The 144,179-nt window shown below is 37.1% G+C and overlaps 1 protein-coding gene and 1 non-coding gene across 2 annotated transcripts; one reads left to right on the top strand and one right to left on the bottom strand.

The window, feature by feature from the left end:
* Positions 1 to 15,000: 15,000 nt before the first annotated feature.
* LOC139707147 (zinc finger protein 781-like) lies at positions 15,001 to 82,029 on the top strand. The gene is made up of 4 exons (XM_071617200.1): positions 15,001 to 15,153; positions 50,925 to 51,021; positions 75,916 to 76,042; positions 80,777 to 82,029. Exons 2-4 carry the CDS (start codon positions 51,019 to 51,021, stop codon positions 81,538 to 81,540), a joined length of 894 nt encoding a protein of 297 aa, XP_071473301.1. The 5' UTR covers positions 15,001 to 15,153; positions 50,925 to 51,018; the 3' UTR covers positions 81,541 to 82,029.
* A 1,021-nt stretch (positions 82,030 to 83,050) lies between these two features.
* LOC114080301 (small nucleolar RNA SNORA48) lies at positions 83,051 to 83,193 on the bottom strand. Its single transcript, XR_003580591.1, has one exon. It is a non-coding gene; the product is annotated as a small nucleolar RNA SNORA48 (small nucleolar RNA).
* Positions 83,194 to 144,179: the final 60,986 nt, after the last annotated feature.

Here is a 144,179-nt window from a genome sequence, read left to right on the forward strand (position 1 = left end):
ATACTATTTTTCCTTTAAATCTTGTGGTTATTCTGTATGTATCATCTATAATCCATCATTAATGATAAATACTTGAGTTCTATTCTTGCTTTATTGAAGCTGACCATAGTTTTTCTTTTAAGGATATTCTATTTGGTTTAAGCATAGCTACTTGAGAAATTCTGTAGATATATTTAGCATGTTTAAATATTATTTTCTTGAATATAGCATTCAATCAAAATGGAATATTTCCAGACCAGATTTTCTTTCCAGTATATACATGTAAGAAACTGGATAAAATATGGAAAATAATATGTATGTTTTTCAGACACCAAAAACAGGCATAGCAGGTGAGTGAAACCATAAGCAATAAGTGTAGACTGGTGAGGTGAACTATAACTTTATTTTTAAAATTGTTCTTAATAAGTGTAGTTTGATAAACTGCTGTTAAAATTATTGGTAAAGGGGAAGTAAGAATAATTAAAGTATACCACTGTAAGAAAAACTTGAGGTCTGGCAGCTGAGAGTAGACTGTGGGGGAAAATTCATGTTATAATAGGGAAGAACTCTCCACTTTCTCTTCACCCTCTCACCTACTTAATCTCACCAGAAACCACCAAGACAGCTAGAATAAAAGGTTTCAAGTTCAGTAGTCACTCTCTCTCCAAATACAAAAAGCAGTTACAATTCAACTGAACACAGAAGCTTGTGTGCAAGTTACGAGGATCTGAGACATTTTATAAAACGTTAGGTTAAAGATGATTCTGGTTTTTTTTTTTTTTTTTTTTATGTGTGTGTTTTATTTTGTTCTGAGGGTGTGGCTATTCCTTGGTTACCTGAACTCAACAAAGAAACTGTTATATTTTGATGAAGTATCAGTGGCTGACCCACATTAAAAACAGAAAAAATATTTTAAAAATTTTTAAAAAGCCTAATTACAAAAAAAAAAAATGTGCTGCTTTCTCCCTCCACATTTTGCATTTTAAAGTTTTTTTTTTAAGTTTTTATTTTATTTTTTATTTTTACTTCTGAAAAGTAGACAGTAAAACAACTTCTGGGAGAATTTACAACCAATTGCATGAGGGTCTGGGAAGCTGAGAGGCTGGAGCAGGGCTGGGAGGAGCAGACAGGAAGGAGTCTTCCTCTTAGTCACTGGAGGCCAACTATTACTAAAAAGAGACAAAAATCAATAATTGTTTGTAAACCAGGAAATGACACAGATTATCAAGTTAGTATGAGTTATGAAAAATTCATATAATCAAGAAAATGGAAAAATCATGAACAGGATTAGGAAAAATAGGTGTAAATTTTATTTTTAGAAGTTTATTTGTGAAACATAAAAAATAAAGATGAATTTTATCTTTTGACTTTAAATGGAAGGTAGAGAGATATGCAAGTCATAAAGTACTTCACAAACCTTTCTTCAGTTACAAAAGCATAATAAATGTATAGCTTCTACTTAGTTTACTCTTTATCATCCTTGGCATTTCACCTAGGGTCACACTTGTAGAGTGTGACCAATAACTAAGCAAATAACTAATCAAGAAGATAGTCACGAAGTTACACTTTTCTAAGAAAACACCAATAAATTTCAGAGCAAAGAATTGATACAACACCTATTCATTTCCTTCTTTGGGAAGAGGTCCCTGTATGAATCAGATAGAAGGAGAAATTGGCCATCTTTTAACAAAATGTTACTAGAAATAAATATGAGTTAGCTTCATTTAGAAGTAAATGGAAATAAAATAACATCATTGTACAGTATCTTTCAGGGTTAGCCTTGAAAAATAAAAAGTGAAAAAAATCTCTTTCTAAAGAGAAGAATACTTGGCAGCACACTTCATCCTTAATTACACTGTAAAAAAAGTTACCTCAGCTAAGAAGGTACATAAACTTATAGGAAGAAATTAAGACTTGTCAAGAGTCTAGAAGGAAATTTTGAAGACTATAAAATTCTGGGGGTACAGTAATCGGGATGGATCTCTGAAAGAGATAATGCAGTGTAAATATCATGAGATTTCATGCTATCAAATACCAAAGCAAATATATCATGGACATTGTACAAGACAACCAAGTTGACAACTTGACTTGGCTAGTTGTTTTTATCCAGCCTTTGATGATGCACAGGATGAATGAGGACTGAGTACCATAGTGGTTTCCAGTCACTGCATTTTATCTATCAAATACTTCTTACAAATATCCAGCCAGTTAGGAAGAGAGGTCTATTTCTAGGTTCTTGTGACAGCATCATTCTTTTCATCATTCTCTCATCATAAATTAACAAGTGGACCTCTTTTAATGAAGAAATAATTTTAACCAGAAAAACCCAAACTTTTTTTTTTTTTTTTTTACATTTTGCTTTTAGGGACAATAAATCCTAAGCAAGCACCACTAATAAAGTGCCAATGGACCATGCATAAAAGTGAATCAGACCACAGTTAACAAAAACAAAGATATTATATGGGTCTATGACCATGTTATTCACTGTATTTTCACCTACAAAAAAAATAAAATAAAAAGGTACTGGCCTGGTAGAATTCTGGAACAGGTGATGATGTTGCTTACACTTCTTAAATTACATAACATTATATCAGGTTGTGCTACCAAGAGACAGACTACATAGATCCAGGAGCTAGACTGTCAAAGTTGAAGAGTCTTCACTCTCTATCACTCCCATTAACCCACTTGGCAATTACATTTTCTTACACCATGCCTCTGCATCCTCCAGTTTTAGAAATCCTAATTATTTAAGAGGACACTTTTCCAACAGGATGTCTAACAAGATTCGAACTAAAATTTAAACTGCACCTGAGGACTGTAAATTCTATGTACTAAAAAAAAAGAAAAAAAAAAAAAAAAAAACAGAAAGCAAGAGGAGAAAGTACAATCCTAGCTAGGTCAATTCACTCTCTCCTTATCAGAAGGACATTGATTCCATGTTGCAATGGAGATAAAAATCAGATGATTCAATTTGAAAACAGATGATCCAATTCTCTTCTTTTTAGTACTCACTTTCCATACAGGAATTGTAAAAAGACCAGTGAAGTAGTTGTGTCTTGAGAAAATTATGGTGAGGAGGCTCAAATGATTTGGGCATACGTATGAGTTTCACTCACTCAGCTGAGTTGTAGAGACCAAAAGAAGTCCATTTAGGGGATCTAAAAAGAAGAGCAGAAAAAAACACAAGATGACATTAATTTGGCATTCAGTCTACACAGCTGTCAAAACTGTAATTAATTGCCCTGTTTTCCTTTTTATAAGTTTTTTTTTTTTTCAGGAACAGACTCTCACCAGTACCATAAACTAAGTACAGAACTTTGACTGAAAAGCGAATTTTTGTGGTGTCACTATAGGGAACTGTGCTTTATGGCACCATAAGGACAGAAGGATTCATTTCCCAGACAATTGCTGAAAGTGGTCTTTTCAAAATATTTTCATCAGTAGAAGAGAGTTTTTCTGGCTATGACCATTCAAGGCTTCCTACAATCAAGAATGTTTGAGACTCATGTAAATCACACTCCATGTCTCAAGTAGGACCCAATATGAGAGTGCAAGACAACTCCAAAATTTCACTTGGAGTAAGCAGAAGCCTCCTTTGAGATAAGACTGCAAACCCAGATTCTGTGCACCCAAACAAGCTTCCTTCCCTTTATTTCCATTGTGCTGATCTGAAGCACCCTACCTTATAGACTTCCAAGATGCCTAGTCATGGTCTTAATCTCCCTCCTGGGGAGCCCTAATTAGAACTCAAATGCATCCTTCATGTGATTCCAGACTTTCTGTTTTCCAGAAGTTCTTTGAAGTCTTTTGTCCTCTTTTCATTGTGGATGTTTATCTCATTTTATGCTTCTCTTTTACTGTTACTTTAATTCATTGTGGGTAAAATAGAATTGTATATTTGAAGATCCAGGTCTCTAAGTAAAATAGTTAGCTTAGTTTATGGGTTTATAATACACAGTCAAAAATGTTCAATACATTTTAATATGAATTTAGATCCATGATTAAAATTGGAGGAAATAAAATAGGCTTTATAAGGATGTAATTCTGCACTGCAAAATTATCATTTTTTTCACAAAGGATAAGAATTATGGAAGCTGACATGGCACCAAGAAAAAGAATCACTATTTTTTATATATAGTTGTTCTTGAAATAGAATAATAATGTCACCATAAATTAATGATATAATATAAAACCAAAAGCTTTATGACCAAGTTCTGTTTATTTTTGACAAAATATATTTGAAGCAAATATTCCAAATCCATGAATCTCCTCAAAATACTATATACAGTGAATAGAATTTCTACACAAATCATGTAATTTTTGTGATATTATGTAAATTTTCTACACATAGATGTAGAAGCTAAATACACTAATATTCTTTCTCAAGGAACATTTATTTTGAAGCATAGTTCCATAAATCTGCAAATATAATTAAATTTTATTTATTATACACAGATCAGTACATCAAAAATGACCAAATACCTGGAAATAATTCCTCTGACATTTCTATTTCCTAGACAATAAAGTCAGCTTTAATATAGTATATCTTCTACCTTTTCAGTGACACATAATTTTTAAATTTTAAGTAAACTTCTCCTTTAGGCTCAAAAATCACCATATAACTATGGTACTAATACTATTAGTGATGGATATTAGAAGAAAAATTCTTAGTACTTTTAAGAGAGTTGTTTGAAATGAAACACTAGATCAACACATGATCCTTCAAACAAATTATAATAATGCATGCACAGCAATAAATTTGAAATAAAGAAGGCATAGACATTTATTAGCTACAGGACTTTGAAACCTCATGCTTTGGACCCAAAAGACAATTATTTTGCTTTGTAATTACAGCACTTTTCATAGCTGTGTGGGGAGTTTTAGGCCCATGTTTTTGTTTTGTGATCTCACATGCTTCATTTATTCAGATGTATTAATGTAATATATGCTTATATGAGTAATTTGAAATTATATGCCTCTTTCTAATTATAGAATTGTCTAGAAATTCTTGTTATTCACAGTTTCTAAATTAGAGAGCAATTACCATGAAAGCTAGAAAATGCACAGTGGCTTAAAGAACTCTTCATCCAAGAGTTTAGCCTTAAATTTTTCACATAGTTGATGGTCAATAAATTTATATGGTTCATAAAGTTAAGATCTGTTTAATCTTAAAGTAAAGAAATAGGAAGCCAGAGAGTGCTTCTTCACAGATGCCAAGCTTTCATTACTGGGAAACCCATGGTTTCCTAAAGGGCAGTCTGTCTCTCTGATTGATGTAGTTATGTAAAATTCAAGTCCTGCTTTTCTTCCCCACAACTTTGGCTTTTCTGTGTCATCTTGTTCTTTGTGTTTCAGTGACCAGAGAAGGAGATAGGTTCACAATTACTTGTTCATGTAAAGAATCAAGCAAACAAGTAAAAAAAAAAAAACAACTAAAAAATAACTTGAGTTTGTGAAAACATCAGAAATTTAAATACAGTGACAGGGTAGGATGAGATTCCTTTAAGAAAAATTAGAGTCAGACAGTTCCATTGTAATAGAAATTGGAAAGGACATATGTGTGTATATAGGCACATATATATACACACATAAAAGTAATACATAAAGAACTAATCAACACCAATATTCCTCCTCTAAACTTGGAAATTATATTCCTGTGTATTTTTAATCCAGGATTAGGAAATTACTAGCATGTTCATTTGATTTTCAAAAATTTTCAGTGTGCTTCCAAACCCTTTTATTATGATCCTCTCATTTGTCATTTCCTAACTGAGAGAGTACAGGGTCAGGAAATTTTTAATTCTTTGAGTTAAATTGGATCCAAAGACTTTATAAGAAATATATGTAGTTTATGGCATTGTGATATTGCCCTCTATGAAATGAAGTTTTGAACATAGAATCTCATTTCCTTCTAAAAGTTTAAAAACTTATAATTACTCAAATTATAGAATTCACATCAATAGTAGTTCTATTTTATTTATTAATATTACAGAAGCAAGTTTATAAATAAAAAATGCTAAATTACAGATGGCGATATGGCTCAGTGGTGGAGCACTTGCCTAGCATGTGTGAGGTCCTGGGTTTGATCCTCAGATCCACATGTAAATAAAATAAATGTTTATAAAATATCAAGTTAAAATTCATGTCTTCTTTTATAATATGTATACAAATAAGTAATGTTTAAAATCTCTAGATGACATTCTATATGTAAGTTGTATCAGTAGAACTCATTAAACTTAGAAAAATGAGAAACTAAAATTAATCATCACTCCCTATTTAAAAAAATGACTCATTTTAGGAGGATATGAATTAAAGAAGCAAACATTGTTAGAAGAAAATATCCTCAATGTATCATACGGAACATAGTTTTCTGGGCTGCGTTGAACTGTTGGAGCTGAAGTCTCTCTTCTGCATCTACAAGAAACCTCAGTTGTATGCTAAAATTCCCTTCTTCCACAGCCTCTCCATGACCCAACTGCACACTACTTCTGAATCTAAGAATGCAGAGGCACTTACCCAGATGGATGAGGCCAGGGAAAATGTGGTGCAGGTAATAGCCTAAAGAGTTGCATGTTTTAAGGAAAGACATCTTTAAGTTCTTTCTCTGCAGGCCTATAATTTTAATGTCTGTAGAAAGATGACAAACATGCCCCTGGAAAACACAGAACTGTGGCTTTCCCAGTGTAACATGTCAGCTGTCTCTTAATTTTACTTTTTTTTCTTTGGTGGATAACACCAATCCTGAGAGAGCTGGTCTCCAAACGTTTTTATGGTCATATTTGGAAAGGCATCTCAATTGGAATCATGTACCAATCACAGTTGCTATTATTCTGATTATATGATAAAATTAGTTCAGTCCCATTAAACCATTTACAATGCCTCAACTTTGGGATGAGGGATTTCAGGCACCTCCCATGGTTCCACTATGGCTCTGAGGGTCCTCCCTCTATCATGTGTGATAGGGTCCTCTTCCCTGGCTTGTTCCCACATGAAACACCTGGTTTCTGGGTAGTGTTTTTGTCTGTATGCCACCATTTTCAAACTGGCATTTTTGTGATTCAGGCTCTGTAAAATATTAAAATTAATCTAAAATTTTAAAAGAAGAAGATGAGCTGAAGGCCACAGGCTGAGGAGATCACAGGAAGATTGAACATTGAGCTGAGTCAGAGCCCATGCTGGAAGGCCAAACTAAGGAAGCTGTGATGAGCCCTCATACTCACTAATGGAGGTAGAGGGGATACCTGCCCTTTCTCTGAGAGAAACCATGTAATATTAGCTTGGGCTTGTCTGTAGTATATATAAAGTTATATATAGTGTAAAAAATAAAATGGAGGCTTATGATGGAGAATTAAAAGAAAGTGCAATCAGTTTAAGCAGGTCAATGATATTCCAGGTGTTGAAATCAGAGGATACTGCTTTATCACAACCATTGTCAGTATGTAAAGGGATAATAAAAGTATCATAAAAACTAAAAGAGTGTATTTCAGAGAGATTTGGAAACTTGAGCTAAATGGAAATAAAATAAAACTGTAACCTGTACAGGTAATATTCCACATGGTTGATTTTGTGGTAGTTTGAAAGATGCATTAAAAAATATAAGAAATGCCAAAGCATAAGACCTCCAAAGCCATGTGCAAGAGAAATATAAAATAGTAGAAGGGCATAAATAGTTGAACAAGCATATATGTGATAAGGCAAGGCTCATTTGGGGAGGAGGAAGCCCTGGGCTTCATGTGCCATGGAAAAGTTTATCCTCTAGACCAGTCCCCATCCTGGCCCAGCCACACCTCTGCCTTTGCTAAAGTTGGTTGTGCCCTATTTCTTTGCATGTCGCCCATTGATCACCAAGATACCATCTGGAATTGTCTCCTATATGTACACTTATTGTCTAGGAGTATTGGAGTATTGTGGGGTGAGTTGTGGCAGAGGGGTTGGCTTGTATTCCGCCCCCAGCTTTGTGGAGTCTTCTTTTGTTTGGAGCCACAGAGAGCTCTTTGGAGAGCTACAGAAGTACATACACACACCCTGGTTTTCCTGTCGACTTGACCCACACTATTGAGCAGGTGAATCTAATCTCTTTGTCTATGCTTCCCTGATTTTTAATAGAAAAGTGATTCCATTCCTAATTGTGAGCATTAGAGTCAATTACCCTGATACCTGGACTTTTGCTCCAATCAGTGAAACAAAAATCTCTGTGGAGTACTCTCAAGCATTGGATTTATTAAGCTTGCAGGGAGGTTCCTAGATGTTATGATTAGTATAAAATAAATGTTAATGGACCAAGGTCTTGAGTACATATCATATATTTGTATTCTGGCTTTTATATATTTTTAAGGCTTGAATAGATTTCTTTTCCTTTGGTACTGGGATTGAACTCAGGGGCTCATAACCACTGAGTCACATCCCCAGTCTTATTTTGTATTTTTATTTACAGACAGTGTCTCCCTGAGTTGCTTAGCACCTCAGTTTTGCTGGGGTTGGCTTTGAACTCACAATCTTTCTGCCTCAGTCTCCTATTCTGCTGGTATTGCAGACATGTGCCACCTCACTCAGCTTGAATAGATCTTTAATTTCTCCCAACTTTTATTTATTTATCTTCAAGATGGGGATGATGCCACTTGCTTCTCAAGACTGTGATGAGAATTAAATGAAGTCATAAATAGTTGGCACTTGTTGCCTAGTGAGTGCTCCATAAACCAGGGGGATGACAGGCCTTTGTATTTTTACAAAGACAAAAAGTGGGCACCCAGCTTTTTGTCTGTTGGCAAAGCCTTGAACAACTTAGCAGAAACCTATTTAATATATATATATATATATATATATATATATATATATATATATATATATATATATATATATACATATATATATATGGACTGGTGAAGGAAATGTTGCTCAATGGTGAAGCATGCTGAATTTCAGTCACAGGTGCCAAAAATGTCATTTATATTAGGACATTATATTAATTTATTAGTATATTCATTTGTGACATATACATGTATGGACATAACATCATTGATCAGTCTCATTTCTCAGTGCCTGAATTATCTCTCTTATCCTCTCTTCCATCAATCTAAACTCAACAATTCTTTCTCCAATTTTTTCGAGATACACTTCTTTTTTCATTCCATTTTTCTTTTTACCTTTCACATATCAGAGAATGCACTTGACAATTGACTTTCTGCATTTGATTTATTTAATTTAATTTGATGTGCTCCAGGTTCCTGCATTTCCCACAAATGATTTCTGGCTTCATTTGTAATTTTTTCTTCTCAGGATTTGTTCAAAACTGTTTAAACCATTATTCTCATGATCTTCTATTGAAAGTTAGCCTTAGGGCTAACTTTTAATACCGCTAAGCCACAACCCCCCCCCCCCTTAGGGGCTGGCATTGTAGTGATAGAATGCCTGACTAACATGTGTGAAGCCCTGGGTTTGATCCTCAGAACCACATAAAAATAAATAAATAAAATAAATGTATTGTGCTCAACTACAGCTAAAAAATATGTATTTTTAAAAAATAGTTAGTCTTAGTTGGGTGCGATGGCACATACCTGTAATCCCAGCGGCTAGGGAGGCTGAGGCAGGAGGATTGCAAGTTCAAATCCAGCCTCAGCAAAAGTGAGGCACTAAGTGACTCAGTGGGACCTTGTCTCTAAATGAAATACGAAACAGGGCTGGGGATGTGGCTCAGTGGTGGAGAGCCCCTTAGTTTAACTCCTGGTATCCATCCCCCCAACAAAATCCTCAAAAAAAAAAAAAGGCTTTTTCATCACCCTAGCAAACAAGCCCCAGCAGGGAAGAGTTGTAATCCTTCTGCATTGTTGTACCCTCAGTCTTGGCACACAGTAGGCACACAATCAATAAATAAATGTTGAATAAACAAGTGAACCAAGGAAGTTATAAATCTTCCTCCCCATAATGACTGATTCTCAGGGGCTGATGCAAGTTCTCCCCACAGAGAGTGAGACTTTCAAGTAATTAACCAGCAAACAAAAGTTGCAAAATTTAGATTGCATATATAGAAGTGACAGGTGTCATTTAGGGTAAGTGTGCATGTGTGTGTGTGCACATACAAGTAGAAATATTTAGGGGAGAAGGTGGTCACTGGATCACTTACTGCAAAGCATCTTTTTTTTTTTAAACTGGTAATTGGGACTTGAATCCAAAGCTGCTCTAGCACTGAGCTCCATTCCTAGCCTTTGTGTTTTATTTTGAGACAGTATCTCCCTAAGTTGCCCAGGCTGGTCTTGAATTTATGCCCCTTTTGTCTCAGCTACCCTGATAACTGGGATTACAGGCATGTGCCACTGTGCCTGGCTTTCAAAGATTCTTGTAAAAGACTCTGGGAACTCTTCAGGATCTAATTTAGAGGCCTCAAAAGGAACTCTAACATAGGATTTTGTTGGGGGTGGGGGGTGGATACCAGGGATTGAACTCAGGGGCACTCAACCACTGTGTCACATCTCCAGCTTTATTTTGTATTTTATTTAGAGTCAGGGTCTCACTGAGTAGCTTAGCACCTTGCTTTTGCTGAGGCTGACTTTGAACTTGCAATCCTCTTGCCTCCGCCTCCTGAGCCACTGGGATTACAGATGTGTGCCCCTGCGCCGGGCTCTAGTTTTACAGGTTTGTTTTTGTTGCTGACTGGACTCTTGCATTCACCAGATCGCTCTGGATGATACACTTGCCTCGTCTTGGAAATTCAGAGCAGCAGCCTCACTTGCTCCATGTTCAGAGACACATTCTCAAGATGCATCATTTGGGAGAATGGCAGCTCTTTGGCTTCCCCTCCTCCATCCACATGACGACTGAGGGAAAATGCCTATTTATGTGAGCAAGTCTTCTTTGTTTTCAAAATCATCAACTTGTAATCTGTCTTGCATTTATGATGTTGGTTTCTTACAGTTTACTCTGGTTTTCCCAACCTCTTCTCTGAGCAGGGCAGAATTTGCCTCCTCTAAATCTTGATCCACCTAAAGCAGATGAAATTGAGGTCAGAAAATGCCTTTTAAGTGTTATAATTGCCATGTGCGGTGGCCCAGACTTGTAATCCTAGCAGACCTGTAATCTTAGCATCTCAGGAGGCTGAGGCAAGAGGATCACAAGTTCAAAGCCAGCTTCAGCAAAAGCAAGGCACTAAGCAACTCAGTGAGACCCTGTCTCTAAAGAAAATATAAAATAGGGCTGGAGATATGGCTCAGTGGTAGAGTGCCCCTGGGTTCAATCTCCAGTACAAAAAAAGTTATTGTTTCTATTATTATTATTATTATTATTATTATTATTATTATTACCATTGTGGATTGAACCCAGGAGCACTCTACCACCAAGCTACATATATAGTCTTTTTCATTTTTTTTTTTTTTAATTTTTGAGATAGGGCCTTGATAGATTGCACAGGCTGGCCTCAAACTTGAGATCTTCTTGCCTCCTCAGTTGCTGGAATAACAGGCATGCATCTTGGGCCAAAGGGAACTTTTTGACAAGGGAGGGGCCCTAAACCCTGGATTCCCTGCTGGAGGTAGGCAGATGCTGTAAAATACAACACCTGAAAATGACTTTCTGGTACAGAGTCACCAGATTGGTGAGAAGTAAGGCCCAGGCTTCAACAAATGTCCCTTGACCCTTCAGGTATGAATCCGAGCTCAACAGGGCTAGGGTAGTAAGAGGGATAGTACTGGTTTTTTGCAGCTCTGAGATTTTCCCTATAACAACATTTTTCTGGAAGGAGTTTAAAATGAAACAAGCTTTAGAGGAAACAGGAGAAACGAGGCAGGAGGAGGTCGAGCTCCCTCAGCACCCTGGTGCACCCTGACTGTAGCTGACAGGGGCACAACAGCCAGGTCTGGGGTGGGGGCGGGGTGAGGGTCTAGTCGTAAACATGCTTCAGAGCAGTGCGGGCAACTCATCCAAAAAAAAAAAAAAAAAAATTGTGTGCTGCTCCAGGACCTTCATCCTTGAGGATTAGTTCCAAAAGGTCTTTGGTCATCCCTGCCATCCCCCCACCCTCCCAATTTCCCCCGCGCCCCGCCCAGTCCATTCTGTTACCTCCACCTCCGGCCTCTGAGCCTCCCGCAGTTCCCTTAGGACAGAGAAAGGGCAGAGGCACTGGCGCCCCTTCCCGCCAGATGACCCCCTCCTTTCATCCAACGCAACCCATCCCCACCTCGCTCCTTTTGTTTGCCACCTCTCTCCTGGATGGGTATGATCTGCATGCAGTTTCCACACCACCACCCCCTGCCCGGAGAGCAAGGGCTGGCCCTCTCTCCATGGGTCTGGATCCCAGGCGCCAGTGGGGGTGGGGGGAGGCTGGTTCGGCCCCTCCTTCCTGGCTCTTTCCCAGTCGCCTAGCAAACTCTGCCCTCGCCTGGGCCCTTGGCACTCTTCAGTCTAACCCTGGCCATCCCTGGCTGCAGGAGGTGGCTTCTTGGAAATGTTGGACATTCTCGGACTCACGACCTGGGGAGGGCAGTGGCTGAGAGTGGCAACCCTATTCCAGAGAAGGGGAGGACCTCGGGGTCTAGGTCTTACTTAGTGGATGACAGGCTAAGGCCTGTCCGGGTATCCTCATGCTCGGTCTCTGCTGTAGGAGTGTTTGCCTGGACATTGCATTTCTCCTGTCACCCCACTGTACCTCGGAGATGGCGTTGGGCACATGCGCAGGGCCCCCTGCCTAAGGCCTTTCTCCGCATCCGCAGGCCTGCTCTCCCTAGCAGCAGGGGTGCGGGGTGGCATCTACCTCAGCAATCAGACCAGCACGGGGTTGGCGAGCAGGGCCCTTCGGGACTGCAGAAGCTAGCTGAGGGGGCCTCGGGCAGGCGGAACCACGGGGTGCGGGCACCCTTCCTGGGGCAGCGCTGCTTCTGGGCTGGCCCAGCGCTGCTCTCAGAGGCAGCGGGTTTTTCCGTGAAAGGTTGCCCTGGGTAACTCGACTCTGAGGGGACACAGCCCTCCCCTCTCCAAGTGGCAACTTATCCATCCCCCCCCCAGATTGATAACCTCCAGCTCTGCTCCGTGCACCCGCTCAGCTCTCCAGGCTCAAGGCACGCAGGCCCAAGGTGGCGCCACTTGCCTGGGAGGGGGAGATGTGGGGGCCTCTCCCCTACTCGGGACCTGGAAGCCTGCAGCTGGCGGGGGTGGTGGACGCTTCAAAGTAAAGGTTTAGGGGAGCCGCCCAGGGAAGACTTTCCTTAAGCATGTGCCCTTCCAGGACCCCAGGACCTGCTAGGAGATCTGAGCCTCAACTAGTTCAAGAACTACAGGGACTTGAGGCGCCCCTTGGCAAAACTTTGTGGAAAGTAGCAACTGGTTTATTTTTGCCAACCTCGGAGGGAAGGGGTGCTACTGCAGTTTTCCTGAGATAAGGTGTTAGAGTCACAGCCTGGAAGTGCGCACCAGGCTCAAGAACCCTACAAATGAGGGTATAGGCTAGTCCAGTGGTGTAAGCGTTTGTTGGATGTGGGGTAAGAGTGGTCTTGGAACACCAACCCATAGTCAAAAGTCAATTGAGAGGGAACAGCTAGGTCTGAGGATAATTCTAGTGCGTAGCGCACAAGAAGCAATGCTAGAATAGCTAACCTGTTTGCTCCCCTATTCTTTCAATATTTGCAGTTTGTAATGCTAATGCATCTGGGTGAGCCTGACAGCCCGCGTGGGCCTTCCGTTCCCTCCTCCCGCCCCCGTGCAGCCAGAGCCCAGGCCCTTCGAGCCAGTGTGGTGCCTGCCTCCGTGGTCTGGGTTTTGCGGGCAGCCAGAGCTGTATTTCCAGCGCTGTTGGCCCTCTCACCGTCTGATCAGAGCTGGAGCAGTGGGGGGCGCCCCACGGGATCAGAGCTCCCCTACCGGGACTCAGCTCCTCACATCCTCCTGCTGGGACCCGGCTACATTTCCAGCCAAGCCTGGCTTTATTATGTGTCTCTGCAGTGCAGCCCCAGCAGCCGGATTGGGAGGAGGAGAGCCAGCGACCACAAAGAAGACAGGAGCGCAGGGAGGCTGGCGGGCAGGACGGCATTGGCTGCGGCTGGAGAGCAGAGGAGCAGGGGCGGAGCCGCTGCTGCCTCCACCGCTGCCGCCTGCTCTTCCTCCTCCTCTGCCACCGCGGCCGCCGCCTCCCCCCTCTCCGAGCCCCTGGCCCACGGAGGCAGCTAGCAGGCCGGCGACTTGGCACCGCCTGGGGTTAGGCTGCACACCTCTCGCGGAGCACCGCAGCCCAAGGGCAGGCAGCCGCGGCCCCCGGCGCCTGGGCTGAGCGATGCCTGGTGCGTGGGTGCGCCTGCCCGCTGCCGCCTGAGCGCCCCCTCTGGGGGGCCAGCGCCAGACTGAGCCAGAGAAGGGGGCTGAGCCAGGGGCTCCAAGCCGGGGCTTCCAGCCACTACAGCAGTTTTGAGCCCCCACCCCCAAGTAAGCTGAGTTGAGGTACCCCCTCGCCATCCATCATAATCTCCAAACCTGGCGTTTGGGCATTTTTTTGAGCCATTAATATTTATTTATTTAGTGTGTGTGCGCGGCAGGGGATATTTGAAGCATTTTTTTTTCCCCTGCGGGTACTGAGCTCCCGAGCTCCCGACCACCTCCCGGTCTCCTCCCCTCCTGAGACCCTCTGGACTCCAGTTCCGTTCCCACTCCTCAGAGGGGTTCATTGTGAGCTCCTGCGTTGCAGGAAGCCTGCAAACTTTGCACAAAAATCCGGCAAGGGGCAGAGGGGGAGGAGAAGGAGGAGGAGGGTGAGGGTGGTGGGGGGTGGGGGAGAGAGGAGGGGCCCTAGGGGCCGGGGGCTGGCTGGGGGTAGGGAGGAGGGGCTAGGAGGGGGGGGGCTTTTTTTTTTTTTTGCATAACTGGGCTCGGCCACTCGCCGCAGGGACCGCCGCTGGGACCGGGAGCCCATGGCTTCTGCATTCCAACAGGCAGGGCCCCGGCGCGCCCCGGCCCCCCCCCCCCCCAGGCAGCGGCCTGGGCTGCCCCCCCACCTCCCCCCAGAGAGGCCGCCCCTGACCGGCGGTCCGCAGCCACCAACCTGGCTGCAAAAAGGGTTTCCGAGAGGCAGGCGGAGAAGGGGGAGGAGGGCTACCCAGAGCGGGGAAGGGCGGCTGGGGGCCCCGGCCGCGGAGGGCGACGGAGCTCCAGGAGTCCGGGACAAGTCCAGGCAGAAGCAGGGGAAGCCGCGCTCAGGGAAAGGTGAGTGTGGGAGGCCCGGAGGAGGCGGGAGGGAAGGAGAGAGGGAGGAAGGACTGGCGAGCGGGTGGGCAGCTGGGGACCCGCGCGAGCGAGGGGAGAGGATGAGGAGGAGGAAGAGGAGGGGGAGGAGGAAGCCAGGAGCGGGAGGCGGTGGCGGTGGAGGGGGCACGCCGTGGACACCCTACCGGCCTGGACCCTCTCCGGGCCTGGAGCCACCTCTAGCCGGGGACCCGGGCCTGGGGTCGCCTACAAGGGGCCCTGGTCGCTCCCTCCTTGTGGGCCCCAGGCCCCCGTGGCCAATCAAGGGGTGCCGGCCGACTTGGCGGGGATTGCGAATCGATGGCAGCGAAAGGAAGAGGCAGCGAGGACGGGCGCCCAGGAGGCTGGCAGCTTCCAGGCCGCCCTTGCTGGCCCCAGGCCTCACTGGCTTTCTCCAGCCCCCTCCTTGTTGCCCAGGGATGTGGAGAGCAGAGGGAGCGTGCTTCAGGCACGGCAGTATGGTCCCAGGCCACCCGGCGCCCCCTCTCCCCCAGCGCCCCTCCCCCCCCCCAGCCCAGACCTTGCTCCCTGCTCAGCTGTGCACTTCCTGCCTGCTCCACGCACTTCCTGCCTGCTGCACGCAGGCCAACCTGGCAGGGAGCCTCTGCCAGGAGTTCATTGTCTAGGCCAAGGGGACGCAGGTCCTCGGGGAGCGCTGCAGCAGTCAGGAGCACCTCTCCATGCAGTGTGCCGGGTACCCCACCCCTGGCACACTCACCTTCCACACCCTGGCCAGCTTCCTGCACCGAATCCCCAGGGTGTGCATGTTTGTGATGAGATATGGATGTATAGGTACGCACATGCACAGCACTCGCAGGCACTCCTTCTCCTTGCTTTGCTTTCTATTTACAGGATGTCCCCAGCTCCAGGGGCCCCTGGAGAGCAGAGGCCCTGGGGAGAGGCAGTGCGAGGGCTGAGCCCCTCCCCTGCCCTTTTCCCCTAACAGGCCGCCCTCTCCTGGCCTGGCCTGCTGCTTTGTCCCAATTCCAGCCCCTCAGATGGGTGCTTAGCCGCCTGGACACACTGAGGGATGACTGAGGAACAGGATGAGAGTGGCTATATGCCTCTGGAGCCTTAAAGTCCTGAGGCCCTTGTCCTCTCCCAACTCCCTTGATGACCTCTGGCCACAGCCCAATTCTGCTCTGAAATGTTCATTTCCTGAAGGCCTGCACTAGAAGGCGGTGGGGCCCCTCTCTCTTCCTGCCAGCCTTGCTCTTGGTTGGAGTGGTTGAGACTGAATCTGGCAACACGGGTGATAGATACACTAGCCACCTCCCCCCTTCTAAAGTCCCAGGAAAGCCAGTGGCAGCTGGCCTGACGAGATGCTCCCTGTCATCTTAGAAGAAAACCAACTCAGTTCAACTTTCAGCAGTGGGACTGCACCTCTATTACGCTTTGGGAAAAGTTGGTCTTACTTCTGCTCCTTGTTCTGTATCACAATTCGGAATAGCCTATTCTGTCCCACAGAGGTGGGGGTACCAAGGGAAGGAAACCAGAAGAGAGACTCCCAGAACAGTAGAGGGAAGAAGGGTCGATGTTTGTCCTTTTGCTGAATAGAAGGGCACCCAGAGCTTTAAGTAATATTTGATTTCTTTTCTCTTTTCCTGGCTCATTGCTCACTCCTTCTAGAGCCACTTAAGAAGCAGATATTGGAATTGGAACTACTGGATACAAATAGCGTTTTCTTTAAATCAGGCAGTTGATTTTGGGTTAAACTTGCAGATTTTTTTTTTTTTTTTTTTTTTTTTTTTTGGTAAAGATGCAAAGCTTGCTTACCTATAACCTGGTAATGTGTCTTCAGATCTCCTTATTTTAGAAGGCAAGCCACAGAAAGGAAAGGTAGAACAGTTTGCAGTGAACAGATGGGTGGGTGTTTCAGAGTTGCTTGAACTGAATTCTAAAACCACTCTGTGGATCTCAGAGAAAGACTCAAGAATTGGTCTTTAGCCTTTCATGAAATGAGCCTTTAAATGATTTTAAATGAATCTACATGTACATGTGTGTATATGTAGCTGACAATTCAAGCAAATTGAGGAAGGAAGATAGCTAGGTGGGAGAAGACTAGTGAAGGCATTTTGATAAGTGTTGTACCAGCCACACAATCTCTCTGCAGAACCTTGGCATCGGAAGCCCCCTGATTCTTCCCATGGAGCTTTACATTTTCTAAAAGCAGCCACAACCTTTGTCTCTCACCATTTTGCCTTTTATTCAGTTTACTGGAGTGCATAGGGTGGAGATGTGGCCACTTATCAAGGGAGGAATTAAGAGAGTATATAATTTGAATAGATAAGAATTACAGCAGGTGAGAGATTTATTGCTTTTCAAGAACTGCGCCCCTTCTTGAAAGCAATATTCAAAAGTGTGTTCTTAAGTGTGGACAGCTCCACACCAAGTGTTTGAAATGGCAAGGTCTTCACCTTTAAAGATGCTTGAAGATGCTTCTTAAGGAACAGTGGTGCCTTTTACATTTTAATTTATTTTATTTTGCCTCCACTGCTGTGTGTCAGGGCTAACGTGGTGGCATTGCAGACTTCCCCAGCTCCGAACATTCTGCAGTGGAAGTCGCTTGACCATAATTCGTAATTGATCTGGGAAATATGAAAGCCCATAGCAGGAAGGAAAGACAGAAATGTAACAATTTTGAATGGATGATCAGAGAGTGTGATTTGAAAGCATAGGCATTGCTGCTTTGAAAATCAATCAGGCCTGGGGGGGGCTCACTTCCCACTTCGGGGACACAGCCTCCCTCTGGAGTGGAGGGTCATTTGTCCCCCCAGGATGTTTGTCCTTCTTTGGAAAACCCAGATTTACCGGAGGGAGGATTCCCAACAAATAGAGAAGGGGGCTGGGGTGGTAGGGCAGGGAGTGAGCAGCCTCATTGGTTTTCCAAAGCCTTGGGATTTTGTTAAAAAAAAAAAAAACAAAGAAAGAAAAAAGAAAAAAACAAAAAATCCATGAATGTTACAAAAGTCGCATTTTCTGACTTATTTTCCTACACCCCTTTCCCCTTTTGTGAGTCCTGGTGGTGCGGCGTGGTAGTTGCAATGATTTGTTCCCTTTGATAATTTTGGCCTCATTCTCCAGGCTGTTCCAATCTCACTCACTGATGTTATTTTGGCTGATAATATCAGATGGTTTGGTAACAATTACCTCGCAGTTCCCTCTGCCCCTCAATTGTTAAGGAGCCCTGTCTCCCTTTACCCTATGGCTGGCTGCTGCTGGATTCCTCAGATCCACGCAACAACTTCTCTCATTTCTATGGAAAAGGAATTCATCTTTTTTCCCATCCTTTTTAAAACTTTTGAATAATTTGTACTGCTGTCAGTTTTTCTCCATCTAGCAACTGCCTGTTAATTACAGTTCTTAATATTAATTAGCACTCAGGTTGTGTCCACATACCCCCACCCCAACATCCAAAACTACCCCCAGTGACTTTTCTCTCCTTCCCTCCCCTCCTTTGTCTTCTTCTGCCAGCCCCGAGCTCCTCCAAAGTCCATTTTATAATTTTGGTTGTCTAGGGACCTGGGAACAGTGTACCTTGCCATTGCTAGTGTTTTCATGGAAATAATTGAGATGTAATAAATAGAGGCATTCTGAGGTTACAGGTTTCTTGATTCATCTGAGACCACATACAAGTGTAAATTGTTGACATTTGTTTGGCTAAATGTACATGATCTTGCAGGAAGGGCAAAACAAATCCTTTGTACATTCCATAGCTTTCTATGTGGATTGGGGTAACTGATATTTAATCCTAATATTAATCCCCCCCAATTAAGTTACCTATTCTTAGCTTTGGAAGGGCCTGTTTCATTCTAGAAAACATTCTTTATTTCTAGTAATTGCTGTTTAGATTCTTACACCTGTTTCCTTGCAAAAACTTAATAAGCAATAAAATAAGATAACTATGTGCCTCTGGCAGGAGAATCCTGCTAACATTTAACCATAAGGTGCCGAGTGTGCATTTATAATGAAAGGTGCAAAATGCTGGTGACTTAACAGTCATAAAGTAATTCCACAGAACCCGCCAGCCCTGGCAAATGTTGTGGCCTGCTACAGTGTGTTCACAGAGGAGGAGGCCTGCTACAGTGTGTTCACAGAGGAGGAGGAACCATGCAAGGAGGAAACTGGAGCTAGGCATCTTGGAGTACAGCTCTCCTGGCTGGAGTCGGAAGTCTGGGGATATGGTTCAATCTAATACAAAGTTGTAATAATTACTATGTCAGTAGCCAACTCTTCAGCTGGTGGCTGTGGTGGAATTCTTCCCCTGAAGTAAGATTTAATAGTCTGGCAATTAGATGCATTGATTTCTCTTAACTGTTCATTTGGATGTGTAAACGAAAGGAACTCACCACTGAGGCCAGCGTGTAGACTTGCTGCCTGGCTCTGGAAAAGACTCATTTAGGTGGCAGTGGTGGGAGAGTGTGTTTTCAAGGCAGCATTAGGACCAGCTCCCTCTTCTTTTAACATTTCTCCCCATTTTAGCAATGAAATGAAGGGAGCCTGTTGTTCAAACACTTTTTAAAAAGACACAACAGTGTCTACTTCTGTCTGAAAAAGTAAAAACAACCATTGCTGCCTCTGGTGCTTCGAGAGTAACATCTTTGTCTCAGAGTGACAACTTGGTTGCATACTTTTGGCATGTGGTCTGTTGGATATCAGAGGAACAAAACACTTCGTCTGGGCTCTTCAGCAGAGTGTCTTTCTCTCTTTCTCTCCTCCTTCACAACATTCTAGGACTTGGAGCTACTTGTACCAGGAGCTCTGTCAAGCCCTGAGTGGGGGTGACCTCCTTTGGGTGTTAAGGCCATCATCTTGGACCTTTTGGAAGGCTGGTGGCTGGATACATCAATGGTTCAGAAAGTGTGTAGATTATAAACTCTCTTGAACATTAGTTCCCCCTTACTTCCTGCTCCGGGACCTGCTATTTTTCTTAAGTGTCACTAACTTATGGTATGCAGGCATCTTAACTGTTTCGAGGTAATCTAGTGGTGGATGGCTAGGTTTCCTGATGGCCCCATCCATTTTGCAAGGTGGGTCGGTGGCTTTAGGTGCTTGCTTTTCCTGAACCCTGGCTTCATGAAGTAAAGTCCAAACTTGTCTATGCATGGTACACTGATGTTTGCAAAGAGTATTATCTTTATTTCTTGAAAATATTTGTATATATATCAGGGTTTCTTCCTATCTGAGTGAGTATCGGTAAAACAGAAGAGTACCTTGGAAACTCTTAGTGCCTGGTTATAATAGGTAACCTCAATAGGTGTGGTTGGGCCAATTTGTCAATTTCTGCAAATTCCCGTTGGCTTGCAAGGGCGTTTTGTGTGTAGTTATATTAGTCTGTAATCAGAGTAGTTTTGCACTCAAAGTGGACTAGTGAAGCCTGTATTGGTTATATATCCCACTTGAATATTTCAGTGCTGGCTGTCAGTTTCCTTAGCCTGCTGTGGGCTCCAGACAGGGTGAAGTGAGTGGGGGAGATAAAGATGGAAACTTTGGATTCATAGTGTACCTGCCAGGATGGGGTAGCAGCCAGCGACTGGGGTTGTACACTCAGTAAATAAAAATATTTTACTGCTTTCAAGGATCACCAATTATCTGATTGCTCTGCATGGCTGTCTTTAAGGAGAGTGCTGTTTTACCTATCTTCTTGTACAAATGTTTGATTTTTAATGTCTTGTGAAAAGGGTTCTCTTTGTCTTGATTGATGTCAGGAATAAAAGCATGATGGTAATATCCCTTTGAAAGCTATTGTATTGTCAGCCCTGCCTGACAGCGTTATAGATTAGTGCTGTGAAAACACTGACATTTTCTTTGTTACATTGCTGTTGTTCTACTTGCAAAGTCAATTACACAATGTTGGAGCTCAGTTACCCAGTTGACTTTGGATGTAGCAGTGTCTTTCACTGTCTTCTTAAAGATATAATTTTGTATTGTTATTGTTGCTTTGTTTTCTCCTTTTCCTTTTGAACCTGCCTCCCTCCCTGGTTACCTCCCCTTCCATGTGCTAACAGCACCCCCCCATTCCCCCCCCAGATTCTGAACATGTGTGCAAGGCAAACACTCTGGTTTTAATTGTGACCATCCAAATTCAAAGACCGCTACATTATTATCTCTGAATTCTTCTGCTCATTCATATCTCAGTGGCTTTTTATTGATATAGTGACTACAGCAGCCAAGATACATAAAAAACCTATCCAACGAGATTATAGTGTTGTTAATCTCTTATCAAGTGGGTTGTTCTCTGGATTGGGGGTCACTAAGGTTGGCAAATTCAGAGCTTGCTTTTTAATTTTTTTTCCTCTTCCCACTTCCTAGAGCCTGCAATTCGAGCTGAACCAGGTTCCCTGGTAGATGGGACCCTGGCAAACAGTTGTTTTTTATTATTATTATTATTATTATTATTATTATTATTATTATTATTACAGATGTAGCATTTATGTAGAGCCATTGAGTTTGTGGTTAGGATCCTGAATGGCCTTTTGTCATGGGTGGAAGTGGTCTCATAGGAGAAGCATGCAGTCCATTCTCCCACTGCAGATGACAAATCGGATTATAAGGTGTTGTTTTGAGGGGATTCCAGTCTGCCTTTTTGGGCACACTTGGGCTTGGGAAGGATTTACATCCCTGTGTGAAATCATGCTACTGAATGGAAGGAAGCCTCGACATGTCTAAAGCTGAAAATGGTTCCAGAGGGTGTTTTTATTCACCTGCCATCTTCACCATCCCTCCCTTCTCCAGAACATCTGAAAGTCCTGAGTTCCCTAACCTTGTCACAGAAGAGGTAGTCACCTGGAGCAGGGGCTCTCAGAACTGTCTCTCTCGCCCCACAGAACAGGGTGTAGGAGATATGCTGGTGCTGCCCGCCACCACCGCAGACTGCAGATGACGGGCTCCATCAGGAAACTCCATCCAAGGACACTAATTGTGGGCCCCCGAAGTTATTATTATGAACCACCAGACAAGAGCCTGTGTTTGCCAACAATTTGTCTGAACTAATTTTGTTTTTCTCCAATAATTGAAAATTAATGTCTTGAAGTGAAAGCAGATGTTCATGTCATCTTCTGAATTGGGATATAAAATGGGGCTCTGTGGATGTGCTCACTAATCTAAAAGCAATTTCCCTCTCCTCTATAATGGGGGTTGCTCGGCCTATGTCACCTAAGGCCAGAGATTGGGAGCTGAGAGAAGGGGGCCTGGGTGGCACCCCTTGTGCTACTTGGGGGTTTGTTTGGGAGGGAGACTGCACCAATAAAAATCTTTTTGTTTGAGCTCTGAAACTTGGAGAGTTCATTGTTGAGGATGTTCAGTTGCTGGAGACATATTTGCTGAGATAATTCAAAGCATTGTGCTGGGATAGGTAAGGGGAGCCCTGGCAGGGGGAGAGTGGCTTCCTACAGATGTGTGGGTCCCCAACTGTCATGTCCTTTCGCTGTTGCATGGTGAAGCTCCTTAAAGTCACGCATTCCTGGGCCTGGATCCCAGAGACCTCTGCTCACCTGGCTGATCCAAGCAGGGGCTCAGAACTCTGTGTCTCTCCTTTTCTAAAAACTCTCTGTCTCTCCTTTTTTAAAAATGGGGGTAAAATATGCATAATATAAAATTTACATCTTAACCATTTTTAAGTAGTATTTAGTGATGGTTGGGGGAAGACCATCAGTTCAAACTTCAGTCTTTCAGGGCAGATGTGAAAAAACTGGCTCAGAAGATGATGTGGGGTCTCAAAAGCTCACAGTTCTTTTTCTTAGTCCAGAGTGAGAGGTGAGTCAGGTCTGCCTGCCACTAAGAGAGAGCAGGAGCCTAGCCCCATCAGGGCCAGTGGGACTGGGGTGCCAGGGATAAAGACAGGAAATTTCTAGTGATCTGGTGACCATTCCCAGGATTAGAACATTTGCCCTCTCTTTGGGGGGGTGCCATTATTCTGGAGACTAAGCCTGGCTGGGTGTGAGATCCCCTAGTGGCCCTCATAGGCCAGATCTCAAGTGGCTCCCGCACTTGCCTGCCAGCACCCAGGCAGCATTGGCTCACCCAGCCCAGTGCACTTGGGGCAGGTTTGTCTGTGATGGGGAGAAGGGAGGAGCAGCTGTTACAGGACAGCCACCTGGCTGCCTTGATTTGTGGTGTCCTTGAAGCCCCATGTTGGGCCTGTGGTTCTGGCTTTGCCTCAGCATGTAGTCTCCTCTCTGCCTCCTCCAAAGTGCTGGGGAACTTTTTCCTTCCCTGATTTCCCTGTAATTGAGATTTGCCCTTTTGCCACCTGGGCATGAATTATTTTGTGCAGTGTTGTCATTCCCTGTCCTGCTGTGAGGTTTATCTATTCTGTTGATCCTAATTAAATAAAACATACTGTTCACCTAACTCCTGTTGCACCAAATTTTACCTGCCTGAAAGCAGAGTGATGGCCATGTGGGCCTGGTCAGGGAGCAGGGCGTTCCTGGAGATAGCGGGGGTGGGGGGGTGGGGGGTGGCAGGTGAGGAGCTGTGCCCCTTGGACTGGGTGCGGTGGGACTATGGAGCACCGGCAGGATACAGTGTGTTTCTGCTTCCTGAACAAGTGGTTTGGTTTTGTCCTTAGCCCCCATGTGGCTGTAGGTTTGAATTTGGGGAGACGGGAGACAATCACCAGCTCCAGGGACTCCCCAGGGAAAGGGCAAGGGAGGAGAGCAGGCTGACAGGCTGGTGGCTGGAAGATGGAAAAAAGGGACAGTTTCCCGTCACCTGAGGTGGAGGCTGCAGAGAGCGCTGGGTTCTCTGGGGATCCATGAGCAGTACACCTGTTCTTGGTGTCCCAAAAGAGTATCTGCAGATGCCCTGTTCCCCCCAGAGGGACAGTGGTCAACCAGGCCCCTGGGCATGTATATTGGGAAGATTCAGGCCTTTACCGTTTTTGCCTTTGAATCTCTCAGAATCCTGAAAACCACAGAAAAGGGACCCTGGAGTTCCTTCATTCAGACGTGTGTGTGCGTGTGTGTGTGTGTGTGTGCACACGCCTGGACCTGCACACTGCTGTTCTCAGGGAGCTCTCTTTCTCTCTCTGTGCCACATCCATGCATCTTTAATTTCACACATCCATCTGCAATCTGGCTCCCACAATTTAGGTGCGTGGGTACTCGTTCCACCTGTTGGGGCCACAGAGAACCACTCAGGTTCCCAGTCCCCAAAGCAACCCTGTGGAGAGCTGGTCTGGCTGGTCCTGCCTTCCTCATGGGAGAGCACCTTACCTGGCACAGGGCAGCCTGGTGGGGCCTCCTGGACCTCATGCTCCATCACAGATGAGGACCCAAGCTGGGATTCTGGACTACTGTGTTTAAAAATAAAAGGACTTCTGAACTGAATGAGTGAAGGTGTAAACTGTTGAGGGAATGAACTGGTGAGCAAGCGAGTAAGTGAATGAATGATCAGGTTGTGGCTAATGAATTCCTAAGAGAAACTGTAAGTGGGTGAGCTCCCAGACAGGACTTGGGCTCCCATGGGTGTTACTCTCTCTCGTCTCTTCTACCCTCCTGGTCTCCCTCCACCTTTTTTCCTGCTCAGGAGGTGAGGCTGCCAGCCCTCATGTCCCAGAGTTAGGGGTGGCTTGTGCCATCCTCTTCCTTCTCAGGTGCTCCATGTGGTGAGACGGTAGTTGCTGCTCATGGGGGGCCTTTGCCCTGTATGGTCCTAGGCTTGAAAAATAGTCTTTTAAAAATGATAAAAGCAATATGAGATTTTTATATTAATTTGAAATAAAACAGAATGTTTGACTCAATAAATTCCCATCCTGCTGCTTATGGTCATCCTGCCACAGAGATTCAGGGGTCAGATGGGACATCCTTAACTGGCTTGGTGCTGGCCAGTGCTGGGCAGTTCAGCTACCATTGAGTGGCCTTCAGGACCCTCCTCATCTTTCAGGGAGGGTTTGCCTCAGGATTAGCATTAAGAGTGAGGGGTAGGGTCTGGAGAAGGAAGCAGGAGGAAGGAAATGGGCAGTGCTCACAGGGAAACCTGCTGCTCAGAGTAAAAAAACAAGGCTCACTCTGAGCTGGCAGAGTGGTGCATGCTTATGATCCCAGCAAGTTATCTCAGGAGTCTGAGGCAGGAGGATTGCAAATTTGAGGCAAGCCTTGGCATTTTAGTGATGCCCTTAACAATTTAGCCAGATCCTATCTAAAAATAAAAAAAATAAAAAGGGCTGGGGATGTAGCTAGGTGGAAAAGCACCTCTGCATTCAATAATCCCCAGTTCTGTAAAAAAAAAACGAACAACCCTATCTCCAAGGTGAGGCTCAAAATGCTTTATTTTTCTTGTGGGGGATGGGTGTGGGTTGCAGGCAATGTGTTCCATGATCTGGGGAAAGACAGTGTCCTCTTTCAGTCTTAGTTTTCCTATCTTGAAATGGGATGGAACCAGTTGGATCAGCTGCATGTCTTATGTGCTATAGGATTTTAATTCCTGGAACACAAGAAGTGGCAAACACACAAAACTTGGGTTTTAAAATAATGCAGGCTAATCTGGGTGTGGTAGTGCAGGCCTGTAATCTCAGCAACTCGGGAGGCTGAGGTGTGAGGATCGCAAGTTCAAAGCCAGCCTCAGCAATGTCGTGGCACTAAACAACTCAGTGAGGCCCTGTCTCTAAATAAAATATAAAATGGGGATGGGGATGTGACTCAGAGGTTGAGTGCCCCTGAGTTTAATCCCCAGTACCCCCCCCAAAAAAAGTTTCTTTTCCAAGTGCTGGGGCCACAGTGGATACATCTGAGTTGACTGCTCTAGGGCATCTGCTGCAGGGCAGCTGGGTTCTTTCTAGCCCTTTATAAGGTTTAGGGTGAGCAACAGATTAGGAGAGGCTTGAGGCTTGATGGTGATGTTTCCAGGTGTCTGAGAGGGAGAGTTGGTGGTGATGGGCATTGTTGGTCCCAGCTGGGGGTGTCCCAGGCTCTTTGGCTCCAGGTGTTCTGCAAAGCATTGCTGGTCATCTGGGTGCTGCTGTAATCCAGTGGTGACCAGGCCAGACACATATCCATCCAGAGTCACCAGCCCTGATCCCTGTGGAGGACACATGGAGGGACAATCAGGACCTGGCTCTTTGGGCACCATGGGGCTCTGTCTTCCTCTTGTCACCCATTCCTCCATGAGATTCTCACAGCAGCTTTCTGATTTACTTATCTCTGTTTCACAGGTGCGCAGAATGAGGCACAGAAGTCCCTTGCCCAAGGTCATACTGCTGGAAGTAGCAGAGCTGGGATTTGAGGGCAGGCCTTATCTAGGTCCAGAGCCTGGGTCAGTCACCACCACCTTTATTTATAACTACTCTGTGGCTGTGAAAGACAGCAGAGGCCCACCTCTGGTTTGGGTGAGACAGCCATGAATAAAGACACCCAGGGGGAGCCCTCCTTCCCACCCATCTGTCCATCCGTGGAGTTCTGCCTTTAGGGCTGTCCATTTTCCAATCTGGGGGGGGGATTGACATCTTAAAGAACAGTCCCGCTCTTTTCCCAGAGCACTAGCATCCTGGGTGCCCCCTTACTCAGAGCCTTTACAGTGGTACCTTTACACTAGACCTGGGTTGTACACCTGTGTTTGTCAGTTTAAACACAGATGGTGCCTCCTACTCCCTGGCTACACTGACTCTCATTTCATATTTTCACGTAGCAGAGATTTCAGCTTTGGTTGCACAATTAAGATCATTGTAGGCACTCAAAAATAAATAAATAAATAAATAAATAAATAACTTGACCTGGGCCCAGCATCTGGAGTCTTTGAGGAGGGGTTCCAGGTCAGTGTTTCTTTGAAAACTTTGAAAAATTCTGGGAAACTTGAATGTGCAGCCAGGGTTAAGGATTGTTGATGAAAGAGTTAGCACCACGTGTGCATCACACATCTCCACGTTACAGCCAGAGGGGCTCTATGGAGAGGATGCACCAGAATTATTGATTGTTTTAATGGAGTTGGGGATCAGACCCAGGACCTTCAGTACCCTAGGCAAGAACTGGACCACTGAGCTACATTCTCAGCCCTCTAGAACTTACAGTCATCTACCGGTGGACATACAGTTGCTTTCTACTGTTTTGCTGTTAGTGAGAGTGCTGCAGTGAGCATCCTCAGGTATCCATTTTTGTGTACTTGTTCGAGTATTTCTTAGGCTGGACTCCTAGAAGTGGAATTATTGGGTCCAAGTGTATCACTCCAAAAATTTGATACTTTTTTTTGTACTATGGATTGAACTCAGGGTGTACCTGGCCACTGAGCCATATCCCCAGCCCTATTTGGTATTGTGTTTGGAGACAGGGTCTTGCTGGGAGCCATTAGCCAAGTAGGTATGACAATTTCCTTGCCAGCATACCCCATATTGCAGTGACATTGAATGTAGGTGGCCTTGCTCAAGGACCAGGGCGGATGAGGGTGTTCCGGGTTTAAGATAATCGTGTTTAGGGCGTTCTCAGTTTAGGTTCCAGGTTTAAGGTTTAAGATTATTCCTCCTGGGAATAGGGTGTATCCTGCTGCCTGAGTTCCCCTTGAGTTCTCACAGGATTCAGACAGTATATTTGGGAGACAGAAGCCCAGTGGAGGTGGATTTGGGCAGAGAACGTGGATTTCCCCAGAACGTGATTGTAGACGGCTGGTGTGAGTTCGGGAATAAAAAGTTGCTGTTTGAATCTACAAGCGGTGTGGTGGCTCGTGATTGTGTGCCCAGCCAGACTGTGGCATTTGTGCCCAGCCAGACTGCGGCATTTGGCGGCTTGTACGGGGAACTTCTGAAGCTTGGAGGTAAGTGAAATTGCTCGCCCCTGAGGAAGAGCGAAAGAATGGGTGACCAATTCAAAAAACAATGTGTTATTGTTTTGATTTATCTTGTTTTTGTTTCAAGCTGCCTATCCCTAGAAATTTCTCAGGCAAACTGGAAAAAATGGTTGATTAAAGGTTTGAAGTTTGTCGGCCCTGAGGAAGAGAAAATTGATAAAACAATTTTTTATTCCGTTTTTGTTTCATTCAGTTTCGGTTTTGTTTTGTGTTATCTTATTGGGTTGCGTTATCTTTATAGTAGATTGGAAATTAGTAAAAAACAAACCGAAAAGATGTTAAGTAAATTGTTAGAGGTTCAGACCATGGAGAAAGACATTTTAGATCAAGGAAAAGAGAAGGTCTCTCGAGCTAGTCAGATGGAGGAAGAAAATTTAAAGGAAATGGGGTTGTTAGGAAAAAGGCCACAACAGGAGGCTGTTACTAACTCCGTTTTATCACAAGAGGGCGTAATTCAACCAACAGCCCCACCGATGGAGACAGCTGAGTGGCCCTCAAACCCCGTAGTTGATAAATGGGATCCTGAGACAGGACCTCAAAGATTAGCATGCCCTGTACTTGAACAGGCAGGAGGGCAGCGAATTCACCATGCTTTAGATTTTAAAACAGTGAAGCAGTTAAAGGAGGCTGTAACAACCTATGGTCCCCAAGCTCCCTTCACGGTAAGCATGGTCGAGTCCATTACTAACTTGGACATGACGCCAGCAGATTGGGCTAGCATGTGTAAATCTGTACTAAATGGAGGACAATATTTGTTATGGAAGGTTGCCAATGAGGAATTTTGCATGGAGACAGCTAGGCAAAATGCAGCAGCCGGTTACCCTCAAAGAAATCTAGATATGTTGTTAGGAAAAGGACCTTATGAGGGTCAACGGCAACAAATTGAATATGATCCTGCTATATATGCACAAATTGCTGCAGACGCAGTTAGGGCATGGAAGACTTTACAAGGACATGGAGATTTACAAGGTCAGCTGTCTAAGGTAATACAGAGAGCTAATGAACCTTACGCTGACTTTGTAGATAGGCTAATTCAAACGGCTGCCAAAATTTTTGGGGATACAGAACAAGCAATGCCATTAATAAAACAACTGGCTTATGACCAAGCAAATCGTTGCTGCAGAGAGGTTATTAGACCATGGAGACATGAAGATTTAAACACATATATTAAATTATGTAGAGATATTAATGAACAAGGGCAAGTCTTGGCAGCTGCAGTACAACAGGCTTTAGATGCCAGGCGAAAAACATGCTATGATTGTGAACAAACAGGACATTTTAAAAGGAATTGCCCCATAGGAGGAGGGTTTAACAAAAGTAGGTATCAAAGGAATAGAATACCGGGTATTTGCCCACGATGCCGTAGAGGGAGACATTGGGCTAATGAATGCCGTTCTCAAACCACCATAGAAGGTACTCCCTTATCAAAAAACAGACAAAGACCAGGTATTTATCCAAGATATCATGGAGAAAGGCATCAGGCTCTATTGCCAAAAAACGGACAGGGGGGCCCAATGCTCCGGGGCCCACAACCACAAATATACGGGGCAGTGGAGGATCCCAGCAACACCATCAGGGTAGTGCCCAGGACACATTGTCCATTAAATCCCTCATCAGACAAACCCGAGGGAGCGCAGGGTTGGACATCTGCGCCTCTGCCAGAGCAGTATTAACTCCAGAGATGGGAGTTCAAATAATTCCCACAGGAGTAAAAGGACCTCTTCCCCAAGGAACAGTAGGCTTATTACTGGGACGTAGTTCATCTACATTAAAAGGACTTATGATAAGTCCTGGGGTAATTGATCCCGATTATGTAGGTGAAATAAAAATTATAGCTAGTTCTCCAAGAGGTATATCAGTAATTTCACCTGGAGATAGAATAGCACAGTTGTTAATAATACCCAGCCTACATAATAAATTTCCTAGTCATAGTGTAGAAAGAGATTCCAGGGGATTAGGCTCCACAGGTATAGATTGGGCTATGTTGTCTTTAAATTTAGATTCTCGCCCAATGCTAGAACTAAATATTCAAGGTCATGAGTTTAATGGGCTACTGGACACAGGAGCTGACCTTAGCATCATATCTCGTCAAGAATGGCCAAAACATTGGCCATTACAACAAGCCACTCAAACGCTTCGAGGCCTAGGAGTGGCGACTAATCCCCATAGAAGTTCTATGATATTAGATTGGAAGGATCGTGAAGGATGTGAAGGAACTATACAGCCATATGTATTGGATCATCTTCCTATAAATTTATGGGGACGAGATGTCCTAGATCAATTAGGTTTGACGTTAACAAATAACATCAATCCTAATGCGCCCACTACTAGGGCTAGACAAGGCTTTAGGAAAGAAAAAAGATTAGGAAAACAAGGGCAAGGTATAGCAGCACCAGTAAAAATAGATCAAGGAACAGACAGACATGGGTTGGATTTTCAGAAAGGGCCACTGAGACAATCAAACTTACTTGGAAATCAGAAAGACCAGTGTGGGTTCCTCGGTGGCCCCTGACTAAAGAAAAGATACAAGTAGCCCATGATCTGGTCAAACAACAATTAGCGGAAGGACATATACAACCTTCCATATCTCCCCATAATACTCCCATTTTTTTCATCAAAAAGAAATCTGGTAAATGGAGATTGTTGCAAGATTTAAGAGCCATTAATAATGAGATGGTTATTATGGGACCTGCTCAATCAGGGATTCCTCAATTGTCTGCTTTGCCAAAAACCTGGCATGTTTTACCTCTAGATATTAAAGATTGTTTTTTTTCAATTCCAATTCATCCCGAGGATAGTCCACGTTTTGCATTTACTATCCCTGCATTAAATCATGAAGGTCCTGATCAGAGATATGAATGGAAAGTACTCCCTCAAGGGATGGCTAACAGTCCAACTATGTGTCAAATATATGTTAACAAAGCAATCCAGCCACTTAGAAATCAAAATCCTGAACTACAAATATTTCACTATATGGATGATGTATTATTGGCACATAAAGATAAAAACATATTGCTGTTATGTTATGCCACACTTACAAACTTATTAAAAAATTATAATCTAGAGATAGCAATAGATAAAGTACAATTAAATTTTCTAATTAATTATTTAGGAGTTCTATTATCCTCAACCATGGTCCATCCACCAAAAATTCAAATACGATTAGATCAACTCAAATCACTTAACGACTTTCAAAAGTTATTAGGAGACATAAATTGGATAAGGCCTTGTCTAGGTATACCAACAGGAGAGTTGGGACCTTTATTTGATATTCTAAAAGGTCCATCAGATCCAAATTCACCCCGCATGTTAACTCCTAAAGCAAGAAAGGCATTAAAAATTATTGAAACATATATGGAAAACATACATTTGGATAGAATTGATATAAGTTTGCCTTTATTATTTATTGTATTACCAACAAAAAATATTCCTACAGGAGTATTTTGGCAAGAAGGTCCATTATTGTGGATACATTTATCTTATTCTAACACTATTCTTACTAGGTATCCTGAGGCTGTAGGACAATTAATACTCAAAGGAATAAAAGCAGCGAAGGGAGTGTTTGGAATTTCTCCCAATAAAATTATTACTCCATATACTATGGATCAAATTGATGAGTTAGCTAATGAGTTAAATACTTGGGCAATAATCATGTGTAAATCTAATGTTTCATTTGATAATCATTTACCATCTAATCCTTTGTTGTCTTTTTGGTCTAAGCATCCTGTAGTTTTTCCTAAAATGACAAGAAAAATACCTATCATGAATGCTCCAAATATATTCACTGATGGGTCAAATAATGGTACAGCAGCAGTAGTTACCCCTGATCGAACTTTTACATTTTTAGTACCCAAACAATCAGCTCACAAGGTAGAGCTTAATGCAGTTTTACAAGCTTTTTTGATGTTTAAAGATTCTGTATTTAATTTATTTTCTGATAGTCAGTATGTAGTTAATGCTATAGTATCTCTTGAAGATGCTGGTAGGATTTCCCCTTCTTCTACTGTTTTCTCTTTGTTTTCCACTATACAAAGTCTAATCTGGGACAGAAAAGATCCATTCTTTATAGGACATATTAGGGCACATACAGGATTGCCTGGAGCCCTTAGTTTAGGCAATGATTTAGCAGATAAAACTACACATGACATACATATTTTCTCTACATTTGAAGAAGCTACAAATTTTCATAAAAGGTTTCATGTTAATGCTAATACTTTACAAAAGCATTTTAAAATAACTAAGGAACAAGCCAGACATATAATAAAACAATGTCAAAATTGTGTGACATTTTTACCACAAGTTAATCTTGGAGTCAATCCTAGAGGACTGATACCTAACCATATTTGGCAGATGGACGTCACACACTTGCCAGAATTTGGAAAATTAAAATATTTACATGTTACAGTTGATACTTCTTCTGGATTTTTGATGGGCTCCCTTCATGCCGGAGAAAAAACTAAAGATGTTATAGCTCATTGCTTACAAAATTTTGCCACTGTGGGCGTTCCTAAACAGTTAAAAACCAATAATGGTCCTGGCTATACCTCTACCTCTTTTAAACAATTTTGTTCATCATTTGGTATTACTCATATAACAGGAATCCCATACAATCCACAGGGACAAGGCATAGTTGAAAGAGCTCATCAAACTATTAAAACATACTTATTAAAGCAAAAAGAGGGAATTGGAAGGGGGTATATATCCCCCAAAGACAAACTTAAAATAACGTTTTTTACTCTAAACTTTTTAAATTTGGATTCATCAGGACTTAGTGCTGCGGAAAGGCATATGTATCCAAAAAATGTACATAAGCCTAAAGTACTTTGGAAAGATATTCTAACAAGACAATGGAAAGGTCCTGACCCAGTGATTGTCTGGAGTCGGGGGTCTGTTTGTGTTTTTCCACAGGGAGAACAGCAGCCGATTTGGATTCCAGAGAGATTAACTAAAACAATTTCTACAGATTGAAAAGAAGATGATTTGACTCAAATCCATAACAGCTGATATCCAGAACTCCAGCTTGGCCATTCTTACATCTGCGACAGTGATTAACCAGGATGCTTTTTTCAATAGCTATTTTATTATTGCATTTTTCCACATCATAAGGTTCTATTTTTATTTTTTGAGCTCATACAAACCTAGGTTAATGTTTTTCTGATCAGTTTTATTTTTTGACTGTGGAGTTTTTAAACATTGCAATGGAGATTTCACCCAGGTAAAGCTACAAGGCCTTTACTATTTTCTTATGTGTTGTACGTTTGTGTACACTCTTGTGTTTTGTGTTGTATGTCTGTATGTGCGTATGTCCATATTTCTTATATGAGGAGCACTCATGAAAAAATGGATCCGAATTATTATTATTTTTTTTTATTCACGTGATTTAAATGGTTTAATTTAAATTAGATAAACAGCTGTTAAGGATTGTTTTTAAAGTAGGTTAACAGATCTGTTTGTTTACTTTCACCTTTCCTTTTCATTATATTTAATAATTCTTTTCAGGATAATGTCTTTTTAGCATCATTGCCAGAATTCCTATCTTCATCCCAGTGCCAGTGAAGACAAAGATAAAACCAAACTACAGCTTCTATGATAGCTATCACAGTAAACTGTATAAACTGATGCATCAATGAATATAACTCAACAAGTAATGTTCAATCAAGGAGTCAACTTACTTTGGGAGGAAACGGATTTTGGGAGGAAATGGACATATTGATAGATTCCTCCGCTTTGAACTGCTTGCAGAACTTGCCTGGACTATGTAACTATCATTTGGTGCAGCGAATTGTGGTAATGCTGGCATATCTTTGCTGATGGTGTCACCAGTGATGCAATTTTTATTTCCTTGCCAGCACACCCCATGTTAATTGTGGTAGTGCTGACATATCTTTGCTGATGGTGTCACCAGTGATGCAATTTTTCCCAAGGAGCCGTCAATTGGCTTGGTGTCGTGGCATTTCTGTATCCTCCTCCCTTCTGCTAGTGATGGTCTAAAATTTGGGGGCCAATGGCTTATGCTGGACCGGTAGTCAGTGACGGGTATGATCCAATTGCAGTGGTATCAACCTAAGACAGGAGGCTGACGCCTAAAGGTCAGTTTTCCGATGACGGGTAAGAACCATATGTTGAATTGGACAACCTACCAGGCACGGTCCTTAAGCTACATTAACCTCACTCCCCCACTGGCACCAAGGCCAAATTTGGCGGCCAACAGAGGTGAGGCAAAGAACCTCACCCCCCCACTGGTGCATAGACCTATCCACAAGTATGGCTGTATGCTGGACCGGTAGTCAGTGATGGGTATGATTCAATTGCAGTGGTATCAACCTAAGACAGGAGGCTGACGCCTAAAGTTCAGTTTTCCAATGACGGGTAAAAACCATATGTTGAATTGGACAACCTACCAGGCACGGTCCTTAAGCCACATTGCTTGTTGTTTAATTAATCAGAAGGGGGGAGATGCTGGGAGTCATTAGCCAAGTAGGTATGACAATTTCCTTGCCAGCATACCCCATATTGCAGTGACATTGAATGTAGGTGACCTTGCTCAAGGACCAGGGCAGATTAGGGTGTTCTGGGTTTAAGATAATCGTGTTTAGGGCGTTCCCAGTTTAGGTTCCAGGTTTAAGGTTTAAGATTATTCCTCCTGGGAATAGGGCGTATCCTGCTGCCTGAGTTCCCCTTGAGTTCTCACGGTATTCAGACAGTATATTTGGGAGACAGAGCCCAGTGGAGGTGGATTTGGGCAGAGAACGTGGATTTCCCCAGAACGTGATTGTAGACGGCTGGTGTGAGTTCGGGAATAAAGAGTTGCTGTTTGAATCTACAAGCTGTGTGGTGGCTCGTGATTGTGTGCCCAGCCAGACTGTGGCATTTGTGCCCAGCCAGACTGCGGCAGGGTCTCATTGAGTTGCTTAATGCCTTGAGTTGCTGAGACTGGCTTTAAACTTGTGATCCTCCTTTCTTAGTCTTCTGAGCTGCCGGGATTACAGGCTTGCGCCACTGTTCCCAGCAATTTGGTAGATCTTTCTGAGTCACCTTGTGCAAAGGCTGTGCTGGGGAACTCAGATTTGGGGAGGAGTTAAAGGAGGCTGGGAGTGCAGCCTGGACCCTCTGAATGTATGGCAATAAAAATAAATGCACTTTCCAGGTCCTAGGGACTGTTCTGCTCACTCACTTCATTCATTCCTTAACATGCGCTTCACAGTATCTATGAGTAAGGCCATGATTATCCCTGTTTTACAGATAAGGAAACTAAGGCACAGCTAGGACCAGATAGGATCTGAATATAGGCCTCTATGACTCCAGAACCGTGTCCTCCCTGTAGGGTGTCCAGGCGTGCATGGATGGCCCGGGCATCTGGGCATGGGGGCCGTTCTGAGTGCATTTGCACATGTCCAAGAAATTAAAGACAGGTTAGCAGGCAGATCGTAGTCATTCTGGGTTCGTCATTTCAGATTCATTCACAGGCTCCTTCCTCTGAGGGATATTCTGAATCTGGGCCAGGCCTTTTGCTTTTGTGGGGTCTCTCTACCTTGGGGGAGCAGACAGTCAGTGGGGTGGGGTATGTGGCAGTGAGACCCCAGTAAAGAGTAAACAGTTCCACCAAGAGGCAATTTCTTGCTGAGAGACTGCTCTGCCTATCTGACTTAGAGAGGGTCCTCGGGGAGGACATTGCAGAGGACATTAGTGCAGGATGAAGAGCGGTGACTGCTGAGGAAGGTGTTTAGTCCCCTCTGGCTCTGAGTGCCTTCCCCAGGGTTGCAAAGGAGAAGGAGAAGAGGAGGCTGTGGCCACTGTCTGTAAGGCCCTTAAAGGATGAAATCTGGGGAATCTTGGGCAAGTATGTCTGGAAGGGCAGGGACGAGTGCTGACTGGCTCTCCCGAGAGGATTGGAGCCCAGGTGAAGAAGAGCCAGGCAGGAGAGTGGTAAAGACTGTCTGGCATGGGTTGCATTGTGGGATGGCCCTTGGTGCATGCACATAGGGTCTGTCTGAAGAGTCTCCAGGGCAGGCCACCTGGACCTCGAGCTTTGACCCTCAAGGTCCCCAGAGATTTTCATTGGTACCTGCGAGTACCAGGGAGTAGGTTGTAGGAATCTTTCTTATTTGTCTAATGAGGACAGGAGGGCCACAGAGGCCAGCAGCCTTGTCCTGCTGCACCTGCAGCAGGGCTTGTGACCATCTGTCAGTTGGGTCGTTCATTTCCTGGGTCTCTAGATCCCATGGAGAGGAGTTTACCAAGGCCTGCCTCCCCCTCACCCCAATATTAGGGTTGGAGGTGGAAAGGAGATGCTGGTGGGTCCCCCATTACATGCACCTGCGTTTCTGAGCCTGGTTCTAGACTGAGCTATCCCTGTCCAACCAGGATCTAGCTAGGTCAGTAAAAAAACAGCTGCCTGCATGTGCCCATTGTATCCCCAAGTCCATTTTAATTGGGTCTCCAAACGGGCTTTATTCTGAATTTCCTGTCTGGCTCCAAATACCCATTGCTCAGGCTCTTCTAGGGGAATGAAGAGGGCTGTGGATTCCCAGGACTGAGTTTTTTTTTTTTTCCCACTTGGACTTGCTGGGCGAGTCTGAGCCTGTCCCAGAACTTCTCTGTGCCTCTTGTCTTGCTTTATTTTTCTTAGGAGAGTCCCAAGTCTGCTTCCAGGGAGGGAGGTTTGACTTGAGACAAAGGGGACAGGACATTTATCTATAGTGCTTACTAAGGTGTACTCTGGGCCAACTGCATGCTGAGTGCTTGATGAGCCATTTCTCATGAGCCCTATCAACAGCTCTGTGAAGTTGGTTCCATTATTCTCACCTGTCTGCAGTTGAGGCGGCTTTGAGGGACAGCCAGGGATCCAAGGTCATATAGGTGGCCTGATGCCACCCACCATGCCTGCCTGAGTCACTCCCAGGACAACTTCTACATACCTGGTGAACCACTGACATCGTGGTCCCCCTCCCCCAGGAGCTTGTCTTGGGGACAGATGGGCAAACAGTTATGAACTCTGAGGCTGGAGACACTGTGTTCCCCCTGAGGAGCCAGCTGTGGCCAGCCGCACCCTACCCCCTACTCTTGGCCTGGCAAGCTGCTGAGGTTCGAGTCGGGGAGAAGCAGCTTGGACTGGTCAGGGGTGGGAGGATGAGGCCAGGTCCTGGGACATTTGAGTGGGTGCTGGGCTGGGCTTTACCTGCTTCTTGGTTTCTTGGCTACTCCAACATAGCAGTGTCCATCACTGGGCCCAGCTGGGCCAGCAACTCTGTCCTGCCATGTAGGAGGTGCTTACCTCTTTTAGGGACTTGGGGTGGACAGTCCTCTCTTTTATTTTGTCCCCTCCTATCCTATCCTCCAGGCCTCAGGAGCTCCACTGGCTCAACTTGGAAACTTGGATGTGCTTGTTGGGAGTGTGTGGCCTTGCTGAGGGACTCAAATCGGGGCCCTGCCCTCTGGACCTCTTTCTGCCTCCATCCAAACTGCCCTCTGGTCCCGGGCCTGGCCTGTAAGTCTGCATCATCTTCACTGTGACATCTCTGCAGAACGGGTGGGTGTGTGCCCCCTCCCAAGCTTGCTTTCTCAGGCTGCCCTTCGTGGGGCACCCGTGCTGGCTGAGGGGCTCTGAGCTCCAGCCCTTCTCCCTCCTGAAGTCTAGCTAATCGGCCACTGGGTCGACCCTCTGCATTCTCTGCCTTTCGCCCGCTCCTTGGCTGGCTTCCTGGAACCCAGGGACCCTGGAGGTTTCTGGACCCTACAGAGTTGCCTGGGTGTTGTTTTTTTTTTGGGGGGGCATGCTGAGTGGAGGAGCTGGGAGCTGGGAGACAGGCCAATGACTGGGTCAGGGCCAGCCAGGGGTGGAGGCAGACACCAGCCCGTGTCTCCCTGGATCAAACTGTGATCCCCAGTCCCTTCCTCTGGGGGCCCAGGGCCTGGCTTCCCCACCCTCTTTGGCATTTCCTGTCTGCCTCCCTTTCATTTTGCACTCAGGCTCCCCAGGGGTTCCTCTGGGGGGCAAAGAGCCTACTCTAACCTTTCTCCCTGGTGACAGGACCTGACTTGGCCTGACATGGCTGTGGTCCCACTGAGCCTGGGGTTTGGCTTGACCTCGTCTCCCTATATTTCTCCACACCCACCTTCTGGCTGGGCAGCGGGGTCCCAGCCGGGCTCCCCTCCATGTCTGAGCCAGAGAGCCATGGTCTGAGATGCTCCTCAGAGACCCCTGGGCTGGGGCCAGTCATGCCTGTGGGCTCTGGAAGAGGCTGAAGGATTAGGGATGAGGAGAGGCAAGACTGGCCTTCTGGGGCAGGAGTCAGGACCCATGCCTCTCTGGACTTAATTCTGAGGCGATTTTGAGGACCTACAAAGCCACAGCACCTCGCTGCTCTCCCCACCCCCCCAGGCCCATCCCACACATGGGTTTGCCTTTCCAGGCATCCTCCCCTGGTCCCCTCCCCCTGGGTGACTTCTTGAGCTCCTTAGGCCCCTCCCCCAGCCTTCCTGGGCCCCCTCCTTCCTCCTTGACCCACTTTAGTCCCCTGTTGCTGGGGGAGGGGAGCGCACATCTGGCGGCTCTGATCCTGGCTGTCTCCCCCAGCATCCCTTGGGGCGGGCTCTGGATGGAGCCAGCAGGCTGAGCAGGCACACTGCATGCTCCTAGTGACAGCCTCCCTGCCCCCTCCACGGACAGACAGTTCTGCACAGCTGCCCCTGCCCAGGCCCTGGGGAGGCCCTGCCAGGACCCAGCTCCGGTTCCCCCCAGCCCTAGGGAGCAGTGGCTTCAGAGGTTCCTCCTACCTTCTTGCCATGCAGCATTCCCAGAGGGGAGGGGGGCAGGGCCAGGTCCTGGCCTCCACCCATTCTTCCCCTAAGTCTCTACTGGACAGCATGAAGCTCCAGTCAAGTCCTGTGTCTGCTGTTAATCTGTGTGACTTGGGGAGCTCCACCAGCCCTCTCTGGACCTCATCTGTGCATTTAGGGAATGGAGCAGATCACTGACGTTTACCAAGACTCACTGTGTTCCAGGGACTCGGCTGTACATTGATGACCTCATGGTCCTGTGGGAATGCCATGAGCACACTTTCCTATTTGGAACGTGAGGCAACCGAGGCACAGGAAGGGGAAGGAACAAGCTTTTGAGGTCACTCATACATGGGGTCCCGGGCAGCCTGATGGGTGACTTGTCTTCACTCTGCCATTCTCTAATTGATCCTGGCACTGGGGCTATTAACTCTTCAGGGACTAGGTCAGGGCCCTCTGAGGATTTGAGATGGGGGCTTCTCCTTGGGGGGGCATTTATTCTGTCCTGCTCAGGTGCCCTGCTGCCCTGCCACATGACAGACTGTGGGAAGGTGAGTCCCCAGATATCCCAGCTGAAGACACCCCCTCCCCCATTCTGAGTCTTAGTCCTGGGGTTCAGGGACCTGACTCCAGCCTGACTGTGCCCTCGAATGAACATCACCCCCAATACGGGGGGGGGGGTCCTTCTCCCAGCATGCCAGCTGCAGGGCCAGGAGCAAACAGGAGTTGTCTGTTAGGACCACAGCAACCCTCCCTCCCATTTCCCAGCCAATGAGAAATGCAAAAAAATGGGTGGGTTGGCCCTAAGGGGCTGTTTGAATTTTGGAATCTGCACTCCCCTCATCTCCACATTTACCTTGACATGTATCCTGTCTCTGGGAACTTTTTCATGACACCTCATTGTCTTGCTGAATAAAAGAGGGGGTGGGAGGTGGGAGGGGGCTCTGGGAGCGAAGTCAGGAAATCTTTACTTATTTGCCTAATTTCCTCACTCAAATGTGTCTTGTGATTAAATATTGCTTCATTCTATCCTGTGTGCTTAGGCCAGAGGCCAGGTTTCTCTTCTGAACAGGGCATTGAGAGTATCTGGTCTTTCCATCTTGAGATTTCTCACTCCATTCCCTCTATTTCTCTTTTTTATCTCCCACTCCTGGAAAAGCCATGGACTTCCCTTCTGGAACCTATCTCCTCTAGAGAGAGCACATGGGTGGTGCCAAGTGTCAGTCAAAGGCAGTGACCCTTACAGTGCTCACTCAGTGGAAAAGACTGCAATAATTTGGTCATGCTGCCCTCCTTGGTCCAAGGTAAAGCACCGAGCAGATTGGGCAGTGGATATATAACAACAAGTCCTGTGTTCTTGGTCCTGGTCCTTCTGGCCTTGCCTGAGCCTGCACTCCATCACTGTGATCTCTCATGGCCCTTTACATGCCTGCCCTTGGGGGTGATTAAAATACTGTCTATCCTGAGCCTCCTAGCCATGGCCTCCACTCCTTGTCTTCCTTTCCCAGGTTCATCTTGCAGTCATGCTTATTCAGGAACCTCCATGGCTCCTGTTACAGCTGGGTTAGGGATGGTCAGGGTGAGTCCACTCTTTTAAAAGTAGAAAGAGAAAATATCAGGATGTTACTGTCTATGGAGGAAGAAAAACTTTAAATTGTCTTCTAAAACACAGATAAAATTTACAGAGCTTACTGTATGCTAGACACGGGGCTCGATGCTTTGTCCACCCGTATCTCTCAGTCTTCCTGAAAATTCCATGAGGTGGGTCCTATTCTTCCCATTTATTAATAAAGAGTCAGCGTAAAGAAGTTAACCTTGCTAAGCACATATGGTCTGGGTGTGTACCACGGCCTTATCATTTTTCTTGCCCCTTTGTCTCTCTATGAGTTTATTGGCACCAAAACAAGCATGCTAAATGCAGAGTAGGTTTCCTGATAAATTCCCCCAGAAGCCAATCGGGTCCCGCATTTCAAACTAATGTCTCTCAGGCCCAAAATGCAGCCCCGTGGCTCCCGGGCATACCTTGGTTAGACAAGGATTCCAGTTATGTGGAGTCTCCCACTCATCCCTGCAGCCTGTTCTTTGAACCCCAATACCACCATAGGATCCAGAACTGCATAAGGCCCACTTTGCATATGTGGAATGAGCAGGGGGATTGCTGGAGCAATTAGCCAAGGCTGTGGGGTGTGTGTGTGGCTGGACTGGAAAACAGACCCAGGTTCTCACAGTTTCTGAAAGCCTGCAAGAGTCACTCACAGGCTACAAAACACTGGAAAGTGACATTATTTTTTAAGCAAAAATAGCCATTGGAGATCTAAATCCTGAGCTTATAATGGAACAGTGAGAACTCCATCTTTTGTTTTTCTACCCACATCTTTCCCAGGAGGTGATTTGAGGACAGAGTCCCCCTTTTAATAAACACAGAATGATGGAAGTTGGAATTGCAATGCCTACGTATATATAATTAGAGGAACCACCCTCATTCTTGTATTTTAGTCAATATTTAGATTCAATATATCTCAGAGCATTTGAGAGCCTTACAGTGACTATTAGAATCAACTGGGACAATGTAACAGAATTAGTTCATTGGGACTTACATGCAAGACAAATTTAAAAATGTCTCAACCCTATCATACCACTTGATTTTGATTATATTATCATTTCAATCCCTGGGTACCTTGCAAACGCTTTGGTCTTAACCAGATGTAATTCAAATACGGTCACTATTGGTGGTTATGGAACAATGCAACAAACCACAATGAGAAGTGACTTTTGGACATAGGTGAAGTCCGGCCTTTGGCCAATGGAATGGATGATTCACAGTGCCAAGCTTAGGCACCCCTTCCCCAGGATGTACAATGTGAATCAAGTGGGAGAATGGTGAGAATGGCCTTAGGCATGAGCCTAAGCAACTCCATTTTAAAAACTCCAGTTTGAAACCTGCAGTCTCACCAGGCACACCCACAGATCCCTCAAGTATGACCTCAGACAATTACTTCCCCTTACTCTGAAAAACACAGTGAAGACTCTGGCAGGCTGTCCTCTCCTGATAAGAAGATAAAGTGAGAAGATAAGGGTGGAGACCACCAGCAGATGGTTCTGACCCCAGGGTAAATGATGTCCTGGAGAAATCTGGTGGTAGCTGATAAGGATTGCAAGGGGGTCATAAAGCCCCAAAATTTAGTGTAAAAATAGAGCTAATGAACAGGGATTCATCCAACTGAAACAAGGATGCACTTGGGCTTGAGAGCCTGGTGAGGAACTGGACTGACATCTCATTACTTATCATCATTCTCCTGAGGAGATCCTCTCAAACTCTATAACCTCATCTGGATGGTGAGAGCCTCAACTTCTTTCTATGACCCTCTCCTCAACAGGTCATCCACTCCATGCCAGGAAAAACCTGCCTTGGTTATGGAACTGATTACTGTGAATCTTCTTCACATGATATCTCAGAATCAAATAAATTAAGATGGACTTGTTCTCATCAAGGAGACAGTATTCTAAAAGCAAAAGCAAAATCATTAAAAAGTATTTCCTGACTAGGTACCTGAAAAGTACTTTTTCATAGCCACACATTTATATAAGCCATAAAAAATAAGAAGAGCCCTGACCCAATGTTTGGAGAATACATTCTGCATTTGGCTACAGTAGGAGTAAAATCACATTACCAAATTTCTGTACACAGATAAGGCTAAAGGACTACTGATATTATGGCACTAATTCTGCCTTTTGTAAAAGATGAGGTTTATACAGCTGTTTGGTATCAAAAAAATATTTTCAAAGTCCCACAAGTACTCTGTGTGTGTGTGTGTGTGTGTGTGTGTGTGTGTGTGTGTGTGTGTTTTATATGAGTGTATTACTGGTGAATAAACTGAGGGAATATTATTCCTGAGCTATATCTTCAATTTTTTTTTTAGTTTTGAGACAGGATCTTACAAATATGATTTCTTGTGTGCCCACAATTTTTAAGTACATATCAAGAACAAATATGCCTGAACCAAAGGCAAATCTTATCTCCTTTAGGAGCCATGATTCATCGTTATTTTAAAATTCTCTTAAAAGTTAAGTAGTCACATTTTTTTTTCAAAAAGGGGGGTTACACACATATGGTGGCTCATGTCAGCAATCTTAATAATTTGGGAGACTTAATCAGGAGAATCACAATTTCTAATTCAGCCTAAATATTATGAGAGGGCCCTAAGCATCTAAGCAACACTTTGTCTGAAAACTGAAAATAAAATAAAATACAATTAAAAAGGGCTTGTGATACAGGGGTTTAGGAGAACTATCCTGGGTTAAGTACTCATTTCTCTCCCCTTAAAAGGAAAAGAAAAGAATAAAAAAAATTACATCTGGTGAACTTTCTATTAAATGGGGATTATATGTTTGAGAAAAACTTCTGAAGCTTATAGCAAGGATTTAAAATAAACTTGGAAAATGGCTGAGAACTGAATTGAAAAATCAAGGACAAGAAACATTTTTAAATTTTCTTATCAGGAGAAACTTAAAAACAGATATATTTCATTACAGTCATGATAAAAATGCAGCATGGTCTGGAAAATGCAACAAAACCACTGTATTTGTATCACAAAAGTTTTATAAATGGAGAATATGAAACGTAAAACACTACATAAAAAAGTGAGGGGGAGACAACATTAAGGCAATATATGTAATCTAAAATAAATAATTCACTAAATATCCACTATATAAATATTATCTGGGAGCATGTCTACAAAACAAAACAATACTCCTTGCATAAAGCAGAGGATTTGTGATAGTCTCAAATTAAAAATAGTTTCACATCTGTGGCTGCTGTGTAGGGGCTCATATCAAAAAAACAACGTTTGGGGCTCAAGCAGTTGAAAGAAGATGTGAGAAACTTTTTTTTTTCTTTTTTACCATGTGATTTTTTAAAATTTTTTTTAGTCATATATGACAGCAGAATGTATTTTGACATATACATACATGGAATGTACATACATCAATCATACTGTCTATTCTATTCTGCTGCCTTTTCTATCCTCCCTACTCCTGCCCTCCTGTTCCATCCTTTCTCTTTATTCAATCTAATGTGACACACTGCCACAGTCTGTCTGGGCACAAATAACTAAGCCACCACAAAAGCCTTGTATGTTCAAACAGCAAGTCTTTATTCCCGAACTCTCACCGGCTCTCTACACACACTTCTCGGAACACTTCTCGGAAACACACAACACACTCCCTCCACTGGGCTCCGTGTGCCAATTCTTCCTGAACACCCACCCCCACCCCCCCCACCCCCTCCAGAACTCAACTGGAACTCCAAAGTAGCAGGTGCCCAAGGCAGCAGGATCTGCCCTAATCCTGGAGCTGCCCTATTCCCAGAGCAGGGTCACCTTTCAACCATTCCCTCTAGCAAAATTCCAGGTGTCATTCCAACTAAACTGTGGCTCTCAACAACACACTTTTTTTTCCTTTTTCTCATCACAACATCATATATGTATTCTGTATAACAATGAGGTCCTCCTTCCATCTTCCATGCAACTCCCCTTCTCCTTCTTTTTCCCTCCCACCTCTCTTCCTATTTAGTGGTAGTCTTCTTCTCATGCTCTTCTTCCCTATCCCATTTTGAGTCACCCCTCTTATATCAGAGAAGACATTCAGCATTTATTTTTTTTAGCATTGGCTAACTTCACTTAGCATAATCTGTTCTAATTCCATCCATTTGCCTGCAAAATCCATGATCTTGTTATTTTTTAGTGCTTTGTAATATTCCATTGTGTACAAATGCCACATTTTTTTTAATCCATTCATCTATTGAAGGGCATCTAGGTTGGTTACACATTCTAGCTATTGTGAATTGTGCTGCTATAAACATTGATGTGGCTGTGTCCCTGTAGTATGCTCTTTTTAGGTCTTTTGGGTATAGTACAAGAAGAGGAATAGCTGGGTCAAATGGTGGGTTCATTTCCAGCCTTCCAAGGAATCTTCATACTGATTTCCAAATTGGCTGCACCAATTTGCAGTCCCACCAGCAACATATGAGTGTACCTCTGCCCCCACCCCCATCCTCGCCAGCAATTATTGTTGTTTGACTTCATAATGGCTGCCAATCTTACTGGAATGAGATGGTATCTTAGGGTGGTTTTAATTTGCATTTCTCTGATTGCTAGAGATGGTGAGCATTTTTTCATGTATTTGTTGATTGATTCTATATCCTCTTCTGAGAAGTTTCTGTTCAAATCCTTGGCCCATTTGTTGATTGGGTTATTTGCTTTTTTGTTGTTTAACTTTTTAAGTTCTTTGTATACTCTAGAAATTAGAGCTTTATCTGATGTTTGAGGGGTAAAAATTGGTCCCAGGGTGTAGGCTCCCTATTAACCAGATGTGAGGAACTTTTCAGATGGTAGGCTTGCTGCTTCTGAAGGCAGCAATAGCCCATAACCAGCCTCTAGCTTCTATCCCTCAGCCCCCAAAGTTATTAAATAGAATTTTTTTTTATGCAGGTCAGACAAAGAAGGCATATCAACAACATTTGACTAATGTAAGAGCATGCTCACAAACAAATGTTTTTGACCTTGAGTACATACATTGAATCTGAGTGTTTATGACCTTGGCTACTTCCTAAAAACATAGCCCTCTGGAAGGGGTACTAACACAGTTGGTCTTTTTTTGGCCCTAAATGCCTCATGGAATTGAGCATTTTACAAGTTCTACTGTAAGGAGCAATGCTAACCTCACCATTTTTAGGGTGCAACACAAAATGCTGTTTATCTCTAATTCTAACATACAAAAAATAATAATCTTGCTCTCTTGACACCTGGGTAAATTTTTTTTTAAGTCCATCAGTTCTGGTTAACAGGTAAAATAGGTTAAACTTGGATACCCGGGCTGGCCATGCCAGTTGTTCACTGGAGCCATTGGCTACTGTTGTTTCTTTTTATGCATCATCCAATGACTGGACTTGAAGGCCTTTATCCTTCTTCTCTAGAGACTCAACATCACAATGGGGAAGGTTGATAGGTATTTTCAAAATACAGAGATCTTACTCTACTGGATGTATTTTGGATTCCTAGACCTCTTGACTATCTTGCAATTCCTCATTCTGGTAGTCTCTCATACACTTGCATCAGTTTTTGCTCTCAGATCTATAGAAACCATTCATCCCATTACTCCTATGGAGAGTTGTGATATAATGGGATTAGTTCCTTGTAAGCAGAAATAAGGATTCTGACTGCACTGTGGGCAAACATGAACCCTGCAAGTTGAAGTGTCAATAAAGTGTTGAAGCCTAGTTCCCAGCCCCTGGCCAAAGAAAAAAAAGTGGCAGCAGTGGCATAGATGATTTGGGTAAGTAGTCAAATGAGTCATGAGCAGCTGCTCTGGCCATAGGATGAATGGTGTATTCATTCATTGTCATAAACATTTTCTTTTGAGCATGTGTTCATTATGTAAAATATTGACCATTCACCTTTGTTTTCTGTCCTATATATGAAAAGGCCTATGGAATGATGCAGGAATCTAAGGGTTGAAGGTTCTGGGCTGTCTGGGAGCTATTGTGGTTTTTTTTTTTTTTTTTTTTTTTTTTTTTTTTTGCTGGCTTTGAGCTCACAATACACCTGTCTCAGCCTCCCAAGGTACTGGGATTACAATTGTGCACCAACAGGTCCAACTCTCTTCTTGTATTTAAAGAAAAACATGCTAAAATTTTGGTAGGAAAATATTATAAATTAAATTGAGTTAAAATAGTTGTCTTTGTAATGATTAGTTTTATTTATGCACATGCTATTTTATGTGCTTTTGTAAATTTTTATTTAGTTTGTGATAAGTTCCACATATTTTCCTTGAAATCCATTATACATGTGATGTATTTAACAGATGTAACTTCAGTATAATACTTATTTGGTATTTTGTACTCTAATTAAACCAAAAATCTTTCTGGGCTCCAGAAACCATTTTTTTCTCAAACTTTATTATTTTTTTTCTTTTCTGAATCATTTCCTCTTTCCTCCTAGGCCTCATATTTCTACTGTATTGACAAGTATACCTCTAGTCTTATGGTATCACATACTTGTACACTGTCATGATACACACATACTATAATTTCTACAGGTTTAGGCTGCTTGGTGAGGAGTATTTCATATATATATATATTACAGTTTTCATATATATATATATTACAGTTTTCATGACGAGATAACAGCAATTTCTACTCCATCATTAGTTCATGAGAATTTGTTTTGTGTCCTCATCAATACTTTGTATTCTTTTTATTGTTGTTGTTTCTTACTAGAAATTTAAATCAGGGGCACGCAGAGACTGGGTCACACATAGTTGCTTGGAGCCTTGCTAAGTTTCTGAGGTTGGCTTTAAACTCAGGATTATCTTGCCTTAGCCTCAAAATCCAATGGGATTAGAGGTGTGTGCCATGGAACCTGGTTCTATTTTATTTTTATATTGAAATATATATTCTGAAAATAATTTATTCTTGATATTAAGAAAGCATAGAATACAATTTTACCCCCACAAATAACTCCCATTTTTTTGGAAAAGATGTCAATTTTTTTTGGAAAAGATGTCAGTAGTGCCAGATGTATAATTTATTAATGTCTAAATGGCAAGTGTATTATTATTATTATTATTATTATTATTATTATTATGCTATGTATTAGTTACAAAACTTTATCTGTTCATATAAGGTATATACTCTTTTCTATAACTTCATAGCATACATCATTGTGTATCAAAATGACCTTTTGGGGGTTGGGAGGTGAGGGGAGGGATCATGGGGTTAGACATGATGGTGGAATATGATGTATCTTGTTATATAAAGTATATTTATAAAGAAGTGAATTCATGTAAATATAATTTGTATAAAACCATAGAAATGAAAAATTGTGCTCTATATGTGAAATAAGAATTGTAATGCATTCTGTTGTCATATAATTAAAAATATTTAAAAATTAAAGATAAATGATGGCATTATGTTCTAACTGAAAATAAATACTACTACTTTTAAAAATTGGAAAAAAAAAGATCTGCTCATCAGTTGCAAACTTTATAAAGTACAAAATGTATCCTGAACTTTTGGTAATACATAAACCTAAATGTAGGTATTTATAGTGTTGTCAGCAAAATTAAAAAAAAAATACTCTAGAGTTCATTTTTTGCAATGTATACTCATAATTATATGAGATGCATTTTGTACATATACATGTATACTATCACTATATATAATTAATAAATGATTACTACATCTCACATTAACTACATTTATTTCAAATTAATTTGTTTTTTGAAAGCACCAATATATGACACTCTTTGATATATATACTTGGTGTTTCTTCAAATTTGTCACTTTTATGTATTATGTTCTTTTTATTCTCCTTTTTATAGAATTTCTTTTTCCAAGTTATTGAGATTAATGAATTTTAAACAATTCAGTTTAACAGTGCAGTCTGTAGATTCTCTTTTTCAACCTAAGACAAAAATACATCCCAATTTTAATAGGCTTATCGTTATGTAAATGACTTTTAAAAACCTGCATATATAACACCCTTACCTGACCTTACTCTGGACTATTGATATCTGGGTGGAGGGGATCTCAAAGTGATCCATGGAAAAGGCAGAACAGGGATGGATCAAGATGTGAGATTGGTGGATACTGAGTATATAGTAGTGAGTATTTATGAAAAAGTATTTGTGGAATAGGTATGGGTAGAGAAAAAAGTGCTGTGAAGGAAAGAATGACGAGCTCAAGAGTTCAGATTTAAAAAGTCTAATGGTGGATCAATGGTAGTATGAGGGTAAAGGGTAATTTCATTCGAGGCAGACATAAGGTAGAAGTGAAAGAAGAAGGTAACTCTGGCACAGTCCCCAAGAGAAGAAAGAGTCAAATGAACACTACCCTCTACCCTCTATATTCACGCTATATATATATTTCAAACTTCTATAACATTAGATTAAAGTCAGCCAGCCTCAGCAACTTAGTGAGACTCTAAGAAAAACAGTGAAACCCTTTTTCTTTAAAGAATAATTTATTAAAGGCTGAGAGTGTTTCTTAGTATAAAAGCCTATCTGTCTCAATTTGAGAGAGAGACAGAGAGAGAGAGATATCTTGAAAAAATAAAAAAAGTAATCAGTGACACTCTTAGTATCAAGGATGTAAATAATTTAAAAGTAATAGTGAGCTACTTGGAAAACTCATTTAGGTTATTAACTACTGCTTGGGAAGTTAGTATACTCTCCAAAATATAAAAGTGAGAGAGGAATTCTTTATTAAAGTGTATATAAGAAAAAAGAGGACTTTTGACAGAGCTTTTAGTTGACCCAGACTGGGTCAACTTTAGTGGGTGATTAGGATTCTGCAAAGATGATAAATACTTGAGTTATTTGGAATAATGTGATTTTATCTAGTCTTCATAAATGAAGATTGAAGATTGAAGATTGATGTCTAATATATATAAGGGTTGGCAAAGGAAAAACATTTCAATGAAAAGTAAATGTATGAATGAACACATAAAACAATATTTAACCAAAAGTCAACATTCAGAATATTTATGCAATTATGTAATCACCAGTAATGTAAAAATAATGACAACTAAAGAAAAAGTGAATTAATAAAAAAACAAATTATTAAGGTAATGAATGAATTAATTAATGAATAGCTAACAAGTGCAAAGATGTAATGTGACTGGAATTGTCAAAGTCAGCTTGTAGCCATGAAAAAGTGTAAAGGTACATAGAAATGGTGTTTTACTATTTACTGAGACATACCCTATGAACTATAAATTCCACTCCTAGGTGGGAAGAGTTTAACACAGAACCCATTCACCTGGCTCTCTCACTTGTGAACTGTGCAAAAAATTACCTTTTTCTTTCCCTCAGATTTTATTGCTGATTCCAAGAACACTACCCTCTATATTCATGATATCATTGTAGACTTGTAGCATGTGAACCCCTCTACTGTTGAAGTTTTCCTTGTTTTTTTTTAATTGCTCTTTTTCTCCCTACCCCCATATCATCCACCAATACTTATTTTGTATAGCAAAATCTACATACTCAGCAATCAGCAGTCTTATATCTTACTATATCCATTTCCTACCTTGTGCATGACCACTTTGAGATCCCCTACATCAAAACATCTATAGTCCAAAGTGATCAGAATGGGGGTAAAACTTGCAGAATATTAAAGGTCAGTTATACAACAAGAAATCTATTCACAAATTGCTTTAACCCTATAAACAGTTATAAGTGTCAATACATTTTTCTCTGGGCTAGGTCCTATTATTGGAAGAAAACTTTGCCTTAAAATAACCCCATACAGAGGCATTTAATGCAATTAAAAGGCTAATAATAATAATAATATTAATAATAATAATAAGTGAGGTGGGGAGGATTTCAGGGTTGTGAAGCCTAACTGTAATATAAGTTACTTGAAAGGACATCACAGGAGAATTTTATACACTGAAGAAATATATTTATATATTATTTATAAAAAGTGTCTATGAGTTCTGTAGTGAGGGTGCACCAGTGCAATACACATTCTTTTTTTTTCTTGATTTTTTTTTTTTTTTTTTGTAAATGCACACAGTATCATTAGTAGTTTGTTTGTTGGCTTTTTAAAAATATTTATTTTTAGTTTTTGGCGGACACAACATCTTTGTTTGTATGTGGTGCTGAGGATCAAACCTGGGCCACCCTCATGCTAGGCGAGTGCACTACTGCTTGAGCCACATCCCCTCTTGGGTGGCTTTTTAATGTGGTGCTGGGTGTTCAACCCAGTATTTCACGCAGGCTAGGGAAGTTCTCTACCACTGATCCATAACCCTAGTCCCCAAAGTCCTTTACTTAATCTTTTTTTTTTTTTTCCTTCGGTGGGGGGGAGAGTTTATGCGTGTAGTGCAGGGGATTGAATCCATGGCCTTATATCAGCAAAACAAGCACTCTACTGACTAAGCTATATTCTCATCCCTGATCTGTCGTCAGTTAACAATGACAATGGAGCAGCCTGCTATTCAGACTTTGATTCTGTGCCCAATTGGCTCAGGTTGGAGGCAGTTCCTGAAGCCTTGACCAATCAGTCACTTAGGTGAGAGCTGTCCAATCCTCACGCAGCCAGTGATGAGGGGGAGGGCTTCCACAATCTTCTGTTCCCTTGGTGTCTAGAACCTGCCATTTTTTCAATCTTTTTGTAGGCTTCTGACCTGGATCCGGAGCTTAGGTGTCTGTGCTGTGCAGAATCTGAAAATAAACCACAGGGAGAACGCTGAGAATCCTGAGAGCCAGGAGATGGTAAGTGTGCCTTGTTATATTGAGACTGCATAGGAAGGTGGCTTAAAGCTGACAGGAGTGGCAATGGTGGAAACTGGCAGTCATGGCTAGGGACTCCTCCTGGTTCTCTCCAGAGTCTTGTGGCCAGAGGGTCTCTCTGGGGTAGCTTAGCCTTCACCTTCCTCTGACTAGTCTAGTGAGGCTTAGACCAGCAGTTGAAAACCTGGGCATTTTGTTCCATAATTGTATGGTGTTTTCAGTGTCTTTCGAAAGCCCTTTGTGGGATTCCATGTGCCATGAGTCCAGCCTGTCTCCAAATTGGATGGTGAAGACGGATATAATTATCAAGAGAGAACTACAAATCCATTTATTGTATTCATGCATGAGAGAGGCTGTTAATTTTAGGGCTTGTTACTCATGAGGGTTTGTTTGTTTATTTATTATTATTTTTTATTATTATTATTATTATTATTATTATTATTATTATTATTATTATTATTATTATTATTATTATTTTGTGTGTGTGTGTTGTTTTCTTTTTGATACCAGAAATTCAACCCAGATTTGTTCATCCACTGATTCACATTCCCACCCCTTTTTTAATATTTTTATTTAGAGACAGGGTCCCTTTGAATTTCTTAGGGCCTCACAAATTTCATGATGCTGGCTTTTAACTCATTCTCTTCATGAGTCCTGAGATTTTTAAATGTAGCAGAAGCAATATCTCAAATCCAGAACAAAAATCTGAAATCCAGAACTTCAGTGTAGTTCTCCATAGGTCTCAGAATAAACCCCTAGTTTTCTAGCTCTCTGTTCACATATCCAAATCTAGGGTTCTCTTTTCACAGAGATTAAGTATAAAATAGAATAGATAGTATAATGACCATGTAATGTGGATAATGGGCCTCACTCAAACACACCTGGTGGCTAACTGAAAGATGTTAATGAGCACCATTAAGGCCTATTTCAAATGTAAAAGGCCTTGAAGCCAACTTGTGGGAACACCTTCAACAAAGTCCTTTGTCCCAGGGGTGATTCCTGGTTGAATTTGAAGAAAAAAGGATGGGTCACAAAAGAATGAATGTGAACCCATATGGTAGTCAGGATGCCTTTTTCAAAGCCTATTCTAAATGCATTATGCTCCATGTTCTGCCCTAAACCATCTGTAAACTTCTAAGATGGTACACAAAAATGAGTTTTTTTTTTTTTTTTTTTTTTTCTTTCTGGTATCATTCCTCATACCTCATGGTGGGTGTTCTATTCTTCTTGCTTAAATAGATTTTTTTTTCTTCAAAATTTATGAGACAAACACCCAGATTCAATTGGCAAACTGAGAAATTTTGGTTCATCTCAAAACTCCACATTCTGCATTATTGATCATTATTTTCCCATGTTTTATTTCAAAGGTATGCATCATTTATAATGTTTTTCTTCAAGAACTGGAGGGCATTTTTAAAAGATTTAAATTTATCATTCTGAGATTTTTCTCATGAGAAGAAAGCAGAATAAAATTAGGTGACATTAAAAAGAATGAATCTCTCCTAAATGAGGTTTATGTGTCCCAATTAAGGATTTTTCAAAACTGTAATGGGTCATCAATTGAGGGTTTATTTATTTATTAATTTGTTTGTTTGTTTATTTATTTATGGTCAGACAATCTGGGGTTGTGGCTCAGTGATAGAACACTCATCTAGCACGTGTAAAGTCCTGGGTTCGATCCTCAGCACCACATAAAATTTTTAATAAATAAATAAATAAATAACCCACAGAAACATTCCAAACATTTCAGGAAACTATTTTTTTCTGGTGTGGCAGAAAAAAATAAAAGTGGGACTAACTTGAATTTAAATTACATGCAATTTCAATCTCTCTCTCTCTCTCTCTCTCTCTCTCTCTCTCTGTACTGGGGATTGACCCAAGGGCCTCATGCTTAGAAGGCAAGCACTCTACAAGCTGAACTATTTACTCAGCCTCATTTTTGGGGGGGGGTGGGAGACCAGGGATTTAAGTCAAGGGCACTCTACCACTGAGCCACATCCCTACCCCTATTTTGTATTTTACTTAGAGACAGGGTTTCACTGAGTTGCTTAGTGCCTCACCATTGATGAGACTGGTTTTGAATTCATGATCCTTATGTCTCAGTCTTGTAAACAGCTGATATTACAGGAATGCATCACCATGCCTGGCCAACTTCAATCTTTTTTTTTAAGAGAGAGTGTGAGAGAGAGGGAGAGAGAGAATTTTTTTTAATATTTATTTTTCATTTTTCGGCAGACACAACATCTTTGTTTGTATGTGGTGCGGAGGATTGAACCTCGGCCGCACACATGCCAGGCGAGCACACCACCACTTGAGCCACATCCCCAGCCCCAACCAACATCAATCTTAAGAGCTAAAGTACACGCAAATTAGATAAAATTCCATGTCAATATCTTGGTACTATTTATATGAAGTTGTTGATTGACCTTATATTTTATTTACTTACATGTGGAGCTGAGAATTGATTCCAGTGCCTCACATGTGCCAGACAAGTGAGCTGCACTAAGCCCCAGCCCCAGCCCCCTGGTACATTTTTATGGGGGATATTGGAGATTCAACTCAGGAACACTTGACTACTAAGACAAATCCCCAGGATTTTTTTTTTTTTTTTACTTTATTTAGAGACAGGATCTCACTGAGTTTCTTAGCCCCTCACTTCTGCTGAGGCTGGCTTTGAACTTTTGATAATTCTTCCTCAGCCTCTTCAGCAACTGGGCTTACAGGCTTGCACAAACACACCCAGCCCTGATACATTTATAATAACTGTTTTATGTAGATTTTAACCAGTAGCCTTAACTTACTTTCTAATATATATTTGATTTGAATCCATAACCCAGAAATCAGTGAAACAGAATCTATTTTTTATCTCCAACACTGCTTTTGGTTATGTCAGTGTCAGAATTAAGATTCTCCATTAAAGAATTTACTATGTCTTGTGTTCTTATTTTGACCTCCCATAGGACCTAGTCCTGAGTTTTAGAATATCTGAAACAAAGTTCCCAGAGATTCCAAATTTTTTTGAGTATAAAACACCACTCTCTGAGTCTTGCCTTTTAGGGACCAGTTTGAATTTTAAGTGTGTAGCTTCTGAAGGAATGGATTAATTGGATGCTTTGCAGCGGGAAGACATTTTCTGATATAATTTCTATCTAAAAGATACTTTATTTCTTTCCTTTTATTAGATACTGTGAATAAAGGTACAATAAAAATAGATGTGTGGCAATATATTTAGCAAAAGGATTCCAAATTTTTTACATATGAACCCAGAGTTATTATTATTGGATTGTATGGCATTTTTTTTTTTTTACCGAGAATTATTATTTATATTTTTTTATTTATTGAAATACTGGAGATTAACCCCATGGCAATTTACTAGTGTGCTACATACCCAGTCTCCAACACTTTAATTTATTTATTTGTTTTTGAGAGAGGGTTTTACTGAGTTTCTTAGGACCTTGCCAAGTTCTTGAGTCTGGACTTTAACTTGAGAATGAATCCCTAGTTTTCTACCTCTTATTCTCCTAAGCCACTGGGAGTACAGGCATGTATGATTTTGCACTGCTACCCCAAATTATTACTAGTGGATTATGTGGCATTTTTATTTTGGGCTTTTAAAGAACCTTAACACTTTTATAAAAATATATTTATTAAATTTATATTGTCACCAACATTTTTACATATTTGTGTACCATGGAATCCCTATTAATTATGAGATATTTGCTTGGTTTTCTATGGTTTGGTGCTGAGTATTGAACCCAGAGATGCATACCACTGAGATACGTCCACATTCTTTTTTATGTTATATTTTGAGATAGGCTCGCATTAAGTTGATTGTAGCTTTGTTATATTACTGAGGCTGTCTTTGTACTAACAATTCTCCTGTGTCATTTTCCATAGATTCTAGAATTTCAGCTTTATGACACTATACATGACAATTTTAGATTTTTATAATAGCCATTCCAACAGCACTGCATAGGCTGATTAAAATCTATTTGATTACTGCATTAAATCCCTGAGGCAAGTTTATGTGAAGTAGCCAGTGTAGGAGTGTTGTGTAAATATTAGCAAGGATTGTGGAATGTGATAGACATTATTATCTAAAGTACATATATGGGACTGGGGATGTGGCTCATGGGGTAGTGTGCTCACCTGGCATGCGTGTGGCCAGGGTTTGATCCTCAGCACCACATACAAACAAAGATGTTGTGTCTACCAAACACTAAAAAATAAAAATATTAAAATTCTCTCTCTCTCTCTCTCTCTCTCTCTCTTTCTCTTTAAAAAGATAAAGTACATATATGAAGACAGGAATTGATATGAACATAGTTTATATACAAACAGAGGTATGAAAAATTGTTCTATATGTGTAATAAGAATTGTGATGCATTCCACTATCATGTATTTAAAAAATAAAACAAAAAAACTCTTTATATATTTTGCTGAGAATCAAACTCAGTGCTTTGCTCATGTTAGCAAAGTAGTCTACCACTGGGACACAACTCCAGCCCATGTACCTAGCTTTTTATACTCTCTTTGTAGTAATCAGAAACAACTTTAAAAATTAAAATTGCATTTATATCACTTTTCCTAGTACAGTAATGTATTACTAACTAAACTTATTCTTAGTATTTTTTAAAAATAATCTAATGGTTGACTGTTATTTTTTTCAGAGATTATTTTATCACTCTTTTAGGGCTTGGTGAAGGGTCTTTTTTTTCAGAATATAGATGTCTTCTATTATCAAATGGGTCCATGCTAAGTGTGTTGAAAATAGTGATTCTAAAAGTTCACACAATCTACACATTTCCAAGACTATAGGGGAAAGGGAAAGACAATATTCACAACCAAGAAACCATTTCCCATGGAAGCATAGTATCAGTGTCCAACCTGGAGTGTAATCCAGATCTTTCAGTGGTAAGAATGTTTAAGAACCACAACCATAGGTTTTTAAGATCCTCTACAGTTCACTGAATGGTTTTAAATCACTTTCTCTTCTTCAAAATAAAATTTCTGTTACCTACTTAAAAAATAAAGCACTATGAATGAGAAAGGTGAATGATACTTAAGTTCTGTGGAGGTACTGAGGTTGACCTTTAATTATAGTTTATAAATAGTAAAATAAGAAGGGCCTTAGAGTTGTCTCATCTTTTGCAACACATATAGGGAATACTTAGATGAACTGACATGAAAAAATAAAAATGCATTTCAGGGAAGTGATATCACAGAAATTTTCATGGTAGAATCTTGGAAATGTGGGAAAAATATATTCATATACATATGCATTTCTATAGAAAAAAATAAGTGATAAGTACATGAGTATGAGGGTAAATTCAGTGTGCCTCATGCATTGTAGGTTGAAGGTAATGATAAAGTAGTAACTGAGGAGATCCAGAACTCTATAATTGTGAGAGACATTAATAGCAATTTAGAAAAAGAAAATATAGTTAAATCCCTTTAGATTTGCCTCAGTCCTCTGTTCTTCTTATGAATTTAATTCTGTCAAATGAGATTATGTGGGTGTGGTTCTCTCTGAATTTATGTTTTCTTTTGTTTTTAGGATTATGTCAGCTATGTCATGTAGAGCCCTGTCTTAAACTCACTTTGAAGGCTCTTTTACCTCCTGTTCTGGACTGCAGAGCAGAGACTCACCTCACTCATTCTGTACAATGAATTGACTTTTGTCAACCTTTGCAAACAATGGTTGGAAGAACAAGCATATTGGAGGGTCTTTCATATCCTATAATATGGTTGTCAGACACTGTGGGTTAAAGGGTAGTTACTTGCTATGTTAGAAACATCTTCCCTATGAGAAGGGCTTACCTATATTTTTTTTTGTTTTGGAAGCCCCTAAAAACAGAAGAGAAGCATTTATGGTTAAAAACAAAGGAATGCCAGAAGCCATTCAATATTAGAATATACAAAAAAAAAAAAAAATCTTCTCATAGAGCTTTTTGAGGTAAAAAGTTTATTTCTGTTTTGTGTAAGAAAACTAAAATTTCTCTTTGGCCTGACAATATTTTGATGTTTTAAACTTGCTTGCAATTTCTACCTGTGTTTTGAATTCACCTATGCCTGGCTATCCCTTACCAGATAACAACACTCTCTAAAACCTTACTGGTGCCTCATAAATTCTGGCTCCCACTGACCAAATAACAATTCTCTCTGAATCTCAGTGGCAGCTCATAAATTCTAATGTTTGGAGATGAATTTATTTTCTACCTTGAAATGTTAGCAATGTAGATCCTTAACATGCTATTTGCCTTTGTACTATGATTGTCAAAATATTGTTAGCTGTAAGTACCTTAGACATCCACCTCCTTTGTAACTTTTTGTGTTGTAAAACCTTTTTCCTGAAGATCAGGGGGATGATCTTTAGCATAGAATCTTGTAAGAGGCAGTCCTTGCCAGCTTTTATGTACACAATACAATCTTGATTTAATTTGATTTAAAATTTGAGTTGGTGGTCTTTTCTTTGTGTTTTGGTTTAACATTAACCTTTTTTTTAACTTCACTGTAAATAAAATCAAAGAACACAACAACACTCCTGTAAATGAGCCAGGTGCATGCAAATAGTCATTCTTTACTGAAAGCACAGTATTCATTATAGAAATGATATAAGCTTAAAAATTAAATGATATCTCAAATATCAAGGGAGTTTTGGAGTTAGAAATTTTTTTCTTTCAGAATATACATAGTAAAATAGGACAAAAGAGAAAATGTGAAGCATAAATATATTAAGTAATATGCAAAAAAATCACCAAAATATTTATTACAAAAAATATTATATCTACAGAAATGGTTCAAAAAAGCAGTCTTTTTGTCAGGAATAAACATTTGGACAGGAATGGAAATTTTGGTTCTCTTCTTAAGTAGTTTTACTCCTAGTGAATAATCTTTATACTATTTCTGCATTTTACTGGTTGGAATTAATTATACTTTATATATCTGTGAAAAAGTTGCTGAATGCAGAAAAATATTATTGCTCATATTTAAATCACCTACATTATCTGATCTTTCCTTTTTTAAACCAAAAATCTGCATAAAACCATCTCTTAATAAATATCTCTCTATATTAGCAGCAACTGAGTTATAAAATTTGCTATGATAACTTGTCTCTTCATATACTTAAAGACTATGAATTTGCTTCTTAGCACTTAGGTATAATTCTCTATAATGTTCTCTAGTTATTTATGTCTTTATGCCAAGTTGTATTTTTAGTATGTGCTTTAATTACTCTGTGTAGCAATGTAGGATTTATGTCTTATTTATGACACTTTGTTCCCAGAACTGTGTCTAAAGGGAAATATATACAAAATGTTTATCCAGGAAAAAAAATCTATCTAATATTATATTTTATTTTATATTTATTTATATATCTATGTATACATATTTTTATTATTTAGAAACACACTTTGTTCTGAAACTACAGTGATACTAATGTATTTTAGCTTGAATTGGTTGTGAGAAACAAACTAAAAAGACTTTTCTCTGTGTTGGTTGGTGATTTCTGCAACCTCAGGAACCTAGTGAATAATAGCAGAAATAAATAAGTAACTCTCTAGTTTGAGCCGGAACCACCAAACTAGATGATGTTTTACTTCTGCTTTCTATCTTGATTATTAGAAACATACCTTTAAATTTACATGGAACACTTTTGGAATTCTGTTCTGTTACTTCTTCCAAAAAATCAGTGAAAGTGAAAAATAATGCAGGAAAGATAAATAATTAATTTCAAACAATTCATTTCTTAAAATAAATAATTTTTTTTTCAAATCACCAAAAATTCTGAAATGTTAGAAAAGATAAAAGCTTTAGAAATATCCTAAGGCAATTTCTCTTTATCTCAGAACAGTAGACTATGTCTCCAACTCATTCTTCTCTACAATTGGACTGTGTGCAAATATGAAAAAAAAGTGCTACAATGACCCACATGGCTTATAAGTTTTAAAATCCCGACAGGAGCTTAAATCTGCCATTTTTCTACTTTACAAAATACAAAATCTTAAATTTGTATACTTAACAAACATTTGCAGAAGTGTAATTCAAAATGACCTAAAAAAAAAGAGAAAAAAAAAACATTGAAGGACTGACACACTGAACATGAGGGACTTATAATATTTAATCCTTATATTAAATGTCTTTTTATCATTGTCAAATTTTTCCATGTTTATATTATTAATATATTAATCAAAATTTTTATGCATTTAATAACAAATATCTAATTTTCTATTTTATTCAGTCTTTTAAAAATTAGTAGTAATTAATATTAATAATTTAATTCTCATACTTGATAAAGTATGAAACATATACTTTAAAAGCTATGGCCATAGCAAGTGAAAAATCCAGCCTAATTTCCTTTTAAGATTGGGAGCCATGTCATCACAAAGGTATGAAAAGTTAATTTCTGCTTCATTATAAATTACTGTGATTTGTAAACTTGCTTGAAATCCCTACCAGTGCCTTGAACTCACCCATGTCTGGTTTTCCCTGATGAGATAACAACTCTCCCTGAAACTTTAGTGATGACTCATAAATTCTGGCTTTCCCTGACCAAATAACAACTCACTCTGAAACTTTAGTGGTGCATCATAAATTCTGATATTGTGATCTAAATTTACTCCATAAGTGCTTAACCATTTAGACCATTAACCTACTATGTGTCTTTGTATTATGCTTGTGAAAATCTTGTTATTCGTTTAAGTTCTGAAGTCACCCCACATTTGTAAATTTTGTGCTATAAAACTACAGTCATAGAGAACTGGGGTGCTGAATTCTTTTCCCATGGGTTTCAGGAGAGATTGTTATGCTCAAATGCGGGACCCCCAAAAGACCACCAGAGACCAAGATTGATGTAAAAACCAAAGAGGTTTTTATTGCAAGCTAGGTCAGTTCTCCACACACACAGCAACTGGTGGCTTAGAGGACCTGAGCCCAGGGTTTGCAGCCATTTTATAACTCTTTGGGGAAGGCAGGTACCCCACATACATCATAGCATCTCTTAGCAAATCATCACACACCTTGGGAAAATCATAAACAACTCTAAAACATGATTTAGCACATTCAGTGGTGGGAACAAGTTGGGTAAGCGTGATTGGTTAGTACAAGATGGGGATTCATTTGAACACATTGACTTAGGCCATTAGGGGAGTATATGCTGAACTATATGGTTTCCTAGAATGTTATCAACCACCATAAACTACTGGAAGTGTCATTTGGATTCCCAGGAATTTTCCCTGTCTCATGCTGATTGGTGGCTTCTAGGGGGTTGCTACAGATCTCCACATAGCCTGACTGAGTCAGGGACAGCAGGCACAGCAGATCTCTCCTGTTATTTGTAGATTAAAAAATCAGTAGGGTGGGTTTGAGCCTAGGAGTGCTTGGTGTGTGTTTCCAAGGACAAGAGTCATGCCCCCTTCTTTGGATAGTCTTTGCTCTGAGGTAGAGGCTGGTTTCTCACCTTGTACCTTATGTTTTTTATGGTTTTTTTTTAGCTGTAGCTGGACACAATACCTTTATTTCACTTATTTATTTTTATGTAGTATTGAGGATCGAACCCAAGATCTTGCACATGGGAAGAGAGCTCTCTACTGCTGAGCCACAATCCCAGCCCCGTATGTGTTGTTTTTATTGGGCATTTTTATATTAGGGGTTTTCTTCCCAGTTCAAAGTTCAATCTGTCACCTAAAAAAAAAACAGAGATAAAAAAATAAATAAATAAAATTTGATAATTATTGTCATCATTTTATATTAATTCCTGAATAATATACAAGCATATATAATCCATAAACTCAAATTACTTTATATGTAAGTTTAAATGAAAATGTTCTGCTGGTTGGGTTAGTTCCCACTTATGGGAAACAACTTTGCCTTAAAATAACAGCAGCCTGAGACTCTGGGGTACATTTCTCAGATAAAAAAACAAACAAACAACAACAACAACAACAAAAAAAAAAAAAAAAAAAAACAGCACTCAAAGACCTGAGATTCTAGCCCTTATTCATGCCTGGATTGGATAATATTCCCTGTCACTCAAAAAAGGGTTCACTTCTCTCAAATTCAATGTTTATGATCTGAAGCCCCTTCCAATCAAGAGCATTTTGTGGGAACTGTCCAATCAGGTTTCATCAGGGAGGGTGGGCTTTTCACTTCTTATCTCCTGAGTCCTCCATTTTTGCCATCTGTAGTCTCACACTTCAGAGTCACATGTTGTTCTGCTTTGCAGAAACTGAGCATCCCAAGTAGCCCTACTTCTGAGAACCAGGAAATGGTGAGTGTGCATTGGCCTAGCAAGGGAGGCTGGTGGAGAAAGAGTATTGGAACCACAAGACTGGCTGTGTTGAAAACAGGAGCTAGCAGATCGGGACTCTGGGCAGTCTCTGGAGTCTGCAGGCTTAACTCCTCCACTGGGACACTATTTCCTCAGTCCTACTGGCCAACCAGATGGGGAACATGTCAGTGGCAGAGACTCTTTGCTGCCTTCCTTATGCTCAAAGGGCATCCTCAGAATCTGCATAAAATACAATGTGGCAGGTGTGTTCCTGCAGCCCAGTGTTTTACCATATGCTGGAGATTGACAGGTGGAATAATTATCAAAATTAAATCTCCAAGTTCCATTTTCCTGCAGGAGAGGAGCTGTCATTTTGGGGTACCTAATTTCCTTTTGAGCTAGCTAATTTTCATTTTGATGTTCTTTTATTTTTAATTTGTTCATTATTATTATTTTGTTAAAGTTAGGTGAACTCAGGGATACTGTACTACTTAGCCATATCCTTGGTAGTGAAGCCAGATTTATAGATAGGTAGTTAGTGTAGTTAGGCAAATTGGGTCTAATATCCATTAAAATCAATAATGAACACCATATTGAGAATGGAGTCCAGGATAACAGGAATTGAAAATGTCCCCAAGGCCCTGAGCCCATCCCTAGGAAATTTTAATGAAGCAGCTCACAGCTAACATGGAGATGCTAATCCAAAAGCCCTTCCAGCACAGATTACTCCTTCAGCCCACCTGTCCTCCACACTTTGGGTCTTTCCAGCTACATTCCAACACTGCAAGATAAGAGAACAAAGGACAGGAATGTGACAGGAATGTGGGATAGTTGAAGGAAGACCTTAGCTATAAAAAAGCTAAAAAGACCTTAGTTTTAAAAAAAATCCCTTTCATGGATTTTACCTCTTTGGTCCCCTTTTTCTTCTGAGGAGAAGTCTTTTCTACTGTCCTTTAATAAAGCTTCTACTTTCCACTCTAAACGTGCCTTGGTGCACTTCTCTGGTGTTATACTTCAGCATTGGGGAAGCAAGGACTCTTCATCAGTAAACAGCCCTAACAGGTTTAAATTTATTTTGAGTAAGGCCCTAGCTAAGTTGCTGAGATCATTTTTGTTATGGTTTGATTTATCTAGAATTTGCTATTGCAATAAAGCATACTGTTTTTACATACATATGTATTCATATGGGGATCTTATTTATATTGTGATTTTTTATTATTGCAATATTATAATTTCACAATATATATGAATAGTAGGCCATGATAAGTTCTTTTTTTGCTCTTATAATTGAAAAGGTTTTTGCTAAAGTTACATATAACTTTGTAGATGAATTTTAAAAATTTATGCTTTGGTTTCTTCATTTAAAGTAAAGCTTGATGATTTTTTTATTATTGCATTATTCTTGTATTTAATAGTCAGGTTTATTTTGACATAACAATAAAACATGAAATATAATTTGCTCCCCTTCAGTATCCAGTAGTTCCCCTTTCCCTATTCTCCTATTTTCTTCTATCATATATTTATATAAAGTTTTTTGAATTATTGCTTTATATAATACACATAAAAGTAGACTTCAGTGTGATATATTCATATTTGTACATAGAAGTTTTGGTGAGATATATTCTCAGTTAATTTGGGGGAAAATTATCACCTTTGTAATGGTGAGTTTTATTATTTACATGGGATGTATAATTCAGTCTTTTATGTGCTTTTTGTGACTTTTATTTTCTCATAAGTTCTACATATTTTGTTTCTAAAAATGTACACATGTGAAATACCATTTGCATAAGGCACCTATGTAAAATTTATACATAGTGTTTTATGCTCTTTTTTAAACTGGATATATTATGAAATGTGACTGGCCCCAGTGACCATTTTTCCTACAGATTATTATTTATCTCTTCCAAGATGTATATTGTATTGAGCCATGCCCTTGGGCTTCAAGTGTTTGGATGAGTACCATTGCATACTTACATGTTATCATGATCACATATGCTGTAATTTCAGTAAGTCTCTGTGATGGGGAGTATCATGTATATCCAATAGCAAAATAGTTTCCACAAATAGATACTAATTTAAACTCCTTTTTAGTTGATGATTATTAATTTATTTTAAATATTCATCAATATTACTTAATTTTTCTCATGATGGGTTTTTATTTTTTGTTTCTTAAATTTCTAAAGATTTTGAATTTTTATAGTTAATAAACATATCTCATGTATAAATTTGAAGTTCAAACTTCTGTCTTTTATATATTTTTGGCTTAAAAAGATGAGAAAAGGATCCAAAAATGCAGCTAGAGATTGATTTCAAATCAATAAAAACGTTTAAATTATTTTTTTAAATTGACTTTTTTTTTTACTCATCATTTATTATAGGTTTCTTGTATAATTGTAAGGGTAGATTATTTATAGTGGATTCTAGGGCTTATCTTTGTTAATTATTACAGGAAAAATAAATAAGAAATTTCTCTACACTATGGCTGCAGGAAAATGAATAAATTTCTTTAAAATCATATGGTAATAAAATTGTTAAATGACATATTTACTAAACATCCACTCCTTAAAAAATTTTTTTCTGTAATATTTTTGGCAGTGAATCATGAATTCTATTATCTGGACTTTGGAATTTAATATAAAATCATATGGAATAAATTTGGCCAATCCTATAAATATTCATACATAATTTGTTGTTTACCTAATGACATGTTGTGGAGATAGCAACTAATGAACATATTTATTTTTAGAAATAGTTACTTTTTTTGCTTTTCAGTTTCTTATAAGCCTTTTAGATTTATTCCCTTACTGAGCTGAGTCACTCAGGGCCACTGATTTTTTTTTTTTTTTTTTTTTTTTGTAATCGAGGCATTTACCCTTCTAAGAAATCTGTCTTGTGAGCTCTGTTTCTAAAGAGTTTCTTAGTATGAAAGAAAAAAATGTATTTATGTTGCTCCTGAAATATATTTTCAATGCACTCTCTTCAAAATGGAGAGAAAATAATATTTCCCCAGACTGATATCCCTGTGTCAGTAGCTGACAATACATTGATGGTCTTTGAAGAAATTTCATACAGTTCTGTCTCTGGGTAGTTTTCTCTGGGCTGCTGAATTGCCATTTAGTATCCAGATACCCATGTTTTATCATCTGTACTATGGGAATAATTTTAGAGGGCACAGATGAATAATGCTCTTCATGAGGCTATGAATACCTGTATGTTCTGTAGTGCACAGCTGACAAAGCCCCTGGAATACACTGTACAGATTCTATTTGGTTAACCATTATATGCCACTCACATAATTTTCTTTCAAAAGCTTGTAATAACCTTTTCACTTTAGGCATCCATGTCATCCACATTCCGAAGTATAAAAGTTTGAATCTTTCTTTTCTGAATTCCAGGTTCCATTTCTCTTGTGGTTCAATGTGGTACAAATAATTATGTTTTTTTTTTTTCTTTCTCTTACACTGTGTTTCTAATAAGAATGTTCTCTGCTCTAAACCTATATTACCCATGTCCAGCTATGTTTGGAAAATGACATAGATAATTGTATTTGATAATTTATAAGAATTGAGAATAATTCTTGCTCGTGTTTCCCCTCCTTAGAAACTGAACCAGAAGTGTTCTTGGTACTGAAAAGGGAGGACCATAACCAATCATATATATATATATATATATATATATATATATATATATATATATATATATATATATATAAATGTTGATTAATTGTATGAAAACTCTCTGTTCACATCCTTGGCCCATTTCTTGATTGGGTTATTATTATTATTATTATTATTATTATTATTATTATTATTATCATCATCATCATCATCATCATCATCATCATCACTATTAGTATTATTTGTTTAGTCTTTTGAGTTCTTTATGTAACCTAGAGATTAGTGCTCTATCTGATATGTGAGTGGTAAAATACTCCTCCTAAAATGTAGGCTTTGTCTTCACCTCACAGATTGTTTCTTTTGCTGAGAATAAACTTTTTAGTTTGATTCTATCCCATTTATTGATTATTTGTTTTAATTCTTGTGCTATCAGTGTCTTATTGAAGAAATTGGGGCCTAATTCCCACATGATGAAGATTAGAGCCTGTATTTTATTCCATTAGACACAGAGTGTCTGGGTTAATTCCTAGGTTCTTGATACACTGGGAGTTGAGTTTTGTGCATGGTGAGAGATGGTGGTTTGTTGAAGAGGCTATCTTTTCTCCAGTGCATGTTTTGACACCTTTGTCTAATATATAATAATTATAATTTTGTGGGTTAGTCTCTGTGACCTCTATTCTGTACCATATGTCTGCAGTATTTTTTTTTTTCAAATGCAATGCTGTTTTTGTTACCATTGCTCTGTAGTATGGTTTAAGGTCTGGTATAGTGATGCCACCTGCTTCACTCTTTCTGCTAAGGGTTACTTTAGCTATTCTTGGTCTCTTATTTTTCCAGATAAATTTCATTGTTGCGTTTTCTATATCTATGAGGAATGCCATTATGATTTTGATCAGAATTGCAGTAAATCTGTATAGTGCTTTGGTAGTACTGTCATTTTGATAATATTAATTGTGCCTATTGATGAGCAAAGTAGATCTTTCCATCTTTTAAGGTCTTTTTTGATTTTTTTTTCTTTAGGTTTCTGTAGTTTTTCGTGTATAGACCCTTCACCTCTTTCATTAAGTTGATTCCCAAGTATCTTTTATTTGAAGTTATTGTAAATGGGGTAGTTTTCTTCATTTCTTTCTCAGAAGATTTTTCACTGATATACAGAAATGCCTTTGATTTATGGATGTTGATTTTATATCCTGCTACTTTGCTAAATTTATTTACTAGATCTAGAAGTTTTCTGGTGGAGCTTTTTGAGTCTTCTAGGTATATAATTATATCTGGCATTTGCAGGTAAATGGATAGCATTGGAGAAGATAATGCTAAGTGATGTTAGCCAATTAAAAAAAATTGCCAAATATAAAGAGGCTGACTCATAATGGGGTAGGGAGGGGGAGCATGAGAGAAATAGATGGTTTCTCAATAAAGAAGAGGGGTGGGATGAAAAGAAAGGGGACACAGGATTTGCAAGAATGGTGGAAGGTGATAGAGACCATAATCAAAAGTACATGTACAAAGACACAAATTTGTATCACCATACATTATATACAACCAGAGATTTGAAAAATTGTGTTCTATACAAGAAATAAGAATTGTAATGCTTCTGTTGTCATTTCTTTAAAAAAATTGATAGAAATATGAAAAAAATTTGTTCATAAATTATATACACTTAATATGTTCATGATATATATATATATATATATATATATATATATATATATATATATATATATATATATATCCTCATATATGTTTATATATAGATCTAGGGAAACGCAAGTCTCTTTCCTGAATTTTTAAAAATCAATTTATTAATTTGTTCTAACTTGCTAATAGAGCAGAATACATTTCACTTCATAGTACACAAATGGAGCACAAACTTTTATTTCTCTTGTCATACATAAAGTATAGTTACAAAACCCATGTAACTCTACTTTGTGTATAACAAGATTTTCCTCTCATTCCGCCATCTATAACATCTCCCATCACCTCCCTCCCCTTTGTCTTATTCAAAGTTTCTTCATTTCTTCCATGCTACCTCCCACTTCCCTCGTTGTGGATCACCATCCACTTAGCAGAGAAAACCTTAGGTCTTTGGTTTAGGAGGATTGGCTTACTTGCCTTAACATGATATTCTCCAACTCCATCCATTTACTTCCCAATTCCATAATTTTATTCTCTTTTAATGCTCAGTATTATTCCACTGTGTAAATAGACCATATATTCTTTATCCATTCATCTATTGAAGAACATATAGATTGGTTCTATAGTTTACCTATTGTGAATTGTTTTGCTATGAACATTAATGTGGATATGCCTCTTTATTATGTGGTTTTTAGCTCTTGTTGGTCTAGACTGAGGAGTTGGGTAGCTGGGTAAATTTTGGTTTCTTTCCAAGTTTTCTAAGGAATCTCCTTATTCTTTCCCAGATTGGTGTCACAAATTTAGGGTCCTATCAACATTGTTACAGTGGGGCTTTTTCCTCACATCCTCACCAACATAGTTAATCTTCATTTCAAGCTCACTTTCTTAAGGGGATTTCATCATAGAAAGAAAAAGAAAATGTTATAGACAGGCCATTGGGTCTAAGGCCATGTCATAAAAATAAAGAATATTCCATTAGTCAATTTAAATAATAGACTCAAATCTTTGGATCTGGGGAAAATATATATATATATATAATACAAACACACACACACACACACACACACACACACACCATACACTTTCTAGTGACATTTCCTTGTCCTGACTCAGGGCAGTTTCTCTCTAGTTTTTTTATATCTCAGGAGAAATATTGGTAAAAAAATAAATGTATCATTCACCTGTAGAATAAAAAGAAGTGATCATGTACTTCATCTTCCTGAATCATAACTCTCACATATGGTTCTGTGAACTGAGATTTTCTGGAGTCTTGACATAGTTTTGAGGGTGCTGTTCCAAAAATACATATACTTTACTAGTAATATTTTAAATACATAATGGTAATTTTCACATAGTGGAAATTATGGGTTATACTATAAAATTCAATTTTACTTTTTATATGAATTCTAAAAAAAAATAATTATCTTTCCACCTCATATAATTTTAATGTTCAATCTGTTTCCATACAAGAGAAGTTAACTAAAATTTTACAGGATTGTCACTGTATTATTTCCATCCATAAATAATATATTTACATATATAATCTACACATTCAAAAGGCCTCATATGCAAGTTTAAATGCAAATGCTTTTCTGGGTTGGCTGGATTTTACTTCTCCAAGGATACCTTGCCATAAATTCGATGCAGCCTGAGGATCTGGATTTCAATTCCCAGATCCTCAAAATAAAATAAATGAATAAATAAATAAGTGTACAGACAAGACCCTACTATTGTGACATCATTTATTTCTGGATTTGAGGTTATCTTCTGACTCTCAAAAAACTCACTAGGTTCAGATTGAGCATATGAAGACATAAGTTGTGTCCAATCAGGACCCCTTATATAAGCATTGTCCAATCTACACATATTCAGTAAAGAGAAGCAAGTTTTGACCATCTGGTGTCAAGTCTGCCAGAGTGGGTATCCACTTCTAGGCTTCATCACTTATGTTCAGTGAACCTGATTTTTTTTCTCCTGTATAGGTACTTTGTGATTTAAAGAGAGGACATGTAGTTCCTAAAAATAGAGTAAATGATGAGTGTGCAGTGAAATCCTGAGACTGGATGGTGAGTCTGGTTGAAACTGGCTGCACTGACTATAGTGGGAACTGGCAATGGTTGGCTAGAATCCCTGGTGTAATCTTTGGTTTCTGCATTCCTGTGTCTTCTTCTGAGAAAGGTCAGCCATGAATTTCCACTGGCCAGTCAACTGGATCATATATTAACAGTAGACACTGGAAGTCCTATAGTATCCTATAGAATGTCTTCAGCCCCTACCTTAAATTCTATGTGAGAACATTTGTGGCAATATTTCCGAATCTTCTCAGATTGTGTTGTGGATTCTGGAGTGAGGAGATCATCATAATCACAAATCCATGTGTTTTTTCCTCCAGGAGTGGGGTGAGATACTCTATAGGTATCTCAGTTTTTCTTTCCTCCTGAATTCATTCTCCTTTTTTTTTGGAGATTGTGGTATTGTGGATTGAGCCACAGGTACTGTACCACTTTGCTACATACCTGGTACTTTTTTAATTTTTTTTTTTTATCTTCAGACAGTTGCTGAGTGTGATTTTAAATTTATGCTCCAGTATTGTGAGTTGCATTTATATATAAAATTTTAGCTTTCTGTTCAATGACAACTTCCCCCTTTTCCAGTATTATCAGTTACATTTTTTGCATTATTATCAGTTATTTTACCCATATTATATTTCAAATGAACATGGTATTTTCAATTGTTATACCAAAAAACTGGATGAGACTTTAAAGTATTTTTTTCTCTCTGGGTGCAATGATACATGCATATTAATTCCAGAGACTCAAGTGGGCTAAGTCAGTAAGATTGCAATTTCCAGGTAAACATCAGGAACTTAGGTAGACTAATTAGACAATTAGAAAAACCTGTCTCAAAATTTTAAAACATGGCTGGGTATGTACCCCAGAATTAACATGCTGCTGTTTCAAATCCCCAGTACTGTAGAAAAAAATCAAAAGCAAAAATTTTTGTTGTTGTTGTTTATAAGCATTTTACATAATTGAAAAGTAAAGAAGAATCACTTGATCTTGGAAAAATCATGTGTTTCTATTCTTCCTTTGTGTCTCCAAAGGCAGACAACCTGTCACAGTGTCTTTATGCTCATTTGTGAAATGTATGTGAGAGCATTCTCATTCCATACTCTGGTATTTTCCTGGAACTGTGTTTCAGAACTATGTAATATGAGGTTGCCACAGCTGGCACATCTAATGCCTCTCATAAGTCCAGACCAGTACTTGGGGCTTTTCTTGTTCAAGAGCAGTATAAATGTAGAGAGCTTAGTTTCTCAAAGAAATAACTTATAGAACACTCAACTTCCATTTTTTAAATGTCTTCACTAAATTTATAGTCTAGCACAGTGTTTCTTTCTTCCATATTCATATAATTGGAGTACAACTTACTTTTCCACTTTTTGAGAGTAGCCATTCTAACAGCTGTGCTCATGCAGAAGATCTTATAATTGGATGGTGAACTAAAATTCTGATGCAAGCTTTTTAGATTCCAGGGTGCCTTATGCTCACTGGAAAAAAAATTGATATGCACCTATTTTAGAAATAAAGAGGGATCTGTGATTGTAACCATTTTTCTTCACTAATATTCGAGATTTTAGCCCATTACAATGTTTGCACACCAATGTGAAAACACTTCTTTTTGTTCTAGGGAGATTTGCACCTGCACAGTTACCAGTGTTTTCAATGCTTTGAGGTTTCAGATGTAGTCCATTGAATGGAAAAAGTTAATATCAGGACAAATTACTTACAGAAAGAATTGGTTAGGTCTCGTGTTATTAGTAAAGTGAGCTGGGTGAGAGAGCTCAAGAAGTGCAAAACTGCCACTTTGGCTTTCAGTGGTGGTCTGTATTTCTCTGTTAATATTTTGGTACTGTCTAGATAAAAGTTCAACTGCCAGCAATAGTTATTTGCATTTTTAGAAAATGTTGGCAAATCCCTCTCAGAGATTAAGGGGTTCCCTTAAGATTTAACACCTCTTCCACTCTGGTCTAATGGAATAAAGCCCATGGATCTTGCATGGCCATAGAAAACCACTTATTTTTTTTCCTTCCTGGAGTAAATACTCATGTACTCATGTATATCTTATTCCTTCCTCTGTGTGTACAGATAAATTAGCATTTAAACTACAGGGAATTTAGAGTTAAATAATATATTTCAAACCCAAATCAATCTTCCTTTATTTATATTAACACTGGATTTGGGCATTTGTTCCAGTAATTTTGCATATTGCTCAAATTAGGAAAATCTTCAAGTGCATTCTACTTATGTCTTTTTTTTAAAGAGAGAGAGAGAGAGAGAGAGAGAGAGAGAGAGAGAGAGAGAGTTTAATATTTATTTTTTAGTTTTCAGCAGAAACAAAATCTTTCTTTGTATGTGGTGCTGAGGATCAAACCCGGGCTACACGCATGCCAGGTGAGCATGCTACCGCTTGAGCCACATCCACAGCCCCTCTACTTATGTCTTGCTCGATATTTTTTTTTCAGTTTTCCAATTTGTGTGCCTCTAATTCCTTTACAGTTTTAGATGGACTCAAAACAGGAGTATATGTTTATTTGGTGTATCCATAAATGGAGGGAGGCTTATATTCTGCTTTTATTTATTTTTATTTTATTTTTTAAAATCATCTCTCTTTATATCTGCTGTTTGGTGGATGCTTGTGTATAATTCCAGTGTCACACACATTCTGCATACAAGTCGCTTTTGTAATCTATGCCTTTTATTCTAACATCTACCTTGAGGTTGGATTGTAGCATTCACTCACATTAAATATTTTATTGATATGTTTTGATTTATACACTTATAATAATTAACAGTAAAAAGATATTTGCATACTTATGAATTGCCCTATGTAGTTTTCTGTATTGTGATTTCTTTGTCTTAAAATTACTACACTGTTGTAATATTATAACATGCATTAGTGTCAGGTAATGATCACTAGTACATTTGCTCTTATATATGAGAGAGTTCTTGTCTAATTTTATATACATTCAACTTTCCAGGAAAACTTTAGAAGTTTTTGCTTTGATTTATTCTTTAACAAAAAGTAAAGAATGGAAAATTATGACCAGTTTTTATTAAAGGGTACATTGAGAAAAGTGATCATTTGTATAGTAGTTTTTCCTTTGTAAATATGTTGAATATTTGAGTCTTTTATGTTCTTTTCTGTATTTTTATTTTCTCAAATACTGCATATTCTTTTGTAAACATACTTGCATATGAAATGCAACATTCATGTGACATCAGCATAAAATATACATGGTATTTTATTGTATTTGTCAAACTGGATATAATACATCAACAAATATTCTAGCTCCTAGAATTTACATTTTACAAAATTTAATAATTATTTCTTCCTCTTTATCCATGCCCCTTGGTTTCAACTCTGGAAGAATGTGGCTGTATTCTCATGTACAGTTGCTGTAATTTTAGTCTATGATTACTGTGTGGGTGTATCATATACATATGATTACAAAACAGTTTCTACAAATGGATAATAAAAGCTTTAATTATTATTTTCCTTTTTTTGTGAATGCATTTATTGAACATATTCATCTATACTATTTAATTCATCTATATGATGTGATTTTATTCAATGTTATCTAATTTCTAAAGATTTTGAGTTTTTATGATTATTGAACACTTAGATATATCCTTTTTAATGTGACTCTTCAAGAATTTTTTTTTTTCTTTTGCAATCTGTTGTATTTGTTCTTCTTATAAGCATTTGATTATATGTGAGGAAATTAGGGTTTTTTTTTCCCTTGTCAATTTTGCAGCTTTTAATGTAATCATTTGATGAATACATTTTTTGTATTAATATTTTGTAATTCATAAGTTTAAGTCTATTATATAATTTTGAAAACAAAAAATACTATTTTTTTTTCTTTTGTGATATTAGGAATTCAACCAAAGTGTCTTAATGCTGAGCATATTCTCAGCTCTGTTTTAAATTTTATATCCAGATGGGGTTTGCTCAATAACTTCAGTTGGCCTTAAATTTTGAACTTCATGCTTTAGACTCCAGAATAGTAGATATTTCAGGTGTGCACCACCATATGAACCCTATCTTTTGTCTATAAACTTTTGAGCTTTTTACTTTCTTATACATTTCAGTATTATTTATTAATAACTTATATTCTGCATTTAATGTGTCAAAATATGTTGTTATGATTTATGAGTGAAGGGATAAAATAGCATTTTATTATCACACTCTTTTCCCAATATCCTAGCATGTTTTAAGAGTTTTGTTGTGGGTGTTTTCTGTAGTTCCACCATTTATATTATTATGAGGTTTACCCTGATTGATTTTACTTCATAACATCAATCATGTGGCATCATGGTATTTTGGTCAGCAGTAGACTTTATGTACAACCATGGATCTAGCAAATATCTTAGCCATGTATTAGTCTATACCATCTAGATTCTGTCATTGCACTCAGAGAATTGGAAAATTGCAGAAGACTCTTAGGATGAATTTTCCAGAGTGTATTTCCATAAAGTGAGAAATCATTATATATGCCTATATTTGCAATTACATACTGTATAATTGATATATTTTTTACTTTTTTAATTTTCAAATTTGCTAGTGCTTTTTTAATTGTATCTGCTTTTTTAAAATTTGTATTGAAGATTGAACGCAGGGGTGCTTAACAATAAAGCCACATCCTCAGTCCTTTTTTTATATTTTATTTAGATACAGAGTATTGCTGAGTTGCTAAGTGCCTCACTAAGTTGCTCAATACAACATCTTAGAATTTATGATCCATTTTTCTTATCCTCCTTAGTCACTGGAACTACAGTTGTCCATCACTAGACTGGGCTCATTTGCTTTTTAAAAGCACCAACATTGATACTGGTAACTCCTGTGTTATGTTTATCTTTGATAGCTCCTAATTTTTCTCTTGCTTAGACTTTCTTTACTTTTAGTTTTTAAATTTTACTTTTTAGGGGCTGGGGGTGTGGCTCAAGAGGTAGCTCACTTGCCCGGCATGCGTGTGGCCTGGGTTCGATCCTTAGCACCACATACAAACAAAGATGTTGTGTCCACCGATAACTAAAAAATAAATATTAAAAAAATAACTTTTTATTGGGATGGATGATTTGATAATAAATCCTAGCCACTTTATGGCTTATAATATTTTTGTGTATGTTTTATTTTCACCTCAGGTAAAAATGAATTCCAATTTTTCCAGCTGTATGGAGGTCTAAGTGAAACATAATAACCTGTATGAATATTGTTAAAGAAATGGAACCACAATTTTACCCAGTTTTTTGACTGCACTGTATATGCCCAAAGGACATAAAATCAGTGTACTACATTGACACAGCCACATTTATGTTTATAGCAGCACAATTCACAATAGCTAAGCTATAAAACCAACCATTCAATGATGAAATGGGTCTATTCAATGATGACAGGGCAAAAAACTGTTGCTTATGTACACAATAAACTATGAATTGGCCATAAAGAAGAATGACTTTATGACATTTGCCAGGAAATGGATGAATCTGGAGATTTTATGTTAAGTAAAAGAAACCATTTCTTTAAGACCAAAAGTTGAAAGTTATTGCTGATATGTGAAATCTAAAGCTCATAAAGTGGGGAAGTGTCGCGACCCCTCGCAGGCAAGGGAAACACAACACTGGATTCTTCTTTCAACAGTTTATTCAGGCCTTGAGTCATGTGTAATCTTCTAGCGCCCGCACCCGACACACCCAAGCACAGCTTAATAAAGCCCCCCGCATCCCAATCCTAAGCCGCCACGTGGATCTCTCTCATAGGATGGTAAGGGATTGTGCACCAACTCTCCATAAAAGGAGTTGTTTATCACAGACCACAGTGGAAGCCGGCGCCATCTTCTAATGGCGGCCACGGTCTATAAGAATGGCTTACCACAGGGAAGGGTAAGAAAAAGAAGATCAGTAGATTGCACAATGGTAAACAAAAAATAAATAAATGAATAAATAAATAAATAAAAGTAACAAGGATAAAAATATAAAAAGATATATCTGTAAGTGAATCCAACCATTGTAACCACCAACAAGAACAGGATTTTAATTAGGATAAGACATATCGCATGCTTTCATAATATCATAAAAATCGATTTTACTGTCAGGTAGAACTAGAAAGAACAAATAAAAAAGAAAACAAATTATTTGTTTTAAGAGCTATACATATATTCTATTATAAATATCGTACAATATAAACATCGATCAAAGTTTGTATGTGTATATATATATATATATATATATATATATATATATATATATATATATTATTTTGTATGTTAATAGATGTTAATATTATAGAAAGGATAATTCAAACAGGATTGTTGTTGCTATTTTTTATATTAATAACACACATAAAAAACATAAAATGTTTGAACTTAAATAAACTGTTAAATATTTCCATTAAGTGGTCTGTCTACCTTGTTGCATTTCAAAATTTCTCTTATACCATTGATGTTGGAGTTACTAGAGATCTCACTACACGTTCAGAATAGCTAGCTCTATTAGAGAAATAACAAATAAGATTCTACACATTAGTAAATCTCTGATTAGTGGTTGTACAATTAAAATTTGAGGGTTCCTGTTCTTAATTAGCATGATTTTCTCATCTGAAAAATATGTATAATTTAGATCAAGACATAAAAATGAAAAAAAATATTTTTGTGATAATGCCTGAGTTTTATATTGTGTTTAATAAATGTGGTGTATGTATACTTTGTTGAACTTCAATCACTTTTTCTGCAGAAGTACACTACCAACATGATAGTCTACTAACTCTCATTTCAACTTTATGTTGAGAGCCACAGCCGAAGGGGCCCCAGCAAACTTCCAGCTGCCAGCAATCCAGCTGCCGGCTGATGATTGGCTCACAGTGGCCCCAGCAACATCTAGCTGATTGGCTCCTCGGCCCCAGCAACATCTAGCTGATTGGCTCCTCTGCGGTGATGCTCATTGGACTGTTTCCCTGCCCTTTCAGACCACGGAGCTGCTCATTGGGGGACTTTTTTGGCTCTGCCCACGTGACCCAGCCAATCGGCCTCAAGAGCAGGAGGATTGTGGGAGGTGGGGAGAAGCTTGTGGGGGAGAGAGAGGCTTGTAAAAAGCCGGTGGTGGCAGTTGAGGCTCTGAGGATTTTTCCTGAGAGGCTGTTTTGTTTGGCGTGTGTGGTTCTAAAAATAAAGTTAGTTTCTTTTGACAAGTGGCTTCTGATTGTGCCCAGCCAGACTGCGGCAACTTTAATTACATTACAGACTGTGCAAATGTTCATGTGGTCAATGTGTTATTTATTTACCTGTTCTTATTTTAGGAACTGTTAACATTTATGGATATAGCCATTGATTTTACTGAAGAGGAGTGGGAATGCCTTCATCCTGCTCAGAAAAATTTATATAGAGATGTAATGCTAGAGAATTATAGAAACTTTGCCTTCCTGGGTAAGTTTAATTTCCCTTTAAAATTATTAACTACTAATTATTATTTAATTTACTTCTGTTGCATAGTATCTTATGGGAACTTCTCTATAAGAATGAGTTTCAGATTTGTGTTTCAAAGAAAAAGGGCGTATGGGTATTTTTAGTATAGATATTCTTCACTTTAGATAAGTAGTACCTTGTATAATTTAGTGATGTAAACTATTGTAGACTACACATAGCAGGGGACACAGTTGAGTCATTCAAATGTCAAGGAGAAAACCAAACTGAAAAATGTTGAAAGAGTAGTTATCCAGCAGAAGAAATTTTCAGAAGCTTAGGTTTATTTATTTTGATTGTAATCATTGAACACATACTGCCCTATATTTATCACATTTTCAAATTCCTTGTTCTCTGTTTTCTTCATTATTGATGTCCCAGTTTATTCAAATTAGCCATCAAAACTTAACTTTTGTTTTGAGGGCCAGCATGATCTGTTTCAAATCTTCTTGTAAGGAAACTTTTAAAGAAGCAAAGAGAAGAGAGACACACACAGTGAAAAGGAAAAAAGAAAAAAATAACTGGCCACCCCTCTTAACAGCTGCACATATAATACTCCAAAATTACATACCTTCTGATACCATGAATACATTCTAACCCAGTTTTTCTTTAAGCCCAAGTGCTAGCTAACCAATATTAGGAACAGTTAATACAAATATAGAGCCCCTTCTCCCTAAGGACATTACCACAGAAACTAGATAGTGCACCTGTAGAGTTGTCTTAATAGCTTCAGGAGAAACTGTTGGGCATTACAATTTTGGGACTCAGGGTGCCAGTTACAATCACTCCAACACTTTCCTATCTATTCCAAGGTCAGAATACATAATACCTCCCCTCTTTTTAAAGGCCTTTTGAATAAATAATATTACTTATCTCCGTAATGCTGGTGGGGGCAAAAAATAGGGCAGACATAGACAACAGCAAGTTCCAACATCAGTAAACATCCACCTATGAATATTTTTGACCCAGATGAAATTGAGTAAACATGAAGTTAACCAATCCAACAAGTCAAAAATCCATCATCTTGTTCAACCTTATTAATGATATCTTTAAGGTAATCTAAGTCTTTTGAAATAAAATTATTATTATAACTTAAATTGAAGGAACACATGTTATTAAACTTTTGATATCCTTTATGATGTAACAATAACAGAAAATCAGTTGCAGCATGATTGTCAAGTATGGCTTGACAATGTTGTTTTTGTTCTTCATTAAGCATATTTACATCCATGGAGGCATGACTAATACTGTTTATGATAGCATAGGCGAGTTTCATAGAAGTTTTATAAGCCCCTAGAGCTAGTCCAGGTAAACCCACCAAGGAGAATGTCAAAGTGTTAAATTATGTCTTAGAGAGAAGCTGCACTGAATCATCACAGTTTTTATCAAGAGGAATAGATCTTTTATGAATAAATTGCACAGGATGGTGACCTATTAAATACTATGTGGACGGTAAGGACACATTATTCTGCTAAGACAACAATGAATACCATGAGACATTTTTGCAGGTATATAACAATTTTATGCAAGTGAGTCAAGATATTGTAATGGGTTCTAGAAGTTCAGGATCTGACAGTACTGATTTTCCCAGAGCTGGTGTACAGAAACAGAGCAAAATTGTTATTAAGACCAAAGCATTTACAGAGTTTTGTATGAGTTTATCAATCAAAGCAGTAACAAAGTTATCTAGAGTACATTCTAACCCCATTTTAGCCTACACCTGTTGTGCTGAGGCTGTTAATGGTTTTATATCCCCCGCCCAGTAACTAGAATTAACTAGAATTCATGTATCTTGGGGTCCTATTTTAATGATTCTCCTCTTTTGAGAAGAATGATTATTCTTTTGTTTGGATGAACTCTTATCTTCCAAGGTTAAATGAAACTTAGAAATCAGCTTGTGAAGTCCCTGATGTACATTTATAATTGCTATTTTTCATGCATGAAGGTAGAGTCCAAACAGGACATGTTGGCATAAGAGTAGCAGTTTATGTTTTTCCCCACATGATCAAAGGCATAGGATCTTGTCATGCTGGTCAGATGGAACCTCATATATTACATAATTTTTTTAGTAATGGCTGTTTGAGAATAAAATGTCTATTCAATGCAGATGAACAATTTTGTGTATTAACTTTATGTTGTATATTGAGCACATTACCTGTAAATAAAACAATATTTAATGCATATAAATATAAGAGAGTTTAGATCTTTGTTTGTTTCTGTTTTAAAAGGAACATATTAGGATACAATTTGCTCACTCAACAAAAGCTCGTCCAAAAGAATTATGAGAAATTTCATGATTTAAAACTATATCTCATTGATTAAAATTGTGCAAAAGGATAAGATGAAAAGGCAGGAGCATTATCCATCTCTAAACAAATAGGGCCTCTAGGAGCAGATCATGTTTGGTTTCTTTCCATGCTCTCTGCTGGAACTAACTTGACATTTTCTTTTAGTATTTTTTTCTTTTGTTTTGTGTTTTCAAATAATGCATTAGTAATCATAAATATTTTGAAGTGAATGAATCATTATAATTTTATTTTGTGATTTTTTAATATTTTTTATATATTTTTTTAATTTTGATTAGTGATTTAATTTCTGGATCATTTTTTTTTATTGTGGTATGCTTGGATTCTTTTCACACTTCCTATATATATAGGAAATGTGAAAATATATATGGAGTCTTTGACTATAATATTAACCCTACACAAAACACAGTATATATACATATATAACACTTCTCTTTATATATCCTATAGATTTTTAATTTTTACAGTATTGTACAAGTTGCTTAGACTTTTCTTAAACTTGGTAGTGCTTGATAAGCCTCTCCCATATTGGTAGAATTTCAGATTTGCACACTAGTAATGCCCCTCTCATTTTTTCTTAAAGAATTATTCACATAAACATTGTGCTCATTGATGTTAATATTTTTCAATTTCACTCCCTAAACTTTTTTTAAATAGTTATTTAGTGTTCTTTGAGTAATTCATAACTGTTAGTCTCCTTATGTTAAATTCTTAATGGTTTTTTTTTTCTTTTTTTGTCACTTGGATTTAGCCATGCGTATCTTTGTTTATATTTGCTGTACTATTTTTTATTTGTTCATTAAAGGAGCCATCAGTAGATTATATAGTCCATTTTTGGGAAAAAAGTATAAAAACTTTTAAATAAATAAAAATAGGCAAGAAGAGTGCTGCATCCTTGTAATATTTGCTAATTGGGAGGCCATGAAAAAGTACTTAATTTGAGAGAAGCCACAGAAATTTAGAAACGATATGGCTCTAACAATTTTAAAAAAGACTTGTGTTGTAGTTTGTGATATAGAATTTTTGGGGTAATCTCAAGCATTACACATGAAACATTAAAAGTTGGATGACCTAAAGATCCAGAATTGCCAGTACTAAATATGTATCCATGAACAATTAAATCAGAAAATTGAAGAGATACCTCTGCTTTTGTGTTTAGTGCAAACATTTTTCTCAGTATTAAAGCTAGGGTCTAAATGTGTGTGCCCATCAATGTCGAATGTGTAAAAATATGTACATATATACTATTATTATTTAGTTATAAAATATTTTGTCTCTTAAAGTGTTATAAGAAATATATGCAGGACTTTGAATTAAGTGAAAGGTGGCAGGCAGATATTAAGTTGTAGGAGCATTTGATTCACATGTGGAACTCAGAAATTAAGTGTGCAAAATTTTTCTCACCAGGTACTGTGTTTTGTGTAGGGTTGATATTATAGTGAAAGTCTCCATATTTTTATTTATTGAGCATAATAGGGTCAAGAGTTTTATTTTACCACATAGTGAGTGTATTATGTTCTTCATAAATACTAGTAGAAGGAATATAATACCTTGTAAGAACAAAATTGATAATTATATGAAATAATCATTGTGTTAATTCATTCTATTTAGTCATTTTACCTTGTATATATAGTATAAAATACCATGATATACTTATAGATAAACAAAGTTGTATTTGTCAGTAAAGGAAATTTGCATATCACATGAATGTAAAAATATAAAAATCAATTTAATATACTTGACTGTCATGTGTTGAATTCATCCAACTATTATGGCCATAGGCTATGCAAGGTTTTTATAGTCTTTTAAAAAATGTTTTTATGATAAATTTTATAGACATATATGTGTATATTTCTTAGTAATTTTTTTGTTCATATTTCTTTTAAAGAGTTCATTGCCTCTTTACATTTGTTGAATATTTATGGTATTATCACTCAAAATCTACTAGTTATTTTCATGTCTCTATGTCATGGTAGACAAAAAACATTTTTTGGACATTCTTTTAAAAAGAAATGTTTGTATATGTTTTACATTTCTCTTGTTCTACTGACAGTGAAGGTAGCTGGTAAATATTTCCTAAATACACAATACTATCTTATGAAGGAAAAAAAGGCTGTTAATGATACTTTTCTACACTTTATTATATTACTCTTCTTTATGATGTACTCCTCTTGGATACTGTAGTCTCTACAAGAATTTTGGTAATATTCTCAATGTAATTTTGTTTGTACATTTTTTATTCAACTAATATATATTTTGGATTTATGGTGACTTTGGACTTACTAATATGCTACACTCCTGATGTACTTATTTTACCTTAATTTCATGTTACGTATGCAAAATATATTTATTCCAGTCTAATAGGTATTGTTTTTATTTTTGTTTATTTCAGCCATGACTCCTAATCATACTCAAGTATATTCACCAGAAAAGGGCCTAAAACATATATTTCATGAAGTGATAATTGCAAAATATAGAAGTTGTGATCTTGAATACTTACCAAAAAAGAAAATAGGGAAAACTCCAAGTGAGAGTGAACACCAGAAATCATATAAAAAATCAGGCCTTGTTCTCCACCAGAGAATTTATACTGGAGAGAAGCCCTACAAATATAAAGAATGTGGCAAAGCTTTTAGTAAAAAAAAGGTCTTATTTACCACAGAGGAAACCACAATGGAGAAAAGCCCTACAAATGTAAAGTATGTGCCAAAGCTTTTGGTCAAAAATCAGACCTTATTTGCCACAGGAGAACTCACACTGGAGAGAAGCCCCATGAATGTACAGAATGTGGCAAAGCTTTCTGTCAGAAATCAGACCTTATTTGCCACAGGAGAACTCACACTGGAGAGAAGCCCTACAAATATAAAGAATGTGGCAAATCTTTTGGTCGAAAATCACACCTTATTTGCCACAGCAGAACCCACACTGGAGAGAAGCCCTACAAATGTAAAGATTGTGGCAAGGCTTTTGTTGAAAAATCAGAACTTATTTACCACAGCAGATATCACACTGGAGAGAAGCCCTACAAATGTAAAGACTGTGGCAAAGCTTTTGGTCGAAAATCAAGCATTATTTGCCACAGGAGAATTCACACTGGAGAGAAGCCCTACAAATGTAAAGACTGTGGCAAAGCTTTTGGTCGAAAATCAGTCCTAATTTACCACAGCAGATCTCACACTGGAGAGAAGCCCTACAAATGTAAAGAGTGTAGCAAAGCTTTTGGTCAAAAATCAGACCTTATTTGCCACAGCAGAACTCACAATGGAGAGAAGCCGTACAAATGTAAAGATTGTGGCAAAACTTTTGGTCAAAAATCACACCTTATTTGCCACAGCAGAACTCACACTGGAGAGAAGCCCTACAAATGTACAGAATGTGGCAAAGCTTTTGGTCAAACATCAACCCTTATTTGCCACAGCAAAACTCACACTGGAGAGAAGCCCTACAAATGTAAAGAATGTGGAAAAGCTTTTGGTAAAAAAAATAGACCTTATTCATCACAACAGAACTCACTGGAGAGAAGTCCTACAAATATAAAGAATGTGGGGCTGGGGTTGTGGTTCTGTTGTAGAGTGCTAGCCTCGCATATGTGAGATCCTGGCTTTGATCCTCAGCACCTCATTAAAATAAATAAGTGAAATAACAGTATTGTGTCCAACTAAAACTAAAAAATAAACATAAAAAAAGAGAGGAAACCTTATTAACAACAGAATTTATACAGAAAAGAACCTCTACAAATTGAAAAAAATGCAGCAAAGCTTTTAATAAAAAATCAATTATTTTCACCATTAGGCTACTTATTCTGGAAAGAAGACATATAAATGTAGAGAATGTAGAAACATTTTAAATTATATATCATATATTACTAGACATCAGAGAAAACATATTGGAGAGAAGCTATAAAAATGAGACCATTGTACCATTACTCTAAGAAAGGGACAACATTTAATCCTCACCACAGTAACCGTAGCATAGAGAATGTTTTGAAATGTGAAAATTGACAATGTGACAACACCTCCAAAATTTATTCACCAATACTCAGAACCTGTGGATACATACTGGTTAGAGAAAATACAAATGGAAAAAAAATATAGCTACATGTTTCTTAAACACTCCTTATTTTTGGAAAATTCATTGTGTTCAGAAACCCTAAAAAGTTAAATAATATATCCAAAATGTATTTAAATTTTAAGTTCATTGAACATCTGAAAACTTATACTAGTAGTGAAAATTGAACAGATTTTGTCCAAAATATATGCCTTATATAACAGTGTAACATTTATAATAAATGTGAGAGTATAGTAAAGTTATTATCTATATATTACACCTTGATGTATATGAGGATCAGTAAAATACAGAACTCATTTAAGTTTAGAAAACAAGTAGTTGTCTTTAGCTTTTGCTTAAATTTATTAAGCATTATCAAGTTATTTTGTAGAAATAACAGTCATAAATATCATACATGCATAGTGAAGAAACTTCATCTTTGAAAGAATATAATTGTTTTTCTAAATCAAAAATTACTATTTTCACTTTTCAATACTGAGAAAAGAATTATATGAAATCTATTTTTGATGTTTAACACTGAAGTGTAATATTTTAAACTTTAATTTTTTGTTGTATTTCAGTTTACGTTTAGGTATTTTTTTTTTTTTTTTTTTTTATCTTATGTGCCCTAGGCATGAAACAGCTCTGGCCACAACACAGGCATCAAGCTAGGATGAACAAAGGACTATCTTCTACTCTGCCCCTGACTGATATAAGAGTAACACCACTAGTGAGGTGTCTCTTTGCCCATTGCCAGGGGGTTCGTTTAGGTATTTTTATACACTGAGCCACATTCTTAAGCCCTCTCTCCAGTTTTTCAAATTTTGAGACTGTATTGCTAAGTTGCTTGAAACCACGCTAAGTTGCTGAGGCTGAATTTAAACTTCTGAAACTACTCAGCTTCCCAATTTGCTTGGATTACAAGCATGGACCATCATGTCAGGTTTACAGTGCATTATTTTGTACTTCTATTTACCTTATGTATAAAATATGTCTTTATAACTGAATATTTGTTTATATGTTAACACTCATGTATTGCATCCTGTTGTTAAATGAAAGACATCATAGTGTTCCACTTGACTAAATGTTCTATGTAACAGTAAAACATACTGTTGCGTAAATAATACTCTAGCATCTGTTAATACTTTTACACATTTTAATCAAATTTAATGTGGAATACAATTTGCATAAGTCAGATCATTATTTTTTTTCTGTTCGTATTTATGGTGAAATTAAGAGTTATAAGAAGAATATAGATATAGGAAAATGAGCCCCAGAATTTCATATGTTGATTTATAAATTTCAAAATTTTAACTTTTTAACATTTTAACATTTACTAGTGATTTTAATAGACTGAATTTCCACAAGCCTACAGGTAGCTCTTACAGGAAAGAAGAGCTTTATCTTTCTTGTGTGCATAATGGCCTTCTAGACTTCATCCTCATTGGAGACATTTCATTTTTCTGTGAATGAGGTCAATGATCAGTGTTTTCATGTACATTAGTAAATTCTGACATCCTTGTTATTCTATAGGTAGTGTTATTTCAGGGCAGGAATTGGAGAAATGGATGTGGAGTCAAGGTTGAGTGAGGCCTTATACTTATGACAAAATAATCAATGAGCTATGTTTTATAGTCTCATTTTCTGAGGACCAAGTAGTAAGAGGTAAACTGATAAGGTTGTATGTAAAGATTAAGTTTCTTATCATAAAATGTTGGCTTTTCAGATACAATTGGGTAAAAGTTTCTTATACACAGAATCCATACAAAAATCATATTGAATATCATTCACAATTTTATTAACATTACATATAATTCATGAAGAATTGAGTTTGGTCTGAGGACATTGTACACTCTCCAATATAGACCTATTTATACTAATTTAATTATAATTGAAACTACACTAAATGAGAAGAAAAATCAATTGCATCAAAACACAACAATATAGAAATAAAAACTTGTAAAGACTTAAGCAAGAGACCAATAGTGGAAGAAGTGTGGTTTCCAAATACTAGGGGAAAAATGGACATATAATCAGTTAAAGGTAATTGAAGAAAGATAAGTTACCCACTTTGAGCTACAACAGCATTTGAAAGAAAAAAGAGTCACAAATTAAGCAAAGATTATTCTTTTCCATTTGTATGCTTTGTAATATTTTCCAAAAGTTTTCTGCATATTTTATTGCAGTCAAATTGGGAAACAATCCAGAAAGTTAAAAAAGACAAGTATTGCTCCTCTGGTATTAAAAGCAAGAAAAGGAATAGAGAGAGATTTATTGAGCTAGAAAAATTTACTAGTTAGAGTTTAAAAAAAAAAAAAAAAAAAAAAAGAACTGAGATTACCAGAGTCTAAGCATAATGTATTTCAGCCATCCCTGGCTACACAGGGCATTTTTGCTTAACAAAGACTTTGTTCACGTATGTATGCTTAAAGAACATTGCTGATTTTAGTCAGTCTTATTCATTAATAACAGTGATGTACCTTTCAACAGTTTCCAACCACAAAAATACACAATTTCAGAAATATAGTTTTTATATTTCAAATATTCAATGTCTAAAGCAATCAATGATACAAAAACAACTGCAGTTTGATGTCTCATCATGACATTTCAATACCTGCTGTAGATTGCCTGTGGCTTCCACTTTTAATTTAAAAAAATAATAATGTTCCCATACAATTTGGATGAAGTAGAGGACAAAAATATCCTGCATTGTTTTCCTGGGCAAGCCATCATACTTGAAACAAATGAACCCCAAATCAAAATATGTTTATTCTACATTCTAATTATATCAGTTCTTAACTCATCTAGCATAAAACCAATCCACTTTCTTCTGGTTGAATATCTTGAGCTCTAAGATATGGAACCTGGGAGCTAAAAGAAGTATGACATAAATAATGAGGTCTTTTTATGCATAAGGCAAATTGCACTTTTTGTATTTGATTTTTCTGCCTGTGAAGATCTACATTTCTCTTCCTATAATGGTATTATGATTGAGGTTGACTTGTGTGATTTCAGGAGGCTTAAAATGCAGGTACATGTGTTTGAGTCCTTTCACTGGTAAAAAAAAAAATACTATAATTTGTACTCTAATAGGAGACTCAAAATGGTGCTTGCAAACCTGTTTTTTAATCTGCCTGTTTATTCATGGTTTTCTAATGGTTTTGATCTAGACAGTTCAGACCATTTCTGATTAATGGGTGTCATCAAGATGTAAATTCCCTCTATAATCATTAGCAATGAGACAATTTTTCCCATTAAAAATAAAAACATTCTCATAGAGTCTTTGCTATATTCTAAGGAACCATTCTTGCTTTTTCTTTACTAAACAAAATAAATTCAACATATTTGAGTCCCAAAGTAAATGGCAATACATTAACCTAAGCACCATGAGGAACATAAGAAATACAAGATATCACCTTTGAAATATAAAAACAAATAAGAATCAGAAATGCTAAGCCATTACCATCTAAACTATACAAGAGCTTTTAAAATGTAATCTTAGATGTTCTACTCAATCTCATAGTAAGATGCCTTAGACTCAAAGATATTTAATCACTCACTAAAGTCACTCAGTGAATTCATAACAGTTCTTATTCTAAAACTTTTACAGAATTTTTTGATAATACATTGAAAAGTCTCACCTGTCTTCTTTAGAAATAAGACACAGAAGTTGTTTTAGTCTGTTTTATAATGTTATAGAAAAATACCAGAAAAAGGCCAATGTATAAAAAGAGATATAAATGCATAAAAATATTTTCTGAGAGGCTGGGGTTGTGGCAGGGTGGTAGAGTGCTCACCTGTCACATGAAAGAAGCTGGGTTCAATGCTCAGCACTACATAAAAATGAATAAATAAATAAAATAAAGGTATTGTGTCCAACTACAACTTGTAAATAAATAAAAATATTTTTGAGTACATAGTTCTGAAGATTTAAGTACACTCTACCAGAATTTTCTCAGCTCCTGTGGCAGCTCCTTCACCTGCATTACACATGAGGTGGCATTATGGTGAGGGCTCATTTGAGAGGTAGGGAGAATATAATGAGACAGGAAGTCAGAGAAATTTAGAAAAAAGACTTGCTCTTTATTAACAACCGGCTTTAATAAGAACTATGTTGTGCTCCATGAAAGTTACATTGACCCTTTCCAAGAGAATCCCCCCCAATGATCTAACCACAATTTACTAGATCTCACTTCTTAAATATTTCACTATTTTCTAACTCTCTCCCTTTGAAACTAAGTTCCAAACACATGAGCATTTGGGGGACATACTCAAATCATAATGAAAGTAATATGAGAGAGACAATGGTAAAAATGAGACATAGAATGCCATTTCTTTGTAGTTATAAAGATTTTAGGACTAGAATAAAATCCTTTAGTGTATAAAAATTATTTTAGGTTGATATTTTAAAGACAATAAGGAATTTAATTAAATTTCTTTTTGAAGAATGAATGAATTTGAATGTGACAAGACTAATGGGCTTGGTATATTAAAATAAGGGAAAAGTCTGTGCAAAAACTCAATGAATGTTTAGTAAACCATGCCTAGGTATAAAAACAGAATGTTGGCCTTTCTGATTATGCTATATCTAGCCAAATTTTACTGGCTAAAATCTGGTGGCCCTCAAAACCAGAGCAAATATTCCTATAAAAGATGCAGTGGACATCAGTCTCAAGAGCTTCCTACTTAAAATATCTGGTTCCAAAAACTACATGATTCATAGTAATTCTCAGGAGTATTATATTTCTTTCAATTTCAATTTTTAGCTTTCTATATAGTTACCACACTGTCATGACCAGATCAATATTTTCTTGAACTTCTTCATATATTAATCTATACACTATCTCAGATATGTTTTTTTCTAGATTGTCAGGGATCCCTCCTAGTGAATTCTGAGATGTGTGAGAGGTGGAACATGCATAGAAATTTGCTTATGAAAACTAAACCATGCTGTAGGTGGGAAGTAAAAGGAGAAAAGATGCAAATGTCCTCATCTAAACTTGTATGTGCTGATATTACACAAGGTTATTCCAATGATGTCTGGTTTGGGTTAGGGAAGCAACTTTTCTTATACATTATGACACAAAGTTCATCAAATATGGTTGTTACAGACTTTTTGAGAACACTTAAATTTTTCTTAGTAATTTCTACATTGAGAAACTACTGTTGCCTTTAAACAAAACTATCCATTCCAATAAATCTGAAATAGTTCTTTAATATTGCAAAACATAAAATTGATGGCATTATTCAATGAATGCCAATATTTTCCAATAACACCTCACACCACAATATATGTACCTTATATAGTTAAACACCTATAGGGATTCTTAACACAATGGATAGATAATTAAAGAGTTAAATGAGACTCAGAAACAACTAATTATAGTAAAAATTATTATTACCTTATTTCAAATACTATTGCACCCTTGTGCATTTTTCCCCAAAGTTAATTTTTTTTAACCTTTGGTATGATATTTCACTTTATTTAAATAACATGATAAATAGTATTGTTTTTTCATATGTACTCTCTGATGCATCTCAAATATATTTGCATACCCCAAGACCTTAGCAGATTTGTATACACATTATTCACTAGAGAAACAGTAGTTACTTCTGAAATCTATATTGCTCTTTTCAAATGAGGTCTTGCAGTTTTTTAAAAAAATATCTGAAATAATTATAATGAACTTATTTCTAATTAGCACATAGTAAGTGCCTAATAAATATTTGTGAAAAAGATGAAGAAATAATAAGAGGATTTATATAATCTGTACAATATGGTATGTGGTATTTCATGATTTTAGCTACAACTTATTGAATATTATAACAATCTTACTATGTGAGTAAGATATGGGTATGGTGAACCAATAACAAATAAAAATTGCATGCTGCATTGTTAGTAATTCACCAAACATTTTTTTCAAAAACAGACACTCTGATGTGTGGATTTTGTCAACTATTGTATTATGAATGAATTAAGCTCAGTAAATGAATAATTGGAACTACATACTTGCTTAGGGTGACTATCATTCATTGTTAAAAAAACCTTTACCTATATAAAATTTTAATATTTTATGTACCATTGTGATATAATGGAATTTTGATAAAATTACATTAATAATGCTAAAGTCTTTCATTGAGTTTTATGTCAGTTTATGAAATCAACTTACTATATGTGATTTCCTCAATTCAAAGTGTCTTATGTTTTAAGAAACTGTATGGACAATGCAAATTAAAGTTAACAACTAATATCAAGAGCAGAAGCACCACAGGAATAATGAAAAGAAAGTATTTGGAGATTCCACCATTATAGATATAATTTTCTCAACATCTTTTCAATGTACCTAACCCACTATTGATACCAAAATTAATGAGCAAACTCTTCTCATGCTGATTGTGCATGATGCTACTATATAAAATGAAAACAAGCAAATGTGTCAGAGATGCATTTTACAACATTACTTGAAAATACAATTGATTGATCAGTATCTCACTGACCCCAGCAGAAACCTTCTCAGTGTGCAAGATAAATGGGTAAAAATTTAAAAAAATCAAGTAAAATTTATGTTAAAGAATAACAACTATTTTTTATGAGGAAAATGTTAATTTCTTTTTGAAACAACATGTCAATAAACTGTGCCCTATCACTTAAAGGAAAGCAACAATTCTGGTAAATTTCTTCATTTTATTCTTTGAATATGCCAAGTATTCTATAGCAAACTTCCACATATATTGTTTAATTTCACAGGTGTAAATTATATCTGGTTTTCTCGAAATTACTACTTATTTAATATAAATTTGTTGAGAAATTATTTCTGCATGTGCTGATAGTGAAATATAGTGAGGAATGGAAGTCATTTAAAGCTCTATAAATTGAAATCCCAGAATGGTGGGAGGAAACTGTATATAATCATGAGAAACATATTGAGTACTATGAATTTGTTTCAGATATTTATTTCCCTTAGTATCAACTTTTCACATAAACAAGTGCTTTTAAATGAAGCTATTAAATATCATAGAAAAGGCCATCAGAGAAATCAGAAGAAGAAATTTAAAAGAGAAACAATCAAATCATAAACATCTGGTTGAAACAAGAACTGGCCAAATGTTGGATCTTAGCTTTTGACTTTCCTAAATTTTCTCCTATCTTTTTTTATTGATTATGACTAAGAGGAAGGTACTTCTATTAAAACAGAACAATTTATAGCAATTTGTTTTTTCTAAAACACGGATAAAATTGACTTGCTAGCTCAGGATAGAATCTAATGAGTAAATCTTGTTATGGTAAGAAAAAAAAAAGTATAACTACTCAACATGAATATTTGCCTTTTCAAAAAAATATGGTCAAAACCAATTTGGTAAGATAGTATTGAATATTTTATATCAAAGAAAAGGCAGAAATATTTAAAATAATTTTGATTATTAGATGCATGTAAAAAAAAGTAGTGTCCAAGCCTGATGTGGTGGTACATACCTGTAATTCCAAATATCATAGAGGCTGAGGCAGAAGGATCACAACTTCAAGACCAGCCTTGGTAACTAAGTGAGACCAGGTCTCAAAATAAAATATCAAAAAAATTTGTAGATATATGAGTGATAAAGCACCCCAAGTTTAATCCCCAGTGCCATATAAAAGAGTAGTTTTCAAAATTTACACCCAAATCAGCAGCCTACACTCTATCTGCAAGTATGTAATGTTTTTTAAAAAAACTAAATTTAGCCATACATACTACTAGTTGTCTGATTATATTTATCATAATCTTGAAATATATACAAAGAAGATCCTTCACAATGTTTTAGGTGTTCCCATTGTCTTTTCTAATTGCAATGAAAAGGGAGGAAAACAAATTTAACTTATGGGGCCACTTCTTTTTCTTCAGGCCTAATGAATCAAATATTAAAAGGATTTAGCATTTAATTGATTATCATTTATGATATGTGTTCTGTGATTTCTTGCTGAATCTACATTGGACCCTTTATTATTTCTGAGTATCAGCATCTGTACAGGCCACCACACCCAACTCTATTTTTTAATAGTTACAAGTCCCTACGTTCATGCTTCCTCAGTTAGTTATTCTCCTTTAAAAATAATTATGTGTTGCATTCTTTGTCTACAAAAAATTTATGAAGGTTAAAAACCTGTAAGCATTTTCACATTTGACTTTAAGATATTTTTCATCACAAAACACACACCAGAAGTAAGAATGTTTTCTTTCTCTAATTTATTAGCCTTTCTGACATCCAATATCAGGACATGAATGCTGCTCATGGAGGGATGTTCTTACCATCAAGAACAATCAACACTACTTTCTTCTATCCCATTAAATTTTACAAAAAGTGCACATTTTACTGTATTTCATATACAGGCTTTCCGTTATTTGTGTTTAGTGAGTTTTTACTTTCTTTTTTCATCACTTTGTTTTTCCTGTATTTTCTAATATACAAATTTTTTGTAGTGAGAAAAATAGATTGCCACAGTCTGGCTGGGCACAAATGCCGCAGTCTGGCTGGGCACACAATCAAGAGCCACCACACAGCTTGTAGATTCAAACAGCAACTCTTTATTCCCGAACTCACACCAGCCATCTACAATCACGTTCTGGGGAAATCCACGTTCTCTGCCCAAATCCACGTTCTCTGCCCAAATTCACCTCCACTGGGCTTGTATCTCCAAAATATACTTTCTGAATCCCGTGAGAACTCAAGGGGAACTCAGGCAGCAGGATACGCCCTATTCTCAGCAGGAATAATCTTAAACCTTAAACCTGGAACCTAAACTGGGAACGCCCTAAACACGATTATCTTAAAACCAGGAACACCCTAATCTGCCTTGGTCCTTGAGCAAGGTCACCTACATTCAATGTCGCTGCAACATGTCAGCAACATGGGGTACGCTGGGAAGGAAATAGTCATACCTACTTGGCTAATGGCACCCAGCATCTCCCCCCTTCTGATTAATTAAACAACAAGCAATGTGGCTTTAGGACCGTGCCTGGTAGGTTGTCCAATTCAACATATGGTTCTTAACCGTCATCGGAAAACTGACCTTTAGGCGTCAGCCTCCTGTCTTAGGTTGATACCACTGCAATTGAATCATACCCGTCACTGACTACCGGTCCAGCATACAGCCATACTTGTGGATAGGTCTATGCACCAGTGGGGGGGTGAGGTTCTTTGCCTCACCTCTGTTGGCCCCCAAATTTGGCCTTGGTGCCAGTGGGGGAGTGAGATTAATGTGGCTTAAGGACCGTACCTGGTAGGTTGTCCAATTCAACATATGGTTCTTACCCGTCATCGGAAAACTGACCTTTAGGCGTCAGCCTCCTGTCTTAGGTTGATACCACTGCAATTGGATCATACCCGTCACTGACTACCGGTCCAGCATAAGCCATTGGCCCCCAAATTTTAGACCATCACTAGCAGAAGGGAGGAGGATACAGAAATGCCACGACACCAAGCCAATTGACGGCTCCTTGGGAAAAAATTGCATCACTGGTGACACCATCAGCAAAGATATGTCAGCACTACCACAATTAACATGGGGTGCGCTGGCAAGGAAATAAAAATTGCATCACTAGTGACACCATCAGCAAAGATATGCCAGCATTACCACAATTCGCTGCACCAAACGATGGTTACATAGTCCAGGCAAGTTCTGCAACCAGTTCAAAGCAGAGGAATCTATCAATATGTCCATTTCATTCCAAAATCCGTTTCCTCCCAAAGTAAGTTGACTCCTTGATTGAGCATTACTTGTTGAGTTATATTCATTGATGCATCAGTTTATACAGCTTACTGTGATAGCTATCATAGAAGCTGTCTTCACCGGCACTGGGATGGAGATGGGAATTCTGGCAATGATGCTAAAAAGACATTATCCTGAAAAGAATTATTAAATATAATGAAAAGGAAAGGTGAAAGTAAACAAACAGATCTGTTATCCTACTTTAAAAACAATCCTTAACAGCTGTTTACCTAATTTAAATTAGTAAACAAACAGATCTGTTAACCACCTTTAAAAACAATCTTTGACAGCTGTTTACCTAATTTAAATTAAACCATTTAAATCACATGAATAAAAATAATAATAATTCGGATCCATTTTTTCATGAGCGCTCCTCATATAAGAAATATGGACATACGCACATACAGACATACAACACAAAACACAAGAGTGTACACAAACATACAACACATAAGAAAATAGTAAAGGCCTTGTAGCTTTACCTAGGTGAAACCTCCATTGCAATGTTTAAAAACTCCACAGTCAAAAAATAAAACTGATCAGAAAAACATTAACCTAGGTTTGTATGAGCTCAAAAAATAAAAATAGAACCTTATGATGTGGAAAAATGCAATAATAAAATAGCTATTGAAAAAAGCATCCTGGTTAATCACTGTCGCAGATGTAAGAATGGCCAAGCTGGAGTTCTGGATATCAGCTGTTATGGATTTGAGTCAAATCATCTTCTTTTCGATCTGTAGAGACTGTTTTAGTTAATCTCTCTGGAATCCAAATGGGCTGCTGTTCTCCCTGTGGAAAAACACAAACAGACCCCCGACTCCAGACAATCACTGGGTCAGGACCTTTCCATTGTCCTGTTAGAATATCTTTCCAAAGTACTTTAGGCTTATGTACATTTTTTGGATACATATGTCTTTCTGCAGCACTAAGCCCTGATGAATCCAAATTTAAAAAGTTTAGAGTAAAAAGCATTATTTTAAGTTTATCTTTGGGGGATATATACCCCTTTCCAATTCCCTCTTTTTGCTTTAATAAGTATGTTTTAATAGTTTGATGAGCTCTTTCAACTATGCCTTGTCCCTGTGGATTGTATGGGATTCCTGTTATATGAGTAATACCAAATGATGAGCAAAATTGTTTAAAAGAGGTAGAGGTATAGCCAGGACCATTATCGGTTTTTAACTGTTTAGGAACGCCCACAGTGGCAAAATTTTGTAAGCAATGAGCTATAACATCTTTAGTTTTTTCTCCGGCATGAAGGGAGCCCATCAAAAATCCAGAAGAAGTATCAACTGTAACGTGTAAATATTTTAATTTTCCAAATTCTGGCAAGTGTGTGACGTCCATCTGCCAAATATGGTTAGGTATCAGTCCTCTAGGATTGACTCCAAGATTAACTTGTGGTAAAAATGTCACACAATTTTGACATTGTTTTATTATATGTCTGGCTTGTTCCTTAGTTATTTTAAAACGCTTTTGTAAAGTATTAGCATTAACATGAAACCTTTTATGAAAATTTGTAGCTTCTTCAAATGTAGAGAAAATATGTATGTCATGTGTAGTTTTATCTGCTAAATCATTGCCTAAACTAAGGGCTCCAGGCAATCCTGTATGTGCCCTAATATGTCCTATGAAGAATGGATCTTTTCTGTCCCAGATTAGACTTTGTATAGTGGAAAACAAAGAGAAAACAGTAGAAGAAGGGGAAATCCTACCAGCATCTTCAAGAGATACTATAGCATTAACTACATACTGACTATCAGAAAATAAATTAAATACAGAATCTTTAAACATCAAAAAAGCTTGTAAAACTGCATTAAGCTCTACCTTTTGAGCTGATTGTTTGGGTACTAAAAATGTAAAAGTTTGATCAGGGGTAACTACTGCTGCTGTACCATTATTTGACCCATCAGTGAAAATATTTGGAGCATTCATGATAGGTGTTTTTCTTGTCATTTTAGGAAAAACTACAGGATGCTTAGACCAAAAAGACAACAAAGGATTAGATGGTAAATGATTATCAAATGAAACATTAGATTTACACATGATTATTGCCCAAGTATTTAACTCATTAGCTAACTCATCAATTTGATCCATAGTATATGGAGTAATAATTTTATTGGGAGAAATTCCAAACACTCACTTCGCTGCTTTTATTCCTTTGAGTATTAATTGTCCTACAGCCTCAGGATACCTAGTAAGAATAGTGTTAGGAGAATAAGATAAATGTATCCATAATAATGGACCTTCTTGCCAAAATACTCCTGTAGGAATATTTTGTTGGTAGTACAATAAATAATAAAGGCAAACTTATATCAATTCTATCCAAATGCATATTTTCCATATATGTTTCAATAATTTTTAATGCCTTTCTTGCTTTAGGAGTTAACATGCGGGGTGAATTTGGATCTGATGGACCTTTTAGAATATCAAATAAAGGTCCCAACTCTCCTGTTGGTATACCTAGATAAGGCCTTATCCAATTTATGTCTCCCAATAACTTTTGAAAGCCATTAAGTGATTTGAGTTGATCTACTCGTATTTGAATTTTTGGTGGACGGACCATGGTTGAGGATAATAGAACTCCTAAATAATTAATTGGAAAATTTAATTGTACTTTATCTATTGCTATCTCTAGATTATAATTTTTTAATAAGTTTGTAAGTGTGGCATAACATTCCAGCAATATGTTTTTATCTTTATGTGCCAATAATACATCATCCATATAGTGAAATATTTGTAGTTCAGGATTTTGATTTCTAAGTGGCTGGATTGCTTTGTTAACATATATTTGACACATAGTTGGACTGTTAGCCATCCCTTGAGGGAGTACTTTCCATTCATATCTCTGATCAGGACCTTCATGATTTAATGCAGGGATAGTAAATGCAAAACGTGGACTATCCTCGGGATGAATTGGAATTGAAAAAAGACAATCTTTAATATCTATAACTAAAACATGCCAGGTTTTTGGCAAAGCAGACAATTGAGGAATCCCTGATTGAGCAGGTCCCATAATAACCATCTCATTATTAATGGCTCTTAAATCTTGCAATAATCTCCATTTACCAGAATTCTTTTTGATGAAAAAAATGGGAGTATTATGGGGAGATATGGAAGGTTGTATATGTCCTTCCGCTAATTGTTGTTTGACCAGATCATGGGCTACTTGTATCTTTTCTTTAGTCAGGGGCCACTGAGGAACCCACACTGGTCTTTCTGATTTCCAAGTAAGTTTGATTGTCTCAGTGGCCCTTTCTGAAAACCCAATCCATGTCTATTTGTTTTTTGATCTATTTGAATTGGTGCTGTCATACCTTGTTCTTGTTCTCTTAATCTTTCTTCTTTCCTAAAGCCTTGTCTAGCCCTAGTAGTGGGCGCATTAGGATTGATGTTATTTGTTAATGTCAAACCTAATTGATCTAGGACATTTCGTCCCCATAAATTTATAGGAAGATGATCCAATACATAGGGCTGTATAGTTCCTTCACATCCTTCAGGATCCTTCCAATCTAATACCATTGCACTTCTATGGGGATTAGTTGCCACTCCTAGGCTTCGAAGCGTTTGAGTGGCTTGTTGTAATGGCCAGTGTTTTGGCCATTCTTGACGAGATATTATGCTAAGGTCTGCACCTGTATCAAGTAGCCCATTAAAGTCATGTCCTTGAATATTTAGTTTTAGCATTGGGCGAGAATCTAGATTTAAAGACAGCATAGCCCAATCTACACCTGTGGAGCCTAATCCCCTGGAACCTCTTTCTACAGTACGACTGGAAAATTTATCATGTAGGCTGGGTATTATTAATAACTGTGCTATTCTATCTCCTGGTGAAATTACTGATATACCTCTTGGAGAACTAGCTATAATTTTTATTTCACCTTCATAATCGGGATCAATTACCCCAGGACTTATCATAAGTCCTTTTAGTGTTGAAGAACTGCGCCCCAATAATAAGCCTACTGTTCCTTGGGGAAGAGGTCCTTTTACTCCTGTGGGAATGATTTGAACTCCCATCTCTGGAGTTAGTACTGCTCTGGCAGAGGCGCAGATGTCCAACCCTGCGCTCCCTCTAGTTTGTCTGATGAGGGATTTAATGGACAATGTGTCCTGGGCACTACCCTGATGGTGTTGCTGGGATCCTCCACTGCCCCGTATATTTGTGGTTGTGGGCCCCGGAGCATTGGGCCCCCCTGTCCGTTTTTTGGCAATGGAGCCTGATGCCTTTCTCCACGATATCTTGGATAAATACCTGGTCTTTGTCTGTTTTTTGATAAGGGAGTACCTTCTATGGTGGTTTGAGAACGGCATTCATTAGCCCAATGTCTCCCTCTACGGCATCGTGGGCAAATACCTGGTATTCTATTCCTTTGATACCTACTTTTGTTAAACCCTCCGCCTATGGGGCAATTCCTTTTAAAATGTCCTGTTTGTTCACAATCATAGCATGTTTTTCGCCTGGCATATAAAGCCTGTTGTACTGCAGCTGCCAAGACTTGCCCTTGTTCATTAATATCTCTACATAATTTAATATATGTGTTTAAATCTTCATGTCTCCATGGTCTAATAACCTCTCTGCAGCAACGATTTGCTTGGTCATAAGCCAGTTGTTTTATTAATGGCATTGCTTGTTCTGTATCCCCAAAAATTTTGGCAGCCGTTTGAATTAGCCTATCTACAAAGTCAGCGTAAGGTTCATTAGCTCTCTGTATTACCTTAGACAGCTGACCTTGTAAATCTCCATGTCCTTGTAAAGTCTTCCATGCCCTAACTGTGTCTGCAGCAATTTGTGCATATATAGCAGGATCATATTCAATTTGTTGCCATTGACCCTCATAAGGTCCTTTTCCTAACAACATATCTAGATTTCTTTGAGGGTAACCGGCTGCTGCATTTCGCCTAGCTGTCTCCGTGCAAAATTCCTCATTGGCAACCTTCCATAACAAATATTGTCCTCCATTTAGTACAGATTTACACATGCTAGCCCAATCTGCTGGCGTCATGTCCAAGTTAGTAATGGACTCAACCATGCTTACCGTGAAGGGAGCTTGGGGACCATAGGTTGTTACAGCCTCCTTTAACTGCTTCACTGTTTTAAAATCTAAAGCACGGTGAATTCGCTGCCCTCCTGCCTGTTCAAATACAGGGCATGCTAATCTTTGAGGTCCTGTCTCAGGATCCCATTTATGAACTACGGGGTTTGAGGGCCACTCAGCTGTCTCCATCGGTGGGGCTGTTGGTTGAATTACACCCTCTTGTGATAAAACGGAGTTACTAACAGCCTCCTGTTGTGGCCTTTTTCCTAACAACCCCTTTTCCTTTAAATTTTCTTCCTCTGTCTGACTAGCTCGAGAGACCTTCTCTTTTGTTTGATCTAAAATGTCTTTCTCCATGGTCTGAACCTCTAACAATTTACTTAACATCTTTTCGGTTTGTTTTTTACTTATTTCTAATCTACTATAAAGATAACGCAACCTAATAAGATAGCACAAAACAAAGCCGAAACTGAATGAAACAAAAACGGAATAAAAAATCATTGTATCAATTTTCTCTTCCTCAGGGCCGACAAACTTCAAACCTTTAGTCAACCATTTTTTCCAGTTTGCCTGAGAAATTTCTAGGGATAGGCAGCTTGAAACAAAAACAAGATAAATCAAAACAATAACACATTGTTTTTTGAATTGGTCACCCATTCTTTCGCTCTTCCTCAGGGGCGAGCAATTTCACTTACCTCCAAGCTTTAGAAGTTCCCCGTACGAGCCGCCAAATGCCGCAGTCTGGCTGGGCACAAATGCCACAGTCTGGCTGGGCACACAATCACGAGCCACCACACAGCTTGTAGATTCAAACAGCAACTCTTTATTCCCAAACTCACACCAGCCGTCTACAATCACGTTCTAGGGAAATCCATGTTCTCTGCCCAAATCCACGTTCTCTGCCCAAATTCACCTCCACTGGGCTTCTATCTCCAAAATATACTGTCTGAATCCCGTGAGAACTCAAGGGGAACTCAGGCAGCAGGATACGCCCTATTCCCAGCAGGAATAATCTTAAACCTTAAACCTGGAACCTAAACTGGGAATGCCCTAAACACGATTATCTTAAAACTGGGAACACCCTAATCTGCCTTGGTCCTTGAGCAAGGTCACCTACATTCAATGTCGCTGCAACATGTCAGCAACATGGGGTATACTGGCAAGGAAATTGTCATACATACTTGGCTAATGGCTCCCAGCAATAGATCACTAAAATCTTCTAACTTTTGCTGCATTCAAACACTTGACTACTCACTAGCTAATATTTCTATTAAACCATCATTTTAAAGGTAGGACTGAGGTATGCTAACAAAACTATTTTCAAGGTCTACTGCAGAATCAGCATAACTTTCTTGAGCTCTGCAGTTAGAGCCACTGTTTCTCTCCACAATCTCTGCTCCCTTTTTTTAAAAAAAAAAATTCTTCTATATTGAGTAACTCTCTTTGAAATGAGGCATGGAAAATAGCTTTTTAGATTTTTATTATTTATGAAAATCTATTTTTATTTATGATTGATGGACAATCTGCTTCATTTTAGAATACCAGGTTGAATACTATTTTTCCTTTAAATGTGAGGTTATTCTATATTTATCATCTATAATCCATCATTATGGATAAATACTTGAGTTTTATTCTTGCTTTCTTGAAGGTGACCATGGTTTTTCATTTCAGGATATTTTCTTTGTTTTAAGCATAGATACTTGAGAAAAATCTGGAGATATATTTAGCATATTTAAATTTTATTTTCTTGATTATAGCATTCAATCAAAATGAAAGATTTCCACACATAATTTTATTTTCAGTGTATACATGTAGGAAAATGGATAAAATATGGAAATAGTATATCTGTTTTTCAGACAACAAAAACTGGCATAGCAGGTGAGTGAAACCGTAAGCAATAAGTGCAGACTGGTTAGGGGAACTATAAATTTCTTTTAAAAATGGTTCTTAATAATTGCAGTTTGAGAAAATGCTGTTAAAACTTATGGGTAAAGGGGAAGTAAAAATAATCAAAGTATATCACTGTAAGAAATACTTGAGGTCTGGCACCTGTGAGCAGACTGTGGGGGAAACTTCATGTTATGATAGGAAAGAACCCCACTTTCCCTTCACCCTCTCACCCACTTAACCTCACCAGAAACCACCAGGATGCCCAGAATAAAAGGTTTCAAGTTCAATAGTCACACTCTTTCCAACTACAAAAAGCAGTTACAATTCAACTGAACAAAGAAGCTAATGTGCAAAGTTAAGAGGATTTGAGACATCATGTAAAAAGTTAGGTTAAAGATAATTCTTTTGTGTGTGTGTGTGTGTGTGTGTGTGTGTGTGTGTGTTTTGTTTTGTTCCAAGGGTGTGGCTATTCCTTGGTCACATGAACTCAGCAAAGAAACAGTTATTTTGATGAAGTGTTAGTGGGTGACCCACATTAAAAACAGACAAATGTTTAAAAAATTTTAAAAAGCCTAATTACAAAAAAAAAAATGTTGCTACTTTCTTCTTCTACATTTTGCTTTTTAAAGTATCTTTTTTAATAAAAAATATTGCTTTTTTCATTTTAGGTAGACACAATATCTTTTTTTTTTTTTTACATGGTGCTGAGAATCTAACCCAGTGCTTCACTCATGCTAGGCAAGCACGCTACTACTTGAGCCATATCCCCAGCCCTAAAGTATTTTTTTTAAGTTTTTATTTTTTATTTTTAGTCCTGAATATTGGAGAGTAAAACAGCTTTTGGGACAATTTACAACCAACTGCATGAGGGTCTGGGAAGCTGAGAGGCTGAAGCAGGGCTGGGAGGAGCAGACTGGAAGTCTGACTAAGGAGCAGACTTCCCTTAGTCACTGGAGGCCAATTATAACTAAAAAAGAGATAAAAATCAATAAGTGTTTGTAAACCAGGAAATGACACAGATTATCAAGTTAGTATCAGTTTTAAAGAATTAATATAATCAAGGAAAGAGAGAAATCATGAACAGGATTAGAAAAATAATAGGTGTAAATTTTGTTTTTAGAAGCTTATTGGTGATACATAAAAATAAAGATGAATTTTATATTTTGATTTTAAATGGAAGGCAGAGAGATACGCAAGTCATATAGTACCTCGCAAACCTTACTTCAGTTACAAAAGTATAATCAATTAATAACTTCTACTTATTTTACTCTCTATCTTTCTTGGCATTTCACCTGAGGTCACACTTGTAGAGTGTGACCAATAACTAAGCAAATAACTAACCAATAAGATAGTCACTTAAGTTACACTCTTTCTCAGAAAACTCCAATCAATTTCAGAGCAAAGGTGTGATACAACACCTATTCACTTCCTTCTTTGGGAAAAGTTCCCTTTTGCGAATCAGATAGAAGAGGTAATTGGCCAACCTCTATCAAAATATTACTAGAAATAAATATGAGTTATCTTCATTTAGAAGTAAAGTGAAATAAAATAACACCATTGTACAGTATCTTACAGGATTACTCCCTCCCTTGATGGCTTCTCCAGTTGCATCTCCCCACCCCTCTCTGAGGTTTCAAGAATTCCTGTATCATCCCTACTTGTACTTACTGTTCTGCTTAATGTGGGTATTTCCCATTGCTAGAAGTGCTAACTCCTAATTAGACACTAGACAATGCCAGAACTCTACTTTTGATTTTTTCTAGCGTCCACCAGAGTACCTGTATACATATGATTATATACTTATAAAGCAATAATTTTGAATACATGTATGTGTCTTTCACACATATATGTTTATAATATTGTCTTTAGGATAAGCAGGTTTGGGGATGGATTGGTGTGAGTGTAATGGTGAAAAGATCAAGGACAATTGCTAAATTTTTGACTTGAGTACTCTAGGGTAGTTGCTGATACCCAATCCTGTATGGAGCAGAAAAACCACATGAGGCAGGGAAAACAGTGCTAGTCTCAAAGAAGGCTTTTGTGTTGATGTTTGTGATTTCTCCTTGATTTCCACATGAACATATCTGAATGTGACAGGAGAGGACTGGGAAGAAAATGAATATTTGGAAAGCAGGGTAATGTGCAAAATACTGCAATGAGATTGAGCATGACCCTGGGTGTGGGTGAAGATATAGAGTACAGGGAGCATTTCTCTGAGCTGGTGACACCCCTATATTTAACAATGGAGAAGAAAATTATATGAAGGAGAAAGAGAGTGAGGGCATCCAGTTAAGGAGATAGAAAACCAGGGAAATGTAATGACATGGATTTCTGGAAGAGATGATTTTAAAAAGAAAATCAGAACCTCTTGTTCTAAAAACCACTAAAAAGTGAACTAAAGGGTGACAAAGGAGGGACATTGAGATTTGGTGCCATAGTGGTTTCTGATGATCTCAGTGGAGCCTCTGTCCTCAGGTGGTAGGAACTGAAGCCAAATAAAACATTTTTTTGGAAAAATTAAGGTCAGCATAGTGAAGGCAATAGCTGGAGATAGTTTTTCTGATTGTGTACAATGAGATAAAGGGAGAGTCAGCCAGGTGTTAACATTAATGGCCTCTGAGATGTGGGAAGAGTTTATTTCTGCAAATGTTTGTTTGTGGCTACAGAAATATTTTTTCTATTACCATGTTTGCCACCTACAACCTAGAGTTGATTTTTTAGAAGTAATATAGAAGCCCAATAGTAATTTCTGGAGAGCAGGAAGGGTGCTGGGTCAGGGCAAGGGATGAAAGTAGAAGATAGATAATTAGATATAATCACTATGTACCTTGCATTTGGAAATATTATGTTCAATTCCATTAACATGTGCAATAAATATTTGTTAATTAAAACAAATTAAAACTAATTATTCTATTTGATCACTGAAAGGTAGGCACTCAACACTGAGGGAGAGAGTGTCCTTTTGGTTTGTTTCCTGCTTGTGAAAATGGTTATTGCTAGTCACCTATAAAGAGAACTTATTAAATAATTTTGGAAGGAATAGTATGCATTTGAAATGCCTTGTTGTCAAAGTATAAAGAGGTTATCTGATGGTCACTGAAATATTTGAAGTGCTATAGTCCATCAATTGTCAAGGTAGTTTGTGCCAGGTTCATCCTTTGGGAATGTAATATTTTCCTTATTCCTTCACTATTTGATGCAATCAAGTCACTGAATCTGCCCACCCATAAAATGACAAGGATACTAAGCTCCACATGCAGGAGGGGATGCTATTCTCCTGCATTGTTTTGAACTCTTCTATATTAAATATTTGTCTGTTCCCATCACTTATTATCAATGAAGTCAATTATGTTTTATCAGTAAATATATATTCATTTGTTGCTTTCACTTATAATTTACTGATAATGGTTTTTATTTTATTGTTCATATTTTCCCAACTTTCACTCTTTCAGGATCTTTTACTTTAGTTCCCACGTCATTTGTCAGGAATCCACATGTGGGACATCTTGGGAGACACTCCTCTTACTCTTCTTTCTTTTTCTCCTACTATATTCAGGTTCAGTTTTTAATTTATCTTACCAGATCCTAGAATCATCATTTTATCCAGGGAAATATACACATTTTTACTGGTATTTTTAGGGAAACTTGTGTAATTTGTCAGGTTCAATGCAAAATGAAAACTTTGACTCCCTGTATAAAAGCAGTTGACCTCTACAATTGACATCATGCCACAGAAATCTATTTATTTCTTCTGTGATCTCTTCACATGTCATGGTAAATTTTGTCTTTCTTTTAATTATCCTTATTACAGAATTTTAAAATTTTATCAAGATTTCTAACATTCATCTTTATGTATGCCATATCAATTCTAAATGCAAACTTATGAGCAAGTCACATTGGAGAGCTTACATATCCATATTGTGTTCATTAATACCAAAGCAGTGAATGTTACACAGAACCAGTGCAATTGTTTTAACTACACCTTGATAACTGTTAACAATTTTTCCAGCTGGTTTGTTAATGAGTTTGAATGAACTGGAAGAAAAATGACTGTGGATCACTCTACTTTTCCTTTCCCTTATATTCTCAGCTGGAGAGGTGGGTTAACACAGTGAAGTACCTTGAGTGACAAAGTTGTCTTCTCTCAGTATTTGAATCTAATTCTGGTTGAACATTAAGGTGTAGCCCCGGGTTTCATCACGCTCCCTTTTTTTACATACTGGTGAATAAGACATGGTCGCATTGTACTCAACTCTCTCTTAGCTACCATATTTCCTTACCCGCTGGAATTTGTGATAGTGGGAATAAAAACTCAGTGTTCATGAGGTGGTCAAATGCACTATACCTGCAGGTTACATTTATATGCTGTGTTTATACTTGTGGTCCATTGCCTTCTTGGAATTTACTTATGAAAAATAAGTAGTAAGGTAAAATCAATACAAATTATGATAACAACTGCAGAATATTCAATCAAGGACAGGTCCATCTTGAGCAGTAATCCTGACTGTGTAGGAAGAGCATCATGGGAGTAGACCACCTTTCCCTGCCTTCTGCCTCCTCCTCTCTCTCCATCATCCTTCCCTCCCTCAGTCCCTTGTATCCTCCCTTCCTCTCTTGCACAATAGTAGGAACACTAAGTAGGATACATGTACTCTGAAAACATATAAGTGAACATTAAACTATTGTAAAGTGTAAGTACAGAATTTTGCTGCAAATATCTAGAAGTTGTTTATTTTATGCAATTAAAATTTTATATCCATTGAAGAGCAGCACCCCATTTTACCCCCTAACCACATTTCTTTGCAAACAACATGCTTCTCTCTCTCTCTCTCTCTCTCTCTCTCTCTCTCTCTCTCTCTCTATATATATATATATATATATATATATATATATATATATATATATATATATATATATATATATATATAATTTAGAGACATGGTCTCATTCAGTTGCTTAGGGCCTGGCTAACTTGATGAGGCTGGTTTTTAACTTGTGTTCCTCCCACCTCAGCTTCTCAAACCACTGGTATTCAAGGTATGTCCCACTGTACCCAACTCACTTAATGGATTTTCATAGAGATTATTTTGTGTTTCAGATATTATACTCTTCTCAGGTAATGTGTAAGTAATTTCTCTCATTCCAACAGTTGAATCTTTTCCCTGTTCTTGCTTTAGTGTGCTGTGCAGAAGCTTTTGGTTTAATGGAATTATACTTGTCTACTTATGGTTCTGTTCCCTGCCCTTTTACTGTCATAACCGAAGGACTATTTCCTAAAGCAATGTTCTAAAGTGTTTCTTCTGTGTTTTCTTTGTATATTTTGCTCACAAACTTATGCTCTTCTTTCTTTTTTTCTATTTTAGATTGAAAAAAAAATGCAACTTCATCTGCTTGTGTTGTATAGCATGATATTTCAATACATGTAACACTGTATAGTGATCATATTTGTCACCTTATTAGGATGGGAAAAGATTAGTAAATGGGACCCCAGTATTTTCTTCCAGGAATTTTACAGATTCACATCTCACTGTTATATTTTTTCCTCTTTGAGTTAATGTTTTCATATGGTGTAAGATAAGTTTTGGTTTTCTTTCTTCCCCGTGTGGATATTGAGTGTCCTCAGCACCATCTGTTAAAGAGACTAACTATCATTTATTCATTCTGTATTCTTGGCCTTCTCCTCAAAGATGAGTGTAAAGTGAATATCTGGGCTTATCCTTGTTCTCTTTTCTATGCATTGGTCTACATGTTGCCTTCTATTTCAGTACAACAGTGTTTTAATTCTTATAGTGTGTAATTTGTTTGATTCTATCTTTTTGACATTTTTAAAATTAGCTATACATAATAGTATAATGCATTGACACAGTGTACATAAATGGAGTACAACTTCACATTTTTCTTTTTGTATATGATTCAGAATTACACCGGTCATGTAATTGTATAAGCATGCAGAGTAATAATATCTGATCCATTTCATGATCCTTCAGAACTGCATACCTCTTTTCCTCACTTTGCTTCTCTCTTTCTAATCCAAAGTGCATTTATTCTTCTCTAGTGCCTTCCATTGTGAATTAGCATCTGCACATCAGATAAAATATTCAGCCTTTGAAATTTTGCTATTGGTTTATTTAGCTTAGCATGGTATTCTCCAGTTTCATTCATTTGCAAGCAAGTGGCATAATTTTATTCTTTCTAGGGTTGAGTAATATTCTATCACACACACACACACATACATAAACACACACACATAGACACACACACATATATATGTGTATATATACTCACACACATATGTGTGTGTGTGTGTATATATATATATATATATATATATATATATATATATATATATATATATATCACATTTTATTTATTCATTTATATGTTGAAGGATACCTAGGTTTTTTCCATAGTTTAGCTATTGTGAATTGACCTACTCTACATTGATGTGGCCACCAGCAATGTATGAGTGTACCTTTTCTCCCACATCCTCATGAACACGATTATTGCTCGTATTCTTGATAATTGCCATTATGACTGCAGTGAAATAAAATATTGTAATAGTTTTGATTTGCATTTCTCTAATTGCTAAAGATGATGGTCTTTTTTATATGTTTGTTGATCAATTGTATGTCTTCTTCTGTGAAGTGTCTGTTCAGTTTCTTCGTCCATTTATTGATGGGTTATGTCTCTTTTTTTGGCAATAAGTTTGTTGAGTTCTTTATATATCTTGGAGATTATTATTCTACGTGATGTGAAGGTTGTAAGGATTTATTCTCCCATTCTGTAGGCTCTCCCTTCATGTTATAGATTGTTTCCTTTGCAGAGAGTAAGCTTCTTAGTTTGAATCCATCCCATTTATTGATTCCTAATTTTACTGTTTGTGTTTTAGGACTCTTGTTTATTAAGTCAGATAACAGGATGAGGATTTGGACCTTCTTTATTTTTTCTGTTATGCACAGGGCCTCCATTCTCATGTGTAAATCTTTGATCTATTTTGACTTGATTTTTGAGCACAGTGAGAGATAGAAGTTTAATTTCATATTTCTACATACGTATTCCCAGTTTTCCCAGCACCAATTGTTGAAGAGGCTATCTTTTCTCCAATTTATGTTATGGTCACCTTTGTCTAGTATGGAATGGTCTATATGTCTTTTGATATGGGGTTTTCTTTTTCTTTCTTTCTTTTTTTTAAAATTATTTTTCTGTAGTATAGTTTAAGATCTAGTATTGTGATGTCTATTGATTCAATCATTTTGTTGAGAATTGCTTGTTGAGAATGACTATTGTGGCTCTCCTATTTTTTCAAATGAATTTCACAATTGCTTTTTCTAGTTTTATGAAGAATGTCATTGGACGTTTAAAAGGAATTGCACTGAATCTGTATAAGTATTTTGTTAGTATCGCCGTTTTGAATATGATCATTCTTCCTATCCAAGAGCATGGGAGATCTTCAATTTCTATCTTTAGTGTTCTGTGGTTTTCATTGTAGAGGTATTTTACCTCTTTTTTAGATTGATTCCCAAGTATTTTATTTTATTATTTCTTCTTTTTTTTGAGGCCATTGTTAATGGGGTGGTTTTCCTAATTTTTTTTACACTGAATCCATTGCTTGAGTATAGAAATTCATTTGGTTTATGGGTGTTATTTTATATTCTGCTATTTTGCTGAATTTATTAGTCAAGAAAATTTTCAAGTGAAATTTTTTGGATTTTCTAAATACAGAATCATGTCATTAGTAAATAGTGATAGTTTGATTTCCTATGTTTCTATTCATTTATTTATTAAAGATAAATGAATAGAAACATAGGTTTGGATAGAGCTTCAAGGATGATGTTGAATCGAAGTGGCACAAAACAAAGGGCATCCTTTTCCTTTTTTTGAATTTTCGAGGGAATGCTTTAATTTTTTCTCCCTTAAGAATAATGTTTCTGAGGAGCCGCCACAGAAGGCCCAGGCGCAGCCATCACTGCCTGGGTGGGCACAGGGCTGAATGGGCAGGGGAGGGGAGCAATACTCCAGGGAGGCCATAGCCACTCCTCCAGCACCAGGCGCAAAGGTGATGTGGAGGCTGGAAACACTCTTCTATGGTGATGAGGCACTGAGCAGCCTGGGCAATGGCGTCAGTGGCAGCAGCAGCAACTTTGAGTGCCTGGCCCGCTTGTCCCTGGGGTTCCCCAAACAGCGTCTGCAGGCAGAGTGGTGATGAATGACAGCTGACGCTGAGCCTGAGCAAACAAGTGGTGGTGGCACCACCTCTGGCCGCCTGTGCAGACTGCACCCCCAGAAGGCGCCCCCGACCTGGGGCTGCTCAAGCTCGCCTCTCCTGAGCTTGAGCGCCTCAACATCCAGACCAACAATGTGGTCAAAACCACGCTGAGGAGCACGCAGTTCCTCTACCCAAGATGGTGGCCAGCGAGGAGCAGGAGTTCACTGAGGACTTTGTCAAGGCCCTGGAGGATTTGAATAAGCAGCACCAGTTTGGCGTGGGTGCAGCCCGGCTGCTGCTGCGGCCTCGCAGGAGGACCCTCTGGCACGGCATCCGGCGCCACCCTCCCAGCTGGAACCGGTCTTCCTAAACCTGAGCCACTACCAGGATGGCGCCAGGGGTGCTAGGGATGCTGCAACTGTCGCCTTCTCCTCCTAGCCCATTCCCTTCCCACACCCGCTGTCTCCCAGTGGTGTACTGGGGCCGATGTGCCTAGCTGTGCTCAAGGACAGCCACAGATGGTGCCCGACTTGCCAAGCTTTGGCGAGAGCCTGCTATTTTGCTGAATTTATTAGTCAAGAAAATTTTCAAGTGAAATTTTTTGGATTTTCTAAATACAGAATCATGTCATTAGTAAATAGTGATAGTTTGATTTCCTATGTTTCTATTCATTTATTTATTAAAGATAAATGAATAGAAACATAGGTTTGGATAGAGCTTCAAGGATGATGTGCCAATCCACACGGACATGCAGGAGCCCATCAAGGCTGAGTCCAAGCAGCTGCTAAACAATATGGCAGCCTCCAAGTGCCCCACTGGCAAGCTGGAGCATCTCTCACCTGGAGGGGAAAGTGAAGAGCTCAAGTGCCAGAACACGGAGCTTGCGTCCACCAGGAGCCTGCTGCCCAAGCAGGTGGCACAGCTCAAGCAGAAAGCCCTCAGCCATGTCAACAGCTGCTACCCCAGCACTAGGTGCCCTGGTACTGAGCCCAAGCACAGGGCGCATCTGCGGCCAGCCTCCTCTTTAGGGGCGCACTTGCAGGGAGCAGGGATTGAGCTGCCAGGAGTTGGTATGGTGCGGCCCTGGTGACCCCCTCCAAGAGGGTGCCCAGGACTTGGAGAGGGCGCCTTGGACTTGACAAGCTGGATCCCCTGATCCTGGGGGGTTGGGGGCGAGCGCATGACACCCCCTGGCACTGCCTCTGTCCCCCGCGCTGCCTCCAGGTGTCACACAAACCCAGGGCCCAGACGCCCCTTCTACACACTGCTGCTGAAGGGGCTCTGTGAGGCGCAGCCTTCAGCCTGCCTTTTCTTTTACTTTTTTTTTTTTTTTTTTTTGCGTTTGGAAGAGAGAAGAATAGAGTTTTTTGATTCTTCCGTATTTATGTTTCTACTCGGGAACAAAGGGTTGTGTGTGCGTGTGTTTCTTTGTGTTGGCTTTTTAAAAAGAAATGGGAAGAAGAAAAAAATATATCACACCTTTTCCTCACTCTTGCTACCCCCTTTTGTCCTCCCGACACCCCTCTCCCTTGCCCTTTTTGTTCTTTGTTTTTGTTTTTGTTTTGCTAGGAGTCCACATTCCTGTTTGTAATCCTTTGTCCGGTTTTCTGTTTTCAGTAAAATCTCCTTACTCAAAAAAAAAAAAAAAAAAAAAAAAAAAAAAGGAGGAGAAGGAGAAGAAGAAGAATATTTGCCTTGTGTTTACCATAGACAGCTTTTATAGTGTTAAGATATTTTTCTATTATATATAATTTTATAGTGTTTTGACCATGTATTTAGTCAAATGCTTTCTCTGCATTTGTTGAGATAATTTTTTTTTGATTCTTGTCTTTACATCTATTTACTTAAAAAATGTTTATTGATTTCCATGTGTTTAACCAACCCTGCATCCCTGGGACAAAGCCCACTGATCATGTTGTACAATCTTTTTAATATGATTTTGTATGCTGTTTGCTATAATTTTAATGAGAATTATTACATCTCTGTTGATCAGGAATACTGGTCTGAAATGTTCTTTCCTTGATGTGACTTTGTCTGGTTTTTGCATCAGGTTGATATTAGTTTCATAGAATGAGGTTAGAAGGTTTTGCTATTTTATATTTCATAAAATAATTTTAGAAGAATTGGTGTTCATTCTATTTTCCATTTCTTGTACAACTGGGCTGAGAATTTTTCTGATAATGGGTTTTTTCTTAGTTGTTAGGCTTGTGATAAACCCTTCCTTGGGAGAATTAATGTAGTACACTCAAGACTTCATGCTTTAGAGGAGAAATGCCTACCTTAACATTAGCCTGCTTTGACAAATGTTAGTCCTCAAATAACAATATTTTTTTAAACATTATTTTTTTTCCCCAGGAGAGGACTGACACCTCCAAGATTCCTTTCTTTGAACACACGTGTGTGTGTGTGTGTGTGTGTGTGTGTGTGTCCAGTGTTTTGTGGTCACTTGTTAAAACTTCATTAATAACACAGCCATGACTTCAATTTGGGTATTTTACTCAAAATTTTTAGCCCACATCTTAAATTTTTGATCCATACAACACTTAAAGTAGCTATAATTTCTATCACAGTCTCTACATGGAAGTATGAAATGACGGGATAAAATATTTTAACACTCTAACTCTCCAATATTATCAAATTTATTGCTAATAATGTCATTTATACTCTTGACATAATTCTCCTGAAATAAATGAAAACTTTTGAAATAAATGAAACATAAGAGGATCAGTCAAGGGAAGTGAGAGAGCCCCAATGAGAGCAGGATGAAGATTATGAAATACTTCTGAATTAAAAGGTAAGTTCCATGAAAGGTGAAATCAACATTATTCATGTGTGTGTGTGTGTGTGTGTGTGTGTGTGTGTGTGTATGTATTGGGATAATTACTACACTAAAATATTTAAGTGTTTGTAGAGTAGGATAATATAAGATACTATTACAGTGTTAAGAAATAGGGAAATAAAAGTAGCTCTATCATAAACATCATGCGGAATTTAGCTGGAAACCCAAATGTGAAGCCTAGATATGTTTTGTAGAAAGAAACAAAGTTAAGCAAATAGATCATCAGTTCTCTTGCTACTGAGGACAGAGTAGAACATAATAGTTTACACACATATTTTTAATAAATTCAATAAAATGCTTCATTTCAAGGGAAACTAATAAACCAGGCTGTGGTAGAAGGAACTGTCAAGTTCAACTTGTTAAACTGTTTTTGATACATCTATGACCAAGAAAAAAATGACTATTTTCCATGAATAAACTCAATAATAACAGAAAGTCTTTTCAAATAAATGGCTACACTTTGAATAATGCTGCAATATTCATTAACTCTTCTGCCTCTTCCAGAATAGTCCCTCAGTGCCAGAAAAACACATGAATACAAAGAAATAGGTACCCAGGGCTTTGAGTCTTCTACAAGAAAAAAATTCATTTTTTCCCAAGCTTTGGCATCCTGACATCAATGTGTGGATTCAGATATTTGGAGCAAAGCTGTACCCTGATGATCCAATTACATTTTTATTTTAAAATTACAAAATTTTCTGTAGAAAATGCTTACTTTACCTGAACACCCAAAGTCTGATGTCATTCATTGAATGAATTTAAATTGTCTTTGAAAAGCATTTTTTCTTTAAAGTTTTCAGCGAACAAAATCATCCTTTGATATTTGGGTGAAAAAATCAGTGAAAATTCCTTTGAAAGTTCGAATACTTCTCAGGAAAAGATAAAATAACTTTCTCTAAATTATTATAAACTACTCTTATTACAGAAAAGTCAGTAATGTAATAGAAAATAATTTGGTTTTTATTACTGTTGTCATTTGTGTTTGTTTGTTTGTTTTTGGTTCTGTTCCTAGTAAAACAATGTAAGACCCTGGACCCTGGACATGTATGACTTGTTGTATAAGAAAATAAATTAAACAAAAAAAAACTAATGTTTTATGTGAGTGTGTATACTCCTAAAATATATTTTTCAAGTCTTTAAACTAAAAAAAAATTCAGAGTAATGATACCTAATATAAATGTATATGGTCCCATAGAGCTTTATTTTCCAAATGACAAGTTTGTGAGAAGTAAATATGAAGAGTAAACTGAGACATCTTCTCTTAGAAAGAAATCAAAGAAGGGATGGAGAGTGAGAGATAAGAAGGAAATAACCAATAAAATGATAAAGGAAGAAAGTAGAGAATAGAGAAAGGAAGGAACACATTGACTAATGGTTTTTTCTCATTTGGGAATGAAGACAGGTTAAAGCACCTTCTTTCTGAGGGAGCCAGTGTTTCTTCCAATTACCCCTTCCCATTGTAGTCCATCTTCTGATTCTCTCGACCTCATCAAATTGAATATTTAGCAGATATACATTGTCATTATGAACCAATCTGTGCTTGAAGATAATTTCTTCAGTTACTGTACAGTTCAGCTTAGCCACGAGCAGGTAGTTTAAGAACTGTGAAAAAAATGAACCGTAGATGCCAATCATGCAGGATTTTCTCTTTCCCATTCTAAGAACCAAAATGAGGACCTCTTTTCTGTTAACCTTGGCTGAGAAATGTAAAAGAAAGTCCTGACTGGCTCTGGTCATGTCCAACTCTACTAAATATTATTGTGAGCATAATGGAACTTAATCTGGACAGAAATGACTCATGAACCCTATTATCTCTTTCTGGTAGGATAGTGTTAGTAACTACCGTAGCTCAGAAATAAAAGATCTACATGGGAAGGATTAAGTTATTAAAAAATATGGAGAAAGAATATGGAATTTTCAGTCTCATCAAATGCCTAGTATTCATCTGATCAATAGAACTGTGTTTCTAAGTAATATCACCCACAATTTATCTGCCCCTTAATGTGTATCAGCACACCTCTTTACTTGGACTATCTTCAGTTATTTCAACCAGAGATTTGTTGGGTAGGAAAAAAAAAAGTAATCTCATTTTATAGGTAGCATATTGGAAGTGAGGTGAACTTAAAAAAAAACTCAGATAATTTTCTCATAATTATTTGTTGTAAAATAAGCTTAGAACATATTTTCCTTAGTATTCAAAGAATTACTACGTATGGAGAAGAGTGATAAATAATCATTTTTATTGATGTATAAGCATCTTTTTAATAAAATATTAGTTTACTCACTAAGGGCTTATGTTCACTATTCTCTAAAAAGATCATGAAAATTGTAGAAGTAGATTTTCTTGACTTTTTTTGTAGGAAAACTCCAGCAACACTTCACAGAAAAATATACAAAAAGAAAGAAAGAGAAAGAAAAAAAAAAACAAAAGAAAAACAAGGTTGTTGGAAATTATTAATTCTCAGTGCAAATTTTATTGTTGAGGGTCAGTCCTAGGCCAGGCATGTTTTAGGCTAGGAAAACCACCAAGCCTTCTTTGATTGTTTTAATTAACAAACTTTATTTTAAGGATACTTGTAGATTTACAGAAAAACAAAGCACATAGTACCATGTTCCCATATGCTTTCCCTTATTCAGAATTTCTACAATTTTTTCTTTGTGTATTACTGAGAAATATTTTATGTAAACAAAAAATCAAAATGTTTTGCCAATAGTGATGGTGTTAAATAATTATTAATAGCAATAAATAGTTTAATTATTTATTAAAACACTGATTTTACAGATTTTTTAACATTGACAAGGAATAATGTCAATTTTCACAGTGATGGCATCTTACAGAGTGGATTCACCATGCCAGAAATCCCTGTTCTTCACCTCTTTAAACATGTTCTACTCCTCCTAATTTCTGGGCAATGTTTAATATTTTTAATGTTTTGACTTTTACAGAATGTCATACATTTGGAATTATACAACTATGATATTTCAGACAATATATTATTTCTGGCAGTATATATTTCTGATGTCTCCATGTTTGATAGTAAATTTTATTTTTTGAAAAAAATTTGAATAACCCTCCAGTGTATAGATTTATCACAGTGTTTACATTAATATCAGGTAAATAGCTACTGAAGTCTCTCTTAGCTGCTTCCTGTTATTGGCAATCATGAATGAAGAAGCTGTGGATATTTGTATGTGGGTTTTGTGTGGGCATAACTTTCAATTCCATTGAATTAACACTGAGAAATACAATTAGTGGGCCATATTAAGTGTACACCGAACTGTCTTCCAGTGTGGCTGTCCAATTTTGTTTTCCCAACAGCAATGTATGAGAGTTCTTATTCCCCATCTTTGCCAGCTCTTGATATTGTCAAGTTTGAAATTTTGTAAACTTTTATAGGTGTGTTTAATTTGTAATTACTTAATAACATATAACATTCAGCATCTTTTTCTATGCTTTCTAAATATATACTTGGTTTTTTGGAGGAATATATTTATTTCTTTCATTCAAATTTAAAACAAATTTATTAGGATAATACTAAAATACAATAAACTATACATTCATAAGTCATAATTTGTCACGTTGCATATACCTTTTTACAGTGTAACAATGACCACAATCAAGTTTTTAATATTGATAGTTTATGCAGATGATTCTTGGTGCCCTGTTGTAATTTCTACCTCTTGCTTATTCCTCCCACCAAGGGAAACAAACAAACAAAAACAAAACAAAACAACAACACTGATTGATTTTGTATTGTGATACATGATACAGTAATTGAAAATCACACAAATTAATTTTCACAGTCTCAATCTGCATAGATGGTGACCTTGGAACAATCAGTCATCTCTCAAACATGGTGTACTCATCTGTTAGATAAGAGATCTTCCAATCAGGACCCAAGATAGTGTAAAGATAAGAACAAAGTAAATAATGAATCAAGAATACTGCCTGAGACAGAGCAGGCTCTTGATTTCTGGTTTCAAGTGTTACCATCCGTGCTTTTGTTTGGTGATGCATAGTACATGTTGGACACTATAACTCGATAGTTTCTTTCTTTTTATTTTATTTTATTTTATTTGTTTTTTAGATATGCATGATGATAGGCAATATTTGGGCATATTATAAATGCATGGAATATAACTCATTGTATTTAGGATTCTATTTTTGTGGTTCTACATAATGCAGTCACTCTGGTCATGTCTTCAAATACAAAGATAAGGAAGTTATGTCCAATCCCATAGTTCATTTCTGTCACTTCTACCTATAATTGCATAGACTTCAGTGTTTTCAAGTTTTTTTTTTCTTATTGGTTTTATTGAGGTTGAATTCTCATAAAAGTGCCTATCAAAAAATAATTTAAGTAGTGACATTTACAATATTGTGGTGTAATTACAAATTACTGTGTTTTAAGCATTTTAATCACTGAAAATAAACCATGTAATCTGTTAATCAACCACTCACTTACATACCTTCCAAGCCCTGGCAACCAACTCTCTCCTTTCTAACTCTATGATTTCCAATTTTTGGATATTTAATATAAATGTAGTAATAGCACAGGTGAAATTTTATGTTTGATTTTGTTTACTTTTTTTAATATTTTTGAGATTTGTCTACATGGTCACCTGTATCAGTATTTCATTTTTATGGCAGAGTAATATTGAAATATATATATATCAGTATATCTATATGTCTATCAATATATACATATACATATATGTATATATTTATATCAATGTATCTATATGTATATGTGCTTACACAGACATGGATACATATAAATACATAGATTCATTTGTTTATCATTCTTTATGGAAATTTGGATTTTCATATATTTCCTAGTGGACATGGTGATGCCATTGATATTCATGTTCAAGTGTTTGAATATCTGTTTTCAGTTCATTTGGAAATATAGCTAGGAATGAAATTGGTAAGTCATTTGGTAATTCTATGTTTAAAATTTTAGCAATCATTAATTTTATTCCTATACCTACTATACCATTTTATATATTTAACAGAAGTGTGGGTAGCTTCCAATTGTTTCACATGGTGCCCAACACTTTTATTTTTAACATAATAAAGGCATTCTCTTGTGCATAAAGTACTCTTTCATGTTATTTGTTGAATTTCTGTTGTTCAGGTTGTTGTTTTAGTAGTTTTGGTATAGGGAAGAGAACCTTAAGGTGGTCCACCAATGAGATACATCTCCTGCCTCTTTTGTTCACAAAGTTTCTCACTATGTTACCCAAGGTTCCCACAGACTTGCAATACTCCTGCAGACTCCTGAGTAGTTTTGATATGAGCATGCACATATTAATAGACAAAAAATAAAGATAAGCATCAATATTTCTCTAATAGAATTTCATTGAAAGAAATATCAGGAACTGTGATGCAGGAAGAGAAAAAACATCCACTTTTTATCAGAGGCTGTACTTTTGTCCAACCATGAAAATCAATAGCCTTAGTTTACTCCATGTTGTTTCCATCTCAGAAATGTCATATTAATTGAAATAAAGAAATAACCTTTGCATCTTATTCTAATGAAATCCCCTTTTACACAGAAAATCTTAATTAAGCTTTTCTACAAATATTCACCATAATTGTTTTATGACTATGAGCAAAAGAAAATACAAAAGAGTTCAATGTAGTTAAGCTTTCTATTTCCTGTTGCTCTATCTTACTTTGCCATGAGCCTGAAAGAGATCAACATATCAGATGCTGAACACCTCTTTACTAGTTTTTCACAAGATTTTTGAGCAACCTATTATTGCAATGATATAATATACTTTGTGAAATTTTTTCAAGTGGGAAGTGTATTTGAAAAAGTGTGTTTTTATTGTAACAAAGTCTTTGTCTTTGGGCCAGAGATATTCACGGGGATATTTACATTTCAAAAACTAACTGGGCTCCATTTTAATGGTTCAAAAGTTTAGGGGGAAAAACAGAGGTAAAAGAAGCTCTTTCTCAGGTACTGATTCTTGAAAAAAAAAACTGTTTTTGAGGTGTTAATTTACCCAGAACAGTGAAAAAAAATTCTGTTATGATGGGAACTTCTGTAGATTTTGAACCTCAGAGTACCTCTCCCTATGCACTGGGTTTGAAGTCCTAAAACATCCTGAAAATGGTCTTTAGGCCAATTGATTTAGTAGAGTAAAAAGTTTTCTCTCTGATCCTGGCTAGAGCCAAATAATTCTCCTTTCTGTTATTCCTCTGATGTCTGACCTTGTCTCATTCTACTACACTGGCTTCTTCTACTTAGGAAAATGCATTTAAATTTTATTTTGGTTGTTGAACTAATTAATAGGCTACTCTTCTCTTGTTGAATGGATTTTTTTTGAAAATACATATACTTCTCCATTAATTTGCTAAAGATATTTTTAGCAAATTTGCTATGTTTCCATTTCATATATTAATATTACATTTAGCATTAATTTGCTATATATCCTCCAATTTAAATTGTTGTTGAATAAATCTGCTGTGAATATTTGCATATGTAAAAGTGGCTTGCCCCATGCTTGGAATATAACCCTTGTCACTCTACCACTGAGGCTTTTAAAAAAAGAAAAGAGAAAAAGAACATTTCTCTCTCTCTCTCTCTCTCTCTCTCTCTCTCTCTCTCTCTCTCTCCCCTGTTTCATAACTAGGAACTAGATTGCCTTTTCCCATTCATGAATCAGAGAGCTTTGAGAACACATCCACCAGAGGAACCAAATAATTCAGACTTCAAAGATAGCCCCAGGAGATCTAAGGAATAGATATCTCCCAAATTAACAAGTGAACAGTTACTCTTCTTTACAGGGAGAACCTGGCAGGCAGTCTTTGAATAGCTTATTTTGAAAATATTCTTTGTTCTGCCAGGAATGGTGACTCATGCCTGTAATTCCAGTGGCTCAGGAAGATGAGGCAGGAGGATTGAGTTCAAAGCCAGCCTCAGCAAAAGCAAGGTGCTAAGCAATTCAGTGAGACTCTGTATCTTAATAAAAATTTAAAATAGAACTGGGAATGTTGTTCAGTGGTTTAATGCCTCTGAGTTCAATCCCCACTTCACACACACACACATACACACACACACACACACACACACACACACACACACACACACACACTACTTTGGCCCTTATTATAGATTTCAGTGTACCTTTGGTAATTTTATAGACTATTATTTGGAGAAGTTCTTTTCGGGCCATGACCATTTGGTATTCTAAAATCTTATACCTGGATGTCCATAACTTTCACAAGATATAAGAAATAGTTTCTTTTATTCACTGAGAAAGCTTTCATTGCCTTTAGCCTGTACCTCTTCTCCATTATGTGTACCAGTGTTTCATAAAAGTAGTCTATGAATTGTGTCTAGTGGTTTTGTTCACAATTATTTTGATTGTTGTTGATATTGTCTGAATGTGATATTTCATCATCAACTTCAAGCTCTTGTATTTTTTTCTTTCACTTGATCTAGTCTATGGGTCTAACTTCAACTGGATATATTTATTTGAGCTATTCAGCTCATTATTTTCAAGATTTATAATTGAATCTTTTTCAGAATCTGTATTGAATTGTTCTTTCATGCCTTTCATTGTTTTCCTTAATCTACTCAGTTTTTCTTTGCTTCATCTTTGAAATGATTCACTATTTAAACATTTTTTTTGAATTTTATTCTGGCATTTTTGTATATTTCATTATCTTTGGAAATAGTTTCTAGGGTAATTAAACAGTCATGCTACTTTGCTTTTTATCTTTCTTATATTTCTATATTGAAATTTGTACATTTTCAGGGATATATATCTTTTCCACATTTATTTGAGTGTCTGCTTAGGAAACTGTTTTCCCTGGATGATGTGTCTTATGCTATTGGTTAAATGTGTGATGTTGAATCATTTTAGAAATGGTGTCTCTATTGTAGTTTCCTATGTCTTATCTGTGACTCCTGAGTGGTGATAGCTTGCACTGATAAGTAACAACTTTCTTTGTCAGTGTTGTGAGAGTGGAGTCATGTTAATGAAATAGTGATATAGGCAGTAGAGTATCTGAAATGCATTTTCTGTGGTGGTTCCTCCATACTTGTCAATAATATGGTGTCTGCAAATATATGGGAGATACCTAGGTTGACAACCTGCATAAATGAAGATCTCAAACTCGCATAATTCTGTAAGAGTTTCTTCATTTATTTCTAGTCTTGCTTTAGTGTGTCCAGACCACTGAATTTTAGTCATCTCTTTCCATTACTAAATGTGTGTGTTAGGTTAAAGCTTTTTATCACTGTTCTTATTTTTATTTTTTTTTCAGCACCAGGTTTTATTTTATTTTTTTAGATATGTATGACAGTAGAGTGTATTTTTTACATACATGGGCTACATCTGATTCTATTTAGGATCAGAGAGAACTTTTGGCCTTTGGTTTTTTTGGTATTGGCTTATTTCACTAAGTATAATAGTCTCAAGTTCCATCCATTTACCAGCAAGTGCCATAAATTTCATTCTTCTTTATGGATAAGAAATACTCCATTGTGTATATGTACCCCATTTTCTTTAACATTTCATCTGTTGAAGTTCACCTAGGTTGATTCCTTAGCTTAACTATTGTGAATTGGGCTGCTGTAGACATTGATGTGGCTGTGTCACTGTCGTATATTGATTTAAAGTCCCTTGGAGATTATATATATATATATATATATATATATATATATATATATATATATGCCCAACTCTCCATCATGTCAACTTAGGAACTGATTTCCTCAACAAGACTTCTAAATTGCAATAAATAAATCAAGATTCAACTGGGGTGATAACTGGTTGAATGGTGTTTCCATTCCAAATTTTCAGAGGAATCTCCATACTGTTTTCCAGAGTACTTGCACCAATTTGCAGTCTCACTAGCAAAGTAAGAGTGTAACTTTTTTCTCACATTCTCTCCAGCATTTATTGTTACTTGTATTCTTGATAATTCCTATTTTTACTGGACCAAGAATGGAATATCAATGTAGTTTTAATTTGCATTTTCTAATTTCTAGAGAAATTTAGCATTTTTGTGTTTTTTCTTCTTTTTGTTGATTTTATATTTTTTTAAGTGCATGACAACAGTGGAATGCCCTACAATCCTTATTACACATATAAAGCACAATTTTGCCTCTGAATATAAAGTATGTTTATGTCAATTTATGCCATTTTACATGTACTTTTTTGCACTACAGTTCGTTTTTTATTTTTATTTGTTTCAGTTATTTACACATGACAGTACAATAACCTTGACATATCATACATTTGAACCACATGAGATACAATATCTCATTTTTCTGAGTATACAGGTTGTAGATTCACATTGATCATGCATTCACATATATACACCAATAATAATAATAATGTCTATTCCATTCTACTATCCTTCCTATCTTTCCAACCTCTCCTCTCCCCTCCTATCACTTCTCTCTTCTTAATCTAAGGTAGCACTATTCCTTTTTTTCTCACATCTTCATACATGTAGTTTGTATAACAATGAGGCTCTCCTTCCACCATCCGTGCAATTCCCTTTCTCCCTCCCTTTCCCTCCCACCCCTCTTCCCTGTGTATAGGTAATCTTCTTCCCATGCGTTTCCTCTCTTCCCCATTTTGAGTCACCCCCCCTTATATCAGAGAAGACATTTGGCATTTGTTTGGGGGGGACTGGCTAAATTCACTTAGCATAATCTGCTCTAATGCCATCCTTTTCCCTGCAAATGCCATGGTCTTATTATTTTTTAGTGCTAAGTAATATTCCATTGTGTATATACGCCACATATTTTTATCCATTCATCCATTGAAGGGCATTTAGGTTGGCTCTACAGTCTAGTTATTGTGAATTGTGCTACTATAAACATTGATGTGGCTGAGTCCCTGTAGTATGCTGTTTTTAGGTCTTTTGTGTATAGTCCTAGAAGAGGAATAGCTGGTTCAAATGGTGGTTACATTCCCAGTTTTCCAAGGAATCTCCATACTGCTTTCCAAATTGGCTGCACCAATTTACAATCTCACCAGCAGTGCAATTCTGATCAAAATCCCAATGATATTCCTCACAGAAATAGAAAAAGCAGTTATGAAATTCATCTGGAAAAATAAGAGACCCAGAATAGCAAAAGAAATTCTAAGCAGGAAGAGTGAAACAGATGCTATCAATATACCAGATCTTAAACTATACTACAGATCAATAGTAACAAAAACAGCATGGTACTGGCACCAAAGCAGACTGGTGGACCAATGGTACAGGATAGAGGACACAGAGACTAACCCACAAAACTACAACTACCTTATATTAGACAAAGGTACTAAAAGCATGCATTGGAGAAAATATAGCATCCTCAACAAATTGTGTTGGGAAAACTGGAAATCCATATGCAAAAAAAAAAAAAAAAATGAAATTGAATCCCTATCTCTCACCATGCACAAAAGTTAACTCAAAATGGATCAAGGGTCTAGGAATTAAACCAGAGACTCTGCATCTAATGGAAGAAAAAGTAGGCCCTAATCTTCCTCATGTGGTTCTAGGCCCCAACTTCCTTAATAAGATGCCTATAGCACAAGAGTTAAAACCAAGAATTGAATTAACAAATGGGATGAATTCAAACTAAAAAGTTTTTTCTCAGAAAGAGAAATAATATGTGAGGTGAATAGGGAGCCTACATCCTGGGAACAAATTTTTACCCCTCACACATCAGATAGAGCTCTAATCTCTAGGGTATACAAAGAACTCAAAAAGCTAAACACACACACATACACACACACACATAATTCAATCAACAAATGGGCCAAGGACCTGAACAGACACTTCTCAGAAGAAGATATACAATCAATCAACAAATATATAAAAAAAATGCTCACCATCTCTAGCAATCAGAGAAAGGCAAATTAAAACTACCCTATGATACTATCTCACTTCAGTAAGAATGGAAGCCATGATGAAGACAAACAACAACAAATGCTGGTGAGTATGTGGGAAAAGGGTACCCTCATACACTGCTGGTTGGATATTGAGCATTTAAAAAATATATTTGCTCACCAATTGTATTTCTTGTTCTGTGAACAACCAGTTTCAGATCCTTTGCACATTTATTGACATCCTATGACCACTAGAAGAGAATATTAACTATATTGGGTTATGTGTGTGTGTGTGTGTGTGTGTGTGTGTGTGTGTGTTTGTGTCTGTGTGTGTGTTAAGTTTTTTGATTTTTTTTCATGGGGGCAAGTAGTGGGGATTCAACTCAGGGGCATTCAACCACTGAGCCACATCCCCAGCCCTATGTTTTATTTTATTTTTATTATTTTTGTTGTAGATGGACACAATTTACTTATTTACTTGTTTATTATTTATTTATTTATTTTTATGTAGTGCTGAAGATCAAACCCAGGGTCTTACATCTGCAAGGCTAGTTCTCTAACACTGAGCCCCATACCCAGCTCTGTTTTGCATTTTATTTAGACATAGAGTTGCTCAGTGCCTCACCATTGCTGAAGCTGGATTTGAACTCTTGAACCTCCTCTTTCAGCCTCCTGTGCTGGTTTGTTTTGAATTATTTATATATCCAGAAGACTAATGTTCTGAGGTGCAGGTGGTAAAGATCTTCTCTCATGTTGTAGGTTCTCTGTTCATGTTCTTGATAATTTTCTTTCCTGTGAGAAATCTTTTTACTTTGTTACCTTCCCATTTATTGATTCTTGATTTTATTTGTTGCAATTTAGAAGTCTTGTTGAGGAAGTCAGTTCCTAAGCCAAGATGATGGAAAGTCGGGCCTATATTTTCTTCTAGTGGGTACAGGATGTCTGGTTTAATGCCTAGTTCCTTGATGTACTTTGAGTTGAGTTTTGTGCAGGGATAGGGGTAGGGGTTCAATTTGATTCTGCCACATGCATATTTCCAGTTTTCTCAGTACCATTTGTTTAAGAAGCCATCTTTTCTTTCAATGTATGTTGTTGGTGCCTTTGTCTAGATTAACAAGAAACTATGTATGTGATTTTTGTCTTTGTGATGTCTTTTCTGTTCCATTGGACATTTTGCCTGTTTTGGTGCCAATCCTATGCCATTTTTGTAGCACTATAGTATAATTTGAGATCAGATCTTGTGATGTCTGCTGTCTCCTTCACTTTTTTTCACTAAGGATTGTTTTGAATATTCTGGGCTTCTTGTTTTTCCAAGTGAATTTTATGACTTCTTTTTCTATTTCTTTGTGAAATATCATTGACATTTTAATAGGAGTTGCATTAAAACTATAGCATTTTGGTAGTATGTCAATTTTGGTAACATTAATTCTGCCAATCCATGAACATTTGAAATATTCCATCTTCTACGGTCTTCTTCAATTTCTTTCTTTAGTGTTTGGTAATTTTCATAATAGAGGTTTTGCACTTCTTAGATTGTTTCCTGATTATTTTATTTTTTAAATTGTTTTGAATCCATTGTGATTCATCATCTGATGCATAATTTGTGTACAGGATCATAATTGATTTATGAGTGTTAATTCTATATCCTGCTACTATGCTGAGTGTGGTTATGAGTTTTAAAAATTTTGATGTGTAATTTTGTGTCTTCTACATATAAAATATTGTTGTCAGCAAATAGGGATATTTTGAGCTCTTCTTTTCATATTCATATCCCTTTAATCTCTTTTTCCAAACTGCTCTGGTTAGAATTTCAATATTCATATGTTGAATAGAAGTGGTGAAAGCGGGCACCCTTGTCTTTTTCTAGTTTTTAGAAAGAATGTTTAATTTTTTTTCCATTTGGAATCATGTTTGTCTTGGGTTTTTTGGTATAGAGCTTTTAAAATGTTCAGTTACGTTCGTATTATCCCTATTTTTTTCTACCATTTTGAACATGAATGGATGCTGTATTCTGTCAAATGCTCTTTCTTCAACTATTGAGATAATTATGTTATGTTGTTTTTTAAGTCTATTAATGAGTCCTGTTTTGATTTCCATAGGTTGAACCAACCTTGTGTCCCTGGGATGAACCCCACTTGATCATGGTGCACTATGTTTTTAATATGTTTTTGTATGTAGTTTTTTTCAGTATTTCATTAAGAGTTGATGCATGTATGTTCATCGGGGATATTTGTCTAAAGTTTTATTTCTTTGATGTATCTCTGTCTGGTTTTGGTATCAGGATTATTCTTCCTTCATAGAATCAGTTTGGAAGTGTTTCATCCTTGTATATTTCATGGAATAATTTGAGGAGTATTGGTGTTAGTTCTTCTTTAAGGTTTTGGTAGGAATTGCCAGAGAATTTATCTAGTTGTGGACTTTTATTTATTGGTAGGTCAAAATATTGATCTATGAAAAATAAGTTGCTTCAATAATGCTAGAAATATCTTGGTTCAGTGGTACAAACCTATAATCCCAGCAGCTTGAGAGGCTGAGACAGGAGAATTGTGAGTTCAAAGCCAGCCTCAGCAATGGCTAGGTGCTAATCAACACAGTGAGACCCTTTCTCTCAATAAAATACAAAGCAGGGATGGGATGTGGCTCAGTTGTTGAATATCCCCAAGTTCAATCCCCAGTACCAAAAAAAAAAAAAAAAAAAAAAAAAAAACTACAAATGAGAAAAAGAATTATGAATATGTATAAATGTCCATGAATCATTCAGGTAACAATTAAATAGGAAAGGGAAAAAATATATTTGAAAAAAATAGATCTCAGTGCTTTTGTGGTGCCAGTGATTGAACCCATAACATCATGAAATTGAGGCACATTCTCTGTGAGTGGGCTACATTTAAAGCTGTTGTCTTCCACTTTTAGTACTTTTTTACATCAGTATAGGACATAAGGGCATATAGATTGCATGCTGAAGAAGTGTGAAGTCTATAAACATCTTCCACTTATGAGGAGGATTGAGAAAATTGACATCATATTGTATAACACAGTACTAAATGGACCATCCTGCTCTCCTGGGACCAGATAAACTCTTCTTTATGGAATTTAAAAGTCTCAATAAATCATAGTTTGGGCTGGGGTTGTGGCTCAGTAGTATAGTGCTCATTTAGCACATGATAAACACTGGATTCGATCCTCAGCACCACATAAAAATAAATAAAATAAAGAAATTGTGTCCAACTACAACTAAAAAATATTTTTTTTTAAAAAAAAGTGATAGTTTATAAAATTGTCATCAAAAGGTCTTTTACATCTACCTTGCCATATGAAATAAGACTAGAATGTGAATAGCATGCATGAATTGAAATACTCCTCTTCTTTTGAGTGGTGAATATAAACTCAGTCTATATAATTTTAACAGTACAAGTCTTTTGTACTCCTCCTCCTCCACATCATCATCATCATCACCATCATTGTCAGCATCATCATCATTATTTATTTCACTGTTGGGATTGAAGCCAGAGCTCCTTCATTCTATGCAATACATTACCAATTAGCTCTTTCCTCTGCCCTACCGGTAGATTCTCTCAGAGTAAATGTCTTATTCGTTTGTTGTTGTTGTATTGTTTTGTTTTGTTTTATAGTTTTAATGAAGTGGGAAAGAATTTCTTCTATATGGAGAGACAATGTTCGGCTCATTCTGAAAGCATGAGTGAGTTCATAGCCTATTTAAATATTTTATCATGTCAGCTATTACTACATAACAACTTGCTTCTACCTCCCTAGTGCTTCTTTCTGTATTTCCCTATGACCATGTGGTATGGATAGGAGTGTATAAACTCTGAAGGTTGTCATATTTCAACACTTTTGTCCCTAAGGGAAGTAAAGTTTTGTTTGTACCACACATAAGATTGAAAAAGTAGCTGGAAGTAAGAGATGAGCATATTTGCTGTCCCCTACACTGGAATGTCTTTGTAAGCTTTCTGTCCCTGATCTGTTTACTGCTTTTCTCTGATTTCTGTAGATTTTTTTTTTCATACATTTGTTGACCATCTGTATTTCTTCTGTGAAGTGCCTGTTGAATTTCTTTGCTCATTTATTAAATGGGTGGAGGTGGGTGATGGTGTTATTATTAGTTTTAAGCTGTTTTTTATTATTATTATTATTATTATTATTATTATTATTATTATTATTATTATTACTTTATCTATCCTGGAAGTTAATGCATTTTCTGAGGTGCAGGTGGCAAAGGTATTTTTTCCTATTGTGTTGGCTCACTTTTCATGTTCTGGGTTTTTGTCTTTGCCATGAAGAAGCTTCTTAGTTTGATGGAGCACCATTTATTGAAAATTGATTTTGCTTTGTGTTGAGGGGCCTGCCCTTTCAGCATCTACTCTTGGGAGCTTGAGGGCATACAGAAACCCCTCCAAAGACAGTTGCAGATAATTGTTTCTGCTATATTATGCAGCAAAACTAGCTTTCATAGTGGCTATGTTCCAATTTACATATAACAGTCATGATAGGCCAGAGTGGATACACAACATATAATATTATGGGAGTCCTGCCACCAAGAGTCTAGCAACTGCCTTGTACCAACTGAGGAGTCATTTCTTGTCAAAGGAGCAGGTAAATGGTGCTTGCCAGTGTTCTGACAACACTCTGTTCCAAAACATTGTGTTGTATGTTAGGACATCCCTGCTGCACAATGAGAAAGATGAGCATTCCTCCATGTAGAGCCAAGGTCAGGCCCACCAACAACTTTTTGTGCTTTAGAGATTTTATTAATAAGTCAGTTCCTGAGCTGATATGTTGGAGTTTGGGGCCTATGTATTCTTCTATCCAATGCAGGGATTCTGGTCTAATACCTAAGTAATTGATCCACTTTGAGTTGAATTTTTGTGCATGGTGGGAGGATTAGGGTTCAATTTAATTCTACTACATATGGATTTCAAATTTTCTCAGCACCATTTGTAGAAGAGGCTATCTTTGCACCAGTGTATGATATTTATGCCTTTGTCTATTATGAGGTAATTGTATTTATGTGGGTTTGTCTCTGTCTTCTGTTTCATTGGTGGTCTTACCTGTTTTGTTGCCAATACCATACTGGTTTTGTCTTTATAGCTCTGTAGTGTAATTTGAAGTCTGATATTGTGATACCTCCTGCTTCATTTTTCTTGCTAGGTATTGTTTTGTGTATTCTGGGTCTCTTGTTTATCTAAGTAAATTTCATTATTGCTTTTTCTGTTTCTGTGAAGAACATCTTTGGGCTCTGGAAGGGAGTTGCATTGAAATTTTATAGCACTTTTGGTAGTATGATAATTTTGACAATATTAATTCTGCCTATCCAAGAATGTGGGAAGTCTTTCCATTCCTAGGACCTTCCTCAATTTATTTCTTGAGTGTTCTGTAATTTTCATTGTAGAGGTCTTTTACCTTTTTTGTTAGATTGTTTCCCAAGTGTTTTTTTATGCTATTTTGAATAGGATAATTTTCCTAATTTCTCGTTTAGCTCATCTTTAATTGGAGTATAGAAACAAAGTTGATTTATGAATGTTACTTTTGTATCCTGAAATTTGATGAATTCATTTGTGTTCTAGAAGCTTTCTAGTGAGTATTTTTTGAGGGGATCTTCTTAATATAGAATCATGTTTTCTTCAAACAGTGCTCATTTTAGCCCTTCCTTTCCTATTCATATCCCTTTAATTACATTCCTTTGCCAAATTGCTCTGTCAAGAGATTAAAGGACCTGATTTGTTCAGCTCTCTATTTATCATTCAATCGTGAATTTGATCTTTTGGTGTTTTATTCGTTTATGATCCAATAGATTGCAGAGTATTATCTCTACATTTTGTATTTGCTAAGAGTTGCATTGTGTACAAATAGAAGTAGTTAAAGTGTGCATCCCTGTCTCATTGCAGTTTTTAAAAGAAATTCTGTAGTTGTTTTCCCTTCATAATTATGTTGTCCTTGGGTGTGTCATGTATAGCTTTTACAATGTTGAGGTATGTTTCCTTCAACCAACTGTGCATAAAAAATATAGAACTAAATTGCATACTTAATTTTTATTTTCACACAAAGTTAGTTGGCACAATAAACAGAAATGTATCAATTTATATCAGTAATGACAGGAAGTAATCATGAGTTATATCTTTCATAAAATAAAAGAATAAGTGTTTTCTATAGCTTCAATTGTATTAATTGTTGCTTTAGCATTAGTGGTGGTGTGTGGAGTTTTATAAACCAAGAGTTCTGGGAGAAATTAAAATTAGAGTTCATTATGAAGAAAAAAACAATGGTGATAGAAAAGGATTAGCAGTTTCAAGATGTGAGTAGGGCAGAAGCAAAGTGATATATGATGTATTGTATTGTAAGAAGGAAAAATAAGTAAAAGAAATAAAGAGTAAAGTGAGAATAATGGAATTTGACTGTTTGTAAGAGAAAAGAAATAGAAACAAAAAGAAATAAAAGGTTTGAAACAGAACACAAACTCAATCCAAAGTAGGCTAATTGAAAACTTTAACCCTTATCAACGGAGTAAGGAAAAATAACTATGTTTCAGAATAGTTCAAATGAGAAAGCATAAACAAATATGTACAAGTGTATGAATGTCCATCATGTATCCATCAGTACACATTCAAAAACTAAAAAAAAAAAAAAAACAGGATTGTTTCTGAGAGTATGTGCTTGCTGTCTCTTCCAAAGTGTCTTTCCATCTCTCAGTTTCCATTGTCCATGGGATGGTATGGAGAGCTGTGAAAGGTGCTGTCAGCTCCACCCCCAGGGTATAGGTCATGCTAGGTTCTACAATATGTTCTCAGGGGAGGCAGTGAGGTCCTTTCTTTGCCCTAGGTGTTTCATTTCATGGGGAGTTACTGGGCATAAATAAATCAGTGCACACCTAGGACTTTACTCTACTCTTCTCCCCAGGGCTACATTCATGGCACAGGGAAGCCAGCCCTTTACCAGTTCTGTTTTTTCAGGGTACTGTTCTTTCTTACCTCCTTAGGTCTGCCCTCAATCACCAAGGTCCATCACTCCAGCTCATTGAGATTTTGAAGCAACTGCCACTGGTCTTGGGCACAGCTGTGTCAAGGGAGGAGAGCAGGACAGGCTCTCTTTGGCCTATCTGACTAGTATTACCCCCAGGAGAAATACTGTCCATGCCAGAAATTCTTCTGATTTGCTAGGCTCAGTTTATGTCTTGTGGATGGTGTCTGCCAGATTTATATATGAGACTGAGCCCCAACACATGGATCTAAATTCCCAGTCTGAGTTGGTGCCATTGCAGTGCAGATGTTTAAATATGTCTGCACTTCAACTCTCTGTACATTCCAGGCAGACTGGTGGTGACTTTCATGCCACAGTTTAATGAGTAGAATAGCTTGACCCTGTGGTCCCACATTCTTCATTCCAAGACTGTCTGCTGCACTTTTCATATATATATATATATATATATATATATATATATATATATATATATATATATATATAATTAGTTTTAGGTAGACACAGTATCTTTATTTTATTTTACATGGATTGAAACCAGTGCCTCATGCATGCTAGGCAAACACTATACCACTGAGCCACAACCCTAGCCCCTTGTCTGCATCACTTTTCAGTCTTTTTTTGTCCTAATGTACTGATTTCCCCCAATCACATCAGATCCTAAGCTCCAGCTCTGTTTCTCATCTTTGTCTGATAGACCCCAAATTCCCCAGTTTTCAAGGTCTCTGTCCAGTATTGAGTATCAGTGGCATGCTTTTATCTCCCACCTCACAGAGAAGCAGTTTTCTCACTCTCTGAGTCCCATATGGTGGAGCTGTGAGAAAATCCACTTCCTGCTAATTCACCATCATGTCTCCACTTGTTTGACACTTATATATTTATGCTACTTTATTTGACAATGATAAGGTTTTCTTTCATTTTTGCAACTTTTAGTAAGGATTATGATTATGGGACCAATGATTTACTTTTAAGTATCAAACTTTTATAATTCCTGTTGTTTCTTCCTTGCATTTGATAAGTACAAAGTGGGAAACATAGAAGTTGTTAATGCATTCATTACTTACCTGTCATAAATACAATTAATATTAATTCTAAAAATTTCTCCGAGTCTGGGTCTGGAGGAACATTTTATAACAAAACATCAGAGTCGTAAAATTTTATATTTTATATTTCTGTTTTTGATTAATTATATATTTTACTGTTTTATTTAATAGTGAAAGAAAGCCCTAAAGATGACTCATTAAGAAGGTATGAATTTATAGATTTTAAATTAAAAAAAAAGTCTATTAACTAAGTGGAGAGTGAAGGTAGAAGGATTTGTTGAGTATTCTAGTGTGGGAGAGACACCACATTCAGTTAACACTTGTTTCCTGAAGTTTTTTAATAAGCACTTTGAAAGTATCTGTGCTATTATAATCTGTAAATTACTAATAAAGAGCTGTCATTCATAGAGGTTGACTATTTGTCCCATATTTGTGTAATTAATAAGTTTCAGGCCTGTGTTTAGACTGTAGTCTTACCTGGCTGACAACTCCATTGTGTTGTTCCATTGTACAGATTGATACCAAGTGGGACTTATACAGGAAAAATCAATTTTATAATTTATTTCAGTGTGTCTGACAAATGTATTCTAAATAACATATATATTCACATTTTAACATTCAAATTGTGTATCATCAATTTAGAAAGTCAAAGGCAGTTGTGTGTTAATTCTGATTTATATTTTACCTGATAATCCAGGTTATAGTCCAAGATTTTGTCCTGATATTGACAGTTCAAACTAGTAATCAGGTTTTTTTAATATATCAAAAGATTTTATGGAAAATCTCACAGAGCTATGGCCTCATGTTTTCTAATAAACAAGAAGATTAGGCAAGTGCTGTAGAGAAATTATTTTACTGGAAGTTAAGAATAACACTTTTGAGACAATGTTGTATTACTTATATTAATCCTTAGAGGACATTCTAATTTCTCTACTTCCTGATTTTCCAGTTATTTTCTCTTCAATTACTACCCCTAACAATTTTATGAAGACTTTTACTTTTATACTTTTTTCCTTTTTTATGACTATAACCTTTTATTTAATTTCTATTTGTATTTTCTGTTTTGTTCTATTTGTGTTTCTGTTTTATGTTGTCAATTGAATATTTTTTTTTCTTTTGACAGAACAAAAGTTTAGAAATTTCAGAATTTTAAGGAATTTTAGAAACCTTCTAGTCTTTCAGCATGTGTTCTACATGCCAGCCAAATTATAGTTTTGAGGATGTACCTTAAACTTAAATATATTAAAGGGAGTTTTCTGGGTACAAACAATGACAACAATGAGATTTAAACTCTAGTTTCTTAATTCTGAGCTCAGTACATTTTCTGTTTATCATTTTTAAGGTGATTTTTTTTTTAAATAATAGATTGAAGATTGACTATAGGAACCCAACTAAAGAGGACAAGACTAGAATTTTTAAGTGAACACAGTGGTAGAGGATCAAAATTTAGCTAGTGAAGGAAAGGGCTAGAAAAGTATTCACCAAGAGTAACAACACTGTGTTGGGTAGGAATAAGCATTTTTAAAAAGAAACCAAAATCTTAGGGTTTATGATTAGTTTGATGAGCACAAAACAGGAATGAAGGACACAGAATATTAAAAGCTCTCAATAAAGGCATATTATTACAAAATTTAGAGGAAGTCTTAATAGCTTGTATTTTGCCTGTTTTCATCTCTGTGATGCAAGAATGGATTAGAGACTAGTGAAACAGACTGTGGAAATTGTTAGAATACATGGATCTGTGGCACAAAACAGGTTTTCATTCACCTTCACTTTCTTTCCAAATTGCTGATGTCCTTAACATGTACATGTAGTGCTGGGCAAAGGAGTGATTGACAGGGAAAGTTATTAAAAAACTTCAGTTGAGTATTTGGAAAGGTATTCAGACAGGCCATTGATTGAGACTCCATTTAGTTTAACCTGTGTCAGGAATCTGAATTTTCAAGGGATGTAGATTTCAAGTTTAGAGACTGCCACTGAGTTTTGCTGATGAGTGACTGGGAAATGGATTCCCAGAGGAAGGAGGATATTTACATAATAGCTAGGGAAACAGAGGTACAAATACCAAGACTCTGCTTTTCTGGAAGTCTTTCCCCCTGAGTGTTTGAGTCCCTGTAAAGGTTTTAAAGAGCTTGCTAGTTTATGAGGACCTGAATAAAGTGAGACTTATAATGAAAAAAATAATTTTATAATTTATTTCAATGTTTCTGACAAAGGTATACTAAATAACATATATATTCACTTTTTAACTTTCAAAAATTTTTAAAGTTCCAAAGAACTCTGTGCATTATTTGTGGGTAGAGGGAATAAATAGTGTATTATTATTGGTGATTTCCATTCTGAAGAAAAACATTGCTTATTATTTGACTCCTGGATATCCATGAGAGAGAACTGTGCCTCTTGTTATCTTGTCTTGTGTTACCAGAGGTTTGTTTCAGTTCAGGTGAAAAAAAAAATATCAGCCATTACTTATGTTTTAAATTCAGCCTTCAAGACAGGCAATTTGCAAGAACAAATTATTATCTGTTTCTGCTCATGTATTGGCTATTTCTCTGAATTGGAACTAAGAGTGCCTTAATATCTATATTGAATATTTTATAGATTCACAGCAGTAGAGTCAAAAGAGGTGAATATGAGCTATTTTTTTTAATTGGAGTTCATATTTTAATTGTATCAATCAAGAAACACCATTTAATATGTTATACCTTAAATTAAACAGAGTTTATTTTAAAAAGAAAACTATTCACCATTTTTGTTATACATTTTTGCTTTAAAGATCTACCAAAAAATCACACTCAGGTGATTCCTTGTTTGCAATGGTTGGGGGCAGCTATGAAGCTCATATTAAGGTAAAGTGATCCTTTGTAAAAAAAACCTCATGTTCTTGCTCTGAATTTTGTGTTTTAATATGTTACTGCTGAAAATTTAGCTATATTTTTTCTTATATTTTATATGAATATTTGCTAAGAATCAATTTTAAAGAATTATGTTGATTTTTTAAATGCTTTTTGTATCACTGTTCTCTCAAGTACTTGGGGATCGTGGGGGCTGGAAGTAACAATGGACTGTGAAATACATAGTGAAAGACAAATTGCATTAGAAACAGCTTTCTAACTGTAGAGGAAATATAATATTTATTCAAGGATTTTTTTTTTGTATCAGTTTTCATTACTGTGGTTTTTAAATCATTCTTACATGACTTACAATACTCATGCCTAAATTAATTTTTATAGAATTGTGGAATTTCCCTGGTGCCTTTAGTTTGGACTAAGTATACATCAGAATGCTTATTCTGTTGTATCCTACAGTAGTGGAGAACAATAATTATTTTGTCATCTTTGGTTCTTATTATCCCTTAAATTTTTTTCTTCCTAGAACATCCCAGAAAAAGGAGGAGAATTTATTGAAGCTTCCAGACAATCCATGAAGGATGGTAAGCTATGTGAAGATTGCCTGAAATTGTGCTGCTTATTGACTTTAAATTACAGAATTATTATATACTCTTTATTTTGTTTTTATTGTCAGAAGTAAAATATGACACTGGGAACCAAAAGAGTGGAAATTTACCTGACAACAGTAAACCTGTGAGTCGAAAGAAGGAAGTACTTGAAACCACACTTGTGCAGGCAATCAAAATAAAGAATGATTGTCCTTCAATTCCATCACCTGACTCAAAGGTAATGTGTTAAAAAAATCTTTCTATTTTTTTAACATATCATCTTCCAGGAAGAAAAACATGCTAGAAAGAAATAAGGCTACAAGGATATAGTAGAAAACAAGGAGAGCAACATGTGAGGTATATGTATAGAATTAACATTGCCAGAAAGTGGTGGGAATAAACAGTTCTTCAGTGTGCCCTTATGGAAGGAAAGAAATAGAAAAGAAGGAAAAAGAACAGCTTTATGAATATGAAGCTGAGAAAAGTGGATGCATACAAAGAATTCATTTATGAAGGGAAAGTCAAGTGTCCAGATTGAATAAGAGAGTCAAGATGGCTGATACTTAAAATAAGAAATATTGAAATTAAAAAGAGCAGCAATTCAATATTAGGCCAAACATAGGAATGTTAGGGGAAGTATATGCTGGACAATAGAATAATGTGTTATATTTGTCTATTACTAACTCTTGACATCCTTGAATGACTAGGAGGCAGGGTGTGAGATTACAATCACAATCATTTGTTATTATAATGAATAGAAAAATAAGCAAATAAATGTGGCATATTTTAGATGCTTAAGAAATCATTCTTTGCTTCTGTTCCTATTAAAGCTTCAAGTAATTTATATTTAGTAACAATTAATATAGACTTAATATGTTGATGGTCAGTGCTTGTTGGATTATATCAAAATGGACTCTATTGTCACATATAGCTAAAAAGAAATCAATAAAATAAATATATATGCATATATAAATAGTACTGCTATTAAAAAATACAAATCCAAACAAACGAGTAATAGTGGTAGTGAACATGATAAATGAAAAATAAATGAACTTCTAAAAATTAAAAAAAAGATGATCAATTTTTAAAAATTGATACACATTAATTATACAGAATTTTCACAGTGGCATATTTTTACATAATATAGATCAAATATACTCCCCTAATGCTATCTTTAACATTCCTTCCTCCATACTCCCAATTTTATGTATGCTAATGGATAAAATTTATTATTCATCTATTTTTATGTTGAACATTTCCACCTCTAGTTTTCCATGTGAGATAAATATATGATACTTGTTTCCTGAGTCTGGCTTATATTATTTAACATTATGCTTCCCTGTTTTATTCATTTTCCTAAAATTAACTTAGTTTTGTTGTTCTCTATGCATAGAAATCTTCCTTGTGTATATGTACCACATTTTCTTTATCCATTCTTTTATTAACTAGCATCTAGCCTGATTCTATAACTTGCCTATTGTTAATAGTGTCATGGCAAAGATGGGCATATGTATATCTCTAAAATAAGCTGACTTTAATATTTTCTGGTAAGTACTGAGTAGTATATTTGAATAATAAAGTAGTTCTATGTTCAGTTTTTGAGTAGCCTTCATATGAATTTCCATAGAGATATGGTAATTTATGTTCCTGCCATTCACATATAAGAGATTTTTCTCCTCATCTTCCCAGTATTATTTACCTTCTTGATGATTGCCTTTTTGAATGGTGGAAATGGGAGCTTGATGTTGTTTTTATTTGCATATTCCCGATTGATAAAGATGTTATGTTTTTTTTCCCTGAAATATTGGCCATTTGTATCTCTTATTTTGAGAACTAGCTGTGCATTTTCTCATTCATTGAAAAGGTTTTTGTTTTTCTGGTGTTAAGATATTTGCATTAATATTTTTAGGATATTAGTCTTCTGTCAGAAGAGTAGCTGGCAAAGCTTTTCTCCATTTCTGGAGGCTACCACTTCTTACTGTTTTCTGTTTCACTTACTGTGCAGGAATTTTTCAGTTTGTTGCACACTCTTTTATCCATCGTTGCTCTTATTTTCTGAGCTGTAGGGGGCTCTATTCAGGAAGTTATTGCCTACATACGGAAGTGTTTTCCATATATTTTCTTCTAACATTTGCAAACCTTCTAGTCTGGTACATATGTCTTTAGTTCTTTCTGAATAAACTCTTGTACAGTGTTAGAAAATAGGCATCTAGGTTTCTTCTTTTACATATGGATATCTAGTTTTTCCAACACTATTTCTAAAATGTCATATTTTCTCCAAAATATGTTTTTGGTGTCTTTGCCTAGTATCACAGGACTGTACCTGTGTGGGTTTGCTCTCTGACTTCTTTTCTATCCATTGTTCTATGGGTCTTTCTTTACACCAGGACCATGGTTTTTATTACCATGGCTCTGTTTTATATTTTGAAATTGGGCATTGTGGTTTATCCATTGTTTATCTTATGATCAGTATCACTTTGTGTAAGTATTTTTTTTTGTTTGTTTTTCTTCCATACAAATTTAGAAGTAGTTATTTTCCCCCATTTCTGTGAACAATACCATTTTAATTTGAATGGGGATACATGGAATCTATAATTCATTTATGGTACTATGCCCATTTTCACAATATTAATTCTGCTTCTCTATGAACATAGCAGATCTTTTTACTTCCTATTGTTTTCTTATTTTCCTTTTTGATCAATGTGTAATTTTTCTTGAAGAGGTCATTCACTTTCTTGTTTAGGGTTATTCCTAGCTATTTTTAAAGTTATTTGAATGAGCTATTACTCTTTATTTATTCTCTCTAGGTTTGCTATGGTATATAGACAAACAGTTTATTTTTATATGTTTATTTTGTATTTTGTTACTCTGATGAATTCATTCATCAAAGTAGAATTTTCATAATATATTATTTATGTTCTTCTAAGAAAAGGACTGCATCATTTGCATATAGAAATAATTTAACATTTTAACTTTCCTATTTGAATCCTTTTTATTTCTTTCTCTTTTTCTAAAATTTTAAGTACTGTGATTAGTGAGATTGGTGGCAATGAATATCCTTGTGTGTTTCTTGATTTTAGAGAAAATGTTCTTCTTCATTTTACTATTGGCTTTGGATTTGATATACTTGGTCTTTATTATCTTTTAATAAAGTTCTCCTATTTCTAATCTCTCAGGGCTTTGTCATGAGGGCCATTGAATTTGTCAAAGGATTTTCCTGCAGCTTCTTAAAAGATCATGTAATTTTGCTCTTGATTCTATATGTGGTGTATTAGTTTTATTGATTTGCATATATTGAATCATCCTGGAGCAAAATCAGCTTTTATCGATTGTCGCGACCCCTCGCTGGCAAGGGAGAACACGACACAGGATTCTTCTTTCAGCAGTTTATTCAGGCCTTGATTCAAGTATCATCTTCTAGCGACCCCCCGCCGAGCGCCCAAGCACAGCCTAATAAAGCCTCCCGCATACCAATCCCAAGCTGCCACGTGGATCTTTCTCATAGGGTGATAAGGGATTGCACGCCAATTCTCCATAAAAGGAGTTGTTTATCACAGGCCACAGTGGAAGCAGGCGCCATCTTCTAATGGCGGCCACGGTCTATAGGAACGGCTCACCACAATCGATTTTTTTTTGTATGTGACTAGAGTCTCAAACCAGGAGCATGGTATGAAGGAGCCACATCCCCAGCACCTTTTATTGTTCACTTTGATAACAGATCTCACTAAATTTCCCAGGCTGGCTTTGAAATTACAGTGTTCCTCAAACAACCTGATGCTTTTCTGAGAGTATACACCTATACCACTATGCCTGATATGTATGTTATTTTGTAATGTGTTGTTGAATGTGGTTTGCAAAGATTTTATGAGAATTTTTATACTATGTTCCTCAAGGATATTGATATCTAGTTTTTTCCTTGTTCTGTCCAATATTCACTTTTCCAGTCAGGGTAAAACTTTGCAGAATTGCTTTGGAAGCATCTTTCCTTTGCTCTTAAATGTAATAGGGGATTAATATCAGTTCTTCTTTAAATATCTGATAAAATTCAGCCATGTATTCACCTCTGAACCTCTGGTCCATAAGGCTTTTTATTATTGCTTCAACCTTCTTGCTTGTTATTGAGCTATGTTTTTCTCTATCTATTTGATTCAACATTTTATGACATATTTCATTAATATCACTTAGATTTATTTATCTTTCAATTTTATTCTTTAAAATAGTCTAAATTTTTCCCATTCATTGAAATATAAGTTTTCTAATAGTCTCTAGAGATCTTCTGGATTTTAGTGGTATCTGTTTTAATATTTCACTTTTTGTTTCTAGCTTTATTCATCTGTATCTTCTTTTTTCTTTTAGTTCCCTTGGCCAAGGGTTTATCAATTTTATTTACCATTTTAACAATGAAGTATTTGTTTTATTATTATTATGTCTTTTAAAAAATTATCTATTTTATAATTTGGCTCTGACTTTAATTAATTCTTTTCTTGTATTGGTTTTAGAATTCATTTACTGAAGTTTTTCTTAGAACTTGGGATGCATCATGAGGTTTTTAAATTGAAATATCTTAGATTTTTAAATGGAGGTAGCCCTTAGTTTAAACTGCCCTCATACAACTGCTTTTGGTGGATTAGGGGAGGGATATTGGAAGCAATAGAAAATGTACTGGACAGTAAGATATGTCTAAATATGTTATATGCATTTCTGTATAAGTTATAATGAACCCCACTATCATATATATATATATATATATATATATATATATATATATATATATATATATATATATATATATAATGTCTCAATAAAAGAAAAAAACAAACAACAAAAAAAGATCTGCTTTTACTTTAACCCATAAAAGTATAGATGTTGTGTTTTGATTCTCATGTGGTTCTCAGGTTTATTTAAAACTTCCCTTCCCTAATTTAATTAGTGACCCAACTGTATTATTCATTCTTCAAGTGTCCATGCAATTTCTATAGTTTTACTCACTGTTTGCTTCTTTTTTATTAATTAGATCATCATTTCACATATAATATTGAGGTTTATTTTTAAATAGTCATACAAGCATGGTATACAATTCCCCAGTACTCTCCCTTCCCTACCTCTGTTATCTCTCTTCTACTCCACTCTTCTTTCTTGTATTTATTTGTAGTTGTTTTAATTAGTGCATCATTGATACACATAAAGGTCAAATTCAGTGTGATATATTCCTAAGTGTAGAAAGGAAAATTTGTTCAGATTCATTTCACCACACTTCCCCTAGCAGTCCCTCTCTCCCTCCTAATCTCCTTCCTCGACTCCCCTGACCTCTCTTCTGTTTTTAGAGAACCCCCATTTTCCCTTTATTTTTATCCACCTTCTTAATATAAGGGAAAACATTCAGCCTTTGACTTTTTGAGTCTGAGCAGGATATTTACTTTCACTTAGTGGGACATTTTCCAGTTCAATTCATTTACTAACAAATGCCATTATTTCTTTCAATTGATGACTTACTGAGTAGAGCTTCATTATATATATATCTCACATTTTCTTTATACATTAATCTGTTGATTGGCAACTAGGCTTCATTTGATAGCCTTTCTATTTTGAATTGTGCTGCCATAAACTCTGATGTGGCTACATCCCTAAAATATGCTGATTTTAAATCTTTTGAATCTATACCATGCAATGGAAGAGTTGGGTGTACCTTTCTTCTGCATCCTCATCAACATTTACTATTATTTGAGTTTTTGATAATTGCCATTCTGAAGAGAGTGAGATAAAATCTCAATGTAGTTTTTATTTGTATTTCCAAACTGCTGGAGATGTTGAACTTTTTAAAATATATTTATTGTTCAATTGTAATTCTTTTTAGAAAGATCCCTTTAGTGTTTTTCAATTTATTCTGTGAGTTATTAATTGTTTGTGATAAGTTTTTTGAGTTCTTTATATTTTCTGAATATTAACCCGCATTTGTGGATCAGATGGCAAGATCTCCGTTTCTGCAGCCTGTGTCTTCAAGCTCTTATTTGTTTCCTTTAGTATTCAGAAGTTTTTAATTTTATGCCATCCTACTTATTGATTCTTGGTTTTATGTCTTATGCTTTAGGAGTTTTGTTAGGACAATTGATGATTGTGATAATATGTTGAAAAGTTCAGCTTACAATTTTATGTAGCAGCTGTAGAGTTTCTTGTGTAATTCCTAAATCTTTGATCCACTCTTGAGTTGATTTTCCTCTTCATGTGTTTGGGTATTTTTTTCCCAGACCCACTTGTTAAAAAGGCTGCATGTGTTGTTTTCTAATAGCAATCCATTGTGATATGATAAGGGATAAATGGAATTATTTTGTTTTTGTATTTACTAAGACATGCTTTGTATCCTAATATATGATCTATTATAAAGAAAGTTTTTTGTATTGCTAAAAAATTATGAGTTCTCTTCTTGTCAGATGAAATAGTGCATAGACAACTATTACATTGTCATGATAAAAAGTAAAAGTGATATATAGGAAAGTTATTGATGTTTTACCCACCTAACCAGTCACTGGTGATTAGTATTAATGTCACCCACACTTCTATTTTTATTGGGTCCTTCTGTCCCTTTAGGCTGAGTAGTGATTATTTTATAAAATTGGTTGCACTACCACTCATGTATAAATATTTACAGCCATTTTTCTTGTTGTTGGATTTTTCCCTTTAGCTGTAGGTTGTGGCCTTCTTTGCTAACTTTGAGTAATCGTTGTTTAAAGTCACCTTTATCAAATTTGCAAATAACTACTACATTTTTTGGCTTCCATTTACATGGAATATCTCTCTATTCTTTCAGTTTTATTCTGTGAACATCGTTGCATGTCAGGCTGTGTTTCTTGTAGACAACATACATTTGGGTCTTGTTTGTTAATTGAGTATTTTAATCTATGTCTTTTGAGATGATAATTAACTCCATGTGAATCCAATGTTAATGAGGTGTGTTTCTTTATAATATAGGGTTCACTCTTTATTCCTATTTGTTTATCCACTATTCTAGTTACATTTATTCTTTTATATTCTCCCATGATTTATTTTAATCTTCTTCTTGTGTATATAGAATTCCATAGTGAATCTTCTACAGTGCCAGGTTCGTTGTCATAGTTTATTTTAGTTTTTTTCTTGTCTTTAAAGGTCTTTATTTCTGAAGAATAACTTTGATGCAGATAACAATGTAGGCTGGCAGTACTGAAGTAAGACAGATAAGACTGGACACCAGAGGAATTAACAAAATGCAGGTTTATTGTCTGCAGCTTGTCCAGAGGGGGCTTTCACCTGAAACAAATTCTCTCTATGAATGCTGAATCTAGACATTTGTTGAGCTTTATACCCGGTGGTGTGGAAATGGGAGCCTGGAAGTATACATTTTGCAGGGGTCTACATGAAAGTTATTTTTTTTCTGTGAGTTCTCAGAAGTTACCTATTGTCTCATTTTTTAGAAATGTCAGGTATTTTACAGATTATACCACAAAAGCAGAGTACATTCATTAAGTCCGGGGATAAATTCAGTTTTTTCAAGACAGAGAAGATCAACAGAAAATAGAGGGTGCATAACAACATTTGAGTCATTTTGTAGAGATCTTAGCTAATGCATTGTAAACAAGAACAATTGTGGTGAGGGTCTCTGGGGAAGCTTAATGAAGATGCATTTGTGGAGGAGGGGGTGCCACTGTAATATTTCTATTTTAGTGCTTGAAATATATTATTGCATGTCCTGCTGGCTCTTAGAGTTATCCAGATGCAGTACCATTTACCAATAACTTGGTGCTTCTCTCTTGAATTTGTAAAAATCTTTCTTTGCTCTGAATTTTGGCATTTTAACCAAAATATAATGTAGACAGTTTCTTTTTGGCCATGTCTATTGGGCCTTCTAAATGCTTTCTGATGTTCTTATTTCCACAATTAAATTTTTTTTTCTGGTACGAGTTCACTGAATAAGTTTCTATGCCATTAGTCTGTCTATACATTCCTTCCTTCAAGACCTTAATCTCAATTGGTCTTTTAAAGTTGCCCTAGAATACTTGGATTTTTTTTTTCTCAGACACAATACATGATATTTATTTATTTGTTTTTATTATTACATTTTATTAGATACATATGACATTACAGTGATCTTGGTAATTCAAACATTTGAATCAATTGGGGTATAATTTCTCATTTTTCTGATTGTAGAGATTGCAGAATCACACTGGTCATAGAGTCACCTATATACATACAGCAATCATAATGTCTATTCTATTCTGCTGCCCTTCGTATCCCCCCTTTCTCTCCCCTCCCCTCCCATCATTTCTCTCTATCCAATCTAATGTTACACACTTTTTTCTCTTTTTAAAGTCTCTCATTTTTATTACATTAGGAAAGTTCTACGTCATTCACCTTGTCTTCAAGACTTAACATTCTTCCATCTACCTGATGTAGTATATTTTCAGTACTTCTCATTTTGACTTTTATTTGATTTAATAAACTTATTATTTCCAAATTTTCTGACCTTTTTCCCCCCACAAACTCTTATTTCATTGTGAGCATATTCTTTCAAAACCTGGATTTCCTTCATTAATTCATGTTTTAGTCCTTTAGTTTCTGAAATTATTTTCAAAATAAATTGTTTGAATTCTTTGCTCTCCTACACATCAATGTATGTGTAGTAAGTTATTAGGGATTTAAACACTTTGGATAATGTGTTAGTGCCTTGCACTCTCATTTTCTTGTTTTAGTATACAGAGGTTTGTGCAGATATTCAAATAGATTTCTATTCTCTTAGATGTAGGCCATTTTCTTCAGCAGATTTCTCTTCAGATATTCCCCAAACTGAGTCTATGTTCTATTTTCAAAGCCCCAACTCATTGACAAAAGTGCTGGGACCACTAATCCAAAGTAATTTAAGAGGAAAGAATAGCCACCAGTAATATCTAAAAGTTAGAAGCTAAGCACATGTTGACTTAAGACCAAAGCAAAAACTTTTAAAAATGATCTCTACAACTCAGGTAACCAATGAAGAAGTGGTAATAATAAACAATATCCAAAATTCAGTTGTGAGTGATTCTAAAATTAATACTAAAATACACAGAAAAAAGAATAAAAAATGAAAAAAAGAAAAATAATGCAAATACAAATGAAAAATAAGAAAAAAAGTACAAAGAAAATTAAACAAAAGATCATGTATGTTGGAAAGTGAAAAAACAAATGATAAAAAAAAGCCACTTAAAGATTCAGTGACAAGAAAAGTATGATTTCCTCATCTGATGTAATTCAAATATAGACAGTTTCTTCCCCAACTTCTACTTTTAAGATTAACCATTTTGGGGGTGTTTCTGGGGAGCAACTATAGTTGTACTTGTTTCTTCTCAATTCTAGCCTGAACAAGTCAGTACTGGTTGTGGAGTCTTGAATGTTGAAAAGTTTCATTCGTGCCTACCAGGAAGTACTATAGAACCATTTTTATATGAAGAGGAAAATCAGTCACAATATTGTTTTTTTTTTTTTTTATGTACCTGAGTATGGGGCTCTGGTTAGAGTAGGAGCTATCAACAAAACTCTAGGACATGGAGCCTGTGGGTCAGTCTGTGCTGAAAATCCCAATTCCACACTTCTTTCAGTGAGCTCAAGGTCATGCAAGACTTCAAGTCTCCATGGTTAGTTTCACTTCCTCTAAGCATGGTAGAGATGGACTACATGCAGGTCTGTGCTTGGTTGGGGGAGATGCAGGAAACAAGCTTTTCAAAAGACCTTCCAAAGCATTCCAAAATTGTTCTGCCCCACAAAATCACATGCAACACATCTTCTTTTCTTTTACTAATCTCAAAACATCAGTTTTGAAAGGGAGATGTCCCCACTGCCCTCCATTCTATAATGCAGCCAACCAGCACACCATACTTCCTGCTGCTCAGAGTTTTCAACATATCTCTGTTAATATGGACCAAAAGGGTAGGTATCCACAATTCCAGTAAATAGAGGCAGTCCCTGTGTCTTGGAGATAAAACACACAGGAGACCCTGATATCTCAAAGACAGAGTTCCAGCAATGGGACCTTTCTAAAGAGGGAACCCCCTTGGTGAATCACCAAGGAAATGACTATAATTTCTTCAGTTGAAGAAGTGGGAGTTCTTCCTTCACATGCCTCTAAGCGCAGTGAGATGGCCAGACTCTGGACTCTGGAAATCAGCTCTCCTCTCTGTAGATGGTAGCAGCAAGTTTTTTTTTTTTTTTTTTTTTTTTTTTTTTTTTTTTTACCAGAACCAATTCTGACTGTCTTCTTTCACATAGTTCCTACAGGCACATTTAATTGAAACTCACCTCAGTTTCTATCCCTTGGATGACCATGTAACCATGACTACAGCTTTCCAGAGCTCCTTACAGATCTGTGTCTCAGTTACTTTTGTTGATAGAGCCTGACTTGTGTTGTTGATGACTCTTGACCTGCCAAATTCATGTCCTTGTTGGGTCCTGGAAATATAAGAACACAAAGGCCAGGGTTTCTGATCAATCATCAAGAAAGTCTACAAAAAGGACCCCAAGTAAAGAAGTTTCTTCAGTAAGCACTCTGATTCTGCTGAGAAGAATCTGCAGTGCACCTGTCCTCCATTGACATCTCTTGCAGAATCCAACTTGATGAAACTCATTACTGGAAGTTAAAATACAATTTTTTTAAGATTATAGAGCCTACCAGAGAAGAGCTTCCACCTAGCCAGTTTTTCCCTGAAAACTGCTGCAGTTAAATTATTTTATTAACTCTTTTATTACTCTAAAAAACATATTTTTGTTCAATCTGTTCATTGGCTCTCTGTAATTGCACTCCACTGCGTGCCCTTACTTAGGTTTGCCAAACACACACTAGTTGATTTGACTCAAATCCAGGGTGCAGTCAGTAACCACTGTACGCATCTACATATATGTTTTTTTTTTAACCATAGTATAATATTTTGTAATTGTTTCTTGTGTGGAAACTGTATTGGAAAAGAAAGAAAACTTTTTTAAAACCAGTTTATCATTTTATTAAACTAGTTTTACTATCAGTAAAAGTTTCACCAAAAGAAATTTAGATTTTTGTAAGCCCTTGCTTCCCTGAATAAAACAGTAGGAACAAGGCTTCTTTTCTACTTGATGTGACATAATTCAGTCTCAACAGGAAAAGCTTATAATTAGAATGTTTTAAATGTTTAATGATGTGTAGCAAATGTGTATATACATATATATGTGTGTGTATACAACTTACACTTTATACATGTTATATAGTATATATGTTATATATGGTAGAAGGTCCTCTTATTTTTAGTAGTAATTTATGAGTAGTGTTCGGTGTTACTTCCTGATAGAAATATGCACATCAGTTAGTGTACTATTGGTAGTTCTCTCTCTCTCTCTCTCTTCTTTTAGCTGTCAACGGACCTTTGTTTTATTCATTTATATGCAGTGCTGAGACTTGAACCCAGTTCCTCACACATGCATGGCAAGCACTCTGCCACTGATCCACAACCCTAGCCCTCATGTTGATAGTTCTCTATTGTCCTTCTATCCTGGTTTTATTGAATTATTAGACAAATGAATATAATATTTGGCTGATTTGAAGAGTATATATAACACTGTGATATAAAATATTTCAATTTTTAATGTGTACTTCCCTAGTTTTTAAATCTAATTTATTTCAAATCTGGAAAATTAGGTGTCTCCTTAGAATACTGATTAGGCAATCTTCATATAATTCATTAG

The sequence above is a fragment of the Marmota flaviventris genome, chromosome 9 (assembly GCF_047511675.1).
Source record: "Marmota flaviventris isolate mMarFla1 chromosome 9, mMarFla1.hap1, whole genome shotgun sequence".
NCBI lineage: Eukaryota > Metazoa > Chordata > Mammalia > Rodentia > Sciuridae > Marmota > Marmota flaviventris.

What these genes read in the sequence shown, in the direction of transcription:
- LOC139707147 (XM_071617200.1), top strand. An exon ending in TAGAAACTTTGCCTTCCTGG is followed by an intron (nt 76,043 to 80,776) that starts GTAAGTTTAATT and finishes TGTTTATTTCAG; the next exon opens with CCATGACTCCTAATCATACT.